Source organism: Pleurodeles waltl, chromosome 5 (genome assembly GCF_031143425.1).
Source record: "Pleurodeles waltl isolate 20211129_DDA chromosome 5, aPleWal1.hap1.20221129, whole genome shotgun sequence".
Lineage (NCBI taxonomy): Eukaryota > Metazoa > Chordata > Amphibia > Caudata > Salamandridae > Pleurodeles > Pleurodeles waltl.
This window is the reverse complement of record NC_090444.1, coordinates 1873971867-1874078509: the sequence shown is the minus strand read 5'-3', so window position 1 is coordinate 1874078509 and position 106643 is coordinate 1873971867. Positions and strand designations below refer to the sequence as shown.

The window sequence follows — 106643 nt, the reverse complement described above, 5'->3', positions numbered from 1 at the left end:
CTCAGGAGTGTCACGCCCAGAAGAGAGATGCCCAGGAGTGAAACCAAGGAGTGACACATTCAGGAGTGAAACGCCCAGGACTGACACCAAGGAGTGACACACTCAGAAGTGACACCAAGGAGTAACACACAGGAGTGGCACACTCAGGAGTGACACGCCCAGAAGAGAGATGCGCAGGAGTGACACCAAGGAATGACACACTCAGGAGTGACACACCCAAGAGTGACACACTAAGGATTCCTTGTTTTGTCACTTGGGTGTGAGTCCTGAGTGTGTCACTCCACTCACAGTGCCTAGAGACCCTACAGGTGATTAGTCACACTTTAGAAATCACTGACTGATTGATTGATTGATTGATCCTAGGTGTGTCACTCCTGGGTGTAACTCATCTAGATGTGTCACTCCTGAGTGTGACTCCTGGGTGTGAGTCCTAAGTGTGTCACTCCTGGGTGTGAGTCCTTCTCAAGCACATGCCTAGCTTGCATTTCATACTCATGCTGTCGTATGACCTGCTCAGTACATGCCTACCTTGTATGCAGCACTCAAGCTGTCATATGCCTGCTCGGCACACGACTACTTTGGCATGCCACACTCATGCTGTTGTATGACCTGCTTAGCATATGCCTACCTTGAATGCCACACTCATGCTGTTGTATGACCTGCTCAGCACACGCTTACCTTGCATTGCACACTCATGTTGTCATATGACATGTTCAGCACATGCCTACCTTGCATACCACACTCATGTGTATGACATGTCTATCATGCTTGACATACTGAAGCTGTCATATGACCTGCTCAGCACATGCCTAGTTGGCATGTTCCAGACATGTGGCCACACAAGTGGCCAGGTCCTCCTACTCCAGGCACACCTCCCTGTGCCCACCTGCAGTTTCCATGTAATGTTTGTGAGCCCATTGAAGGGATGCCAGGCTCTGGGCTATTCCATGGCAGTGTTTACTCTCCTGCCCCCACACATAGACAACAGCGTCCCTCCCGCGGCTGCTGCCATGTGTGCCCTGTGGCTCAGCTTCCTGCAGCCCTGGGATTGGCTGCAGTGCCCGGGGCCAGGGTGACAACAGCGACAGAAGTGCTGAGTGGACGCCCTGGCTAATGTGGCGCACAGAGTTCACGGGCTCTGCTTATTCTGCACCAGAGGCTTCGGACCCGGCTGAGGCTTCGCATCAGGGACAGCGAGCGGTCAGTGGCATATATGTATCAGGACAGAGCAACGGGAGAAGTCACCTAACCAATGTGCGGGGCCAACTGGTAAGAGCCATTATCTTCATTCATCAGTGCACCCTACATTTGTGATCAGTGAGGAGGGTTGTTCGGGAATGTGGACGGCCACCTCTCATCCCACTATGGTGTGGCCACCTCCCGTCCCACTGTGCTGTGGCCACCTCCTGTCCCACTGTGCTGTGGCCACCTCCTGTCCCACTGCGGTGTGGCCACCTCCTGTCCCACTGCGGTGTGGTCACCTCCTATCCCACTGCGGTGTGGCCACCTCCCATCCAACTGTGGGGTAGCCTCCTCCCATCCCACTGTGGTGTGGTCACCTCCTATCCCACTGTGGTGTGGCCTCCTACCATCCCACTGTGGTGTGGTCACCTCCTATCCCACTGTGGTGTGGCCTCTTACCATCCCACTGCGGTGTGGTCACCTCCTATCCCACTGTGGTGTGGCCTCCTACCATCCCACTGCGGTGTGGCCACCTCCCATCCAACTGTGGGGTAGCCTCCTCCTATCCCACTGTGGTGTGGTCACCTCCTATCCCACTGTGGCGTGGTCACCTCCTATCCCACTGTGGCGTGGTCACCTCCCGCCCCACTGTGGTGTGGCCCCTTCCTATCCCACTGTGGTGTGGCCACCTCCTATCCCACTGTGGTGGGGCCTCCTACTGTCCCACTGTGGTGGGGCCACCTCCCGCCCCACTGTGGTGTGGCCCCTTCCTATCTCACTGTGGTGGGGCCATCTACTTTTCCACCGTGGTGGGGCCACCTCCTGTTCTACCGTGGTGTAGCCACCTCCCCTCCCATTGTGGTGTGGCATGGCTGATCAGTGTGGCAGAGGTATGTGGGCCAAACCATTACTGAGCCGCTAACATATGGTATCCTACATCACAGCCGCTGGTACATGGTATGACATGGTATGACTCAACTCTGTAAGACATGGTAGGATCCTTCTCTGTCATTAACGTATGATCCAACTCTGTCTACATGATATGGTAGGATCAATGTCTGTCAATAACGTGGTATATCCCATCTCTGTAAGACCTGGTAGGCTCCATCTGTCAATAACATGGTATGGCCCAACACCATCTGTCAATAACATGGTATGAACTAACTCTGTCTATAAGATATAGTAGAGTCCTTCTCTGTCAACAACATGGCATGGCCCAACTCTCTCTGCATGATATGTTAGAATCCTTGTTTGTAAATAACATGATATGATCCAACACTATGAGATATGGTAGAATCCTTCCTTGTCAATAACATGGTATGACCCAACTCTGTAGGATATGGTAGGTTCCATCTGTCAATAACATGGTATGACCCACCTTTCTTTGTAAGACATGGTAGGAGCCATCTCTGTTAATAACGTGATATGATCCAGCTGTGTATGTAACATGTTGTATGTTCATCTCATCCACTGACGTCTGATATGAACAGGCCCTGGCAGTAGCCGCCTGTGTGCACAACATATGGAGTGACGCATTGTCTTCAAAACCTTATGGTATGTTCCATCTGAACCACTGGTTATGATATCAGTCAGCTCTGTCAGGACGATATGGTACATTCCACAGCTGCCAATGGTGCATGATATGACCTGGTATGGCCCAATTCAATATATAAAACATTGGGCCATTCATCTCTCGTTATGATATGGTATCGACTGTCTCCTTAACATAGGGTACACTTGCCACACGCCTTATGCCTGTGGCCAGTGAGGAGTTTCAATAACATGGCATGAACCGACTCTGTCAGTAAGATGTGGTACGTTCCATCGCTGTTATTACCGTATGGTATGACATGGTATGACCCAGCTCCCTTGAAGGATATGGTAAGTTCCATCGCTGTCAATGGCATATTGTATGAGCCAATTCCGGATTCAAGGTCTGGTATGGTATGTATAGCATGGTGTTGCAAACGGCCCTTTCTGCAGGGTCAGCCCCAAACGTTTGCCTTTCTCCTCCTGTTTTTCTGACTCTCTTTTCGTTGGCCGTAGGACTCTGGGCACTTTACCACCGCTAATCAATGCTGAAGTGCATGTGCTCTCTCCCCTAAAACTTGGTATAATTGGCTTACACCTGTTTGTTATTTAATTTACCTGTAAGTTCCTTGTAAAGGTGTATACCATATACCCAGGGTCTGTAAATTAGTTGCTACTAGTGGGCCTGCAGTGCTGATTGTGCCACCCACAGAAGTAGCGTTTCAAACTTGTCTCAGGTCTGCCACTGCAGGGCCTGTGTGCGCAGTTTACTGTCACGTCGACTTGGCAAGTCAAACTACCTGCCAAGGCCTAAACTCCCTTTTTACTACACCTGTCACCCCTAATGTAGGTCCTAGATAGCCCTGTGGGTAGGGTGCTGTGTATTTAAAAGGTAGGACATATAATTTTCTGTGCTACATGTCCTAGTAGTGACAGACTATTTTGGTTTCTCGCTGTTGTGAATGCTGCCCCTTTCATAGGTTTCCATTGGGAATTCCCTTATATATGTCAAAGTGGTAATTTCTCATCTGTGAGGAGTAGCGTAGGCATGTTTCGTATGTTTGGAATTATAGTGAGAAATCCTGCTTACTGGTGTGGGTGGATTTTACATTACTATTTTAGAAAGTGGGCATTTCTCTGTGCTTCTACCTCTAGTGCTTTGCAGCCTGACTCCAATCCACGTCTGGAATAGAGTGACAGCCGAGCTTTGTGCATACTCCCCGGAGAGCCACAACGCAGGAGGGGCTGGGAGTGAGAAAAGAGGCATCTGCATCCATCTGCGTACTGATAGTCTTCCTCGGCTGGGACAGAGGGAGCTGGGGTACACTTACATTTGCTTATGCTTTCTCCCTGCCTCACACAATGGGCTGGTGTACCCCCTACTGATGTCTGGAGCCAGGGCTGAATTTAAAGGGGTTGTGTTACACTAGTAAGTGTTCCTTTGAAGTCACACCTTGAACAAAGACATGTTGGAGTATAAGTACAGGGGCTCATGCCACATGATTTTATGGCACTTTTGGAACTGAGACCGAACCTCCATCAGAAGCACTGCTGCGCCGCACAAAGGACTCATCTGGACTGCCGTTCTGCTGTTGCCTTGATGCCTACTGATTGTTGGGTGGCATAAAAGACCCACTGAATTGCTTTTCTGCTTGTTGCTCTGCTGTTAGCTGCTCCCGACATTGGATTACTCGGGCACTACAAGTACTACCAGGAGGTACCACTAACTACTTAGCTGTGCCTGCCTGCCTCTTTGTGACCCTCGAGTGCCTCCCAAAGAGCCCAGCACCCTGACAGCACTCATTTCCCGCATCTTGGCTCTCTTCACCTAGCGCGAGGGGAGTGCTATGTATATTTATTTTGTTTGTGCCCCCCTAAGTGTTTCAGGGCTTGGTGGCCTGCCCTGAGTCCTTCCAATCAGTGCGTGGGGAGTGCTGTGGATTACTCTGTGCCCCGCAGGTCAAGCACATGCTAAGTGCTCCATCTTTGGACCTCACAAAGACAGGCTGCACCAAAGTTTGGACTGTGCCTGCTGATTTTAGGTGTCCTGCTCGAGGAGGACTCACCCCCCAATCCAAGACAGAAGAAGAGACTCCTAGGGCCACCTCCCAGGGGAGGCTGAAAAATCCTGCCTTGGCAAGTTGGTATCCAATTTCAATGGAGCATCACTCACTGTCAAAGTGGAGCCTGGGAGACTGAGTCCCACCGCTCAAAAATTGCACCTGAGGAGCTGAGCCCAGAAGAGTCGTTAGAGTGCAGTTTGCTTGCCCAGAAGGAAAGTTATTGCCAGATGAAGGGAACTGCTGGTGTGGTCCACAGGAGAACGGTAGACCAGTGGCAACTGGTATTTATCTGGACTCGATTCGGACATCTAGGGATGTTGACTTCTGTAGCGCAAGATGTTTCACCATGATTGTGGACGGAGGGGTGGTCCCAGGAAGACCATGGTTACTGGGACGACAATCACAGCATCCTTGAGCATCTTCATCTTCCTGCATCCCTTGCATCAGGACCACTCCATTGAAGTCAATAGCAAGTTGCCATTAACAGTGGAACTGGAATGGAGACTGCTCTTTCTAGAAGGTAACAGTTCCTTGGGACTTGGTTAGCCCCACTGACCTGCTCCCTGCCAGAGATGGTCGCCTAAAGTAACTGAAGTGATCACACACACTTTACAAAGGTTTTACAAGGTTTCCAAAATGTTTCATTGTCCATTTGTTGTGGTACTTACCAACGCTTGTTTGCGATTGAGTAGAAGCTGTGATTTATTGTTTCTCCAAGTATTTATAGCTCCGTAACCCTCTGGTGGATCTTCTTAGTTTTGGTGTCTATAAATTCATAGAAATACTGTCTATTTTTATAAGTTGGTGTTGGATATCTTGAGAGTCGTGTTTCTTTCTTAATCAATTGTTTTATAACTTCTTAATGCTTTACACGTGTTCCTTGGTTAAAGTCTGACTGCTCTAAGGCACTGCTATCCAGGGTTGAGCTGAGGTTTTACAAATGTGCCTGAGTGGACCAAAAACAGGTTTGTGAGTTTACTACATGATGAGGTCCCACAACCACACCATCCACGTTACTCTTCTCAAATGGTTATCTCACGAGTAGTGTTGATTTCAGTAACCCTTAGCTTTGTCTCTTACCGTAAGTGCTTGTACGCACAGAGTTTCCTCTGTCTTGCATTTAATAATTTTTGTGAGTGGCATTATCATGGCAGCTACCATTGTTGGGCCCGATTCGGAAAGGTAAACTTAGGCCAAAAGTTTGTTTACACCAAAAGTGTAAGTAACTTTACTCATAGTAAACTTAGAGGTATATTTATACTCACCTTGCGACGAATTAGCATCATTTTTATTGGCACTAATTCAGTGCAAACCAAACTACATATTTATACTTTTGCGCTAGATACATCTAGCGCCAAAGTTATGGAGCTTACATCGTTTTCTGGAGGAGAATACCTACCTTGCGTCAATGAGATGAAGGGTATGCGTTCCCGTCCAGAAAAAGAGGATATGGCGTTTGCGCCATATTTATCCCCCTGTGCTAAAATCCAGCACGCGGGGCCTTAAATAATGGCGCTAAGCTTGCTTAGCACCATTATTTAATTCCTGGGTATGGTCAGGCGTAAGGGGACCTGTAGGCAGATTTCTATGGTCAGAGACCATGGAAATTGCCCACAGGTGCTCTTCCCTGTCCCCAGGGACACCCCCACCCACACCAGAGGGACACCACAGGATGGGGGACCCATCCGAATGTAAGTCCGGGTGAGTATATATATTTTTTTGTCCAGCACCGCTCAGGGGCCCTGACTTGGGACCCCCTGCACGGCACTGGCCTCAATGGCCATGCTCAGGGGGCATTTGTCCCCTGGGCATGGCCATTGGGGTGGTGGGCATGGCTCCTGTCTTTAGTAAGACAGGAGCCATGTCCATGGGGCTTGTGCACCAGAAAATGGCACTACAGTGCTTAGAGGCAATTGTTTTGCCTCTAAACAGTGTAGCGCCATAATTTGGCACACAAGCCCCAGTTCCCCCTACGCCTCCCCGGCCCTGTTAGCGTGCTTTCCAAGGAAGCTAACCGGGCCTTAGCACCGGCTAGCACCATTGCATAAATATGGTGCCCGGCCAACATCATAGAATGGCGCTAGCCGGCGCTATACTTTTCGCCGCAAACCTGCTCTAATGCAGGTTTGTGGCAAAAAATATAAATCTGCCCCTTAGACTTTTGGTCTAAGATTACATTGGTGAATCGGGCCCAATATCTATAACATGTCACCATATAAATAACCTGTTGTCTGAATGAAACGTTTTTATTTTACCTAACTGTTGGAAATGTCAGGTCGGATTCAGAACCATTGGATAAACCCCTTTTTGTGTTAAAAAAGAACAGTAATTTGAGAAATATCCTAGTTGAGTCAGTAGTGAATATCTGTAAAGAACCTGTACATAAGTCCATCACAGGCCTGAAACCGATCAGGGGTAACACAAATGTGGAAACTGCCTAGCTTGCTTGGGAGCTATAGTTTCAGATAAAATCATGTGTAACAACAAGTCCATTGATTTGACAACAATGTCAAACTGTAGATGGAAGAATGTCATACATCTGATCCTTTGTCTATGTGACTTAGGGTACGTTGGTAAAACATCGAGGGAGTTTAGAACAAGGTACTATGAACATAGATCGTCTTTGAAGACCCAAAAACAAAATGCTCCATTAGTTTCGCATTTGTCTGAACACATTAAGTTTTTTGGATTTTTTACCTAGACACATATTATAAAGGATTAAATGATGAAATACCGTGGCATAATGCCCTATAGAAGCTTTTACCTGGGTATTTCCATGTGAGAGGATAGTTTAATTTGTGCTATTATGTATGTGTTTCCCCCTATGTAGTGTTACAGTTTTTGTTTTCTAGGCCGTTTACGTTCAATGATGCCTCTATTACAATCTTGTGATAATTATTCGGCATTCTTCTCAGATATATCGTAGATAGTATTACATGAACTTTAAATCTTCCAAGATGGCTGCCATTGTTGAGACCCTGAGGCCCATATTTATACTTTTTGACGCACAACTGCGCCAACGCAGTTGTGCGCCAAAACTTTTACCGCCGGCTAACGCCATTCCAACGCACCAAGCGGGTGCCTTATTTATGGAATGACGTTAGCCGGCGCTGCGGACTGGTGTGCGTTAAAAAAAATTACTCACACCAGGCAGCGCCGGCGTATGGGAAAATGGGGGTTGTGCGTCAAAAAATGGTGCAAGTCAGGTCTGAGGCAAAATTCATGCCTCAAACCGGATTTGCGCCAGGAGGACACCCAAGGATGGAGGGACCCATCCCAGGGTAGTAAAGGTAAGTTCGGGTAAGTATTTTTTCCCAATTTTTTTTGTGGCATAGGGGGGCCTGATTTGGGCCCCCCTACATGCCACTATGCCCAATGACCATGCCCAGGGGACATAAGTCCCCTGGGCATGGCCATTGGGCAAGGGGGCATGACTCCTGTCTTTGCTAAGACAGGAGTCATGTCAATGGAGGTTGGGCGTAAAAAAAAATGGCGCAAATCCGGTTTGAGACCTGAATTTTGCCTCAGACCTGAGTTGCACCATTTTTTGACGCACAACCCCCATTTTCCAATACGCAGGCGCTGCCTGGTGTGAGTCATTTTTTTTTAACGCACACCAGTCCGCAGCGCCGGCTAACCTCATTCCATTAATAAGGAGCCCGCATGGTGCGTTGGAACGGCGTTAGCCGGCGGTAAAACGTTTGACGCACAACTGCGTTGGCGCAGTTGTGCGTCAAAAAGTATAAATATGGGCCTTAAAATCTTTTTGAAAGGTAAAGTCCTACTAGGTATGGAAGCCGTCTTGTTGACATTGTGGGTTTTTTCTGGAAAAAGAAGATTTTATTAACTGTTTTGTTATTTTGTGGTGCTTACTCACAATTTTGGTGTTGGTATTAGGATTACTTTTGTTCTGTATTTGTTTGTAAGGTGAATTAGCTGAGTGTCTAATCTTTTCACCTGTTCACTTTTTGGGTCTTTAAATTATCTGGGTTTTTCAGTATTCACGTCCACATATATTTCATTTGGGTTACTTTCGTATGGCACTAAATGACCATGAGTAATACACAACGTAGGTGTGATATAGATATTCATGTAATCAAATAATACTTCCTTTTTACCTTTTTGACCTAGACGCATTTTGGGGGTCATTCTGACCCCGGCCGGCGGCGGAAGCGGAACCGCCAGAATACCGCTGCGCGGTCAAAAGATGGATGGCGGTATGGGGGTCGGAATCCCCATGGCGGCGCAGCAAGCTGCGCCGCCATGGAGGATTCCCCAGGGCAGTGGGAAACCCGTGGTACACCGCCGGTTTTCCATTTCTGACCGCGGCTGTACCGCCGCGGTCAGAATGCCCATGGGAGCATCGCCAGCCTGTTGGCGGTGCTCCCGCGGTCGTTGGCCCTGGCGGATTTTACCGCCAGGGTCAGAATGACCCCCTTTGTGTCCTTTGGTGCTTTTTAATGCATGTGCCCTGGAGAAGGGTCTGAAAGATTACAAATATATTAGAAAGTTGAAACCACCGAAACTTGCGTCGCGATGGAGTACCAAATTTCGATTGCTTTATAAGAAGACTGATTGAGGCGATGGAGTACCAAACTTCGTTTGCTTTATAAGAAGACTGATCGAGGCAATGGAGTACCAAATTTCGATTGCTTCATGAGAAGACTGATCGAGGCGATGGAGTACCAAACTTCGATTGCTTTATAAGAAGACTGATTGAGGCGATGGAGTACCAAACTTCGATTGCTTTATAAGAAGACTGATCGAGGCGATGGAGTACCAAACTTCGTTTGCTTTATAAGAAGACTGATCGAGGCGATGGAGTACCAAACTTCGATTGCTCTATAAGAAGATGAATTGAGCTGACATAGGAGTCAAGAAATGCTGGCCTTTCAAAGATTTTAGAAAAATATAAAACTAAAGTAGGATATGAAATATATCAAGACTTTGACACATACCTTGAAGCATTATAGGAATCAGCAGAGTATAAAGGCATAAGACTTAGGTGGACAACATATATTACTGCCACGAAAGTGAAAGGATATCTATTGTCCTCCATTGAGAATTATATTAGTAATTTATGTACTGATATGTTAAGATATTGAAATAATATCTGTGTTATGATGCATACATAGGTTGTTCTATATCTTTTTAAGGGTTTGTTATTTGTTCGGCTTGTGTCTGTTTTGAGATGATTTGTTACATGTCGTGTTGATCGTTGTTCGTCTGAGTCTTTGTTGGTTTTGTCGGCCGAAAGTATAATGTTTTGATTATATGTAGTTTGTTATTTAATTTTTTTTTGCATTATTTGAAATTAAATAAAATGTGATTTTTGTGTCTAAAATGTACATTAGAATGATTGTTGTGCTTTTTTGTATATAAGACAGGAGAGTTGCTTTGGTTGTTAATTGTAATGGCCCTTTCTGCAGGGTTATCCCCAAACTATTTTGCCTTTCTTCTATTTCTCTGACCCTCTTTTTGTTGGCTTTAGGACTCTGGAAGCTTTACCGCTGCTAATCAGCGCTAAAGTGCATGTTTTCTCTCCCCTAAAACTTGGTATAGTTGACTTACACCTGTTTGGCTTATTTAATTGATATTTATATCCCTTGTAAAGTGGTATACCATATACTCGGGCCTGAAAATGAAATGCTACTAGTGGGCCTGCAGTGATAATCGCGCCACCCACAGAAGTAGCCTTCCAAACTTGTCTCAGGCCTGCCACTGCAGTGCCTGCACCTGCAGTTTACTGCCACACTGACTTGGCAAGTCAAGCTACTTGCCAAGGCCTGAACTCCTTTATTACTACACCTAAATCACCCCTAAGGTAGGCCCTTGATAGCCCTAGAGCAAGGTGCTGTATATGTAAAAGGTAGGACATCCTATTTCTTTGTTTACTACTTTGAGTGCCGCTCCTCTCATAGGTTAGCATTGGGAATTCCTTTATATATTTTTGAGTGGTAGTTTCAGAACTCAGAGGAGTAGTGTGGGCATGTTTGGTAGGTTTGTAATGGTAGTAAGAAATCCTGCTTACTGGTGTAGTTGTATTTTACATTACTATTTTAGAAATGCTACTTTTAGAAAGTGGGCATTTCTCTGTGCTTATAACTCTCTGGGTCTCATTTACGAGGCCCTAGTGGCACATTGTGCAGTTGTGCATCACTTTTTTGAAGCTCTAGTGGCACAGTGTGCCAGCCCATAATTACAAGGACACATTGTAAGGAAATGCCTCCTTGGCATGGTTACCCCCTGACTTTTTGCCTTTGCTGATGCCAAGTTATGATTTGAAAGTGTGTTGAGGCCTGCTAACCAGGCCCCAGCACCAGTGTTCTTTCCCTAACCTGTACCTTTGTTTCCACAATTGGCACACCCTGGCATCCAGGTAAGTCCCTTGTAACTGGTACCTCTGGTACCAAGGGCCCTGATGCCAGGGAAGTTCTCTAAGGGCTGCAGCATGTCTTATGCCACCCTGGGGACCCTTCACTCAGCACAGACACACTGCTTGCCAGCTTGTGTGTGCTAGTGGGGATAAAACGACTAAGTCGACATGGCACTCCCCTCAGGGTGCCATGCCAACCTCACACTGCCTATAGGTATAGATAAGTCACCCCTCTTGCCGGCCTTACGGCCCTAAGGCAGGGTGCACTATACCATAGGTGAGGGCACAAGTGCATGAGCACTATGCCCCTACAGTGTCTAAGCAAAACCTTAGACATTGTAAGTGCAGGGTAGCCATAAGAGTATATGGTCTGGGAGTCTGTCATGCACGAACTCCACAGCACCATAATAGCTACACTGAAACCTGTGAAGTTTGGTATCAAACTTCTCAGCACAATAAATGCACACTGATGCCAGTGTACATTTTATTGTAACATACACCCCAGAGGGCACCTTAGAGGTGCCCCCTGAAACCTTAACCGACTATCCGAGTAGGCTGACTAGTTTTAGCAGCCAGCCACACACCAGACATGTTGCTGGCCACATGGGGAGAGTGCCTTTGTCACTCTGTGGCTAGTAACAAAGCCTGTGCTGGGTGGAGGTGCTTCTCACCTCCCCCTGCAGGAACTGTAACACCTGGTGGTGAGCCTCAAAGGCTCACCCCCTTTGTTACAGCACCCCAGGGCACTCCAGCTAGTGGAGTTGCCCGCCCCCTCCGTCCACGGCCCCACTTTTGGCGGCAAGGCCGGAGGAGATAATTAGAAAAACAAGGAGGAGTCACTGGCCAGTCAGGACAGCCCCTAAGGTGTCCTGAGCTGAGGTGACTCTAACTTTTAGAAATCCTCCATCTTGCAGATGGAGGATTCCCCCAATAGGGATAGGGATGTGCCCCCCTCCCCTCAGGGAAGAGGCACAAAGAGGGTGTAGCCACCCTCAGGGCTAGTAGCTATTGGCTACTAACCCCCCAGACCGAAACACCCCCCTAAATTGAGTATTTAGGGGCTCCCATAACGCAGCAAGATAGATTCCTGCAACCTAAGAAGAAGAGGACTGCTGAACTGAAAAACCTGCAGAGAAGACGGAGACACCAACTGCTTTGGCCCCAGCTCTACCGGCCTGTCTCCCCACTTCTAAAGACACTGCTCCAGCGACTCGTTCCACAGGGTCCAGCGACCTCTGAAGCCTCAGAGGACTACCCTGCATCTAGAAGGACCAAGAACTCCTGAGGACAGCGGCTCTGTTCCCCAAAGACTGCAACTTAACTCTCTGGGTCTCATTTACGAGGCCCTAGTGGCACATTGTGCACTTGAGCCTCACTTTTTTGACGCTCTAGTGGCACAGTGTGCCAGCCCATAATTACAAGGCCACATAAAGCCACCTTGCATGGCATTTTATGGCCTTGTAAATATAGATGCCTTTCAAGCATAAGACTACATGAAAGGGGCGCTCCATGGGTATTGCTGTGGGTGTTCCCATGCAACACCCATGGAATCTGAAGAAATCTGACGCATTCCCAGATTTACAAGTCTGGGAATAGGTCAGATTTCTATGCTACCCTAGAGGTGGATTAAGGGTGACACAACAGGGAGAAATATATTTATTTCTCCCCTTTTGTTCCTCTTTCTATATGTGCTGCAGCTTGCAGCACACATAGAAAGAGAAAAACACCTCTTGTGAATGTTTTTGTGCAGGAAGGTGTCCCTTCCTGCACAAAAACAATCATCCCACAACACAGGCACCTTTGCATCCTGGTGCAAGGGTGCCTGCATTGACAGATGGCAGCAATGTGTGTGCCGGTGAGGGGGAGAGGACAGGTATGTGCTCTATCCAGTAGCTACAGCACATTTCTGCTCTTTCCCGGTGGCGCAGCGCGGCACAGCAAGGCATATAAATGAGGCCCTTTGTACTTAGCAGCCTGACTCCAAACCACGTCTGCGGCAGAGTGACGGCTACACTTGGTGCATACGTTCCAGACAGCCATCACACAGGAGGGGCTGGTTGTGACAGAAGAGACATCTGCATCCATCTGCATACTAATAGACTTCCTGGGCTGGGAGAGAGGGAGCGGAACACACTTACATTTGTGTAGCGTGTATCCCTGCCTCCTGTACTGATGTCTGGAGCCATGGCTGGGTTGAAAGGGCTTGTGTTACACTTGAAAGGGTCTCTTTGAGGTCGTCCTCTGAAAAAATACATTTTGGAGTATAAGTACAGGGGCTCTGACCCCTTGATTTTCAAACCATTTTAGAATTGGGACTGAACCTCTGCCATAAGGACTGCTGAGCTGCACAAAGGACTCATCTGGACTACTCTTCTGTTGTTACCCTGATGCCTGCTGACTGTTGGGTTGCATAAAAGACTAACTGGTTTGCTTTTTTGTTTGGTGCCTTGCTGTGAGAGGAGGCCTCTTTTTGCATGGTTTGCCCCCACGTTTTGCCCGATGTTGATGTCTTAGCAGTTTAGTGCACAGGGCCTGTGCTAACCAGGTTCTCTGGGCCACAGCTATTTCCTTAAATCTGTTGTGATGCTTGGCACAATTGGATACAACTTTAATATCACTGTAAGTCCCTAGTAAATGGGTACCCAGGACCCCGGGCATGGGATATTATAAGGGCAGCAGCACTGATTGTGCCACCCTCTAGGGCCCTGCACCCAGATGCACCCAGCACTGCCACTGCAGGCTGAGTGTACTGGGGCAAACCTAAAAAGTCAAATTTGACACAGCAAACTCCCTGCGTGCCCTGTCTACCCTCCACTAAATATGTTATGGGGAAGTCATCCTCAAGCAGGCCTTCCAGCCCTAAGGCAGGGTACACCAAACCTTACGTGAGGGCATAGTTGCATGGGAATATGCCCCCACATTGTCCTTGCCAAACATGGGACATAGTGAGTGAAGAGAGCAGCCATTTTAAGTACATATACTGGATACTGGTCAAACATGAGTTCCCCAGTTATATGACAGCCACTCTGCACCATGGATTGTTTGGTATCAAACAACTCAGGATAATAAATCCAAACTGGTACCAGTACTGGATGTATCCCTAAATGTACCCAGCGGCCACCTTAGAGGTGCCCCCCCCAGCAAAAGCTAACCTAACTGGCATGGTTGCTGACTGGTTCCTTCCAGCATGCCACCTCCAGTCAGCCAATATGCAAACCTTGGGGAAGAGCCCTGTCTCTCTGGTTTGTAAGACAATGCCCTTCCTGGGTGGAGGAGTTAACACCCCCTCCCTCAGGAATGTGCACTCCCCTGGAGGTGAGCTTAAAAGGGCTTCAGCCCTTGAAACTCGAGCCCCCAGGATGGCTTCCCCCTTTGTTAACCCCCACTTTTGGCGGGAGCAAAGGCAGGAAACCACACAAAGGGTAGGAGGCGGGGTCCCACTGAGCATGCACCACCACTGAGCATGCACCACCCCTCAGGGCTTGCAGGCAAAGTGGACCCCCCATTTCATTTTCCTCCATGTTGGATGGCAGGAAAATAGCCAATGAGGTTTAGGGTAGTGACCCTTTCCACAGTGGTCACTGTAGTGCGTGTAGCCGTGTAAGTTTCCCATTGGTTCCCTCTAAAATGCCCACTAAATTCAGTATTTAGTGGGCTTCTCTAGACCAAGAAACCAGATTCATCAGGAAGAAAAGAAGACAGCACCAAAGAACCCGACAGGATGAGAACAGAGGACCTGCTGCACCAGAAGAGGCTCCAAGACCCCTGCTTGCTGCACCAGAGTCCTGACAATCGCCGCTGTGGAGGAGATGACCACTGGACCGACCTCAAAAGATCTAGGGGACCTCCAGGCTTTGCAAATAGACTGAGATCCCCCTCCTGATTGGAGGCACCACTCAAGAAACCAAGGAAACCTGCAAAAGACCAACAAACCGGTGAGGTTCACTTCACCGACCGAACGCCCATTTCAGGGCCGCCAATGGCACTTAAAAAAAAAAGATATACTTACCTGTACTTACCTATACTTACATGGGATGGGGTCCCCCATCCTCCGCTGTCCCTCTGGTGTGGGTGGGGGTGTCCCTATGGCCTGGGGAGGGCACCTGCAGGCTTATTCCACTGTGTTCCACCATGGAAATAGGTCCACAGGTCCCCTAACACCTGCCCTGACCCAGGCATTGAAATATGGTGCAAAGCAAGCTTTGCACCATTTTTTGACCCCTCTTCTGCGTGATTTTAGCATGTGGAGATAAATATGGCGCTAAGGCCATAGAGTCATTTTTTGCACGGGAACACCTACTTTGCATCTCAGATATAAATATGGAGTTAGCTTTGCACAGAATTTGGTTAAAAAAAAAATACGCAAACTCAGTGCAAAACAAGTATAAATATGAGCCTTAATTTACAGGCCCTGGGTATATGGTATACCACATTACAAGGGACTTACAGGTAAATTAAATATGCCAAACAGGTGTAAGACAATTGTACCTTCTGTTAGAGGAGAGAGCACATGCACTTTAGCACTGATCAGCAGTGGAAAAGTGCCCAGAGTATTAAAGCCAACCAAACGTAGGTCAGAAAAATTGGAGGAGGAAGGCAATAAATTTGGGGATAACCCTGCAGAAAGGGCCATTTCCAAGACATTATCACTACAAAGGATCTCAGCATTATAAGGAGTACAGCCAGTGAGACGAGCTGACAGATGTCACTGTCAGGTCCCTTCAAAGTTAGAAAGGGTTTCACGTTGTGGGTAGGGACCTCCGATAGACCTGCAACTGATGGTCACTGGCCTTCTGGCGCTGCCACTAACACAAAAACATGTAACGAGTGGCTCAGGCACTCACCGACTTCATGCGGCGGCTGAGCCCGGCAACAACTTACAAGCCAGAGACAAAACCATGAGTGACCGTGCTTCACAGCACTGAGAGGGTGTGCTCTGTGGCATGATTCTTCAAGCTTGGCTCCTTGGCCCAGATGATCCCCCCTCCCACAGTCATCCGGCCACCTGAACCAGCAAAGACAGGAAGGCAAGCCAACGAGCCTGTGGCAGTGAATATTGCACTGAGTGTGTGAGTGTGTGAGTGAACAACATCACTGGCCTGTTGTCTACGTCTGATCCATCATCCCGGGGAAGGAGCCATTTTACATCACTTTTCAATTATGAAGCGTATCAGTACCTGCTGCCTGGGCTGCTAACTGCTAATATCAACACTTACAGCAACCTGGGCACCAAGGATCAGACAACAGGGAATGCACTAACCCTTCCCACAAAAACATAAACCACGGTGGACACATGTCCGAACTTTCCATTCACAAAATAATTGCACACCGACTTCTTACGACTGGGCTAGAGTGTTTTGAAGCAGCCAATGGGCGAATAGGTCAGTTCATCAAAAATTCATTCACAATCAAACTTAAATCTTTACTATTCATGAGGTAGGTTGCAAATTGTGACTCGGTCCCACTGGTGGCCGTCACAGGTATGGTGGCCTGCTAGTGTCAGCAAGCCACAATGTCTGCTTTCTGAAAAGAAACACTGTTTGCTTGCCAGCAAATGTTCTGTTAACATTCACAAACGGGACACGTTCTCCAAATTGATTGTCAATCCAACTTGGAAATCAGCAACTATTGAATGTTTTGCAAGCGGGTTACCATCACAAAACATGTACACACCGCAGTGTGAACTTCAATATGGAAAGGCTGCCCTACACCAGTGGTTCTCAACCTGTGGTCCGGGGACCCCAGGGCGCCCGTGACTGCTTAGAAGATTATATATTAACAGATTAATAAAGTGTATATAAATAAAGTGGCTAAATGTACAACTGAAAATTTAAAAACACACTGTAAATATCAAGGAATTTGGAATTGGAGGCTAAATCTTGAATTAGTATCGTCAGGTTGATTCATGAGGGAAGTGCTGGTGCATCAAACAGAATCCAGTATGATAGTGTGGCTTCACTGAATTTAGAAAAGCTTGACACTTCCTATTAAAATTATGTTATTTATTTATATTTGTTTGCAAATTAAATAAAATGTATTATCATTTGTGTGTGTGTGGTTGATTTGTATTGTTTTGTGTTTGAAATCATTGACAATGTTTAGGAAGGGGGTCCCCGGCTTCCAGTAATGAGTCGGGGAGAGGGTCCCTGGCTTCCAGTAATGAGTCGGGGAGAGGGTCCCCAGCTTCCAGTAATGAGTCGAGGAGAGGGTCCCCAACTTCCAGTAATGAGTCGAGGAGAGGGTCCCCGGCTTCCAGTAATGAGTCAGGGAGAGGGTCCCCGGCTTCCAGTAATGATTTGGGAGAGGGTCCCCGGCTTCCAGGAATGAGTCAGGGAGAGGGTCCCCGGCTTCCAGTAATGAGTCGGGGAGAGGGTCCCCAGCTTCCAGTAATTAGTCAGTGAGAGGGTCCCTGACTTCCAGTAGTTACTTAGTGGGGGATCCCCTGATTCAGTAATGATGCAGTGGGGGTCCCCGTGTTCCAGTAATGATAAAGCGGGGGTCCACAGAAGTATAAAAGGTTGGGAACCACTGTCCTAAACACACCCCTTCCAATACTGGTTTGTTTTGCATTTCTAAACCCATTTCTTGATGCCATAAACATTTACTGACTTGCAAAATGAGTTTAGTTCATACTAAAAAGGCACTTTGCCATTGCAAACCCAGTGAATGTGCAAATCGCAGGCTCTGCAACTGCAAAATGACTTTGTACATCTGGCCCCTTGCACCCCCCAGTGAAACTCCATCAAGCATGGCATCGTTTGCCAGAAGTGCATTCTTACATTTGCTTGCGCGGAGACAATAATCCAACACTGTTTGCACACCCCTGAGAAACCCACACCCCAACAGCTTGGCCTTACAGTGTGTAATAATACTGAATGGCACACAGTTACGGCAAGCTCAGGGTTTCTAAACCTGGAACACATCAAAGAAAAACTTATAGTAAGTATAGTATACTATAGACCGGCTATCCACGATCCTCAAAAAGATCTCCGGCAAAGAGCCCCCTTGCGGGGCCCGTCAGGCATTGCAGCGCCGGCCTGACGAGGAGCTGGGCCCTATGATGAAGCATGCCACCGGATGGTGAGTGAGGGCTCTTGCTTCGAAAAACTTCGGTTTCCATCTACTGATTGAACCATCCACTTGAAAGAAACCCTCAGTATTGTTTGGAACCGTGTGTAATGTTTTTTGATTTATTGTCCATTGGGAACCTTACGCACGGGACCAGGAGTTGCACTCCGAATATCCCTTTTTTCTGCCCCTCCTCTTGTTGTTTCTTCGCTCTTCCTTGCCCCCAGGGACACCCCCTGCCACCCTCGCCCACCCCTGGAGGACACCCATGGATGGGGTACCCATTCCAGGTAAGTACAGGCAAGTAAATATATATTTTTTTAAAGTGGTGTAGGGGGGCCTAATTTGGGCCCCCCTACATACCACTGTGCCCAATGACCATGCGCAGGGGACAGAAGTCCCCTGGGCATGGCCATTGTACAGGGGGGCATGAGTCATTTCAATGGGGTTGTGCGTCAAAATATGGCGCAAGTCCGGTTAGAGTCATGATTTTTTACTCTAACCTGAATTGCACCATTTTTGGTACACAACCCCCATTCTTTCCTATGCCTGCGTTGCCCGGTTAGAGTTTGTTTTACTCTAACCAGGCCGCAGCGCTGGCTAACCTCAATCCATAAATAAGGCGCCCGTCTGGCACGTTGGAATGGCGATAGCCGGCGGTAAATTTTTTGACGCAAACCAGCACCGGCGCTGGTTTGCATCAAAAAGTATAAATATGGGCCTTACAGTAAGGCTGCAAGGCTGTTGGCAGCAGGGCGTACAGGACTGAAGGGTCTGTGGTCCAGGGCCTGGGGTCCAGCAGCACAGGAGCACAGGCACACACTACTGGCAGCAGCCCCAGTTACTTTTCAGGGCTGTTTGTCTTCCCAGAGTCTGGCGAAGGATGCTCTTGCCTGGTGGAACTGTGTGGTTACTTCTTGTCAGCGCTGTCCGTCCCCCCCAGAGCTGAAAGTGAAGGATGCTCCTGCCTGGAGGAGTTTTCCAGTTACTTCTTCTCAGCACTCTGGTGGAGTTGTCTGGTAACTTCTTTTCAGTGCTATCTGTCGTCCCAGAACCTGCAGATGAAGGATATATGACCTTACTGGCCTACATCACCAGATCCCACAGTCTCGACATAATTTCCGACACCCAACTCATCTCCCTCACCAACGTCCCCTCCACCACCAGAACCAACTTCCACAGATGCATCACAAGCGTCGCTAACTGGATGAAGAACAACTGTCTGCAGCTGAACACTGACAAGACGGATGTTCTGATCTTTGGCAACATCAGCAACCCCTGGAACGACTCCTGGAGGCCACCAGACCTAGGGCCCACACCCACTCCCTCCGACCACACCAGAACCCTCAGAATCATCATTGACAACAAGCTCACTGTAGGAAGCCGGCTCTGTATATACTCGATCAAAATGAGATATAGTGTGAACAGACTCCAGGGCTTTCCCAGAGGCTTAACAGAGGCTAAAGTAGATAATACTAAGGCTCTCTTTTGTGGTAGTGTGGTCGAGTACTTAGGCTTATCAGAGGGTAGTGCAAAGCATTTGTTGTACACACACAGGCAATAGACGAAGCACATACTCAATGACTAACTCCAGGCCAAAATATTTATATTGGAAAAAAAGATTTTGTTACTTTATTTCTAGAACCAAAAGGTAAGTTCATTTGTAAGTAAGTATTGAACATATGTATCAATAGCACTTTGTTTAGTTTTGGTTAAAAAACGGTTTATGGGCCAGTAACACTTTTCACTTTTAAAAGTTGGGAGGAAAAGTGTTAGTGCAGTTTTGAGGTAAGTACTCGACTCACAGTTCTAGTCTCCGGGGGTTAGGATTTCCACAGGTTGGGGTTCAGGATGACCCCAAAATTATACCACCAGCAACACATGCTCCAGCCCTTAGGGACCTTCCCTGGTCACAGGGCCCTTGGTACCACTGGTACCTTTTTCAAGGGACTCATCTGTGTGCCAGGGGTGTGCCAACTGTGGAAACAATGGTACAATTTTAGGGAAATAACACTGGTGCTGGGGCCTGGTTAGTAGGGTCCCAGCACACTTCTCAGTCAAGTCAGCATCAGTATCCGGTAAAAGGTGGGGGGTAACTGCAACAAAGGCCAGTTTCCTACACTCACCATGAAATCAAAGTTCAACACCGTCTCTTCTGCCTGCTTCCTCACTTTGCACATGCTACGTAAGATCTTCATGTGGCTACCCCTACACATGAAACGCACTGTGACACAGGCTCTCATCACCAGCCGACTGGACGATGGCAAAACGCTTTACGTAGGAACCACTGCGCACCTCCTTCTTCAGACCATAAAAAACGTCTGGATACCCTATCGAGTGATTAGCCACACTTTATAAATCCTGATTGATTGATTGATTGATTGAAGGATGCTCCTGCCTGTGGAGTTGCCAGTTACTTCTTCTCAGCACTGTCTGACCTCCCAGAGCCTGCAGGTGAAGGATGCTCCTAGCTGGAGTAGTCTTGGGCCTGGGAGGCCTAGAAGGGTGTGAAGCGAGGCAGCACTTAAGAAAACCCTTAGCTAATGGGGCAAACTGAAACAGTTTGTAAATGTGAAGTGTTACTTGTTGTCAGCTATAGCAGCCTGGAAATCTCAAATCTGCTTTTATTTCTAGATGAAAATGTCCTGATTCCTCTACTCCTAAGCTCAGGGGTTGCAAGGACTGTGCCAGCGGCTGCAGGGGGCAAGTCATCGGTCGTAATTGCGACCCCTGGTGGCCCCTAAATGACGTCCATGTACGGTGAGGAGATATTTTTAAAAAAGGGACATTTCACTGAAATAGCAGAAGGAATACAATGTTTCATCAGTCAAGGGGGACAGAATGACTGACGCATCAACCTATAAAAGCTGACGAGACACTGAGGAAATAAAGTACCATTTTCAAACACACTATCACTCCTGTTAACTAAATTACTTTTTGAGAACAGCTGCAATTAATCCTGCTTTAGAACATATAAAGACGAGCGTCTCGCGGTTTTCAGTCGACCCTTTCTGAAAACCAACACATGAGCAAAATATACTGAAGTCTGCCGGACAAGCTGCTAAACTGCCCCCGGGACGTTTCGTCACCCTACATCCATGGCTACTAGCCTTTCAACAGTAAAGATGACAATGTGGGATTTTTACGGTCAGAACTGCATGTCCAGCCTCTAGAGCTCAGTGCGCCTGCTTTAGGAGTGACTTACAAACATTAACAAGCATTTACAATGCAACGGGTCTCGCGTTTGCTCATGTTAGAGCTGATCGCGTTGTAAGCTCTTAACCCAACTTTTCACCTATCGGGCAAAAGTACATTTACGTACATAACCCGAAAGAGTGAAATGAAGTATGTAAAGCGCTCGACTTCTGCCAAGCGAGATCGCGCTCTAAATTAGAGAAAAAAAAGTCCACGAGCCCGATGGAAAACAGCGAGCCTCGCATGTTTTCTGTACTTGGTCGCTGCACTCGAGGAGGGCTAGCCACCGGAAAAGGCATGACTTATACGTGCCTTCGACTAATGAAAGCAAGCGGATTTTATTAGTCAAGCCCACGCACCAATAAAAAACACTGACGTGAAGTTGACAGGGCTCCGAGCCCTTTTTTAAATGCAAAAGAGTCTCCCTGCAATACGCATGCGCGAGCGCATGCAAAGCAGGCTCGACCCTAAAAAGGAAGGCTCAGGCTTTGCCATAGGTTGAAATAGCAAAGTCGAGTTAGCAGTTCAAAATTGCTCTGCGAGCCAGCATTGTCAGGGAGGGAGGCATGCTTTTGCCTTGTCACACTTGTGGTGGCACAATTACTGCTGCTGGAGCCCTCGTACCATGTACTACCATATATGAGGGACTTACACGTGAGTTAAGCTATGTCAACTGGGAATAAGCCAATCAACCATCTAACTTTTCAAGGGTCAGAGCAGCTGCAGTGAGACCTGGTCAGCAGGGCTCAGGGCACTTCAGAGTCACTACACCTGAGTCTAGCAGCGAAAATGGGGGAAACAAAGCTGGGGTGTGTAGGAGGCTGGACTGGCTTGTAGTGAGTACCTAGGGGTACTTGCACCTTGCACCAGGCCCATTTATCCCTTATTAGTGTATAGGGTGTCTAGCAGTTTAGGCTGATAGATAATGGTAGCTTAGCAGAGCAGCTTAGGCTGAACTAGGAGACGATTGAAGCTCCTACAGTACCACTTAGTGTCATATGCACAATATCATAAGAAAACTCAATACACAGATATACTAAAAATAAAGGTACTTTATTTTTATGACAATATGCCAAAAGTATCTCAGTGAGTACCCTCAGTATGAGGATAGCAAATATACACAAGATATATGTACACAATACAAAAAATATGCAGTATAGTATTAGAAAACAGTGCAAACAATGTATAGTTACAATAGGATGCAATGGGGACACATAGGGATAGGGGCAACACAAACCATATACTCCAAAAGTGGAATGCGAACCACAAATGGACCCCAAACCTATGTGACCTTGTAGAGGGTCGCTGGGACTGTAAGAAAACAGTGAGGGTTAGAAAAATAGCCCACCCCAAAGCCCTGAAAAGTGAGTGCAAAGTGCACTAAAGTTCCCCAAAGAGCACAGAAGTCGTGATAGGGGAATTCTGCAGGAAAGACCAAAACCAGCAATGCAACAACGATGGATTTCCAGACGAGGGTACCTGTGGAACAAGGGGACCAAGTCCAAAAGTCATGACCAAGTCGAGAGTGGGCAGATGCCCAGGAAATGCCAGCTGTGGGTGCAAAGAAGCTGCTACTAGGCAGTAGAAGCTGAGGATTCTGCAGGAACAACAAGGGCTAGAAACTTCTCCTTTGGAGGATAGATGTCCCACGCCATGGAGAGTCGTGCAGAAGTGTTTCCTGAAGAAAGACCGCAAACAAGCCTTGCTAGCTGCAAGTCGTGCAGTTAGAGTTTTTGGATGCTACTGTAGCCCAGGAGGGACCAGGATGTTGCCAATTGCGTCAGGGGACAGAGGGGGCGCCCAGCAAGACAAGGAGCCCTCTCAGAAGAAGGCAGAACCCGCAGAAGTGCCAGAACAGGCACTACAAAGAGGAGTGAAACGGTGCTCACCCGAAGTTGCACAAAGGAGTCCCACGCCGCCGGAGGACAACTCAGGAGGTCGTGCAATGCAGGTTAGAGTGCCGTGGACCCAGGCTTGGCTGTGCACAAAGGATTTCTGCCGGAAGTGCACAGAGGCCGGAGTAGCTGCAAAAGACGCGGTTCCAAGCAATGTAGTCTGGCGTGGGGAGGCAAGGACTTACCTCCACCAAACTTGGACTGAAGAGTCACTGGACTGTGGGAGTCACTTGGACAGAGTTGCTGGATTCAAGGAACCTCGCTCGTCGTGCTGAGAGGAGACCCAGGGGACCGGTGATGCAGTTCTTTGGTGCCTGCGGTTGCAGGGGGACGATTCCGTCGACCCACAGGAGATTTCTTCGGAGCTTCTAGTGCAGAGAGGAGGCAGACTACCCCCACAGCATGCACCACCAGGAAAGCAGTCGAGAAGGCGGCAGGATCAGCGTTACAGAGTTGCAGTAGTCGTCTTCGCTACTTTGTTGCAGTTTTGCAGGCTTCCAGCGCGGTCAGCAGTCGATTCCTTGGCAGAAGGTGAAGAGAGAGATGCAGAGGAACTCTGATGAGCTCTTGCATTCGTTATCTAAGGAAATCCCCAAAGCAGAGACCCTAAATAGCCAGAAAAGAGGGTTTGGCTACTTAGGAGAGAAGATAGGCTAGTGAAATGGGGTGTAATAACAGGGGACTACTGGCGCTCAGGACACTAATTGGCCAATTATAACATTAGGGGTTGCCTACACAAGGGAAAACACCCATCCCTTCGAGGTTCAAAATGAACCCAACAATACTTAACACAATGTGAGGCCCCCCTCGCCCAAAGTTTTCTATTCACAAATCCAGTAAGTCAAAACTCAAGTGAGTAAAGTTCAAAAGAACGCAGTCTGAAATATCACGCCGATCTTTATAAAGTCCAATCCAATCCAGAAGTTTATTGGATCACATCTTCAAATTTACAGCATCCTTCAAGGAAAAACAATCCGAGCCAACACGTGTTTCGGCATGGGGAAGTCCTTTAGTCCCCAGCGACTTCTTCAGGGCTCTACATTGTAAGTAAATAATTTATATTAGAAACCAAAATGCTCAAACAGCATGATGCTAAATTATAATTTATAAAGGTGCCCTTTATGTGAAAGGAAGCAGATCCCCAAGTAGTATGAGAGGAAAGGAGATTCTTTTAGTTGTGAAAAACCCCATTGGTTAATTCAAAAACAAAGGCACACCCACATTAGTGATCCACCAAGTCACCATGTAAAAGATGGTCAAAGTGCTACCAATCACCAGATAAGCTGCCAACTCAAACAATTAAAATCACATATGTCACCATAACCCACTCCTTCATTCACCAAAAAGAATACTCTATGCTAATATCAAAAGCACCCAAAGAACACTCACCAAATCAAAAAGGTCAATCAAGTGAAATATTACTGGACATTTACCAAATTTGTGCTAAAATGTATTATTAGCCTAGTCATACCTTATATATTCCCAATTCCAAAAACTTTAAAGTTACTTCAAAGGTAGGTAATGTTCTTATTATTACTGCTCAGTACACCAACATATCTGTTTAAACAAAGAAAAGCGCCACATACAATTCAATATATGACCAATAATCCCAAATCCAAAAGCACATCAATAAGTTGAGAATATAAATCTTACATCAAGTACCTTAGTTCTTTTAAGCTCAGTATTTGCGAGCTTGTGTAGTTCAAAGCTAAAAAACAAATAGAAATGCCGAGTTGTAGTCCACATTAATTGTTCCTCTCAATTTCAAAAGCCCAGACAGTCCACAACAGAGTCCCCAATTCTTCGGAGCTTCTAGTGCAGGGAGGAGGCAGACTACCCCCACAGCATGCACCACCAGGAAAACAGTCGAGAAGGCGGCAGGATCAGTGTTACAGAGTTGCAGTAGTCGTCTTTGCTACTATGTTGCAGGGTTGCAGGCTTCCAGCACGGTCAGCAGTCGATTCCTTGGCAGAAGGTGAAGAGAGAGATGCAGAGGAACTCGGATGAGCTCTTGCATTCGTTATCTAAAGTTTCCCCAGAGACAGAGACCCTAAATAGCCAGAAAAGAGGGTTTGGCTACCTAGGAGAGAGGATAGGCTACTAACACCTGAAGGAGCCTATCAGAAGGAGTCTCTGACGTCACCTGGTGGCACTGGCCACTCAGAGCAGTCCAGTGTGCCAGCAGCACCTCTGTTTCCAAGATGGCAGAGGTCTGGAGCACACTGGAGGAGCTCTGGACACCTCCCAGGGGAGGTGCAGGTCAGGGGAGTGGTCACTCCCCTTTCCTTTGTCCAGTTTCGCGCCAGAGCAGGGCTAAGGGGTCCCCTGAACCGGTGTAGACTGGCTTATACAGAATTGGGCACATCTGTGCCCAAGAAAGCATTTCCAGAGGCTGGGGGAGGCTACTCCTCCCCTGCCTTCACACCATTTTCCAAAGGGAGAGGGTGTAACACCCTCTCTCAGAGGAAGTCCTTTGTTCTGCCATCCTGGGCCAGGCCTGGCTGGACCCCAGGAGGGCAGCTGCCTGTCTGAGGGGTTGGCAGCAGCAGCAGCTGCAGTGAAACCCCAGGAAGGGCAGTTTGGCAGTACCAGGGTCTGTGCTACAGACCACTGGGATCATGGGATTGTGCCAACTATGCCAGGATGGTATAGAGGGGGCAATTCCATGATCATAGACATGTTACATGGCCATATTCGGAGTTACCATTGTGAAGCTACATATAGGTAGTGACCTATATGTAGTGCACGCGTGTAATGGTGTCCCCGCACTCACAAAAGCCGGGGAATTGGCCCTGAACAATGTGGGGGCACCTTGGCTAGTGCCAAGGTGCCCTCACACTAAGTAACTTTGCACCTAACCTTTACCAGGTAAAGGTTAGACATATAGGTGACTTATAAGTTACTTAAGTGCAGTGTAAAATGGCTGTGAAATAACATGGACGTTATTTCACTCAGGCTGCAGTGGCAGGCCTGTGTAAGAATTGTCAGAGCTCCCTATGGGTGGCAAAAGAAATGCTGCAGCCCATAGGGATCTCCTGGAACCCCAATACCTCAGTACCATATACTAGGGAATTATAAGGGTGTTCCAGTAAGCCAATGTAAATTGGTAAAATTGGTCACTAGCCTGTTAGTGACAATTTGGAAAGAAATGAGAGATCATAACCACTGAGGTTCTGATTAGCAGAGCCTCAGAGAGACAGTTAGTCACTACACAGGTAACACATTCAGGCACACTTATGAGCACTGGGGCCCTGGGTTACCAGGGTCCCAGTGACACATACAACTAAAACAACATATATACAGTGAAAAATGTGGGTAACATGCCAGGCAAGATGGTACTTTCCTACACAACCCCCCCCCAAAACGAAGGACAATAAGACTAGCCATGACCTGATGAGTCTTCATTGTCTAAGTGGAAATATCTGGAGAGTCCATCTGCATTGGAGTGGCTACTCCCAGGTCTATGTTCCACTGTATAGTCCATTCCCTGTAGGGATATGGACCACCTCAATAATTTAGGATTTTCACCTTTCATTTGTTTTAGCCAAAGTAGAGGTTTGTGGTCTGTCTGAACAATGAAGTGAGTGCCAAACAGGTATGGCCTCAACTTCTTCAGAGCCCAGACCACAGCAAAGGCCTCCCTCTCTATGGCAGACCAACGCTTTTCTCTAGGGGTCAACCTCCTACTAATAAAAGCAACAGGTTGATCCTGGCCCTCAGAATTAAGTTGTGATAGGACTGCCCCTACTCCTAATTCAGATGCATCAGTTTGGACATAGAATTTTTTAGAGTAACAAGGGCTTTTCAGGACAGGTGCAGAGCACATGGCCTGCTTCAGCTCCTCAAAAGCTTTCTGACAGTTTGCTGTCCATAATACCTTTTTAGGCATTTTCTTGGATGTGAGGTCATTAAGAGGGGCTGCAATGGAGCCATAGTTCTTAATGAACCTCCTGTAATACCCAGTGAGGCCTAGGAAGGCTCTCACCCGAGTCTGAGTGGTAGGGGGAACCCAATCAATAATTGTTTGGATTTTCCCCTGAAGTGGTGCAATCTGTTCCCCACCAACAAGGTGTCCCAGATAAACCACCTTACCCTGCCCTATCTGGCACTTTGAAGCCTTGATAGTGAGGCCTGCCTTTTGCAGGGCCTCCAAAACTTTCCATAGGTGGACCAGGTGATCATCCCAGCTGGAGCTAAAGACAGCTATATCGTCCAAATATGCTGCACTGAAAGCTTCCAGCCCTTGCAGGATTGTGTTCACCAACCTCTGAAAAGTGGCAGGTGCATTTTTCAATCCAAAAGGCATTACAGTAAACTGGTAATGGCCTCCAATGGTTGAAAATGCAGTTTTAGGTTTAGCATCTTCTGACAATTTGATCTGCCAATACCCTGCAGTCAAATCAAAAGTGCTTAGATACTTGGCAGGTGCCAGTGTATCTATGAGCTCATCTGCCCTGGGTATAGGGTGAGCATCAGTTTTGGTTACCAGGTTGAGACCTCTATAGTCTACACAAAACCGCATTTCCTTCTTTCCATCTTTGGAAAGGGGTTTTGGTACAAGTACCACAGGAGAAGCCCATGGACTTTCAGAGTGCTCAACCACTCCTAGTTCTAACATTTTCTGCACCTCTTGCTTTATGCAGTCCCTGACATGGTCAGGCTGCCTATAGATCTTACTTTTGACAGGTAAACTGTCTCCAGTATCTATAGTGTGCTCACACCAAGAAGTGGTACCTGGCACAGTAGAGAAGAGTTCAGAGAATTGATCTAGGAGATTTATGCAATGGTCTTTCTGCTCAGCAGTAAGACAATCAGCCAAAACTACACCTTCCACAAGAGCATCTTGTTCTGTGGAAGAGAAGAGATCAGGTAGAGGATCACTGTCTTCTTCCTGTCTCTCATCAGTTGCCATGAGCAGGGTGAGATCAGCCCTGTCATAGTAGGGTTTCAGGCGGTTGACATGGAGCACCCTAAGGGGACTCCTGGCAGTGCCTAAGTCAACTAAATAGGTGACTTCTCCCTTCTTTTCAACAATTGTGTGGGGTCCACTCCATTTATCTTGGAGTGCTCTTGGGGCCACAGGCTCCAAGACCCACACTTTCTGCCCTGGTTTGTACTGAACCAAAACAGCCTTCTGATCATGCCATTGCTTCTGGAGCTCTTGGCTGGCCTGAAGGTTTTTACTGGCCTTTTTCATATACTCAGCCATCCTTGATCTGAGGCCAAGTACATAATCCACAATATCTTGCTTTGGAGCTTTTAAAGGTTGTTCCCAACCCTCCTTGACAAGTGTTAGTGGACCCCTAACAGGGTGATCAAAGAGGAGTTCAAAGGGGCTGAAGCCCACTCCTTTCTGGGGTACCTCCCTGTAGGCAAAAAGGAGGCATGGTAACAGGATATCCCATCTCCTGCGGAGTTTTTCAGGGAGACCCATAATCATGCCTTTGAGAGTTTTATTAAATCTCTCCACCAGTCCATTTGTTTGTGGATGATAGGGTGTAGTGAACTTGTAAGTCACACCACACTCCTTCCACATGGCCTTTAAGTATGCAGACATGAAATTGCTCCCCCTGTCTGATACTACTTCCTTTGGGAAGCCCATCCTAGAAAATATTCCCAGGAGGGCCTTTGCCACTGCAGGTGCTGTAGTGGTCCTTAAAGGAATTGCTTCAGGGTATCTTGTGGCATGGTCCACTACCACCAAGATAAACCTATTGCCTGAAGCAGTAGGAGGGTCAAGGGGGCCAACTATGTCAACCCCTACCCTTTCAAAGGGAACCCCAACCACAGGCAGTGGAATAAGGGGTGCCTTTGGTGTGGCACCTGTTTTGCCACTGGCTTGACAGGTTTCACAGGACTTACAAAAATCTTTTGTGTCCTCAGACATCCTAGGCCAATGAAACAAGGGAACAAGTCTGTCCCAAGTTTTCATTTGTCCCAGATGTCCAGCTAGGGGAATGTCGTGGGCAAGAGTTAGGAGGAACTTTCTGTACTCCTGAGGAATCACTAATCTCCTGGCAGCTCCAGGTTTAGGATCCCTATGCTCAGTGTACAAGAGGTTGTCCTCCCAGTAAACTCTGTGAGAGTCACTGACATCCCCGTTAGCCTGTTTGACAGCTTGCTGTCTTAGACCCTCTAATGTGGGACAGGTTTGCTGTGCCACACTCAGCTCCTCCCTGGCAGGCCCCCCTTCACCCAAAGCTCAGCAGTGTCTGCTTCAAGCTCCTCTGGTGTAGGTTCTGCACAGGGAGGGAATTCTTCTTCCTCAGAAGTAGAATCCACTGTAGAGGGAGGGATAGTAGGAAGTGGTTTGCTTCTACTAGCCCTAGCTTTAGGGAGCACTTGGTCCATTGTTCCAGGATCCAAGCTTCCCTGTCCTTTTTGCTTTTTGGCCTGAGCCCTTGTCAAAGCAAAAATATGCCCTGGGATGCCCAGCATTGCTGCATGGGCCTCCAACTCCACATCTGACCAAGCTGATGTCTCCAAATCATTCCCGAATAGACAGTCTACAGGTAAATCTGAAGCTACCACAACTTTCTTTGGACCAGTAACCCCCCCCCAGTTGAGATTTACAACAGCCATGGGGTGGCTAAGTGTGTTGTTGTGAGCATCGGTTACTTGGTACTGGTGACCAAGTAGGTGTTGTTCAGGGTGGACCAGTTTCTCTATGACCATAGTCACACTGGCTCCAGTGTCCCTGTAGGCCTGAACCTCAACACCATTTATTAGGGGTAGCTGCTTGTACTTATCCATATTAAGGGGACAAGCAACTAAGGTGGCTAAATCAATAATCCCCTCAGAGACTAATATAGCCTCTGTGGTCTCCCTAACAAGACCAACCCCAACTAAGTTACCAATAGTGAGCCCAGCTACTCCCTTGGATTGGCTATTAGTAGGTTTGCTCCCACCACCACTGCTATTAGTAGGGACACTAGGTGTAGCAGTAGGGGTTGTAGTTGTAGGAGGCTTGGTGCTTTTCTTTGGACAACTGGGATCTGTTGTCCAATGGCCTTTTATTTTACATAAATAGCACCATGGTTTCTTTTCCTTGTTTTGATTAGAAGAGGATTTGGGCCCACCACCCCCACCAGAGTGTTTTTGTGGGCCTGATGAAGACTCATTTTTAGATTTGTCCCCACCCTTGTCAGAAGACTTACCATCCTTCTTCTTGTTGCCATCTTTGTCACCCCCTGTATGAACTTTTCTGTTCACCCTTGTTCTGACCCATTTGTCTGCCTTCTTTCCCAATTCTTGGGGTGAGGTCAGATCAGAGTCCACCAAGTACTGGTGCAACAAATCAGACACACAATTATTAAGAATATGCTCTCTCAGGATCAAGTTATACAGGCTGTCATAATCAGTAACTTTACTGCCATGTAACCACCCCTCCAAGGCCTTCACTGAATGGTCAATGAAATCAACCCAGTCTTGTGAAGACTCCTTTTTGGTCTCTCTGAACTTTATCCTGTATTGTTCAGTGGTTAAGCCATAACCATCCAGGAGTGCATTCTTAAGAACTTTGTAATCATTAGCTTCATTTTCTTTTACAGTAAGGAGCCTATCCCTACCTTTTCCACTAAATGATAGCCATAGGATAGCAGCCCACTGCCTTTGAGGGACATCCTGTACAGCACAGGCCCTCTCAAGTGCAGCAAACCACTTGTTAATGTCATCCCCCTCCTTATAAGGGGGAACTATCTTGTGCAGATTCCTGGAATCATGCTCTTTTGCAGGATGACTATGGGAAATACTGCTGCTGCCACCATGGGTTTCTAAACCCAGTTTCTGTCTCTCCTTCTCTACTTCTAAAGTCTGTCTATTCAAATCCAGCTGTTGCTTCTTGAGCTTCAGTCTGGTTTGTTCCACTCTCAATCTATTGAGTTCCCTTTCTAACAATCTGTCATCAGGGTGGGTGGGAGGGACATGCCTTGAAACAGAAGTATGGTGAGAATGGACAGAAGGAGACCTGTCCCTTACAGAGGGCACCCTAACAGCTTGGCTAACAGAAACATCAGTACCACTGTGGTGAGAATAAATGCTTTTGCTATGATGTGAGACAACACTATTTGTATGGTGTGGCTCTTCATCATTACCAACTATGCTAGACTGTCTAGTAATGGGCAGGCTAGGAAGTTTCTTTCCTGAATCTTTTCCTGGGGGAGTCCCTGGATCAGATTGGGAACCATTAGCTACTTTTTCAACAGATGGGGCACTTCTAGCCTTATCCTGTTCTCTAAGCATGTTAAGTAACAATTCCAAAGAAGGATTCTTCCCTACACTCAAACCTCTCTCTATGCAGAGACTCCTTGCTCCTTTCCAGCTAAGGTGATCATATGCAAGTTTGGACAGATCAACATTTTGGCCTGTGCCAGACATTTTTAGAGAGAGTTAAAGTGATAGAAAAAGAGAAAAAAGTTTGTCAGAGCTTTTAGAAAGACAGAGAAAAAAAACTTTTAAAACTTTTTAGAACTTTTTAGAAAGTTAGAAGTACTTTTCAGCACTTAGAAAAGAGTGAAAAGAGGAAATGCAAAACTTTTTGGCTCTGTGTATATACACTGAACTTGTTTTGTATATTTTTCTCTTATGAAAAGTACAATGACAAGAGTGGTAAGTAGTCTCAAAGCACCTATCCCACCGCTGCACAACCAATGTAGGAGGCTGGACTGGCTTGTAGTGAGTACCAAGGGGTACTTGCACCTTGCACCAGGCCCAGTTATCCCTTATTAGTGTATAGGGTGTCTAGCAGCTTAGGCTGATAGATAATGGTAGCTTAGCAGAGCAGCTTAGGCTGAACTAGGAGACGTGTGAAGCTACTACAGTACCACTTAGTGTCATATGCACAATATCATAAGAAAACACAATACACAGTTATACTAAAAATAAAGGTACTTTATTTTTATGACAATATGCCAAAGTATCTTAGAGTGTACCCTCAGTGAGAGGATAGGAAATATACACAAGATATATATACACAATAGCAAAAATATGCAGTATAGTCTTAGAAAACAGTGCAAACAATGTATAGTTACAATAGGATGCAATGGGGACACATAGGGATAGGGGCAACACAAACCATATACTCCAAAAGTGGAATGCGAACCACGAATGGACCCCAAACCTATGTGACCTTGTAGAGGGTCGCTGGGACTATTAGAAAATAGTGAGAGTTAGAAAAATAACCCTCCCCAAGACCCTGAAAAGTGAGTGCAAAGTGCACTAAAGTTCCCCTAAGGATAAAGAAGTCGTGTTAGAGGAATAATGCAGGAAAGACACAAACCCACAATGCAACAACGCTGGATTTCCAATCTGGGGTACCTGTGGAACAAGGGGACCAAGTCCAAAAGTCACAAGCAAGTCGGAGATGGGCAGATGCCCAGGAAATGCCAGCTGCGGGTGCAAAGAAGCTTCTACTGGACAGAAGAAGCTGCGGTTTCTGCAGGAACGCAAAGGGCTAGAGACTTCCCCTTTGGAGGACGGATCCCACTCGCCTTGTAGAGTTGTGCAGAAGGGGTTTCCCGCCGAAAAAATGCCAACAAGCCTTGCTAGCTGCAAATCGTGCAGTTAGCGTTTTTGGACGCTGCTGTGGCCCAGGAAGGACCAGGAGGTCGCAAATTGGACCAGGAGGTAGAGGGGATGTCGAGCAAGACAAGGAGCCCTCTTAGCAGCAGATAGCACCCAGAGAAGTGCCAGAAACAGGCACTACAAGGATGCGTGAAACAGTGCTCACCCGAAGTTACACAAAGGAGTCCCACGTCGCCGGAGAACAACTTAGGAGGTCGTGCAATGCAGGTTAGAGTGCCGTGGACCCAGGCTGGACTGTGCACAAAGGATTTCCACCGGAAGTGCACGGAGGCCGGAGTAGCTGCAAAAGTCACGGTTCCCAGCAATGCAGTCTAGCGAGGTGAGGCAAGGACTTACCTCCACCAAACTTGGACTGAAGAGTCACTGGACTGTGGGGGCCACTTGGACAGAGTTGCTGGATTCGAGGGACCTCGCTCGTCGTGCTGAGAGGAGACCCAAGGGACCGGTAATGCAGCTTTTTGGTGCCTGCGGTTGCAGGGGGAAGATTCCGTCGACCCACGGGAGATTTCTTCGGAGCTTCTAGTGCAGAGAGGAGGCAGACTACCCCCACAGCATGCACCACCAGGAAAACAGTCGAGAAGGCGGCAGGATCAGCGTTACAGAGTTGCAGTAGTCATCTTTGCTACTATGTTGCAGGGTTGCAGGCTTCCAGCGCGGTCAGCAGTCGATTCCTTGGCAGAAGGTGAAGAGAGAGATGCAGAGGAACTCGGATGAGCTCTTGCATTCGTTATCTAAAGTTTCCCCAGAGACAGAGACCCTAAATAGCCAGAAAAGAGGGTTTGGCTACCTAGGAGAGAGGATAGCCTACTAACACCTGAAGGAGCCTATCAGAAGGAGTCTCTGATGTCACCTGGTGGCACTGGCCACTCAGAGCAGTCCAGTGTGCCAGCAGCACCTCTGTTTCCAAGATGGCAGAGGTCTGGAGCACACTGGAGGAGCTCTGGACACCTCCCGGGGGAGGTGCAGGTCAGGGGAGTGGTCACTCCCCTTTCCTTTGTCCAGTTTCGCGCCAGAGCAGGGCTAAGGGGTCCCCTGAACCGGTGTAGACTGACTTATGCAGAATTGGGCACATCTGTGCCCAAGAAAGCATTTCCAGAGGCTGGGGGAGGCTACTCCTCCCCTGCCTTCACACCATTTTCCAAAGGGAGAGGGTGTAACACCCTCTCTCAGAGGAAGTCCTTTGTTCTGCCATCCTGGGCCAGGCCTGGCTGGACCCCAGGAGGGCAGCTGCCTGTCTGAGGGGTTGGCAGCAGCAGCAGCTGCAGTGAAACCCCAGGAAGGGCAGTTTGGCAGTACCAGGGTCTGTGCTACAGACCACTGGGATCATGGGATTGTGCCAACTATGCCAGGATGGTATAGAGGGGGCAATTCCATGATCATAGACATGTTACATGGCCATATTCGGAGTTACCATTGTGAAGCTACATATAGGTAGTGACCTATATGTAGTGCACTCATGTAATGGTGTCCCCGCACTCACAAAGTCCGGGGAATTGGCCCTGAACAATGTGGGGGCACCTTGGCTAGTGCCAGGGTGCCCTCACACTAAGTAACTTTGCATCTAACCTTTACCAGGTAAAGGTTAGACATATAGGTGACTTATAAGTTACTTAAGTGCAGTGTAAAATGGCTGTGAAATAACGTGGACGTTATTTCACTCAGGCTGCAGTGGCAGGCCTGTGTAAGAATTGTCAGAGCTCCCTATGGGTGGCAAAAGAAATGCTGCAGCCCATAGGGATCTCCTGGAACCCCAATACCCTGGGTACCTCAGTACCATATACTAGGGAATTATAAGGGTGTTCCAGTAAGCCAATGTAAATTGGTAAAATTGGTCACTAGCCTGTTAGTGACAATTTGGAAAGAAATGAGAGAGCATAACCACTGAGGTTCTGATTAGCAGAGCCTCAGTGAGACAGTTAGTCACTACACAGGTAACACATTCAGGCACACTTATGAGCACTGGGGCCCTGGCTGGCAGGGTCCCAGTGACACATACAACTAAAACAACATATATACAGTGAAAAATGGGGGTAACATGCCAGGCAAGATGGTACTTTCCTACAAGCACCAAAAATGTTGGTGCTAAACCTGCAAAGTACAAAGTGGCCCATTGAAAACAATGGTGTGCGCCTGCTCTGTGCAGGCGTTAAAAACAGCTGGCAGAACTGGCGCAGTGGAATCTCAGATTCCGCTGCTCCATTTTTGCAGTCCCCATAACGGCGGAACGCCCCCCTTGCATACATTCGGCCTGGCGCAAGCATAACGTGGCACAAGGGGTTACAAAGTGGTGCAATGTATGCGTTCCTCCACTTTGTAAATCTACTGCGGCAAACTTGGCCTCGGGCCACATTAGCGTAAAAAAAATAATGCTAATGTGGTGCAAGGAGGCGCTAGGCCCTCTGAAATCTGGGCCTCAAGGTTTTACAAACGACCCTGACTGAATCCAAAATAGTATTGTGCGCGTATTACATGGTGAGGTCTCACAACCACACCATAAAATACACCAAGGGCCTGATTACAACTTTGGAGGAGGGTGTTAATCCGTCCCAAATGTGACGGATATCCTGCCAGCCGAATTACGAGTTCCATAGGATATAATGGACTCGTAATACAGCGGGTGGTATATCCGTCACAGTTGGGACGGATTAACACCCTCCTCCAAAGTTGTAATCAGGCCCCAAATTTCCTCAGTCCTGAGACCGCAATCTATTCAGACAGGAGTAAATTTCAGGGCAAAATGTACGCGACACCTCTTGTCTTGTGTTTTCCTAATACAGATAAACATTGGTTGTAAATGCACATGCTGCATACCCATTTAAACATTTTACTCATGAGTTTAACACAGTAGATCCCAATACAGGAAATTTTCCTGTATATGTAAAGCTGCTGCAAAACCTGCTATTTACAACCCCAGTTACGACTTAGAAGTCCTGTTAGGATTTCAAGAATATCAGGCATAGTTTGGTGGCCAGATGCCCCACGTAGTTGAGAATGTTAGAGTAGGTCTCTTGAGCATCAAAGAAGCACATTCCCTGTGTATACACCATATCCTGACACAGTAAATTTGCTAGTTCCAGTGGTAAGACACTTACTAAATCATACACTAGCATTCTATAGGTGACTTCACCAGTTTGTTTTACAATCGACGGTTATGGGTGCATTTGTTCGCTGTCCCACAGTGCAGGCTATTAGTCCACAGACTATTACTGCGATTATGGGCAAAGTGCCTACTAAGCGAGGTGGTTCCGTGGTGGATCGCTTGTAACACTAACCTGCTAGAGACACGCTATCCTCATACAACACCCCAGGCAGAGTTAGGATGCTAACTCTGTACGTTTCACGTGGTATGGCACCACCTGTAGATGAGCGGACCACAGTTGAACAATGTTTGCGAGTGTCTACACTTCTGCGCACGGATCGCCCTCATCCGCAGTGTTACCAGAGGTGTTAAAACAAATACAGAATGAGCACGGATCTGCACCGGGTCTTCATTTAGGAATTAGATTAATGGTGAATTTTGAAACTGTTTCCTCAATAGTTCTGAGTAACATCGACGAGCGGCGGCAGTCCCAGCAGTAAGCCAGCAGTTAGCAGCAGCTCCTGCTCAAGATCATGAACAGGAGCTTCCAAGATTATTTGGGAAGTTAACATCTCTGTGGACCATGAAACTTTAGGTTCTGAGGCCACAAAACTGCAATTCAAAGTAAACAAAAGAGACTGAGAGCTCGGTAAAGATAATTCTGCACTGGAGTTTAAGAAAAAGCAGAAAGCAAAACAGAAAACCCGGACTAGACCTCCCCATCACGGGATGGGTGGATATCATTTGAGAAACTGTAAAATAATTTATGAAAGCCGGACCAATAATCAGTATTCTGATACCCACTAGCCTGATTCTTTGAAGTACTGTGGGGACAGTAAAAAGACAGAAAGGTGTGGCCAGAGTGACTATCGCAGAAAAGATGACTACGGCAAGCGGAAGAGTGAGCCGCGCAGAAAGCTGAAGTTAGCGTAACGACAGAGCGGTTCAGAATCAGACTAAGGATCTGATTTAGAGCTCAGAAGACGGGTTACTCCATCAAACTGGTGAAGGATATCCCGTCCCCAAAAACCTAAATCTCACGTCCCATGGAATTTAGACTTCGGCAGACGGGACATCCGTCTCCGTTGTGACACAGTAACCTGCCCGCCAAATTCTAAATCAGGCCCTAAATTTAAGAACACAAAAGTAGCCAGTTTAGCAAAAAAGAAGGTCTTGGAGATGACAGATGTTTTTGTGGAATGAGACTTGTGTAGTCGCGCGACTGGACAGAGAAACAGAAGCAACATAGTTTGCCAGACTCTTGAGGAGTGATGGTGACTCAAACTGAAGAACATATACAGGTCCCATAAACCCTCCACACAGGGTTTATGATGTACAAATACTGATTAAGGGTGATATTATATACTGTGCAAAATCAAAGCTGTATTACTGATTCTCTTATCAGGTGCTCATGGCATCATCCTTGCAGAGGATGGGTGGTGGCATGTGAACACCTATGCACCACCAGTAGAAAGCCCCCTTGATGCAAACTATTGTAACTCTGCATTACTTTGGGATACTACCCAATGCAAATCCTAATTTGTGCCAGGCTGATCTCATAAAAGTGATGCAAACCTGGCACAAAGCTTCAGTAAATCTGGCCCGAGTGTCTGTAAATGACAGTGATAATGTGTGATATTAAGCGCTGTTTCACAAGCCCCTAGTGCCACCGGAGAGTCACTTTCAGCGGCGTTCAGGTGGCACTGTGTCCTTTTCCATATTTACGAGGTGGCGCTAAGCCACTTTTTGAGGCTTAACGCCGCCTTGTAGGTACGGCCTCTTTACGCCATCACTTTCTGTGACAGGGTCGTGCAGTGGCTGTTGCTGTTTCCACTGTAACACCCATTGCATTCTGACACTGCCCCAGATTTAGAAGAAATCGTAAACGTGAGGCAGCGCCAAAATGTAACGGCATCCCTGGGGTGACATTAAAGTGGCGCAAACGTGGAAAAATACTTTTATTCCTCTTCGTTTTTGCTTTTTCCGTGTGTGCTGCATTCTGCAACATACATACAGAGAGCAAAATGCCATAAATGATTTCTTATGTGCAGGACGGTGTCCCTTGCTGCACATACCCAATCATTAAATAATGATTTTCTACTCCTATGTGTCCTGCATTTTGCAGCACACATAGAAGTAACAAATTGCCCTTAATGAATATGGAAGGAACATCCTGCACATAAACAATCATTCCCTGCAACGCGGGCACCCTTGCACTTGAGTGAATGAGAATAAACAAAAATAAGTGCAAGGGATATAAGAATGTGAGTGAGAATGAATGAATGAGTGAGTGTGTGAGAGTGAGTAAATGTGTGATGCTTGTGAGTTTGCCTTATGCCTTGGTATACTAGAGGTAATTATTATCCTATAGAGATACTTGTGGCGAAATACCTGCCCTGGTATACTTGAGCAATTCTTGGCCCGACAGACATCTGTGACAAAATACTCACACTGGCACACACGGCATAGAGCGCACCAAATGTAAAATACTGATACTAGCATTCTAGAGGTAGTTCATGGCATATCAGGCACCGGCAGAGAGATATTTGCATATACCAGGAAATTCTTGGCATGAGGACACCACTGGTAGAACCCTGGTACTAGCACAGTGGAGGCAGCTCTCAGCATAACGGTGGACAATCTGGCAAATGGGAGGGTGGGAACCGTGACAGAATAGTGATCCTGGCGTACTCAGAGAAGTTTTTGACATAAGGATCACCTACGTTATAAGTACAGCACAAACTGCATAATTCAGGCACTGGCATATTTTATTAATACCTAAAGAGGGGGCACTTCCTATTATGATCAGTTAGTGGAAGAAAACAAAACAAATGGGGAAGCAAAAGGAAGAAGTGGTCGGTAACAGGGAGAGCTCCATGAGCGAACGGGATCCCGTTGCTCAGGAGGGAGAGTCCTCACACGCCCAGTTGGGTGTCACGCTTCATCCTCGGGCTAGCTCCTCATTGGGCCGGTGCTGCAATGCCCAACAGGCTCCTCAGAAGGGTGCACAGTTCCAGAGATATTTTAAATTGCAGAGAATTAACCTGGTGGAAGAGGTGCTCCAGATGTAGATTGGCAGCTTAAGTGAATAAAAATAACTAAGAGATGCCCTAGGACTACATTTTAACCCCTTCGCTGCCAGGCCTTTTCCCCCTCCTGTGCCAGGCCTATTTTGGGCTATTTGGGGCAGTCCGCGCTTAGGCCCTCATAACATTTTGTCCACATAAGCTAACCAAGCCAAATTTGCGTCCTTTTTTTCCAACATCCTAGGAATTCTAGAGGTACCCAGACTTTGTGGGTTCCCCAGAAGGACGCCAAGAAATTAGCCAAAATACAGTGAAAATTTCGTTTTTTTCAAAAAAATTGGAAAAAGTGGCTGCAGAAGAAGGCTTGTGTTTTTTTTCCCTGAAAATGGCATCAACAAAGGGTTTGCGGTGCTAAAATCACCATCTTCCCAGCTTTCAGGAACAGGCAGACTTGAATCAGAAAACCCAATTTTTCAACACAAATTTGGCATTTTACTGGGACATACCCCATTTTTAAAAAATTTTGTGCTTTCAGCCTCCTTCCAGTCAGTGACAGAAATGGGCATGAAACCAATGCTGGATCCCAGAAACCTAAACATTTCTGAAAAGTAGACAACATTATGAATTCATCAAGGGGTAATTTGTGTAGATCCTACAAGGGTTTCCCACAAAAAATAACAACTGAAAAAGAAAAATATTGAAATTGTGGTGAACAAAAACAGCAATTTTTCTCTACGTTTTACTCTGTAACTTTTTCCAGCAATGTCAGATTTTCGAAAGCAATATACCGTTACGTCTGCTGGACTCCTCTGGTTGCGGGGATATAAAGGGCTTGTAGGTTTATCAAGAACCCTAGGTACCCAGAGCCAATAAATGAGCTGCACCCTGCTGTGCGTTTTCATTCTATACCGGGTATACAGCAATTCATTTTCTGAAATATAAAGAGTGAAAAATAGCTATCAAGAAAACCTTTGTATTTCCAAAATGGGCACAAGATAAGGTGTTGAGGAGCAGTGGTTATTTGCACATCCCTGAATTCCGGGGTGACCATACTAGTATGTGAATTACAGGGCATTTCTCAAACATATGTCTTTTTTACACACTCCCTTATATTTGGAAGGAAAAAATGTAGAGAAAGACAAGAGGCAATAACACTTGTTTTGCTAATCTATGTTCCCTACCTGTTGATTTTGTCCTCTAGCGCAGCCGGCACCTGGGGAAACCTAGCAAACCAGTGCATTTTTTAAAACTAGAGACCTAGGGAAATCCAAGATGGGGTGACTTGTGGGGCTCTGACCAGGTTCTGTTACCCAGAATCCTTTGCAAACCTCACAATTTGGCTAAAAAAACACATTTTCCTCACATTTTGGTGACAGAAAGTTCTGGAATCTGAGAGGAGCCACAAATTTCCTTCCACCCAGCGTTCCCCCAAGTCTCCTGATAAAAATGGTACCTCACTTCTGTGGGTGGGCCAGGTGCCTGCAACAGAATAAGGCCAAAAACTTGTAGAGATAGAGGGGATAGCACAGCAAGTTGATAAGGACATAGGCCCTCATTCTGACCTTGGCGGGCGGCGGAGGCCGCCCGCCAAAGTCCCGCCGTCAGATTACCGTTCCGCGGTCGAAAGACCGCGGTGGTAATTCTGACTTTCCCGCTGGGCTGGCGGGCGGTCGCCTTCAGACCGCCCGCCAGCCCAGCGGGAAAGAGGCTTCCACGATGAAGCCGGCTCGGAATCGAGCCGGCGGAGTGGAAGCTGTGCGACGGGTGCAGTTGCACCCGTTGCGTATTTCACTGTCTGCGCAGCAGACAGTGAAATACATGTAGGGGCCCTCTTACGGGGGCCCCTGCAATGCCCATGCCAGTGGCATGGGCACTGCAGGGGCCCCCAGGGGCCCCGCGACCCCCCCTACCGCCATCCGGATCCCGGCGGTCGGACCGCCGGGATCTGGATGGCGGTAGGGGGGGTCGGAATCCCCGCGGCGGTGCAGCAAGCTGCGCCGCCGTGGAGGATTCAATGGGGCGGCGGTACACTGGCGGGAGCCCGCCAGTGGTGCCGGTCCGACCGCGGCTTTACCGCCGCGGTCGGAATCCCCATTGGAGCACCGCCGGCCTGTCGGCGGTGCTCCCGCGGTCCTCCGCCCTGGCGGTCTTTGACCGCCAGGGTCAGAATGAGGGCCATATTCTTCTTTTATACATCTTTAGGCTGACTCTGCTTTGGGGACCCACACAAATGAGGTGTCATTTTACTTGGGAGACTGAAGGGAACGCTGGGGAGTAGGAATTTTGTGCTGGAGCGGTGATCGTACAAACAAAAGTCAGGAAAATATGCTTTTTTAAGCAAATTTTGCGGTTTGCAGAGGCGTCTGGGTAGGAAAATGTTGGGGGATCCACGGAAGCCACACCTCCCTGGACTCCTTGGGGTGTCTAGTTTTAAAAAATGTCTGGGTTTGGTAGGTTTCCCTACATGAAGGCCGCACCCAGGACCAAAAACATAGGTGGCCCCTCCCCCCCAAACACAGGTAGTTTTGTAATATATCATTTTGATGTGTCCACATACGTCTGTGATGTGCCAAACACCCAGCGTGTCTCAAGTGTGTTGCGACGCCTGATTACAGCGGAGCAGGTTTTGTCATTTTTACCACACATACTGGTTGGATTTGGCACGAGGGTGAGTGATGGTTCAGTAGATCACATTTTATTAAAAAGAGATTTCACAAAAATGAAATGCACTGTTAATAACTGAAAGACAAAAAACTGAACCAATGACTCACAGCTCGTGAGCTGTAAAGCGGCGACAAGGCACCAACCGCTTTACAGTCCATTCACACACCTTTCATACATGACACGCACAAGACCATTCACACCGCCAGCCACGGGCCCAGCACACTACAACACTCACATCGACAGACAGCGCCACTCAAGGGCCCATCACTTACATACGCCCACATGCCTGATACAACAATCACACCAGCTGATGGGAGTGTAGACTGGCGTTTGGCTGGCACTGCCAGCCAAGCACCACCCCACCCACACCGCCAGCCAAGCCCCACCCCACGCACACCGCCAGCCAAGCCCCACCCCACGCTCACCGCCAGCCAAGCGCCACCCCACCCACACCGCCAGCCAAGCCCCACCCCACGCACACCGCCAGCCAAGCCCCACCCCACGCACACCGTCAGCCAAGCGCCACACCACGCACACCGCCATCACTTTTTTTTTGTTTCTAAACAACAAAGAAACCACTAACTAATTATAAAATAAGCACAAAACTACAAACACAAAAGCTCTAACTAAATACATGACAGAGATGCCAACCGTGAAACATATGAAAATATAAAACAGACAGCTTACGCTCACTGTATTTCCCAGAAGTTTTTCCTTGTGTGGTAACTTCTAAAACAGCTGGGCACACACAGCCCAGGCATTGAAGGGCATTCGGGGCAGTACATCCGGCTCTCCCTCCGGATTAATCTCCGGGCACATACTCTACATTTCTTTGTGGGCAAGTCTTTTTTGGGAGTGGGAAGAATGTGATCTGGAAAGTGGTGATCTTTCAATCTAGCCACTTCCTCCACCACTTCTACTCTAGGAACTCTTGCCCGATCCACCACAATAAGGCTCTCTATCACTGTCTCTCAAAATTTAACAAATGTCATCGTTGACTCAGGTGAACAATCCTTGAATACAATAAAGGCATTAAAAGTTGCCAAATGAAATAAATGTAGGGCCAACTTTTTATACCACACGTAAGACTTACGAAGAGCAGTGTAAGGTTCCAACCTCTGATCTACTCTATCAACACCACCCATGTGCCTATTGTAGTCCAAAATGCACGCAGGTTTGCCCACCCCAAGCACACCGCCAGCCAAGCGCCACCCCACGCACACCGCCAGCCAAGCCCAACCCCACGCACACTGCCAGCCAAGCCCCACCCCAAGCACACCGCCAGCCAAGCGCCACCCCACGCACACCGTCAGCCAAGCGCCACCACACGCACACCAACAGCCAAGCGCCACCCCAAGCACACCGCCAGCCAAGCGCCACACCACGCACACCGCCATCACTTTTTCTTTGTTTATAAACAACAAAGAAACCACTAACTAATTATAAAATAAGCACAAAACTACAAACACAAAAGCTCTAACTAAATACATGACAGAGATGCCAACTGTGAAACATATGAAAATAAAACAGACAGCTTACGCTCACGGTATTTTTCCTTGTGTGGTAACTTCTAAAACAGCCGGGCACACACAGCCCAGGCTTTGAAGGGCATTCGGGGCAGTACATCCGGCTCTCCCTCCGGATTAAAATCCGGGCACATACTCTACATTTCTTTTTGGGCAAGTCTTTTTTGGGAGTGGGAGGAATGTGATCTGGAAAGTGGTGATCTTTCAATCTAACCACTTCCTCCACCACTTCTACTCTAGGAACTCCTGCCCGATCCACCACAATAAGGCTCTCTATCACTGTCTCTTGAAATTTAACAAATGTCATCGTTGACTCAGGTGAACAATCCTTGAATACAATAAAGGCATTAAAAGTTGCCAAATGAAATAAATGTAGGGCCAACTTTTTATACCACACGTAAGACTTACGAAGAGCAGTGTAAGGTTCCAACCTCTGATCTACTCTATCAACACCACCCATGTGCCTATTGTAGTCCAAAATGCACGCAGGTTTGCGCACTTCCGCAACCTGACCCCAACAGTCACAGAGGAAGCACTCTCATCATGGATGGTGATAGCATGTACACATCCCTCCTGTCTGAACATTTCAAAGCTAGCAGCTCATTATTCCGCAAGGCACTGCACTGTCCCCTCTCAAGTTTTTTACAGACAAGCTCCTCTAGATAGCCTTTCCGGTTACAACGGATTGTGCCACAAGCAACAGTGTCCACTCTAAACAACTCCTTGAACAACTGCACTCCAGTGTAGAAATTATCTACGTACAAATGGTGACCTTTGTTAAACAGCCTTCTACCAAGTTCCCACACAATTTTTTCGCTAACTCCAAAAGTGGCCGGACAACCAGGAGGGTCAATAATGGAATCCCAACCAGTGTAGACCCGGAAATTATACACATATCCTGTACTGCTTTCTGACAGCATATACAATTTAATCCCATACCGTGCCCTCTTACTAGGAATGTACTGCTTAAAAACTAAACGCCCCTTGAAAAGGACCAAAGGCTCGTCCACACTTATCTCTTTGCCTGGAACATAGACCTCTGAAAACCGATCTACAAAATGATCAAGGACAGGCCTAATCTTAAAAAGACGGTCACAATCAGGGTGATCTTGTGGCAAGGCTAAAGCATTGTCTACAAAATGCAGCATACGAAGAAGAAGCAAATACCGATTACGTGTCATAGTTGCAGGAAATATAGCAGTTGCCATCAAGGGACTAGTAGACCAATAAGAAGCCAGTGACGGCTTCCTGATCAACCCCATCAAAAAAGTCAAACCTAAAAACTTTTTCATCTCTTCCAGATATGTGGGAACCCACTGAGTAGCTCTAGACTGAGGCTTAAGTCTGGCAGCGTTGTCCCGCAAATATTGCTCTGCATACAAATTAGTCTGCTCCACAATCTCTTCCAAAAATACATCGTCCATAAACAAGTGATGTATTAACTCTACACCCTGGAAGACCAGTAAATGCAGGTAACTGTGGCTGCTCCATGTTTGGGGCAATCCAGGTGTCAGGTCTTCTAATGGGAAACCCTTCAGCCCCAGGCTGCTGCACTCTTGGCACATCAATGTCCTCCTCTACAACAGGCCCTTCATCTGCACTGAGAGTAGCTTCCTCATCAGAAGAATACTCTCGGACAGAAAACTCACTTCCAGAATCTCCCACTTCCTCCTCTGCCTCAGATGCAGAGTCAGTCTTGTAATCATGGTCTGAAGACGACTCAAAGAGCATGCCGACAACCTGCTGAGCGGTCACTCTGCGGCTAGCCATGATCCACACTAACAACAAATGGATTGCCAACAACAACTAGCACTAAAATAAGTAATAAACAAAGTGTAGCTTTATCACAAAGAGTTATGTACTAAAAAACTATACCACTCACTTGCCTGAAAAAGCTACTCACCAGCAACTACTCTGCACAGACACAGCAATCACCAATGATATCCCACTAAAAAGAAAAAAGAAAAAAGCAAATTAGACATTTGACAACACAACACAAACATCATTGTGCTCAAATCTAAGGGCAATTGCACACACAATACTGCATTTACTACACCACCTACAAACATGTCATTCATGCATGTCAACAATACTCCTTTGGAGTAAATTGCTTTCGCTTACCTAAAACATGCAACTATGCAAACCGCAGGACAACTACTGCCAAAACCGCAAGGATCCACAGCAAAGGAAGCAAACGTGTTGAACTAGAAGAAAAAGAAGAAATAAATTGTTATGATCACAAATACAAATACTTTGCCAGTTGACAAACACCCCACCACCAAGAACTTAGAAATTGTCCCTGGTACCTAAGTGGATTCTGCCCTCCTCGGGGGCAGATGGGTGTAAAAAAAATTGGCCAATCTGCCCCCAAGGGGGGCAGAAATGGGCAACAGCTCTGTGCCCCCTTTAGGGGGCGACCCTTCCCAAAGGGGGCACCCCAGCACAAAACAAAAAAAAGGGAACAAAAAAAAAAATCCCTGGCGTATTGGTGGTTTCTGCCCTCCTTGGGGGCAGATGGGCCTACAAAAACAGGCCTATCTGCACCCAAAGGGGGCAGAGATGGCCAATACGAACTTTCCCCACTTTGGGGGGACGACCGTTGCCCAAGGGGTGCCCCCAAACACACACCACACACACACACCACACAATCCCTGGCGCCTAGTGTGCTTCGACCCCCCCCGGGGGCCAGATCGTCCAAAAACATGGCTGGTCTGCCCTCGGGGGGGGCCGAAACAGAAAAAAAAAATAACCCCCCTGGGGAGCGACCCTTGCCCAAGGGGTCGCCCCCAAAATAAACATATAAAAGTAAATCCCTGGTGTCTAGTGGATTTCGCCCCCACCCCCCCCCCCCCCCCGGGGGCAGATCGGCCGAAAAATCGTCAATCTGCCCCGGGGGGGGGGGGTGAAATACTAAATAAAATAGACCTCCGGGGGCGACCCAGGGGTCGCCTCCAAAATAAACAATAAAAACAAAATCCCTGGTGTCTAGTGGATTTCACCCCCCCTGGGGGCAGACCTGCAGAAAAATCGGCAATCTGCCCCCAGGGGTGGGCGAAATACTAAAAAAAAATAGCCCCCCAAAGAAATCCCTGGTGTCTAGTGGATTTCGCCCTCACCTCCCCCCCCCCCCCCCCCCCCCCGGGGGCAGATCGGCCGAAAAATCGGACCCCCGGGGGGGTGACCCTTGCCCAAGGGGTCACCCCCAAAACAAACATACCCCAAAAAATCCCTGGTGTCTATTGGAGATTCCTGCTCCACGATCGCGGGCCCTGCCCGCGATCGTGGAGCAGGAATCTAGTGAAAACAGGCACAGGGGGAAAGGAAAGACCCTTTCCTTCCCCCGTGTCTGTTTTCCCCCCCCAAAACCCCCAAAAAGGGAAGGACTCACCTTTGGAAGTCCTCTCCCCTCGACGCGCTGGAAGCAAATGGCTTCCAGCGCGTCCCGGCAACACTTGATGTGCGCGCACTGATGTCATCAGATTGCCGGAGGGGGGGTCGGGGGTGGAAGGGGAAGGGCTTCCCCTTCCATCCCTGCCTTGGGGGGGTGGGTGGGGTGCACAGGGGTGGAGCGCTAGCGCTCCCCCCAGTTCCTGTGCCTTGGACGAGGTGACATCGTTCAAGGCACACAGGAATTGTAGCCTTGGACAAGGTCACCTCGTCCAAGGCACAGAACCGGTTAATGAGGGGGTGCCCTTGCATGATTAAAAACAGCATAATGAGACTGCTGATTGATGCAATCAATCAATCAATCATTCAGAAATTTGTAAAGCGCACTATTCACCCATGTGGGTCTCAAGGTGCTGAGGTGGGGGGGAGGTGCTGCTACTGCTTGAACAGCCAGGTCTTGAGAAGTTTCCTGAAGGTAAGGAGGTCTTTGGTCTGACGCATGTGGGTGGGACGATGTCTTGGTGTCTACGTCTACGTCTTGGCGATGAGGTGCGAGAATTATCTGTCGCCGGTTGTAGTTCTACAGGCGCGTGTGACGGTTGCGAGGTCAGCGGAGTGGAGATGCCAGGTGGGGGTGTAGAAGGAGAGCTGTCTGTTGAGGTATTCTGGTCCGGTGTTGTGCAGTGCTTTGTGAGCATGGGTTATGAGTTTGAAGGTGATTCTCTTATTGACTGGAAGCCAGTGCAGGTCTCTCAGATGGCCTGTGATGTGCCCGTGGTGGGGGATGTCCAGAATGAGTTGTGCGGAGGCGTTCTGGATGCGTTGCAGCCTCTTCTGGAGTTTGGCCGTGGTTCCTACGTGCAGGGCATTGCCGTAGTCCAGTTTACTGCTTACGAGGGCTTGGGTGACTGTTCTGGTTTCGGTGGGGATCCATTTGTAGATCTTTCGGGGCATGCAGCGGGTGTTGAAGCAGGAGGAGGCGATCACGTTGACCTGCTGGGTAATGGATAATGAGGAATCCAAGATGAATCCTAGGATGCGTGTGTAGTCGGTGGGAGTCGGTGTGGCTCCGAGAGAGGCAGGCCACCAGGAGTCATCCCATGTGGAGTGAGTGGAGCCAAAGATGAGGACTTCCGTCTTGTCGGAATTGAGTTTGAGGCAGCTGTTTTTCATCCATTCGGCCATGGCCTTCATTCCTTCGTGGAGGTTGGTGTTGGCAGAGTCCTTGGTGAGGGAGAGGATCAGCTGGGTGTCGTCAGCGTATGAGATGATGTTGAGGTTGTGAGATCGGGCAGTGTTAGCGAGCGCACCATGTAAACGTTGAAGAGGATCGGGCTGAGGGACAAACCCTGGGGTACGCCGCAGATGATTTCGGTGGCCTCAGAGCGCAATGGGGGAGCCGGACTCTCTAGGTTCTGCCGGTGAGAATGGAGGTGACCCAGTCCAGGGCTCTGTCCAAGATTCCTGCATTGCTAAGGCGTGAGCATAGGGTATGGTGTCAGACGGTGTCGAACCCGGCCAAGAGGTCCAGGAGAATGAGGGCTGTGGTTTCGCCGTTGTCCAGTATGGTTCTGATGTCGTCGGTGGCGGCGATGAGGACAGTTTCGGTACTGTGCAATGATCAGAAGCGGCTCCCAGACTGTGAAAAAATAGTATTACTATCCCCTTTACTCCTGGAGCTCTCCCTATTACCTATGCTGCTCCTTTTTGATTCCCCCCCTTTTTTTTCCTTTCTCTAACAGATTGTAATAGGAACTGCATACTCTTTGGGTATAGATAAACGCATAAGGAGCATGTATGCTGGACCTTTAAGTGCTCCTAGGCTCTCTTTTGTGAGAGACTGTCATTTTCCATGTAATCGGGCACTCGGGGAATATTGGGGCACATTGGAGGTAATTGTTGACATATAGGGGCCCCATACCACATTTTGAAAAATATGCAGTCAACTCCTGGGGAACATAAGATTTCATTGGCTTGACACACTGTGAAAAGATTTCAATATTTAATGAGTGCCTTTCAGTGTGCACCTATGGTATTTCAGTAAATTTAAGTGCAAATGTGTATTTAAAATTCTTTTCACACTTTTCTTGGTGGGGGGAATCACCTAGTAGACGTCTGGCTTCCTAGTTTTGCTGCTCACTACAGTTCAAGTATTATGCTCCAGAACTTTCAAAGATCAACTCAGCACCATATATAGGTGGCATCTAAAATAGATATTTGTCTTTGTTTGTTAGGGTCATGTGACATGCCTTCCTAGAAAGATCAGGGTCAAGGGGCATTTGATATCAGTTCATGTAATATCACTAAGGCGAAAAAGTATTTTTTGTCGTTTCTGCTACCCCAGGCATTTTGGTGACTTGACATCTGTACTCACAGTACTGGACTAATTATGAATCTAATCAGAAGAAAATCGAAAATTAAATTAGATATATCTAATGGATGTTTTAGTCAAAATATGGCACCTGAATCACAGTATTTAACCAACTTTTCATTCAGTGGTTTTCCATACACTTTCACAAGATTGCCACAGGGGTTTATGGACAGCCCTGCAACCCTTTGCAGTAAGAATTATAGATATCGTGCACCCGAGGCGCTATCATATTTTGACAACATTTACATTGTAAATGATGACCTGACTGAAAATCTAAATATGGTGGACAGAATAGAGACCCTTTTAGTATGACACAGGTAGAAAATTAATTTAAAAAAAAGTAAAAGTGTATATCTTAATGTGTTTTCTTTGCATACGAATTATCCAGAGGGTAAAAGGATTGACGCATAATATCCTGCAGGAGTGTACTACTTACAACCTCCAAGCAAATTAAGGAAATTACAAATCCTCATGGGGATTCGTAACTTGAAAGAGATTATTTGCCACATTGTGCTGAGCGGGTTTAGCCCTTGTATGACTTAGTTACTCCCACCTTTTCTGAAAAGAATTGAATGAAGATGTTCACAGCTATCTTACGTGGACTGTAAGCAGTCATGTTAGAGGCTAAGGGGCAGATTTATGGCCCCAGCATCTCCGTGCGCCACATTAGCGTCATTTTTTTAATGCTAATGTGGCCCAATGGCCCAAAATCGCAGAGCCAAATTTACAAAGTGGCGCAATGCATGCATTCCACCCCTTTGTAACCTCTTGCACCATATTATGCCTGCACAAGGCATAATGTATGCGAAGGGGGTGTTCCCCTGGTAGGGGGCTGAAAATATGGCACAAAGAAATCCAAGAGATTTCTTTGCATCATTTGTTTCAGCACTTTCAACGCCAGCTCAGAGCAGGTGTTAAAAAGAGGCACACCATCGTTTACAATGGGCCTCAATGGACTTTGCAGTATTAGCATCAACATTTTTTATGCTAATCCTGCAAAGCTCCGAACTAGCGTCAAAAATTCTGATGCTAGTTCCCTAACTACCGCCATGGTGTGCCATATCTTAGATACAGCACACACATGGTGGCGTGAGGGGGCGCTAAGGGGCGCAAGAAAAGTGGTGCCTCACTGGGTGTAGTACCACTTTTCCTAAATCTGGCTCTAAATATATACAAAAGACAACAAGATAAACCATTCAGGTTGTTCCCAGCAATTTGGGCTACACAGACATAGTTTATGATGAGGGGCAGACAGTTCCTATAACATACAGATCACATTTGTATTCCTTTGCTGAGGAACAATTTACTGCTCCTCAGAAAGTTCTCAAGCCTGTACATATAAATATACTGGAGAAGCGTCCTCTTGCACATGAAAACAAATCATTATAGATTCCCCGATACAATACTGAAAGCAGCAACAAAGGCTAGTACCCCATGCCCATTGCGCATACACTACACCTTCATTGGGTGCAGTGAGCCCCTTCTTTAATTGCAACTCATGTAAAAGTTGAATAGGACCCAAAACTTCAGACTCAGGAATTTTTGCAATATTCTGTAAATATTCTGTAAAGTTCAAATATACGACCCATACATGAGTATAAGAGTGTGCTTTACAAACTAAAACACACCTGGATCCCTGAAGGCCTAACCGACAGTGAAATCCCAGAATATGCCCTACTGGAGGGGAGGGAAGGGAATTACAGGAGGAACTCACCAAGGGGGCTATATCTCTCACCTACCGAATAATGAATCTGAAGAGCCTCGGGGCTGCTGGATGAGGGACATCGGTGAGCTAGAACACGTGGGGGCAGAGTTAAGGAGAGTGGCGCTGCACCCAGTGCAGCACCACTTTCCTTGCGCTTATCCCCCCTACCGCCACCATGTGTGCGCCTTATCTGAGATACAGTGCACCATGGCGCAGGGTAAGGGGCAATAGCGTGAAAACTAACCCTGAACAGTACATAGGGGCCCATTGTAAACAAAGGTGTGCCCCTTTTTAACTCCTGCTCTGAGCAGGTGTTAAAAGAGCCACAAAAAATGACACAAAGAAATCTCTTAGATTTATTTGCGCCAATTGTTTTAATCCCTCATAACGGGGGACACCCCCTTAACATACATTATGCCTAGTGCAGGCATAACGTAGAGCAAAAGGTTACAAAGTGGCACAATGCATGTATTGCGCCACTTTATAAATATGGCACAGGGAAATGGCCACCTTAGCACCTCCTTAACATCAAAAAATTTCACTAAGGTGACTCTAAAGTGGTGCTAGGCCCTCCTAAGTCTGGGCGATAGATTGGGAGGCAGCTCTCACCCATCCCAAAGAGGTGGCCATCAAAATCTAGTTACATCTAGTCCAATACAAAATCCTCCACAGAGTGTACTATGACATGGCTTTACTAAACACAATGGGCACGGTGGCTTCACTGGTATGTCTGCAGTGTAAGGTTAACATAGGGGAGTTTTTTTACATACTTTCTGGCATTGCCCTCCTACACAGGAGTACTGGACGACAGTCCTGAGTGAACTGGGCAGAGTGATAGAGGTAACATGTTCACCAGCCTGCCAGACCCCAATGCTAAGAGTTACTCTCACTCGCACACACACCTCATTCATAAAAGGAGAACAGGAGATCACTAGTTCATCTACTTCGCACCCAAAACATGAAACAACCTCCCACAACATACCAGAGCCTCCTCCTCACTTCTTGAATCTGCAAGAAGCTGACGACCTGGCTCAAACTAAGATCAATGCAGACATTTTAGTGGCAATACAGGCAACATTATAAGGAGAAAAGCCTCCTGACTGTTTCCCCTTCAACTATTCTTATACTCTTGCTAACAAAAATGTTCCATTAGTTTTTATACCTGGTATTTGGTATTGGCATATTCCTTATGAGTGACCTAAATTGAATTTAGTCAGGGCAAATAACGAAGTTTCTGTTGATGTTGGCATCAGCCCTACTGTATCAATGCTACAGCAACTGTACTGGTGGCCATAACTACCAAACTTACAAAAAATATGTAAAAAAAATGTAACATTTGACATTAAATAAAGCATTCAACTGTTTAAAGATAAGCTCTTACTCCCCTGACTATCTCTGACAAATCGATAACTTTCCTCAACAATATTGGTTGACTACAGAGAGTCAATCAATATAAGAACATCATTGTTGTGGTTGATTCCTGCTTTAGATTCTTTTGGGCTTGGCCAAAAAAGAAGTCCACTGCTTGAATGGTCATAAAAGACTTGTGGATATAAGTAGCAATGGGAGCAGTTCATATCTTTCACTCAGGCAATTGTCTTGCATTCACCTCTAAGATGTTTATGGATGCTATGTCTGCTCAGGCAGTATGACTGCTGTGTTTGCACCCAATTCACCTGCAATTGAAGCTGTTGTACAGCAAGCCAAAGGTACACTTAAACAAGCCTTGACCAATAAAATATTGGATACAGGATTGCCATGGCTTCATAGTCTGTGTGGGGTTCAGTGAGCACTAAATAACTTGCCTAGAGAAGTATTAGACTGTCACACCCCATACTGATTTCTCTCTGGTGTACCAATGTATGTGTCTGACCTTGATATCCATGGATTGATATCAGTCAAAAATGAAATCACTTGACCCTCTTTCATGATTGAATCTGTTGCAGACTGTTCACAAATTATGACTAAAGTGACCAACTTGAAGAACTCTGACTCTGCCACCAATGAAGATAAACTTACTAAAGCTGTTGACGGGTGGCTCCCCAAAGTGGGAGAGCAGGATCAAGAAAAGTGACAGGTCAACCAAATTGTTCAACCATGGTACAGACCACCTGTCCTGTGGTAGGAGGCACTCTGACAGTAATCTTGCTGCCTTTTCCAGGTTGAAGAAAAATGGGAAGGTGTTGATTAATCACATCAAAAATCATTATGTGGTCAATTTCTGTTCAGCAGACCTCTACTGACACCAAGGCACCTCCGAAGTAGATCAACACATCTTCTGCATTCTCTGGAGGAATTACCCCAAGAAGGATAGAGTCACATTAAAATCTTTAATCCTATTCAGAGTATTGATGAGACTGCTGTGTCTCAAGCTTTACACCAAGTCCCTACTGCATCAAATGATGAATCAAACTGTGCACCTCACGTGCCAGTTTCAATGAGTGAATCTGATGCTGCAATATCAACAATTGCAATCCCTGCAACTAAGGTTTATTACAAACCAGCAATAAACCCCCACTATAGGGAATGCAGGGTAAGTAGAAATAACCTGACGTCAGCTGGCTGGGGCTGAAGCCTGGGGTCCAGATTCCTAACACAGACAACACTGCAAAGCCAGAAGCCCAACTGTTGCACGCCAGGTCACTAGAGTATAAAGTTATTCTGGCAGATGGTGCGAGGAAGGCAGGGTTTTGCTGCACCAGTGCACAATTTTAAATCTGAACTAGCAACCCAGCATTCGTGGGTCCTGCCTCCTGATCTCACTCTGGGGCCAGCAAGCAATCACCCTCCTTCCAAAGCCCTAGCTTTGGACCCGATCATCATGGGCCCGACAGAAGCTATGTTGACCCGACTATGACATATTATTACGGGATGTTCCACCCCATACACCCCCCATTGGCATACGTGCCTGCCTATCAGGGCACCATGGGCATAACATAGTAGCACAGGGGGCCGCTGTTGCTCAGGGGGCCTCATTCAGCCCATTGTTATTGAATTTCTCTGAAATATGACAGAGTCAGTGCCTCTCACCACAATCTACGGGATTGGAGGTCTGTGTTGACCCCCTGCAGGGCACAAAGTGTAAATGATGCAACTTCACTCTCCCACTGTAGCTCTTGGCTGCAATAGTGCGGCACACAATTCCTCTGTGTATTTGCTAGATGCAGACTATTTTCCTGTTCCAAGGTATACTGTGTTCTTTGGTTTGTGTATTAAAGGCTACTTTATTTTCTTTCAGGTTGCCTAAAGGAACTCTACTGAGGAGTTGGCTAACAAAGTCAAGGCCCAGACTGCTCCTGTTCATCGCTGGACTGAAGCGGCCACAGGTCACCCTCATGAGAAGGAAGAGGATGAAGCGAACCAAAGTAGCAAAGGCCACGTAAGCGGTAAATCTTATGGGTGATGGTGGCAAATGCCACAACTACTTATTCTGTGGCTATAACTGACTGAGTTCCTCAAAAGCCTCGCAATGTGCATTAAGGCCAACAGAGAGAGAGCACAGAAAGAAAGATAAAGGGATACCCAAGGTGAAAGAAGCCACTACTCTAGGGTGGATCAGAAACTGAAGAGTTGCTATGTGCAGCCTGAGATGATGTGGAATTATTTCTATAGTTGTTTACATTGTCACATGCACTTTCGGGGGTTCTTTGTGGGACACAAATCACTTCTAGTCAATAAAGTTTACCTCCAAAGTTACCTTTGGTGGAAGTTTGTTCGACATCAATCCACTGTGAGGAGTCTCCTTTCAGCGGCATTAATGCAGCTGCTACATTATACTTTGCAGTAGTCAGCTCCCCAGGAGGCACCTTTGCAGCCAACAGGGCTTATTTGCTTCTTATCTCTGTTGTTGGAGGGTACGGTCTTCATGCAAGAGCCTGGAGCCCCCTCTTTTGCAGTTTTTGTAGGAGACTGGCCTGGCTTGTAGTGGGTACCAAAGGTACGTACACCTTGTGCCAGGTCCAGTTATCCCTTATTAGTAGAATAGAGGTGTTTCTAGCAGCTTAGGCTGATAGAAGGTAGCTATAGCAGAGCAGCTTAGGCTGAACTAGGAGACATGCAAAGCTCCTACTATACCACTGGTGTCATATGCACAATATCATAAGAAACACAATACACAGAATTACTAAAAATATAGGTACTTTATTTTTATGACAATATGCCAAAAGTATCTCAGTGAGTACCCTCAGTAAGAAGGTAAGTACTATACACAAGTTATATGTACACAAACCAAACTCAGGTAAGTAAGAGCAAGAAAAGTAATGCACACAGTGTAGAATTACAATAGGTTGCAATAGGCAAGCATAGGTATAGGGGCAACACAAACCATATACTCCAACAGTGGAATGCGAATCACAAATGGACCCCAGACCTATGGGAGCTTGTAGAGGGTCGCTGGGACTGTAAGAAAACAGTCAGGGTGTCCAAGATACCCCACCCCAAGACCCTGAAAAGTAGGAGTAAAGTACACCTACTACCCCAAAAGAGCACAATAGTCATGATAGGGGGATTCTGCAAGAACAACAAACACCAGCAGTGCACTGACAACGGATTTCCAGACCTGAGGACATGCAAGGCAAGGGGACCAAGTCCAAGAGTCGCGACAGTGTCTAGGCCGGGCAGGAGCCCAGGAAACCCCGGAAGAAGGTGCAATGAAGCTGCCTCCGGATGGAAGAAGCTTGGAGTTCTGCAAGAAAGAAGAGGACTAGGAACTTCTCCTTTGGAAGACAGATGTCCCACGTCGCGATGAAGCTTGCAGAGGTGCTCCCACGCATAAATACCACAAATAAGCCTTGCTAGCTGCAAGGGTCGTGTTAGAGGTTTTTGGGTGCTGCTGAGGACCAGGAAGGACCAGGATGTCGCCTTTTGGAGGAGGAGACAGAGGGGGCGCTCAGCAACTCAGAGAGCCCTCACAGAAGCAGGCAGCACCCGCAGAAGTACCCCAACAGGCACTTAGAAGGAGAGTGAACCTGAGTCCACGCGAAGTTACAAAAGAGGGTCCCACACGTCGGAGGCCAACACAGAAGGTTGTGCACTGCAGGACGGAGAGCTGGGACCAAGGCTAGGCTGTGCATTAAGAAAATCCTGGAAGAGTGCACAGGAGCCGGAGCAGCTGCAAATCACGCAGTACACAGCTTTGCAGTCTAGCGTGGGGAGGCAAGGACTTACCTCCACCAAACTTGGACTGAAGAGTCACTGGACTGTGGGAGTCACTTGGACAGAGTTGCTGTGTTCCAGGGACCACGCTCGTCAGGATGAGAGGGGACCAAAGGACCGGTGATGCAGTCTTTTGGTGCCTGCATTAGCAGGGGGAAGATTCCGTCGACCAACTGATATTTCTTCGGAGCTTCTGGTGCAGGGTGAAGGCAGGCTACCCTCAGAGCATGCACCACCTGGAAACAGTTGAGTAAGCCGGCAGGATTAGGCGCTACAATGTTGCTGGTAGTCATCTTGCTACTTTGTTGCGGTTTTTCAGGTGTCCTGGAGCAGTCAGCGGTTGATCCTTGGTAGAAGTCAAAGAGGGAGATGCAGAGGAACTCTGGTGAGCTCTTGCATTCGTTATCTGAAGAATTCCCCAAAGCAGAGACCCTAAATAGCCAGAAAAGGAGGTTTGGCTACCAAGGAAGGAGGATTGGCTACCAAGAGAGGTAAGAGCCTATCAGAGGGAGTCTCTGACGTCACCTGCTGGCACTGGCCACTCAGAGCAGTCCAGTGTGCCCCCAACATCTCTGTTTCCAAGATGGCAGAGGTCTGGGACACACTGGAGAAGCTCTGGGCACCTCCCCTGGGAGGTACTGGTCAGGGGAGTGGTCACTCCCTTTTCCTTTGTCCAGTTTCATGCCAGAGCAGGGCTGGGGGATCCCTGAACCGGTGTAGACTGGCTTATGCAGAGATGGGCACCATCTGTGCCCATCAAAGCATTTCCAGAGGCTGGGGGAGGCTACTCCTCCCCAGCCCTTCACACCTATTTCGAAAGGGAGAGGGTGCAACACCCTCTCTCAGAGGAAATCCTTTGTTCTGCCTTCCTGGGCCAGGGCTGCCTGGACCCCAGGAGGGCAGAATCCTGTCTGAGGGGTTGGCAGCAGCAGCAGCTGCAGTGGAGACCCCAGAAAGGCAGTTTGGCAGTACCCGGGTTCTGTTCTAGAGACCCGGGGGATCATGGAATTGTCCCCCCAATACCAGAATGGTATTGGGGGGACAATTTCATGATCTTAGACATGTTACATGGCCATGTTCGGAGTTACCATTGTGACGCTATACATAGGTAGTGACCTATCTATAGTGCACGCGTGTAATGGTGTCCCCGCACTCACAAAGTCTGGGGAATTTGCCCTGAACGATGTGGAGGTACCTTGGCTAATGCCAGGGTGCCCACACACTAAGTAACTTGGCACCCAACCTTGTTGAGGGTTAGACATATAGGTGACTTATAAGTTACTGATGTGCAGTGGTAAATGGCTGTGAAATAACGTGGACGTTATTTCACTCAGGCTGCAGTGGCAGGCCTGTGTAAGAATTGTCAGAGCTCCCTATGGGTGGCAAAAGAAATGCTGCAACCCATAGGGATCTCCTGGAACCCCAATACCCTGGGTACCTCAGTACCATATATAAGGGAATTATATGGGTGTACCAGTATGCCAATGTGAATTGGTCAATTTAGTCACTAGCCTGTTGGTGACAAATTTGGAAAGCAGAGAGAGCATAACCACTGAGGTTCTGGTTAGCAGAGCCTCAGTGAGACAGTTAGGCACCACACAGGGAACACATACAGGGCACATACTATGAGCACTGGGGCCCTGGCTGGCAGGGTCCCAGTGACACATACACTAAAACAACATATATACAGTGAAATATGGGGGTAACATGCCAGGCAAGATGGTACTTTCCTACAGTTTTACATAGCACAAACTCAATCCAAGTGTATTGGAGCACTTTACATGAAGTCAGGTTCATGTTTTTTTAAGGCACAGGGAGATTAAGTGATTTGCCCAGAAGGTTGTTGAAGGCTCGTGACTCAGAGTAAGAACTTCGAAAAAAAATAAACTTTCTTTGATAGGGACTCACAGACGTTCTCCATCTTCCACCAGCAATGCATACATGCCCACATGGGCCATACAATCCACCACACTCTCTCTCACACATACACAATCTAACACACTCTCTCTCTCACAAACACACAGAATCCATCACACTCTTTCTCTCTCACACACACAATCTATCACACTGTCACACATGCACACACATACACAATCTATCACACTCTCTCTCTCTCTCTCTCTCTCTCTCACACACACATATACAATCTAACACACTCTCTCTCACACACACACACACACACACACACAATCCATCACACTCTGTCACACACACACAATCCATCACACTCTGTCACACACACACACATACACAATCCATCACACTCTGGTGGTCATTGTGACCCTGGCGGTCCACTGCCAACAGGCTGGCGGTGCAGACCTGCCACATTATGAGTGTAGCAGGTTGGCCACTGCCAACTCGCCACATCTCCACTCATACTGCCAAGGCAGTGAGAACCGCCGGGCCAGAGATAATCATCTCCGACCCGGCTGTCCACAGAAGACCGCTGGCGGTGTTAGGAGCTGCCTTTCCACCATGGTTTCTGCGGCAGTAGCACTGCCATGAAACTCATGGTGAAAAGGCTACCGGTGACAGGGAATTTCTTCCCTGTCACAGGTAGACGACTCCCCCAACCCCCCTCCAGCTACAACGCCCCCCTCCAGACACAACGCACCCACCCCCCTCCAGACACAGTACCCAACTCCACCTACCCCAGATACAGCATCCCCACCTCCCTCCTGCATACATGTACACGCACACAGACACCCACGCGCACCCCACATACACTCATTAACTCATACGCATATACGCATTCACTTCAACATTGAAACACGCATTCAAGCATGCATACCCAAACCCATCCAAACACGCATTCTCACACCCATCGAAACACACATACTCACAAGCAGACAAACATGTATTCACCACAACACACACATCCACACACGCATACACACTTACATGCAGACACGCACTCACTTCAACATTCAGACACGCTGACAACCACACATACACACATTCATGCACACACGCAGATACCACACAGTAACGCACACACGCGCAGACAACACCCCCCTTCTCCTGTCAGACGATCACCTTACCTGGTCCGGAGAGAAGGTCATCCTTCAGGGAACAGGAAGGGGCGCTTCCACCATCGGCAGCGCCCCACCAGCAGGACACCGCCAGGCTGCATTATTTCCCATAATATGTCTCTTGGAGTCCTACTGGCGGGGCAGGGCCGGTGGTGGAACCACCCAAGCACCTCCGCCCACCAGCACGACTACTGCTGGATTTCCACCCAAAGTGTGGAGGGAATCCAGCAGTACCCGTGATATGGTGGGCGGAAGACCACCAGCACTGGCAGTCTTCTGGCACGTGCGGCTTTGGCGGTCCTCAAAGTTGTAATGAGGGCCTTTGTCACACATGCACACACATACACAATCTATCACACTCTCTCTCACACACAATCCATCACACTCTGTCCGACACACACACACATACACAATCTATCACACTGTCTCTCTCACACACAATCTATCTCACTCGCTCACACACACAATCCATCACACTCGCTCACACACACAATCCATCACACGCTGTCAAACACACACAATCCATCACACTCTGTAACACACACACAATCCATCACACTCTGTCACACACACATACACAATATATCACACTCTCTGTCTCACACACACACAACCCATCACTCTCTCTCTCTCTCTCACACACACATACACACACACACACAATCCATCACTCACTCTCTCACGCACAATCATCACACTCACTCACACACACACAATCCTTCACACTCTCTCACACACAGATGTGCAGCACAGCACTCCAGCACAAGAATCTACACAATCAATACATGATTTCACAACACACAGTTGGAAACCAAACACTATTACCCCAGTCTGTCCCCCAGACTCCTCTTGCAACTCAAAACGTATTTCTTATTCTACGTTTACTGTGAAAAGCCATAAAACTGCTGAGATGGACAAGAACATTAACCAACAACAGATCATTTGAAGGCACTGGCTGCCCCTTCTGCACAAATATCCCGATTCTCATGTGCCCACTGAGTAAACATTATTAACCTTTATTGTTTCTAACACCTATCTTCAATGACAAAGTTACTATCAATTAACTGACTGCACCATTTACCTTAGAGACACAAGGTTAACATTAGCCCACTGTAGGGAAGTGCCTCTTTGGACATGGCCCCCCCCCCACCCCACCTTTTCCCTGGTTTCTGGTGCAATTTCAACTGAAAGTGCACTGGGTCCCTGGTAAACAGATCTCCAGTGCCAGATCACCTTTCCTAAAACTGCACAGTCATTTTTCCCAATTGGCAAACCTTTAGTTGCCAATCTAAGTCCCTAGTAAATGGTACCTAGGTACCTAGAACATAGGGTACTAAAGGAGGCCCCCGAGGGCTGCAGCACAGACTGTGCCACCTTCAGGGACCCTCTCACCTAAGTGCACACAGTGCTGCCTTCGCAGGCTGCGAGTCTTGGAGCAGAACTAAAATGAAAACACAACATGGCATACAGCCTGTGTGTCATGTCCCCTGCACAACACATGCATTGTATGTAAGTCACCCCTCTGGCTGGCCTTCCAGCCCTAAAGGCAGGGTGCATTATATTGCATGAGAGGGCACACCTGCATGAGCACATATGCCCCTGCTATGTCTTTTTAGATTCTAAGACATAGTAAGAGTGATAAAGTAGCCTCTTTCTAGCATGGTTAACCACATTTTTGGCCTGTTTGTCAGTGTGTTTGACTGTGTCACTGGGATCCTGCTCACCAGGACCCTAGTGCTTATGTTCTCTCTTTTCCCAAATGTGTCACTACATACTGGTAACCCAGTATTTCATCCCAAATTTGCATACTTGTGCCCCCTTACAGGTCCCTAGCATATGGTACCTAGGTACCCAGGGTATTGGGGTTCCAGGGGATCCTTATGAGCTGCAGCATTACTTTTGCCACCCACAGGGAGCCCATGCAAAGGCTTCTACAGGACTGCCATTCCAGTGTGTGTGTGAAATGGTGCATGCACCATTTCACAGCCATTTACACTGCACCAGGTCACTTATAAGTCACCCATGTGTCAGGCCTTCCCGTCCTGAAAGATGGGTGCAAAGTACCTGTGAGTGAGGGCACTCCTACACTAGCTGGGGTGCCCCCACGTCGTCTAGGACAATTTCCCCAGATTTCGTGAGTGCGGGGACGCCATTTTACGTCTGCACTAGACATAGGTCAATACCTATGTCCAACTTCACAATGGTAACTCCAAATATGGCCATGTAAGGTGTCTAACATCTGGGAATTGTACCCCAATACTGATTCTAGTATTGGTTTTACAGTCCCATGCACTCTGGGGGCTCTACTGTGGACCCCCAGTACTGCCACACCAGCCTTCTGAGGTTTTCCATGAAGCCCCAGCTGCTGCCACCTCACAGACAGGTTTCTGTCCCTTTGTTGCTTAAGCAGCTCAAGCCCAGGAAGGCAGAACATAGCATTTCCTTTGGGAGAGGGGTGTTACACCCTCTTCCTTTGGAAATAGGTGTTACAGGCATGGAGGGGTAGCCTCCCAGAGCCTCTGGAAGTGCTTTGAAGGGCACAGACAGTGCCCTCCTTGCATAACCCAGTCCACACCGGTTCAGGGACTCACAGTCCCTGCTCTGGCGTGAAACTGACAAAGGAAAAGGGAGTGACCACTCCCCTGTCCATCACCACCCCAGGGGTAGTGCTCAGAGCTCCTCCAGAGTGTCCCTGGGTTTTGCCATCTTGGATTCCAAGGTAGTGGGACACTCCGGGAGCATCCGATTGGCCAGTGCGAGCAGGTGACGTCAGAGCCCTCCCCTGATAGGTGCTTACCAGTGTAGCTGACCAATCCCCCTTTCAGAGCTATTTAGGGTCTCTCTCCTGGGTGTTTCCTCACATTCAGATTGCAGGACTCCAGCAGGAATCCTCTGAATCCTTTGCTTCACCTTCTACAGATGATGAAGCTGCATCTGGACCCTCCAGGAACTCTACAAACTGCAACAAAGAAGCAACGATGACTTTTGCAACATTGTATCTTCAGCTCCTGACAGCCACAGCAGCTGTTTCCAGCTTGTGCATCCTCCGAGGACAGCCTGTCTTCAGCCTGCACCAGAAGAATGAAGGAATCTCCATTGAAATAGTTCTTTTTTTAATCCTTGACGACATTCACTTGGTGCGTCGCGGTAACAAGAAGAGAGCTGGCTTGCAGCGGGACACTGACTGGGGTGGATAAGCAGAAGCAAGATGAGCAGAACAGCAGAAACTCCACCCATATTAAAATAAATGGCGTCTCAGATGAAAATGTGGCATAACTACTTCACAGTGTTATTTGAATTTCAAAGAGACTCTGTAAATTTGTTTCAAGTGAAATATCATTAATTCGTCGATTACTACTCTATGCATCATTAAAATCATCAAATTTCAAAAATAATTTTCAACCAAAATGTCACATCTATACATTTTTTTAAAGCTACTGCAAACTGCCCCCTCTGAATATTTTTTAAATAATCACTAAACCCCATTAGTAACTTTATGGAATAGTCATTAGTCTGTTGAAGTCTTCACCCTCTGGGTTAATCTCCTCCACCGGGTTAATCTGTTGGGTTACTCAGTTCCAGCATCTTGCTCAAAGTCCATTGACCTTTTCCTTTTACTTGAAGAATTATCCTCATTACTTCTACTCTTATTAACGCTATTGCACCTCCTAATCATACTTTCTATTAGTTTTAATAAAGGAAATAGGGAAATCGCAAGTCAATATTATTATTCTTGGCGTTTAGACAGCTTGCCAAACTCAAACCACTAAAACTACTTAGCCTCTCACCAACCTTTCCAAATCCACTCCCTATTTTCCTCATCGAAAGTCGTACAGCTTCCCATAAACCTGGCTCTTCTAACGACCAAATCTCATGAGTCGTTAGTTATGTTAGTAATGTAAGAGTCAATCACTCCACTATAATCTGGTGTATATGTATAGACTTCTTTACCTGATTTACTTTACTGACGTTGCCCTCTTTCGCCAAGAGCGTATCTAAGGGGAGACGGGTCTGCATCACCATTGCTCTAACTGCTAACATTTCTACATTCACTAATTTAAAGGACCGTACACTCGCCACAGCACTACTCTTCATTCATACCTATTCCCTTTGGAGGAATGTTAGCCCCTAGAATATCCGTAACTACCTGACCAAACTTCTTTTCATTCTCCCCAACCCATGTTCTTCTTCCAACTTTTCCATATGACAGATACTAAGGAAAGCTAAAACTAGATAACATGAACCACCCAGTTCTTCAGCAGATTAAAATAAGCTGTCTTTCCGTAAACATAATTTAAAAAACCCTAAAAATAGGTTCTTCTCAAGTGAGCTCCACTAACTTCCTACGTTTTATCACACGCAACCACACACTCACCAACAAACTGTACTCTCTCGCCTTCTATAGCACTTCATCTTACCAGACAAATCTCATCTTTCCTTTCTCGCTCCATCTTCAGCCTTTGATGTAGAAATGAAAACCTAAATTCTTCCTATCCTTTTTTTGTCTAAAGCAATATTTTGCTCTTCCAAATTATTCGCCACCTCTTTAGCTCTTGTTATATTTGTTAATAAAATCACGCTATGTTAGAAATGGGGTTTCTGGTTGGCTAGGGTATGCACCTAAGCCAGGCAGAACCAACCCACTCTAGTCAGGGAAAGGGAGTTACATGCCCAAGATAACCCCTTCTCATCCCCTTGGTAGCTTGGCACGAGCAGTCAGGCCTATCCCAGAGGCAATGTGTAAAGCGTTTGCACAACACATACACTGATGACACAATAAATACACCACAAACAGACTCTACACGGGTACAAATAAATATATATATATGTTGTACTTATAGACCAAGACAATATAATTATGAAATATTATGCATATCGTGCAAAAAATTTGTTAGTTCTTCGTATTCTGATAAATGCAGAAGGAAATCCCCACATGACACATGATAGAATCAAATCAGGCACTAGTGAAGCGCAAGGATCAGAACCGCTTTGCACATTATATAACTACTGCAGGGATACTTGCTCTCCAGTGCTTCAAACGATTCAAAACAATATATAATAGCAATAGTCCTGGCATAACATGCATCAAGTTGGTTATGAAAAACATTGTCCTCAAGGTATCACCCCAAATGCATAAATCACCAATTATTCCCCATAAGTGTGCCCGTAATGATAAACCCATGCAAGCACGGGGAGTACTGCCCTCCTAATAGCAGGGTTATGGTGGAACTCCCAGCTTTTGGTAGGGTAAATGTCCTTGGAGGCAGGAGCCCCAAACGGTAATTAGTCAATGGTGGTGAATGGGGCCTCTGTGGAATACCCGACTCCAAACAACAGGCTACACGGCAAGTACTCGAGGTATCGTCATAGAACACGGTGGGGGCACGCACTCGGTGACTCTCCCCTGGACGAGCTTTTAAAAGATGCCATTACCCGCGAGCACGTGCCCAGTGGCTTGCGCCAGCGCAGTTTCCCTCCTTCCATCGGCAGGCCGCCAAGGGAATGCAGGGTGGCCACCAACCTCCCCAGGAGCTCGGCTCACTCACTGTACTCCTTACAGCAGCAATCAGGCAGCCACTGCCACATTTGTGTGGCTCCTGGGGGCCGGGATCTGTTCACTGAGGCTCCAGAATACCCCTGGGGTGGAACCAGGACAGGTGGATGTCTGCAGCGCTCTCCTGTTGCCGGGCTACCCTATGGTTTCCGCAAAGCAGAGGCTTCCCTGGTGCTGTGTGGTTCTCTGAGAATGTGGCATTGGGTGGGAGCCTGCTGCGGAAGTGCTGGTGGGCCTTGGAAGCGAGGCACACGTCAATGCAGTTTCGAGTGCCCTCAGGTCAAAGGCACAAAGGGAGCCACACACACCCTCCTGCAATAAGCACTCCACCCAGCTCCTATCACAGTGCTTCACTAGACAAGCCTGGAGAGTAAAGCGCTCGAATGAGCTAATTGTGGGGGTCAGAAAGGGAAAATGAGGCACTCTCACTGCACCGGGTATCAAACAATGGGAAAATGAAGCACTCCCCAGGCGCTATACTTGTAGAGACCAGGAGCACAACCAGAACCCACCACACACTGGGCTGCTAGGAGAACACTGGGGGAGGCACATGGCATACAACAGCAGGCAGGTAGACCAGCACACCCAGTTCCGCAGTCCTGATGGCGATCTGTCAAGCCAGCGCCACAGTGTCCTGGCAGAAAAGTCAGGGAACAGCTGGCACAGTACAACAATCAGAAAAGCAAGACAGTGAGTCCTTTATGCCACCCATGAGGCAGCAGGGCAACAGCAGAAGAGCAGTCCGGGTGAGTCCTTTTGCAGTACAGCTTTCTTTTCGGCAAAGGTTCAGTCCCAGCTCTAAAATCATGGGGTCAGAGCTCCTGTACTTATACTCAAAATTGTATTTGTTCAGGGAGTGATGTCAAAGGAACCCTTTCAAGTGAAACACAACCCCTTTCAACCCAGCCCTAGATCCAGACATCAGTAGGAGATAAATCAGGCCATTGTGTGAGGCAGGGACACAGCCTATAGAAAAGTAAGTGCACCCCGCCTCCCTCTCTCCCAGCCCAGGAAGACTATCAGTGTGTAGATGCACCCAGCCCCTCTACTGTGACGGCTGTCTAGAAAGCATGCACCAAGTGTAGCTATCACTCAGCTCTAGATGTGGATTGGAGTCCGGCTGCAAAGCACATAGTGTTAGAAGCACAGAGAAATGCCCACTTTCTAAAAGTGGCATTTCTAAAATATTAATGTAAAACCCATCTACACCAGTAAGCAGGATTCCTCACTACCATTCCAACCATGCCCATGTTGCTCTTTCCAAATCAGAAATTACCACTAAGACATAAATAAGGGAATTCCCAATGCTAGCCTATGGGAGGAGCATCCCTCACAGTAGTGAAAAACGAAATGGGCTGCTTGTAACTTCTAAGACATGTAAAACATAAAAGTACATGTCCTATCTTTTACATACACAGCATCCTGCCCATAGGGCTACTTAGGGCCTACATTAGGGGTGACTTAGGCGTACTAAAATGGAGGTTAAGGCCCTGGCAAGTAGTTTGAAATGCCAACTTAATGTGGCAGTAAACTGCACAAGCAGGCCCTGCAGTGGCAGGCCTGAGACAAGTTTGAAAGGCTACTTCTGTGGGTGGCTGTAGGAAAGTACCATCTTGCCTGGCATGTTACCCCCATTTTTCACTGTATATATGTTGTTTTAGTTGTATGTGTCACTGGGACCCTGGTAACCCAGGGCCCCAGTGCTCATAAGTGTGCCTGAATGTGTTACCTGTGTAGTGACTAACTGTCTCACTGAGGCTCTGCTAATCAGAACCTCAGTGGTTATGCTCTCTCATTTCTTTCCAAATTGTCACTAACAGGCTAGTGACCATTTTTACCAATTTACATTGGCTTACTGGAACACCCTTATAATTCCCTAGTACATGGTACTGAGGTACCCAGGGTATTGGGGTTCCAGGAGATCCCTATGGGCTGCAGCATTTCTTTTGCCACCCATAGGGAGCTCTGACAATTCTTACACAGGCCTGCCACTGCAGCCTGAGTGAAATAACGTCCACGTTATTTCACAGCCATTTTACACTGCACTTAAGTAACTTATAAGTCACCTATATGTCTAACCTTTACCTGGTAAAGGTTAGGTGCAAAGTTACTTAGTGTGAGGGCACCCTGGCACTAGCCAAGGTGCCCCCACATTGTTCAGAGCCAATTCCCTGAACTTTGTGAGTGCGGGGACACCATTACACGCGTGCACTACATATAGGTCACTACCTATATGTAGCTTCACAATGGTAACTCCGAATATGGCCATGTAACATGTCTATGATCATGGAATTGACCCCTCTATGCCATCCTGGCATAGTTGGCACAATCCCATGATCCCAGTGGTCTGTAGCACAGACCCTGGTACTGCCAAACTGCCCTTCCTGGGGTTTCACTGCAGCTGCTGCTGCTGCCAACCCCTCAGACAGGCATCTGCCCTCCTGGGGTCCAGCCAGGCCTGGCCCAGGATGGCAGAACAAAGAACTTCCTCTGAGAGAGGGTGTGACACCCTCTCCCTTTGGAAAATGGTGTGAAGGCAGGGGAGGAGTAGCCTCCCCCAGCCTCTGGAAATGCTTTCTTGGGCACAGATGTGCCCAATTCTGCATAAGCCAGTCTACACCGGTTCAGGGACCCCTTAGCCCCTGCTCTGGCGCGAAACTGGACAAAGGAAAGGGGAGTGACCACTCCCCTGACCTGCACCTCCCCTGGGAGGTGTCCAGAGCTCCTCCAGTGTGCTCCAGACCTCTGCCATCTTGGAAACAGAGGTGCTGCTGGCACACTGGACTGCTCTGAGTGGCCAGTGCCACCAGGTGACGTCAGAGACTCCTGCTGATAGGCTCCTTCAGGTGTTAGTAGCCTATCCTCTCTCCTAAGTAGCCAAACCCTCTTTTCTGGCTATTTAGGGTCTCTGTCTCTGGGGAAACTTGAGATAACGAATGCAAGAGCTCATCCGAGTTCCTCTGCATCTCTCTCTTCACCTTCTGATAAGGAATCGACTGCTGACCGCGCTGCAAGCCTGCAAACCTGCAACATAGTAGCAAAGACGACTACTGCAACTCTGTAACGCTGATCCTGCCGCCTTCTCGACTGTTTTCCTGCTTGTGCATGCTGTGGGGGTAGACTGCCTCCTCTCTGCACCAGAAGCTCCGAAGAAATCTCCCGTGGGTCGACGGAATCTACCCCCTGCAACCGCAGGCACCAAAAAGCTGCATTACCGGTCCCTTGGGTCTCCTCTCAGCACGACGAGCGAGGTCCCTCGAATCCAGCGACTCTGTCCAAGTGACCCCCACAGTCCAGTGACTCTTCAGCCCAAGTTTGGTGGAGGTAAGTCCTTGCCTCACCTCGCTGGGCTGCATTGCTGGGAACCGCGACTTTGCAGCTACTCCGGCCCCTGTGCACTTCCGGCGGAAATCCTTTGTGCACAGCCAAGCCTGGGTCCACGGCACTCTAACCTGCATTGCACGACTTTCTAAGTTGGTCTCCGGCGACGTGGGACCCCTTTGTGCAACTTCAGCGAGCACCGTTTCATGCATCCTCGTAGTGCCTGTTTCTGGCACTTCTCCGGGTGCTACCTGCTTCAGTGAGGGCTCTTTGTCTTGCTCGACGTCCCCTCTCTCTTCAGGTCCAATTTGCGACCTCCTGGTCCCTCCTGGGCCCCAGCAGCGTCCAAAAACGCTAACCGCACGATTTGCAGCTAGCAAGGCTTGTTAGCGTCCTTTCGGCAGGAAAACACTTCTGCACGACTCTCCACGGCGAGAGGGATCCGTCCACCAAAGGGGAAGTCTCTAGCCCTTTTCGTTCCTGCAGAAACCTCAGCTTCGTCTGTCCAGTCGAAGCTTCTTTGCACCCGCAGCTGGCATTTCCTGGGCATCTGCCCATCTCCGACTTGCTTGTGACTTTTGGACTTGGTCCCCTTGTTCCACAGGTACCCTAGATTGGAAATCCACAGTTGTTGCATTGCTGGTTTGTGTCTTTCCTGCATTATTCCTCTAACACGACTTCTTTGTCCTTAGGGGAACTTTAGTGCACTTTGCACTCACTTTTCAGGGTCTTGGGGAGGGTTATTTTTCTAACTCTCACTATTTTCTAATAGTCCCAGCGACCCTCTACAAGGTCACATAGGTTTGGGGTCCATTCGTGGTTCGCATTCCACTTTTGGAGTATATGGTTTGTGTTGCCCCTATCCCTATGTTTCCCCATTGCATCCTATTGTAACTATACATTGTTTGCACTGTTTTCTAAGACTATACTGCATATTTTTGCTATTGTGTATATATATCTTGTGTATATTTCCTATCCTCTCACTGAGGGTACACTCTAAGATACTTTGGCATATTGTCATAAAAATAAAGTACCTTTATTTTTAGTATAACTGTGTATTGTGTTTTCTTATGATATTGTGCATATGACACTAAGTGGTACTGTAGTAGCTTCACACGTCTCCTAGTTCAGCCTAAGCTGCTCTGCTAAGCTACCATTATCTATCAGCCTAAGCTGCTAGACACCCTATACACTAATAAGGGATAACTGGGCCTGGTGCAAGGTGCAAGTACCCCTTGGTACTCACTACAAGCCAGTCCAGCCTCCTACATTGGTTGTGCAGTGGTGGGATAAGTGCTTGAGACTACTTACCACTCTTGTCATTGTACTTTTCATAAGAGAAAAATATACAAAATAAGGTCAGTGTATATACACATAGCCAAAAAGTTTTGCATTTCCTCTTTTCACTCTTTTCTAAGTGCTGAAAAGTACCTCTAAACTTTCAAAAAGTTCTTAAAAGTTTAAAAAGTTTTTTTTCTGTCTTTCCAAAAAGTTCTGAAAACTTTTTTCTCTTTTTCTATCACTTTAACTCTCTCTAAAAATGTCTGGCACAGGCCAAAATGGTGATCTGTCCAAACTTGCATATGACAACCTTAGCTGGAAAAGAGCAAGGAGTCTCTGTATAGAGAGAGGTTTGAGTGAAGGGAAGAATCCTTCCTTGGAACTGTTACTTAACATGCTTAGAGAACAGGATAAGGCCATAGGTGCCCCATCTGTTGAAAAAGTACCTAATAGTTCTCAATCTGATTCAGGGATTCCCCCAGGAAAAGATTCAGGAAAGAAACTTCCTAGCCTGCCCATTACTAGACAATCTAGCATAGATGGTAATGATGATGAGCCACACCATATAAATAGTGTTGTCTCACATCATAGCAAAAGCATTTATTCTCACCATACTGGTAGTAATGTTTCTGTTAAACAAGCTGTTAGGGTGGCTTCTGTAAGGGACAGGTCTCCTTCTGTTCATTCCCATCATAGCTCTGTTTCTAGGAATGTCCCTCCCACCAACCCTGATGACAGAATGTTAGAGAGGGAACTCAATAAGTTGAGGGTGGAACAAACCAGACTGAAGCTTAAAAAGCAACAGCTGGATTTGGATAGACAGTCTTTTGAATTAGAGAAGGAAAGACAGAAGTTAGGTTTAGATACCCATGGTGGCAGCAGCAGTATTCCCCATAGTCATCCTGCAAAAGAGCATGATTCCAGGAATCTGCACAAGATAGTTCCCCCTTATAAGGAGGGGGATGACATTAACAAGTGGTTTGCTGCACTTGAGAGGGCCTGTGTTGTACAGGATGTCCCTCAAAGGCAGTGGGCTGCTATCCTATGGCTATCATTTAGTGGAAAAGGTAGGGATAGGCTCCTTACTGTGAAAGAAAATGATGCTAATAATTTCCAAGTTCTTAAGAATGCACTCCTGGATGGTTATGGCTTAACCACTGAACAGTACAGGATAAAGTTCAGAGAGACCAAAAAGGAGTCTTCACAAGACTGGGTTGATTTCATTGACCATTCAGTGAAGGCCTTGGAGGGGTAGTTACATGGCAGTAAAGTTACTGATTATGACAGCCTGTATAACTTAATCCTGAGAGAGCATATTCTTAATAATTGTGTGTCTGATTTGTTGCACCAGTACTTGGTGGACTCTGATCTGACCTCTCCCCAAGAATTGGGAAAGAAGGCAGACAAATGGGTCAGAACAAGAGTGAACAGAAAAGTTCATACAGGGGGTGACAAAGATGGCAACAAAAAGAAGGATGGAAAGTCTTCAGACAAGGGTGGGGACAAATCTAAAAATGAGTCTTCATCAGGCCCACAAGAACACTCTGGTGGGGGTGGTGGGTCCAAATCCTCCTTTAATCAGAACAAGGAAAAGAAACCATGGTGCTATTTATGTAAAATAAAAGGCCATTGGACAACAGATCACAGTTGTCCAAAGAAAGGCACCACAGCTCCTACCACTACAACCCCTACTGCTACACCTAGTGTCCCTACTAATAGCAGTGGTGGTGGGAGCAAACCTACTAATAGCCAATCCAAGGGAGTAGCTGGGCTCACTTTTGGTAATTTAGTTGGGGTTGGTCTGATTAGGGAGACCACAGAGGCTACTTTAGTCTCTGAAGGGGCTATTGATTTAGCCACTTTGGTTGCTTGCCCCCATAACTTGGAGAAGTACAAGCAACTAACCCTAATAAATGGTGTTGAGGTCCAGGCCTACAGGGACACAGGTGCCAGTGTCACAATGGTGATTGAGAAACTGGTGCACCCTGAACAACACATACTTGGACACCAGTACCAAGTAACCGATGCTCACAACATAACACAAAGCCACCCCATGGCTGTTGTAAATCTCAACTGGGGGGGGGTAACTGGTCCAAAGAAAGTTGTGGTAGCTTCAGATTTACCTGTAGACTGTCTATTAGGGAATGATTTGGAGACATCAGCTTGGTCAGATGTGGAGTTGGAGGCCCATGCAGCAATGCTGGGCATCCCAGGGCATATTTTTGCTTTGACAAGGGCTCAGGCCAAAAAGCAAAAAGGACAGGGAAGCTTGGATCCTGGAACAATGGACCAAGTGCTCCCTAAAGCTAGGGCTAGTAGAAGCAAACCACTTCCTACTATCCCTCCCTCTACAGTGGATTCTACTTCTGAGAAAGAAGAATTCCCTCCCTGTGCAGAACCTACACCAGAGGAGCTGAAAGCAGACACTGCTGAGCTTTTGGGTGAAGGGGGGCCTGCCAGAGAGGAGCTGAGTGTGGCACAGCAAACCTGTCCCACATTAGAGGGTCTCAGACAGCAAGCTGTCAAACAGGCTAATGGGGATGTCAGTGACTCTCACAGAGTTTACTGGGAGGACAACCTCTTGTACACTGAGCATAGGGATCCTAAACCTGGAGCTGCCAGGAGATTAGTGATTCCTCAGGAGTACAGAAAGTTCCTCCTAACACTGGCACATGACATTCCCTTAGCTGGGCATCTAGGACAAATGAAAACTTGGGACAGGCTTGTTCCCCTGTTTCATTGGCCTAGGATGTCTGAGGACACAAAAGAATTTTGCAAGTCCTGTGAAACCTGTCAAGCCAGTGGCAAAACAGGTGGCACCCCAAAGGCACCCCTTATCCCACTGCCTGTGGTTGGGGTTCCCTTTGAAAGGGTAGGGGTTGACATCGTTGGCCCCCTTGACCCTCCTACTGCTTCAGGCAATAGGTTTATCTTAGTGGTAGTGGACCATGCCACAAGATATCCTGAAGCTATTCCTTTAAGGACCACTACAGCACCTGCAGTGGCAAAGGCCCTCCTGGGAATATTTTCCAGGGTGGGCTTCCCAAAGGAAGTAGTATCAGACAGAGGAAGCAATTTCATGTCTGCATACTTAAAGGCCATGTGGAAGGAGTGTGGTGTAACGTACAAGTTCACAACACCCTATCATCCACAAACAAATGGACTGGTGGAGAGATTTAATAAAACTCTCAAAGGCATGATTATGGGTCTCCCTGAAAAACTCCGCAGGAGATGGGATATCCTTCTACCATGCCTCCTTTTTGCCTACAGGGAGGTACCCCAGAAAGGAGTGGGCTTCAGCCCCTTTGAACTTCTTTTTGGACACCCTGTTAGGGGTCCACTCACACTTGTAAAGGAGGGTTGGGAACAACCTTTAAAAGCTCCTAAGCAGGATATTGTGGATTATGTACTTGGCCTCAGATCAAGGATGGCTGAGTACATGAAAAAGGCCAGTAAAAACCTTCAGGCCAGCCAAGAGCTCCAGAAGCAATGGCATGATCAGAAGGCTGTTTTGGTTCAGTACCAACCAGGGCAGAAAGTGTGGGTCTTGGAGCCTGTGGCCCCAAGAGCACTCCAAGATAAATGGAGTGGTCCCCACACAATTGTTGAAGAGAAGGGAGAAGTCACCTATTTAGTTGACTTAGGCACTGCCAGGAGTCCCCTTAGGGTGCTCCATGTCAACCGCCTGAAACCCTACTATGACAGGGCTGATCTCACCCTGCTCATGGCAACTGATGAGGGACAGGAAGAAGACAGTGATCCTCTACCTGATCTCTTCTCTTCCACAGAACAAGATGCTCTTGTGGAAGGTGTAGTTTTGGCTGATTGTCTTACTGCTGAGCAGAAAGATAATTGCATAAATCTCCTAGGACAATTTTCAGAACTCTTCTCTACTGTGCCAGGCACCACTTCTTGGTGTGAGCACACTATAGATACTGGAGACAGTTTACCTGTCAAAAGTAAGATCTATAGGCAGCCTGACCATGTCAGGGACTGCATAAAGCAAGAAGTTCAGAAAATGTTGGAACTAGGAGTGGTTGAGCACTCTGACAGTCCATGGGCTTCTCCTGTGGTACTGGTACCAAAACCCAATTCTAAAGATGGAAAGAAGGAAATGCGGTTTTGTGTAGACTATAGAGGTCTCAACTTAGTAACCAAAACTGATGCTCACCCTATACCCAGGGCAGATGAGCTCATAGATACACTGGCATCTGCCAAGTATCTAAGCACTTTTGATTTGACTGCAGGGTATTGGCAGATCAAATTGTCAGAAGATGCTAAACCTAAGACTGCATTTTCTACCATTGGAGGACATTACCAGTTTACTGTAATGCCTTTTGGTTTGAAAAATGCACCTGCCACTTTTCAGAGGTTGGTGAACACAGTCCTGCAAGGGCTGGAAGCTTTCAGTGCAGCATATTTGGACGATATAGCTGTCTTTAGCTCCAGCTGGGATGATCACCTGGTCCACCTATGGAAAGTTTTGGAGGCTCTGCAAAAGGCAGGCCTCACTATCAAGGCTTCAAAGTGCCAGATAGGGCAGGGTAAGGTGGTTTATCTGGGACACCTTGTTGGTGGGGAACAGATTGCACCACTTCAGGGGAAAATCCAAACAATCATTGATTGGGTTCCCCCTACCACTCAGACCCAGGTGAGAGCCTTCCTAGGCCTCACTGGGTATTGCAGGAGGTTCATTAAGAACTATGGCTCCATTGCAGCCCCTCTTAATGACCTCACATCCAAGAAAATGCCTAAAAAGGTATTATGGACAGCAAACTGTCAGAAAGCTTTTGAGGAGCTGAAGCAGGCCATGTGCTCTGCACCTGTCCTGAAAAGCCCTTGTTACTCTAAAAAATTCTATGTCCAAACTGATGCATCTGAATTAGGAGTAGGGGCAGTCCTATCACAACTTAATTCTGAGGGCCAGGATCAACCTGTTGCTTTTATTAGTAGGAGGTTGACCCCTAGAGAAAAGCGTTGGTCTGCCATTGAGAGGGAGGCCTTTGCTGTGGTCTGGGCTCTGAAGAAGTTGAGGCCATACCTGTTTGGCACTCACTTCATTGTTCAGACAGACCACAAACCTCTACTTTGGCTAAAACAAATGAAAGGTGAAAATCCTAAATTGTTGAGGTGGTCCATATCCCTACAGGGAATGGACTATACAGTGGAACATAGACCTGGGAGTAGCCACTCCAATGCAGATGGACTCTCCAGATATTTCCACTTAGACAATGAAGACTCATCAGGTCATGGCTAGTCTTATTGTCCTTCGTTTGGGGGGGGGTTGTGTAGGAAAGTACCATCTTGCCTGGCATGTTACCCCCATTTTTCACTGTATATATGTTGTTTTAGTTGTATGTGTCACTGGGACCCTCGTAACCCAGGGCCCCAGTGCTCATAAGTGTGCCTGAATGTGTTACCTGTGTAGTGACTAACTGTCTCACTGAGGCTCTGCTAATCAGAACCTCAGTGGTTATGCTCTCTCATTTCTTTCCAAATTGTCACTAACAGGCTAGTGACCATTTTTACCAATTTACATTGGCTTACTGGAACACCCTTATAATTCCCTAGTATATGGTACTGAGGTACCCAGGGTATTGGGGTTCCAGGAGATCCCTATGGGCTGCAGCATTTCTTTTGCCACCCATAGGGAGCTCTGACAATTCTTACACAGGCCTGCCACTGCACCCTGAGTGAAATAACGTCCACGTTATTTCACAGCCATTTTACACTGCACTTAAGTAACTTATAAGTCACCTATATGTCTAACCTTTACCTGGTAAAGGTTAGGTGCAAAGTTACTTAGTGTGAGGGCACCCTGGCACTAGCCAAGGTGCCCCCACATTGTTCAGAGCCAATTCCCGGAACTTTGTGAGTGCGGGGACACCATTACACGCGTGCACTACATATAGGTCACTACCTATATGTAGCTTCACAATGGTAACTCCGAATATGGCCATGTAACATGTCCATGATCATGGAATTGCCCCCTCTATGCCATCCTGGCATAGTTGGCACAATCCCATGATCCCAGTGGTCTGTAGCACAGACCCTGGTACTGCCAAACTGCCCTTCCTGGGGTTTCACTGCAGCTGCTGCTGCTGCCAACCCCTCAGACAGGCATCTGCCCTCCTGGGGTCCAGCCAGGCCTGGCCCAGGATGGCAGAACAAAGAACTTCCTCTGAGAGAGGGTGTGACACCCTCTCCCTTTGGAAAATGGTGTGAAGGCAGGGGAGGAGTAGCCTCCCAAAGCCTCTGGAAATGCTTTCTTGGGCACAGATGTGCCCAATTCTGCATAAGCCAGTCTACACCGGTTCAGGGACCCCTTAGCCCCTGCTCTGGCGCGAAACTGGACAAAGGAAAGGGGAGTGACCACTCCCCTGACCTGCATCTCCCCTGGGAGGTGTCCAGAGCTCCTCCAGTGTGCTCCAGACCTCTGCCATCTTGGAAACAGAGGTGCTGCTGGCACACTGGACTGCTCTCAGTGGCCAGTGCCACCAGGTGACGTCAGAGACTCCTGCTGATAGGCTCCTTCAGGTGTTAGTAGCCTATCCTCTCTCCTAAGTAGCCAAACCCTCTTTTCTGGCTATTTAGGGTCTCTGTCTCTGGGGAAACTTGAGATAACGAATGCAAGAGCTCATCCGAGTTCCTCTGCATCTCTCTCTTCACCTTCTGATAAGGAATCGACTGCTGACCGCGCTGGAAGCCTGCAAACCTGCAACATAGTAGCAAAGACGACTACTGCAACTCTGTAACGCTGATCCTGCCGCCTTCTCGACTGTTTTCCTGCTTGTGCATGCTGTGGGGGTAGTCTGCCTCCTCTCTGCACCAGAAGCTCCGAAGAAATCTCCCGTGGGTCGACGGAATCTTCCCCCTGCAACCGCAGGCACCAAAAAGCTGCATTACCGGTCCCTTGGGTCTCCTCTCAGCACGACGAGCGAGGTCCCTCGAATCCAGCGACTCTGTCCAAGTGACCCCCACAGTCCAGTGACTCTTCAGCCCAAGTTTGGTGGAGGTAAGTCCTTGCCTCACCTCGCTGGGCTGCATTGCTGGGAACCGCGACTTTGCAGCTACTCTGGCCCCTGTGCACTTCCGGCAGAAATCCTTTGTGCACAGCCAAGCCTGGGTCCACGGCACTCTAACCTGCATTGCACGACTTTCTAAGTTGGTCTCCGGCGACGTGGGACTCCTTTGTGCAACTTCAGCGAGCACCGTTTCACGCATCCTTGTAGTGCCTGTTTCTGACACTTCTCCGGGTGCTACCTGCTTCAGTGAGGGCTCTTCGTCTTGCTCGACGTCCACTCTCTCTTCAGGTCCAATTTGCGACCTCCTGGTCCCTCCTGGGCCCCAGCAGCGTCCAAAAACGCTAACCGCACGATTTGCAGCTAGCAAGGCTTGTTAGCGTCCTTTCGGCGGGAAAACACTTCTGCACGACTCTCCACGGCGAGAGGGATCCGTCCACCAAAGGGGAAGTCTCTAGCCCTTTTCGTTCCTGCAGAAACCTCAGCTTCGTCTGTCCAGTCGAAGCTTGTTTGCACCCGCAGCTGGCATTTCCTGGGCATCTGCCCATCTCCAACTTGCTTGTGACTTTTGGACTTGGTCCCCTTGTTCCACAGGTACCCTAGATTGGAAATCCACAGTTGGTGCATTGCTGGTTTGTGTCTTTCCTGCATTATTCCTCTAACACGACTTCTTTGTCCTTAGGGGAACTTTAGTGCACTTTGCACTCACTTTTCAGGGTCTTGGGGAGGGTTATTTTTCTAACTCTCACTATTTTCTAATAGTCCCAGCGACCCTCTACAAGGTCACATAGGTTTGGGGTCCATTCGTGGTTCGCATTCCACTTTTGGAGTATATGGTTTGTGTTGCCCCTATCCCTATGTTTCCCCATTGCATCCTATTGTAACTATACATTGTTTGCACTGTTTTCTAAGACTATACTGCATATTTTTGCTATTGTGTATATATATCTTGTGTATATTTCCTATCCTCTCACTGAGGGTACACTCTAAGATACTTTGGCATATTGTCATAAAAATAAAGTACCTTTATTTTTAGTATAACTGTGTATTGTGTTTTCTTATGATATTGTGCATATGACACTAAGTGGTACTGTAGTAGCTTCACACGTCTCCTAGTTCAGCCTAAGCTGCTCTGCTAAGCTACCATTATCTATCAGCCTAAGCTGCTAGACACCCTATACACTAATAAGGGATAACTGGGCCTGGTGCAAGGTGCAAGTACCCCTAGGTACTCACTACAAGCCAGTCCAGCCTCCTACAGTGGCACAATCAGTGCTGCAGACCCAGTAGTAGCATTTAATTTACTGGCCCTGGGTATATGGTATACCATTTCAGAAGGGACTTACAGGTAAATTAAATAAGCTGAACAGATGTAAACCAATCATAACAAGTTTTAGGGGAGAGAGCGCATGCACTTTAGCACTGATTAACAGTGGTAAAGAGCCCAGCGCCCTAAAGTCAAGAAAAAGAGGGTAAGTAAAATAGAGGGAGAAAGACAAAAAGTTTGGGAATAGCCCTGCAGAACGGGCAATGTCCAACACCCTCTTCACTACTTAATTAACATGAATAAACTTCATCCATGTTAGTATCAGCTCTGATTTGTGCAATCTCTCTCAAATATGTACCATACTTAATTTCCTTCAGCAATTAGATATGGGGACAGGAACCCCTCAAAATTTAAGATAGCTAGAAAGATATTGCAAGAAACTGAGTAAGAAAGTTTTACTTGGACAGATGGGGCTCTTTCGCCAACTGATGTCGGAAGAAAAGTACAGACATAGCAACCGCTAGGCTTCATAAATTCAATATACGCTTTGATCATTTTAGTATACACATTATCCCTAAACCCACCAACTAAGGGGCATATTTATACTCTGTTTGCTCCGAATGTGGGTCAAAAAAAAGTTTGACGCACATTCGGTGCAAACCTTGCCCCATATTTAAACTATGACCTAATTTGGGCCCCCCTACATGCCACTGTGCCCAATAGCCATGCCCAGGGGACAGAAGTCCCCTGGGAATGGCCATTGGGCAAGGGGGCATGACTCCTGTCTTTGCTAAGACAGGAGTCATGTCAATGGGGGTTGTGCGTCAAAAAATTGCACAAATCCGGTTTGAGCCATGATTTTTTACTCTAACCTGACTTGCACCATTTTTTGACGCACAACCCCCATTTTCCCCTACGCCGGCGCTGCCTGGTTTGAGTCATATGTTTTTACTCTGACCAGCCCGCAACGCCGGCTAATGTCAATCCTTAAATAAGGCGCCTGCATGGCGCGTAGGAATGGCGTTAGCCAGCGCTGGTTTGCGTCAAAAAGTATAAATATGGGCCTTAATGTTTTTCATGTAGAGTTATTCTTTGCTTATTTTCTTTATGATCCGACCTGATTGGAATCTCACCAGTTATATGATCTGAAAACATTTCCTAGACAAATTAGTAATCACAGCAACAGGCCAACTAATACTCTAAATGTCAATGTTAACAGCACCGTTAACAGCACCAATGCCAACAGCACCATTAGTAGCACCAATGCCAACAGCACCATTAGTAGCACCAATGCCAACAGCACCAATGCCAACAGCACCATTAGTAGCACCAATGCCAACAGCACCATTAACAGCACCAATGTCAACAGCACCATCTCTACAATTTTACAGCATCTGCTGTTTCCCATTTTCATGTTTGACTTTATAAACAAAAACAAATTGTGGCGAAAATTAATTTCTTCTTTCTGACTGTAATAAACATGATTTACTTCTCAGTTCTTGTAAAAGGAATATAAACATTATTAGCTTTATCAAAATGTATCAGACTCTGCGTCTCGTTGTTTTTTTCTAGGTTATTTCAGTCTTCTTTCCTCTTCTCTCATTCCGGTATTTCAGTCTCTGTATAAAATTCCCCCAAGTGACCAGTGTGTTTTTCATCAAAGCTCAGTATGTCGCGTTCTCCTTCCGCCCTCAGGGTGGCTCCTCTTCAGGTCAGTCTCTGATCCTTTATATTTATTTTCTTCTGGCAGTTTTTCGTGCTCTGCGCCCGCGTCTGTCTCTGCCCAGCGCTGGGTGCGCCCGCTCTGCTGAAGCTCCTTTCCGACAAGGAACTCTCTAACTGGTGCCAACTCCTTGCCATCAGTTCCCGGGTCAAAGATCTCTTTAAATGTTCCTCGGGTTCACGGTGTTTTCCTTTGCAAGTTCCTTCTCAGGGTAACTTGTAAGTAACAGTCGTTGGGTTATTTCTTTCTTGAGACTGATTCAAACTCGAGGTTACACTTGACGGGTTCTTTCCCACTGCAAATGTTTTTCTTCCAGAAGGAGTCTTTTGGGCTCTGATTTTCAGTTGCAACCTGTTACTGGTTTGAAGAGACTCCCTCTCCTTGCTGCCACAATTGGTGCTTTGCCCTGCAGCCGCCCTTCACTTGCACCACTTTGTAGCTGAACTTTAGAATTGTCAGGCTCGTCATCCGAGCTTATGCTCACCTGAGATCATTCTCTCCGTAATTCTGCTTGCCCTTCACGCCCCACCCCAGACACCCGCTGCACATCTGGGTATGGCTGAGTCCTTGTTCATCGACTGTTCACTTGGATCATCCGCCCTTGCCTCATCCACTGCTTCATCTAATGCTCACTCATGAATGAGCTGCGTGGGTCCATTGAGGCAGTCCCGTGCATTGGACGGCACAGTTGGTAGCCAGGATCACTGAGAAAGGGCCACTCCAGTGCTCATTCAGGCAGTCTCTGTGGACATGCTTGTAAATAAACACCCAGTTGTTCGCATTCAAACCATGGCGGAGTGTGCCTTTGATGTCTTCCGTAGCTGCAGCCACCTGGTAAGAGACAGATTTTCACCACATCAGCTATGATCACTTCATGAGGCGACTCTCCTGTCTTTCTGTTCAGAGTACTTCTCATATTCATTACCACGAGGGGAACTCCATCTGTCAACTTTAACCCTGTCGAAACACAATCTTTTGCCAGCTTATTCTTGAGAGTACCATTAGTTCGCTCCACTACACTTGAGGACTGAGGTCGATAGATACGCTGAAAGCTTTGCTTGATTTTAAAAGCTGCATAGATTATCTGTAACATTCCATTTCTGATGCAAGTGCCACGATCAGTCTCAATAGAAGTTGGGAGACCAAACTACCAAACTATGGGATACTCTCTCAACAACAGTTTGGCAACTGTAAGGCTATCTGCCCTGATGGGAAATTCTTCGACTTTTATTGAGAACAGGCAAACTATTACCAAGATATCATTTAAGCCATTGCAATGGTGCATCTTGATAAAGTCTGCCTGTACCATCATAATTAGACCTTCTGATATGCCACTGTGGTTCATGGTGGTAACAGTCTTCTTACTCTGATTGTTAAACGGCAAATTAAACCATACACATCTTCAGCAACATGTTGAAATCCTGTATTTTTTCAGTGTGTCTTAAACACCTAACCAAACTATTGCTTCCTGCATGAGTTTGATTATACATACATTTACACAGGCGTTGTAACATGCAGTGCACACCCAGATGCCGATGAGTAAACTGTTGACAGGATCAATGGACAAATTTCCATCAGAACTAACTTCCTTTGTGGGATAATCATTACTACTGAAATCACTTTGTCTTTTCTCAAGTAAAACTTCTTTGGTAAGCCGTGATCTTTACAACTGCTCCTTTGTTCAACCATCCTCGATCTTTCAACAATACAGCAGGGTGAGATACTCGAACATTCTGCACGGTGCTGGAAATTGGATCCTTCTTTGCATACTCGATGTGGTCTTTTGATTAAAACCGGATCACCAATATCACAATTGTAGGAAAGTCCTCCTTTTCACCCTGGTCACCCCCACACTTTTTGGACAGGTACTGGTGGTTACTGACTCTTGGCTGTGCCATGGGTCCTGCTTACCAGTCCCAGGGCCTGTGCTCAGCGTAAAGTGGATATGCAAATTAGACTAATTATAATTGGCTATGTCAACCTACCTATAAGTCCCTGATATATGGTAGGGCATGTAGGTTTACAGACCTTCCATAGGTGCACTGCTGTGGTGACCAGGGTCATTTTAAAGGCAGGCCTGCCTTGCTGGCTGCTTTTAAATTAAAGTTACATACAAATTCGACTTTGGAATTAAAAGTAGTTCCAAAGTCTTAAACTACTTTATTTTTACATGTCACCCGTAAGGTGTGCCCTAGGTGCCCTTAGGGTTGGGTGCTATGTAACTATAAGCAGGGACCTTATGAAAATGTTTTATAAACAGTGGTGAGGGAAAAATAGCCAATTTGTTTTTCCCTCACTATAGTGAATGGGCTCCATAGGCTAAAATGGGGAGACTTTATTTTTCATTAAGAAAGACCCAAAAGGAGCTACCTATTTCAAGTTTGGTATCAAACTGATTGTTATAATAAATCCAACAACTTGCCATTGTTGAAATTAATATAACTAGTTCAGGGAAAGAGTTTTAGAACTCCACCTGAAAGTTGCCAACTTCAGCTCTGTAGTGCCCTTCTCTGATTGGCCAGCCTCTCGCAGCCTGGCCAGGCAGCCTTGATGGGGTGTGAAGTGTCCTGGGATGAAAACAGAGAAAGTACCTAGGGGAGGAGATCTGCCTGAGCAGATGGTGAAACGGAAAGGGGGAGAGCAACCAAACTGGACTTCAAAGGAGGGAAGGACATTTGGAGCAGCTCAGGGCCTCCCCCATTTCCTCCAAACCCAGGCAACCAGGTGCCCTCTTGATTAGATTAGGAGAGGACAGGAAAGGGGTGTGTTAAGGAATTTAAGCCACACCAGTGGACGGACTCAGCTAGACCTAACTCCTAAATAGAATTCTGCCATTTTGGATTTTGAAAGAATGTTGCTCCCTTGGATTGATTTTTGCCACACTTCCCAGGAAGTGGTCATCCGAGAGCGTGGTGGCCTGCCTGTGATTGGACAGTTGCCCCCCCTGCCTTCCACCCCAGGAGCAAAGAATAATATGGCAGAGCTGCACCCACACCTCAGATCCCTACAAGGAACAACGTCAGAAGAAGAAGGACGGCCTTGCTGGACCCCTGACCTGCACCTGGACACAGCATTCTGAAGGACTGCACCAGCTGCACACCTGGGCTTCACCACAAGAAAAGTTGGCTTCAACTGTTTCAAGAAAAGACTCCCTGTTTGCTACAGGTAGAAAATAACTAACCAGAGTCCCCTGCATCAAACCCTAAAGAAACTGATCAGCTGACCACTGTCCAGTGGTCAGTTTGGATTTGAGCCAGGTGCATTCTGGCAGTTGGAGTCCTAACCCTCCAGAAGCAACTCGGAGCTCCTGGAACCTTGGCGGTGAGCTGTGGACTCCTAGAAGACATTCAAAGACCTTCTGGAAGAAGATCCAGAAGTTTAGAGAATATTGGAGAACTTTTGGAAAAAAAGCTCCGTAAAGGGACCGCCCCTTCGTCATGAGTCAAGCCGGCTTACGTCGACCGCAACCCGGCCTAACTTGCAAGTTCGCACCACTGGAAAGCTCTGGAGCCCCAAACTTCCAGGATTTTACCAGGGGCTCATAGAGAGGTAATCCAACAACGTCGACTCAAAATCGGCTTGCTGTGGAAGGTCATCCGAGAGAAAAAGTTCCAAAAAATGTGACAAAGTACGAACCTCAAAAGTTGACTGGGACTTCCCACGCATCATATCCAGGGACGTTGGATCCAATTTCAACTTCGGCACAGATGAAGATTTCTGTACCAAAAAATCGTCTAAGTCTGAAGGTAGAATTCTTCACCGAGGCCTCCTCCGACACATATCGGATTGGGAATTTGTCCCGGTGAGAAAAATCTTCAAGAAAAAGACCAAGTCCGAAGGTAAACTTTTGACCGAGGCCTCCCGCTTGCTGTAGCTGAGCGTTGCTCCATCCCGGTCGGCCTCAAATTTTGACTTTGCCCCGTTCGAGGTGCAACCAGATATCCTGAGTGGCGGTTTTAGTTTCTTAGAGTTAAAAAACATTTATTCTTTAAAAATTCATATCTCTGAACCCCTTATTCGATTTTATTCCCTTTAGTGTCAAATTAAATTACAAATATTTTCTATTTGTATAAATTGGTGTTGGATTTTTAAACTGTTCCCTGTGTTTTATTTAATTACTGTTTTGTGATATTTGAATGCTTTACACACTTTGGGCCTGATTACAACGTTGGTAGAGGCGTTTACTCTGTCCCAAATGTGACGGATATCCCGCCTGCCATATTACAAGTTCCATTATATGCTATGGAATGTGTAACATGGCGGACAGGCTATCCGTCCCATTTGGGACAGAGTAATGCCCTCCACCAAGGTTGTAATCAGGCCCTTCGTCTCCTAAGTTAAGCCTTGTCGCTCGTTGCCAGACTAACAAGGGTTGGGCTGGGGTTACTTTATTGAGACCTAGCTGGACCTAGTTGGGGGGAGTAACCTACTGCTAAGTGTAGGTACTTACCTGCCCTTACCAATAATCCACTTTCCAACAATAATCCTTTGGTTTACCTTTAGGTAAAACATCCTTCAACTTTATCTGTCACTGACATTTTCTCTCACACCGCCATCCACATCGGAAAGATTTCTCATTATCTCCTTCAATTGATGAGTATTTGAAATGTTGTCCCGCCACTCCGGTCTAATGCTTGTTTTTACCTTCTCTACCCTTGAGCAAAAAGGAAGGGGGGGACACTGTGACAGAATGTGGAGTGTTCAAACACCTCTCATTTTTTCCCTTAAATAATTGCCAGCATATGTCAGAACTCACAGCAGTCTGAAGCCTTCCTTTGAAAGATCTTTTTGACTTTTACACTAGAGCAGTGGTTCCCAACCTTTTGACTTCTGTGGACCCCCACTTTATCATTACTGGAGCAAGGGACCCCCACTGGCTCTTTATTGGAATCCGGGGACCCCCCACTGAGCCATTACTGAAAGTGGGGGACCAAATCTATTAATATTATTTTTTTTTTAAAGCAGCCACGGACCCCCTAGGGAGGCTTTGCGGACTCCCAGGGTTCCCCGGACCACAGGTTGGGAACCACTGCACTAGACTGTGGTAAATAATTTAAAATACCTCTGAATTTGCCTTGTAAGTTAAATAAATAATAAAAAAGGAAAGAGACGGGGTCCGAGACGTAGAGAATAATCGGGATTTATTCAATAACTCGAGTTAAGGGAGAGCTCCTTCACCAAGCGGGTTAGGGAGTAGTCTGTCTTACTTCGCGCAGCATAGGGCTTTTATACATTTTTCTACTACATGCAAACAAATGGCAGAGGTTCAATCATTTTCCACTAGTTAGGTATAAAAACATTTGTATGCCTCAGGGGAGAGGAGTGGGAGATTGCTTACAAACAAAAATGTGCAAACAGCTGAGGCGTATAATAGTGTGTAGTAAATGGCAGGTATGACCTTGTTCCAATTGCAGGTTATTCCGTGGAAATTAGTTTTTCTCAAAATTGGCTTAACCGCAGGTATGTGGCCGGTCTGGTATTCGGCCTTAGGCATATTACACGATGTAGCTGCTTTCAAGCTGCATCTTTTTCTGCCTATTTCCTCTGCGATGGGGTGTTTAAAGCACTCACAAAATGGATGCCATATTCAATATGGTTGTCCTGATGTCAAAGGAACAGTGGTTGCACGAAGGGTGAGAAACTATTTTTCCACAAGACCATTGGCAGCCAGAAAATACAGACGTGTCCTTTCAAGCTTGATATTATAGCCGGGGCTGCTCCTCTGCTATGGCGGAGGAGTGTCACCCCCAACCCCTGCCAGCAGCAGGAGCTGCTAAACTTTTATAGTAAAAACATAATGAACTCTGTTTATTATGCTTTTACTATAAACATGGGCAGGGCCACGGGCGCAATGGGCACGGAGGGGAGTGCACAGCACTGAGCACTGACCCTCAGTGCGCATGTATGTTTGGACAGCCGTCTCGGGCCGGTCACACACACATGCGCACAAGCGCTCTCTAGCCCGGCACTGTGTTGCCGGGTTGGAGAGAGCAGGCAGAGGCTCGCAGTCTGCCTGGGAGTGCCCTGACTGGGCGTTCCGTCCAATCGTTCCAAAGCTTTCATGCTGCCAGCAGCATGAAACCTGCGATGCGACTGGGCGCAGGGTGGGCTGGGAGCCTGTGCCTGCAATGACGGACAGAACTGATGGAGCGGCCTGAAACAAAGCTACGTTTTATTTATTTTTGGAGGGTTCCCCCCAACTCTTCTCTCCACGTGACGCCTTGTCCCTTTTCTGTCCTGCGTGCCGCGCCTGTATTACACCGTCCCAAAAAATCTAACCTTTTTTTTTTTAAATAGAAATAGTTCCGTTATCTCAAAGAAGAATTTGGGGGTCCGTAAGGTTAAAGGTCTGTGGGGATCCACTCCCGAATGAGTGCCTGCGGGCGTGGTGCTATAGCGCTTTATACCGAGCACCGGCAGGCGCTGCTTGCTTTGTGTATCCAGGGAAGATGGTGGTGCTGAGGGCACAGCAGAGCACCGTTCCGGTGTTTTTCTGATTGTGGGAGTCTCCTTGTTTCTGCTCTGTGTCTCCGCTCCATCTCCCTGCGGTGTCACTTCTCACCCAGGCTTTCTGCTGCTTCCTCATCACGGTTTCATCGGCTCAAGTGAAGAAACAAGAGTGTTGGGTGTAGGTTTCTTCAAAGCCATGAACAGCGCCAGCAGTTGGTGGAGGAACACATCCTAGCACGCGTCCTTGGAGCAGGAATCAGGCAATCTCACTTCTTTTGGCAGCAGAGTAACGGAGCCGCCAAATCACAGCTCGTTGTGCCCCAGGCTGTGATGAAATGAAGGAAAAGAACATTTTGTCCCAGTGACCCTCCACCGTGCATCAGAGAAGGACCACTCTGGACCTTCGTCCCAGTGACCCTCCGCCGTGCATCAGATAAGGACCACCCTGGACCTTCATCCCAGTGACCCTCCGCCGTGCATCAGAGAAGGACCACTCTGGACCTTCGTCCCAGTGACCCTCCGCCGTGCATCAGATAAGGACCACCCTGGACCTTCGTCCCAGTGACCCTCCGCCGTGCATCAGAGAAGGACCACCCTGGACCTTCGTCCCAGTGACCCTCCACCGTGCATCAGATGAGGACCACTCTGGACCTTCGTCCCAGTGACCCTCCACCGTGCATCAGATGAGGACCACTCTGGACCTTCGTCCCAGTGACCCTCCACCGTGCATCAGAGGAGGACCACTCTGGACCTTCGTCCCAGTGACCCTCCACCGTGCATCAGAGGAGGACCACTCTGGACCTTCGTCCCAGTGACCCTCCACCGTGCATCAGATGAGGACCACTCTGGACCTTCGTCCCAGTGACCCTCCACCGTGGATCAGAGAAGGACCACTCTAGACCTTCGTCACAGTGACCCTCCACCGTGTATCAGAGGAGGACCACTCTGGACCTTCGTCCCAGTGACCCTCCACCGTGGATCAGAGAAGGACCACTCTAGACCTTCGTCACAGTGACCCTCCGCCGTGTATCAGAGGAGGACCACTCAGGACCTTCGTCCCAGTGACCCTACACCGTGCATCAGATAAGGACCACTCTGGACCTTCTTCCCAGTGACCCTCCACCGTGGATCAGAGAAGGACCACTCTAGACCTTCGTCCCAGTGACCCTCCGCCGTGCATCAGAGAAGGACCACTCAGGACCTTCGTCCCCGTGACCCTCCGCCGTGCATCAGAGAAGGACCACTCTGGACCTTCTTCCCAGTGACCCTCCACCGTGGATCAGAGAAGGACCACTCTGGACCTTCGTCCCAGTGACCCTCCGCCGTGCATCAGAGAAGGACCACCCTGGACCTTCGTCCCAGTGACCCTCCACCATGCATCAGAGAAGGACCACTCAGGACCTTCGTCCCAGTGACCCTCCGCCGTGCATCAGATATGGACCACCCTGGACCTTCGTCCCAGTGACCCTCCGCCGTGCATCAGAGAAGAACCACTCTGGACCTTCGTCCCAGTGACCCTGCACCGTGCATCAGAGAAGGACCACTCTGGACCGGCGCCACCCCCGGCCGCTGATGCTCCTAAGCAAGTGTCACTGGTTGTGCACCAGACACCCCGGAGTGCCCCCTGTGTGCACAAACACCCGGCACAGGAGACCCCCGTCCGGTCACAACCCACTCCCACCCGCAGGTCTGCAGGAGGGGCTGAGATGGAGCCGGCTCTCTGGTGAACCCCGGGCGAGCGGGACCTTCAGGGCCTTGCTTTATGAGCTCACACACCAGGGATCCTGTGAGGCAATCCAGTCCAGGTCCTCCCACTGATCCACTGATCCAGTTCAGGTCTTCCCACTGATCCACTGATCAACTCCAGGTCTTCCCACTGATCCAGCCCAGGTCTTCCCACTGATCCAGCCCAGCTCTTCCCACTAATCCACTGATCCAGTCCAGCTCTTCCCACTGATCCACTGATCCAGTCCAGGTCTTCCCACTGATCCAGTCCAGGTCTTCCCACTGATCTAGCCTAGGTCTTCCCACTGATCCAGCCCAGCTCTTCCCACTGATCCACTGATCCAGTCCAGCTCTTCCCACTGATCCAGTCCAGCTCTTCCCACTGATCCAGTCCAGGTCTTCCCACTGATCTCGCCCAGCTCTTCCCACTGATCCAGCCCAGCTCTTCCCACTGATCCAATGCAGCTCTTCGCACTGATCCAGTCCAGCTCTTCCCACTGATCCAGTCCAGTTCTTCCCACTGATCCATTCCAGCTCTTCCCACTGATCCACTGATCCAGTCCAGCTCTTCCCACTGATCCACTGATCCATCCAGCTCTTCCCACTGATCCAGCCCAGGTCTTCCCACTGATCCAGCCCAGGTCTTTCCACTGATCCACTCCAGCTCTTCCCACTGATCCAGTCCAGGTCTTCCCACTGATCCACTCTAGCTCTTCCCACTGATCCAGCCCAGGTCTTCCCACTGATCCACTCCAGCTCTTCCCACTGATCCAGTCCAGCTCTTCCCACTGATCCAGCCCAGCTCTTCCCACTGATCCAGTCCAGCTCTTCCCACTGATCCAGTCTAGGTCTTCCCACTGATCCACTGATCCAGTCCAGGTCTTCCCACTGATCCAGTCCAGGTCTTCCCACTGATCCAGTCCAGGACTTCCCACTGATCCAGCCCAGCTCTTCCCACTGATCCACTGATCCAGTCCAGGTCTTCCCACTGATCCAGTCCAGGTCTTCCCACTGATCCAGCCCAGGTCTTCCCACTGATCCACTGATCCAGCCCAGGTCTTCCCACTGATCCAGCCCAGGTCTTCCCACTGATCCAGTCCAGGACTTCCCACTGATCCAGCCCAGGTCTTCCCACTGATCCAGCCCAGGTACCACTGATCCAGCCCAGGTCTTCCCATTGATCCAGCCCAGCTCTTCCCACTGATCCACTGATCCAGCCCAAGTCTTCCCACTGATCCACTCCAGGTCTTCCCACTAATCCACTGATCCAGTCCAGGTCTGTCTCCTCCTCCAAGGGGCGACCTCCTGGTCCTTCCTGGGCCCGGGCAGCACCCATTTTCTTCAACCATGACCTTTGCAGCTAGGATGGCTTGTTTGTGGTCTTTCTACGTGGAAACAACTCTGCATCCTCCAGCACGCCGTGGGACATCTTCTGACCAAAGGAGACGTTCCTGGCACCTTCCGTTGTTGCAGAGTCTTTGGCTTCTTCCACCCGGAGGCAGCCATTTTGCACCTTTTTCCGGGGTTTAGTGGGCTCCTGCCCCCCCCTGGACACTTTTGTGACTCTTGGACTTGGTCCCCTTCCTTTGCAGGTCCTCAGGGCCAGGAATCCGTCTTTAGTGCTTTGCAGTCAGTTGTTGTCTTTGCAGAATCTCCTACCTCGACTTTACTGTCTTTCTGGGGTAGTAGGGTAACTTTACTCCTACTTTTCAGGGTCTTGGGGTGGGGTATCTTGGACACCCTTAGTGTTTCCTTACACTCTCAGCGACCCTCTACACACTACACTAGGCCTGGGGTCCCTAAGTGGTTCTCATTCCACTTTTGGAGTATATGGTTTGTGTTGCCCCTAGGCCTATTTCTCCCTATTGCATTCTATTATATTCTACAGTGTTTGCACTACTTTTCTAACTGTTTACTTACCTGATTTTGGTTTGTGTGTATAATTTGTGTATTTTACTTACCTCCGAAGGGAGTATATCCTCTGAGATATTTTGGCATATTGTCACTAAAATAAAGTACCTTTATTTTTAGTAACTCAGAGTATTGAGTTTCTTGTGGTATAGTACTATATGATATAAGTGGTATAGTAGGAGCTTTGCATGTCTCCTAGTTCAGCCTAAGCTGCTCTGCTATAGCTACCTCTATCAGCCTGAGCTGCTAGAACACCTCTATTCTACTAATCAGGGATAACTGGACCTGGCACAGGGTGTAAGTACCACAAGGTACCCACTATAAGCCAGGCCAGCCTCCTATAGCCAGACCTTCGCCATTCCAGGTCATGAGATGCACATGACTCAGGAAGGCCCAGCAAAAGGTGCAGTGAAATTTACAAAACGTCAGGCATTAGCGGTGATGCTGTTGTCTGTGGGTCCCCGTAACATTGCTGGATCAGCATCAAGATTGTGGCGCCAGTCCGGCAGCGTTAAAGTGTAGCGCCACAACAGCGTCACAACTTCTGAGGCTGCTGTGCACACTTTGTGCCATGCAGCACTGTACTGTAATACAGCGCTCCCATGGCGCCATTAGGGGTGCGCAGGACGAGGCAAGAAAACTGGCGCGTCAACCATGATGCACCAGTTTCTTGTAAATGAGCCCTTCAGTTCTCTTGTCTCCAGGGTAAGAAGCTCTCTTCTCTTCTCTAAGGGTAAGATGAGTTAGTCTTGGCATTGAGTTCTCTTCACTCTAGGGTACGATGAGTTTGTCTTGGTGTTAAGTTCTCTTCTCTCCAGAGTGGGCCGAGCTTGTCTTGGCATGAAGTTCTCCTCTCTCCAGGGTAAGAACAGTTATTCTGGGCATTAAGTTTTCTACTCTCCAGGGTAAAATGGGTTTGTGTGCCATTAAATTCTTATCTTTCCAGGGTAAGATGAGTTTGTCTTCCATTAAGTTCTTCTCTCTCCATGGTAAGATGGATTTGTGTGATATTATGCTTGCTTCTTTCCAGGGTAAGATCAGCTTGTCTTGGCATTGAGTTCTCTTCTCTCTAGGATAAGATGAGTTAGTCTTGGCATTGAGTTCTCTTATCTCAAGGGTAAGATGAGTTTGTCTTGGAATTGAGTTCTCTTTTCTCAAGGGTAAGATGAGTTTGTCTTGGCATAACGTTCTCTTCTCTCCAGAGCGGGGCGAGCTTGTCTTGCCAATATGGTCCAGATTTAAAAGGACCTATCACTACAGGAGCATCACTTTTAGTGACGCTTTGGTGGCACTATGCCGTATTTACAAGGTGGCGTTGAGCCACTTTTTGTGGTTTAATGCCACTTTGTAAATATGGCCCCTTCACATGCAGCATTGTGCGTGTAAGGGGAGTGCAATGGGTGTTGCTGTGGGTGTGCCACAGCAACACCCATTGCATTTGGCGCTGCCCTAGATTTACGAGTTTTCATAAACCTGAGGCAGTGCCAAAATCTAACGTCACCCAAGGGGTGGCATTAGAGTGGCGCAACGAGGAGAAACGCTTTAATTTCTCCTTGTTGTTTTGCTCTTTCTATGTGTATTGCATTCTGCAGCACACACAGGAGGAAATCACCATTGAAGATTGTTTTTTGTGCAGGAACGTGTCCCTTCTTGCACAAAAACAATCTCCCCCACACTGCAGGCATCCTTGCACCATGGCGGCTACATTGATCCTGGGCAGAAAATTTTGCACCGGTTCAGGGGGCAACACAGTGGTACGCCATATTCGATTAAACACGGCGCATCTCTGCATTGTGAAAATGACAGAGAGCGACGTCGCCAAATGTGGTGCAGTGTCGCGCTCTGTCGTTTCCTTTTAAATATGGGAGTAAGCTCTCTTCTTTCCAGGATAAGGTGAGTTTGTCTTGGCATTAAGTTCTCCACTCTCCAGAGTGAGACAAGCTTGTGTTGGCATTAAGTTTGGCATGAGTTTGTCTTGGCATTGAGTTCTCTTTTCTCCAGGGTAAGATGAGTTTGTCTTGTCATATTAAGTTCTCTTATTTCCAGAGTGGGAGGAGCATATCTTGCCATTAAGTTCTCTTCTCTCCAGGGTTGATGAGTTTGTCATGGCATTAAGTTCTCTTCTCTCCTGAGTGGGAAAAGGTTGTCTTGACATGACGTTCTCCTCACTCCAGGGTAAGATGAGTTTGTCTGGCATTAAGTTCTCATCTCTCCAGGGCAAGATGAGTTTGTCTTGACATTACTGTCTCTTATCTCCAGGGCAAGCTGAGTTTGTCTTGGCATTAATTTCTCTTCAATCCAGAGTGGGACAAGCTTGTCTTAGCATTAAGTTCTCTTCTTTCCAGGGTAAGAGGAGCTTGTCTTGGCATTGCATTCTCTTCTCTCTAGGGTAAGATGGGTTTGTCTTGGTGTTAAGTTCTCTTCTCTCCAGGGTACGATGAGTTTGTCTTGGCATCAAGTTCTCCTCTCTCCAGGGTAAGAGGAGTTTGTCTTGGCATTAAGGTCTCCTCTCTCCAGGGTAAGATGAGTGTGCTTTGGCATTAAGTTCTCTTCTTTCCAGGGTAAGATAAGTTTGTCTTGGCATTAAGTTAGCTTCTCTCCTGGGTAATATGAGTGTGTCTTGTCATTAAGTTGTCCTCTCTCCAGAGTGGGACAAGCTTGTGTTGGCATTACGTTTGGCATGAGTTTGTCTTGACAAAGCTCTTCTCTCTGCGGCGTAAGATGCATTTGTCTGGGATGGGTCATGATATGGTCTGCGGCGGTCTACTGGCGTGGCGCTGCTGCTGGAAGCAGCGCCACCTTACCGCCGTCCGCCGCCATGACTGTAGCCGGAATTCTGCCAGCCTTCTGGTGGAATGCCGGCTATGGTCATAATATGACGGACAGTAGATAGCCCCGGCGACGGTGTTGTGGCAGCAGTTGCAGCGGCAGTAGGTGGTCATTACCGCTAAGGACATAATGAGGACCTAAGTTCTCTTCTCTCCAGGCAAAGATGAGTTTGTCTTGGTATGAAGTTCTCCTCTGTCCAGGCTAAGATGAGTTTGTCTTGGCATTAAGTTTTCTTCTCTCCTGGGTAAGTTGAGTTTGTCTTGGCATTAAGTTTTCTTCTCTCCTGGCTAAGATGAGTTTGTTTTGGTATTTAGTTCTCTTCTCTCCTGGGTAAGATGAGTTTGTTTTGGGATTTAGTTTTCTTCTCTCCTGGGTAAGATGAGTTTGTCTTGGCATTAAGTTTTCTTCTCTCCTGGGTAAGTTGAGTTTGTCTTGGCATTAAGTTTTCTTCTCTCCTGGCTAAGATGAGTTTGTTTTGGGATTTAGTTTTCTTCTCTCCTGGGTAAGATGAGTTTGTTTTGGCGTTAAGTTCTCTTCTCTCCTGGGTAAGATGAGTTTGTTTTGGCATTTAGTTCTCCTCTCTCCAGGGTAAGATGCATTTGCCTTGGCTTTAAGTTCTGTTCTTTCCAGGGTAAGATGAGTTTGTCTTGGCTTAAAGTGCTCCTCTCTCCAGGGTAAGATGCATTTGTCTTGGCATTAAGTTCTGTTCTTTCCAGGGTAAGATAAGTTTGTCTTGGCGTTAAGTTCTCTTCTCTCCAGAGTGTACGAGCCTGTCTTGATACTTAAGTCTCTTTCTCTCTTCTTCTAGGGTGACCGTTGGAGCTCCTCATTTTCCGGCAGACACCAGAGCCTGACCTTTCGGCGATGCCTGTCCCTGTCAGATGTTTCAACGGGAGGTGGAGTCGGAGGACTATGCAGGAGCCCCTGCCAATGCTGCACAAGAGTCTCTGTATATTTTCTTGATGCCCCTGTCATGTGTCTATCAGCATTAATACACGTCTAGATTCCATGTACTCCCAGCTTGTCATTTGCATTTTATTTGTTCAATTTGCCAAGGGTTGGAAAGCTAGAGAGGGAAAGAACACAGTAACAATGGCATGGACTGGGCAGAGCTTGCTGGGAGGCGAGAGGAGAGATTATTCAATGGCAAAGCTTTCAGGAGGGTGGGTGGAGGCACAGATGCTGAAACAAAGCCCGCTTGAGGGTCCTAGGAGTGTGTCCCGGGACACGGTATGTTAGCGAACCATGGACGATTATAAATTGGGACAGACCATGTCAGAGGATCATGCAACAATATGTAGTCGGAGACGGCATGCTGAAGGTCCTGAAGGAAATATACACAAAACAGTTATATAAAGTGCCCATAAGGGAAAGATCCAGAACAAAAAAAATTCTTACGTGCTCTTACAGTTCTGATGGTTGAATCATTTCCCGTCATCAAGGTGGGAGTCCCATGGTAACCACGGAAGCAGTATGAGAGCATCATAGGAGTATAATGCCACAAAATACTGTCACTTTAGTAGCCTTATCACCTCATTTGTAAAGACCCAAAGTCTAGCCAATGAGGTGAGAGTGCCTTGGTGGTCATGCGTCAGAGGGCCCCTCACCCCTGGGTTCCAGCACGACTCAGAAAAACTTTTCACATTACAGATGGGTTAATAAGCAATGGCTCCAATTTATCTGAAAAGATGAAGTGCCGGTGGTCTCACCACCTCAGCCAAACAATCGTGTTCAATCAATCAATCATGGTCTTGTGCAGCGCACTACTCACCCACAGGGTCTCAAGCCTCTGAGGAGTGACCCCACAGATCAGTGGAAGAGCCATGCCTTGAGCTCCTTCCTGAACTGAGGTAGCGATGACGACTGTCTGAGGTGCGGCGTTGAGTGCAGGGAGCTCCTCCTCGGATGTCGGCACTCTCACATGAAGAGCACTCATACCAACTCTCTCCCCATACAGTGTGCCATGACGGTCTTTTCCAGCAGACATGACACTCTCGTTTAACAGAAGGTCATCGCTGCTGCCACTCATCTCAAGGTACCTCATTTTGATAATGGGTATTGTCAGGAACCCCTTTCAAAGGGCCAAGGGGCACACAGGGGCTACGGGGCCCGACCATGGTGGTTGAGAACTTTCACTCTTGGGCCCACATTTATCACAGATTTGCGCCGCCCGTGCATCACACAACGGGAACAAGTGCAACACACAAACTTGAATGATATTTACCAAGCCGCACCTTGTGTGGCTCTGTGACACTTTATAAATGTGGAGTAACACGAGGCAGCACATGTTGCTGCCTTGCATTACTCTTCCGCAGGGAGGCTTTACATTAGTGGCTCAGGGGTGTTCCCACGCACCCACCCATGGATTTTGGCGCAATCCCAGATGTAACAATAATGGTAGACCTGAGAATGCTACGCATCCACAGATGAGCCGTAACAAAGAGAAGTATCTGCTTGTCCTCATTATTTCTTCTTTCTACACATTCTGCTTTCTGTAGCACACATAGAAAGGGAATTGTTTTGTGCAGGAAGGTTTCCCTCCTGCACAAAAACAATCCTTCCTGCAACGCAGGCACCCTTGCACCATGGCACACTAGGCAGCACATTATGCACCACTGCAGGCAGAGAGTGGCACTGAGCCGTATAATGTTAAATAGGGACATTCCTGCCCAGTGCAGCAAGGTGGCTTACTGCCTTGCATGAACATTTGATAAATGTGCCCCTCGATGTCCCGGGGACCAGCCTACTATGGATCCCAAGTAAGTGGGCCAAATATCCCTTGTCCACTTGACCCTCAGTGGTAGTTATGGAGCAGCAGTCAAGCTTTCCCTCGGCGGGGGAGGGGAGGAGGAAATAAAAACAGTTTATTGAGCACAACCCATGACTCAAAGTGCACTGATCAATGTCAATTTAATCAGTCTCCAGCCAAATACTTGCTTTAATGAGAAAACAATTATTTTATTTCTAACTCTGCACATTCGAAGGTATAACGACATTCATTACAATGACACATTCGCCTTGAAGTTGGAACCTTAGCTTTAGTTGGGCAAATCCCTGTTCCACCAGCTTCCATGAAAAATGGGCAGGGTTATTCCCCATTCACAAGTAGCCACATCCAGGGAAAGCCTACTACTAGGTCGTACCCAAGAGCTTGCTCCCCTTTGTCTCTTTAGGAATTTAATCAGAAGTGTCTACGGTTTCGCAGCACTGTCAGCAGTGAGTCCCATGGGGCCCAATTGGCCCAATTCAAGTCTTACCCACTCTTGAAGCACTGACGCATTCAGCGTTGCATCAAGTGCCCTGACCGAGGGTACCCAAGAGTTCTCACCCTGTTCGGAGAAGTCACCCAGCTGGCGGCACCCGGGGCAGTGCTCAGGAGGCAGGGGTTCTCTTTTTAGATGATGCTGCCAGCTTCCCAGTAATCGGAGATGCTCCCAGCCTGCGAAGATGTGGTAAGTGAAACCTCCCTACACAAGGGAGGGAAATCTAGTCCTTCAGCTCCTGACTGGAGCCCAGCAAAGGTACAAAGTCATCTGCGGCATGCTCTACAGTCCTCAGGGGTCAGTCAGGGTTAGTTCCCACTGTGCTGGCTCAACCCCCGGAACAAAGGCTCATTCTTTCTTTGGTCAACAGCAAAAACCTTCCTGGCAGAATCAGTACCAGCAGCCCCTCCCAGCCCATGGGGTTGCCGAGGTACTTTACACATCAAGCACTGACTCCTTCTGTGTAATCACCTCCTCTGCTGCGGTTACGAGTCTTGGCTCTTTAGTTGCAGTAACTTCAGAGATGGCCACCACTTGCATACAGGGTCACCGCTGGAGAGGCTGGCTCAGTGTATGGTGTACACCTGTGGTGTGGCACCCTAAACTGAGTCCAGGCAACCCTTAGTGATAGTGTTTGGGCATCCAGATACCAAAAGGTCTCTAGGGGAAGCTGTGGTGAGCAATTAAAGCTTATCTAGGAGTGTAAAGCACTTGCAATACCACAATAGTCAGTCAGTAACTATCACACAAGGAAGACCCGCACAGGTGTTGCACAAACAAAGCGTTCTTCGTTACATTACTATTATACTAACATTGGTATATCTCCACTTGGAGATATCTACACACAGAATATACACGTAGAAACAAACAGGAGTAGCATAGAAATATATGGGACCCTATTGGGGGGAGGGAACCACATACTAAGAAAGTGATAGATGTGCGGAGGTTCCAAAACAAGTGAAGTGTGCTACAATCCCAGGGACTGGATGAGACAGAAATGACCAGAAGTAAAGGCACCTGGGTGCAGAGTGGTTATTGAGCCGGGTGTCCCGTGGGCTCTCACAGGACTGTCACTGTTGGAATTTTATGGATTCAGGACCCTTCCCAGTAGACCTACAGGAAACCAGTTGCACAAAGAAGGTTGGATAGTACCCTCACCCATGGGTACCCAGAAGATTGGAGTACCTAGACCAGGTAATCGAGGTGCAGAGGGGTGAAGTAACGTCAGAAACCCATGGGCCAGGTCGGTGCAACCCAAAGGTGGATTCCGGACATGAAGAACCTGAAGAAGAAGGGGACAATGTACAGACCACTCGGGGATGTCCAGGTGGTGCAGGTAGGCAATGCCCATTCTCTTGGAGGTGAAGTTCCTGCAGGTCGGTGAAGGAGGAAGTCCAGCTACTGAGTCCAGTGGAGGCAGGAGATACTTGGAGTCACCCACAAGCTGTCCCATGTCGTTCTCCAAATTGTAGGAGGGTCAGTGGCCAGCAAGGCCACCAACAAGCCTTGACAAATGCAAATAGTTGCTGCAAGGAAGAATGTAGGTTTTTGAGACCAGCAAGGTCCTAGTGTCTCGACCCTTGGAAGAGAGTCAAGGCAGGGCTTCAGCAGGGGTGAAAGCCAGACAGAGTCAGTGGAGCCCACACAAGAGACCCACTTGTAGCAGGCATAAGGAGTCGCAGGAAGGCCTCAGCAGCACAACAAAAACGAAGTCCCACGTCGCAGGAGCTGCAGAATGGAAACTGATATTTAAGTTGCAGAGTGCTGGGGGCTGGATCTTCTTGGAGCCTGGAAATCTCCTGGAGGAAAAGCCAACAAGCCTTGGCAGGAACAACAGTCATGGTGCACAGGGGTACGGTTTCAGTGGCTGCAGCAAGGGCCCACCATCTCCCTAGTTGGTCAGAAGACAAGGGAGACCCAGAGAGGAACACAGAACCATCACCTGTGTTGTGGAGCCTTCTGATGTCCGTGGGACAGCAGGATCCACCAGCCAGTCGTTGTCATCTTGAGGTGCCTGCAAATGCAAGGGAGTGACTCCTTCACTCCAAGGGAGTTTCCTTCTTGGATGCAAACAGAGTCCTTGTGACCCTGGAGGATGCACAGCCACGGATGTCGCAGAAATTTTGCAGGAGCTGGAGAAACAATGTTGCAGTAGGAGCCCTCCCAACTGGATACAGTCTTGTTTCAGTTCCAAACAGACCAGCAGTGGTTTCGGAAGGCAGAAGCAGGAGATGTCTTGCAGAGAATTCCTTGTACAGCCCTGATCGACGAATCCAAGGACCCACACTCGGGGAAGCCCTTAAGTAACTCTAAAAGTAGTTTGGTCACTCTGTGGTGACCCCACTATTAGAGGGGGGGTCAGGGACGTCAAGGACCTGGCCTGACCAGTCAGATGCTCCCAGTGGCCTCTGCCTCCCTTGTTTCCAAGATGGCAGAATAAACCGGTCACTAGGCAGAGCTTTATGCTCCTCCCTAGGGGAGGAGCTGGACAGGGGTGTGGTCATTCCCCTGTCCTTTGCATTGCTTTGGGCCAGAGCTGGAACCGGGGGTTCCTGCACTGGTGCAAACCGGTTTATGTAAGGAGGGCATCAAATATGTCCTTCAAAGCAGTCTGGTGGTGCTGGGAGGCCACCTCACTCCAGCCCAGAGACACCTAGTTCTAAAGGAGAGGTGATCACACCTCCCTCGTGCAGGAAACCCTTTGTTCTGCCTTCCCATGCTCGAGTTAGGCTCAGCAGCAGGAGGGCAGAACCGTGTCTGGGGTCTGCAGAAGCATGGGATGCAGGCAGACCCTGCAAGGCTGTACAGACAGAACTGGGGATCCTCCAAGGAAGGGCCTACCAGAAAGGTGACTTACAGTGTCCAAGTGCAGTGACGGCGATATAAGGCAAGCCTTACATCTTAAGTGAAATGTGCATGCACCATTTCACGCAGGCTGCAATGGCAGGCCTGCATGTACAATTTGCACGGGCTCACATGGGTGGCATCATACATGCTGCAGCCCATGGGAGACCCCAGGTGTACCAATGCCCTGGGTACCTAGGTACCATATACTAAGGACTTACATGCGTGCATCAGTATGACAATTGTGGAGTGTAAACGTTTACCAGCAACCAAATTTAAAGGAGAGAGCACAGAGACTGGGGTCCTGATTAGCAGGATCCCAGTGTACTACAGTTTAAACATACTGACACCAGACAAAAACCAGGGGTAACTATGCCAGAAAGCAGCTACTTTCCTACATAACCAACCCCAAAAAATAAGAGAATGAGACTAACTTTGTGCAGTTAAGTCTTCATTTTCTACGTGGAACTGTCTGAAAGTCCCTCTGCTTTGGAGTGGTTACTCCCAGATCTATATTCCACTGAATAGTACAACCCCTGTAAGGAAATGGAAAACCTCAAAACTTTTGGGTTTTCACCTGTCATCTGTTTAAGCCATAAGAGGGGCTTGTGGTAAGTCTGAACAATGAAGTGAGTGTCAAACAGGTATGGCTTCAACTTCTTCAGTGCCCAGACCACAGCAAAGGCCTCCCTCTCAATGGCAGACCAACGCTTCTTCCCGGGGGTCAACCTTCTGCTGATAAAAGCAACTGGTTGATCCTGGCCCTCAGAATTCAGTTGTGATAAGACTGCCCCTACCCCTAATTCAGATGCATCAGTTTGAACAATGAATTTCTTGGAGTAACATGTTTTATTTAGGACAGGTGCAGAGCACATGGACTGTTTGAGCTCCTCAAAAGCTTTCTGACAGCTAGCTGTCCACAATACCTTTTTAGGCATCTTTTTACTGGTGAGATCATTAGGTGGGGCTGCTATGGAGCCATAGTTTTTATTGAATCTCCTGTAATACCCAGTGAGGCCTAGGAAGGCTCTCACCTGGGTCTGTGTTGTAGGGGGAACCCAATCCATGATTGTCTGGATTTTCCCCTGAAGTGGTGCAATCTGTTCTCCACCTACCAGGTGTCCCAGATAAACCACCTTTCCCTGCTCTATCTGGCACTTTGAGGCCTTGATAGTGAGGCCTGCCTTTTGCAGGGCCTCCAAAACTTTCCAAAGGGGGACCAGGTGCTCATCCCAGGTACAGCTAAAGACAGCTATATCATCTAGATATGCTGCACTAAAAGCCTCCAACCCTTGCAGGACTGTGTTCACCAACCTCTGAAAAGTGGCAGGTGCATTTTTCAAACCAAAGGGCATAACTGCAAATTGGTAGTGCCCTCGTATAGTTGAAAATGCAGTTTTAGGTTTAGCATCCTCAGCCAATTTGATCTGCCAATACCCTGCAGTCAAATCAAAGGTGCTTAGATACTTGGCAGATGCCAGTGTATCTATGAGCTCATCTGCCGTGGGTATAGGGTGAGCATCAGTTTTTGTTACCTGGTTGAGACCTCTGTAATCAACACAAAACCTCATCTCCCTTTTTCCATCTTTTGAGTGAGGCTTTGGTACAAGCACCACAGGACTCGCCCATGGGCTTTCAGAAGGTTCAACCACTCCTAGATCAAGCATTTTCTGAACCTCTTGTTTTATGCAGTCCCTGACATGGTCAGGCTGCCTATAGATTTGACTTTTGACAGGCATGCTGTCTCCAATATCAATTGTGTGTCCACACCAAGATGTGGTGCCAGGCACAGTTGAAAAGAGTTCAGAAAACTGTCCAAGGAGATTTATGCAGTTGTCTTTCTGTTCTGCAGTAAGACAGTCTGCCAAAACTACTCCCTCCACTAGAGCATCCTCTTCAGTAGAGGAGAAGAGATCAGGCAGAGGGTCACTCTCTTCTTCCTGTCCTTCATCTGTTGCCATGAGCAGGGTGAGATCAGCCCTGTCATAGTAGGGTTTTAGGCGGTTGACATGAATCACCCTAAGGGGACTCCTGGCAGTGCCCAGGTCAACCAAGTAGGTGACCTTGCCCTTTTTCACAACGAGATGGGGTCCACTCCATTTGTCTTGGAGTGCTCTTGGGACCACAGGCTCCAATACCCACACATTCTGTCCTGGGTGGTACTGAATCAGAACAGCCTTCTGGTCATGCCATTGCTTCTGGAGCTCTTGGCTGGCCTGAAGGTTTTTACTGGCCTTCATGTACTCAGCCATTCTGGATCTTAGGCCATGTACATAGTCCACTATGTCCTGTTTGGGAGTTTTTAAAGGTTGTTCCCAACCCTCCTTCACAAGTGTTAGTGGACCTCTTACAGGGTGTGTAAAGAGGAGTTCAAAGGGGCTGAAGCCCACTCCTTTCTGGGGTACCTCCCTGTAAGCAAAAAGGAGGCAAGGTAACAGGACATCCCATCTCCTCCTGAGTTTTTCAGGGAGTCCCATTATCATTCCTTTGAGAGCTTTATTAAACCTCTCTACCAGTCCATTAGTCTGTGGATGATTAGGCGTGGTGAATTTGTAGGTTACACCACATTCCTTCCACATAGCCTTCAAGTATGCAGACATAAAGTTGCTACCCCTGTCTGATACCACCTCTTTTGGGAAACCCACCCTGGAAAAGATTCCCAGGAGGTCTTTTGCCACTGCAGGTGCTGTAGTGGTCCTTAGAGGGATTGCTTCAGGATATCTTGTGGGATGGTCCACAACCACCAAGATAAACCTATTGCCTGAAGCAGTAGGAGGGTCAAGGGGGCCAACTATGTCAACCCTTACCCTTTCAAAGGGGACCCCAACCACAGGTAGTGGAATAAGGGGAGCCTTTGGTGTGCCACCAGTCTTGCCACTGGCTTGGCAGGTCACACAAGACTTACACAAATCTTTAGTGTCCTCTGACATCCTAGGCCAGTGAAACAGGGGGACAAGCCTTTCCCATGTTTTGATCTGGCCCAAATGCCCTGCCAAAGGAATGTCATGTGCCAGAGTTAGGGGGAACTCTCTGTACTGCAGGGGAATGACCAATCTCCTGGCTGCTCCAGGTTTTGGGTCCCTTGCCTCTGTGTACAAGAGGTTGTCCTCCCAGTAAGCTCTATGTGAGTCACTGACATCCCCATGTTGCTGCTTGACAGCTTGCTGCCTGAGACCCTCTAATGTGAGACAGGATTGCTGTGCCACACTCAGCTCTTCCCTGGCAGGCCCCCCTCCACCCAAAACCTCAGCAGTGTCTGCTGCCAGCTCATCTGGTGAAGGTTCTGCACAGGGAGGAAATTCTTCTTCCTCAGAAGGAGAATCATCTGTAGAGGGAGGGATAGTGGGTAGGGATTTACCCTTGCTACCCCTAGCTTTAGGGAGCACTTGGTCCATTGTTCCAGGATCCAAGTTACCCTGTCCTTTTTGCTTTTTGGCCTGAGCCCTTGTCAAAGCAAAAATATGCCCAGGAATGCCCAGCATTGCTGCATGAGCCTCCAACTCCACTTCTGCCCAAGCTGATGTCTCTAAATAATTTCCTAGTAGACAGTCTACAGGTAAATCTGAAGCAACCACAACTTTCTTTGGACCAGTAACACCCCCCCCCCAGTTGAGATTTACAACAGCCATGGGGTGGCTAAGAGTGTTGTTATTAGCGTCTGTCACTTGGTACTGCTGACCAAGTAGGTGTTGTTCAGGGTACACCAGTTTCTCTATTACCATGGTAGGACTGGCACCTGTGTCCCTGTAGGGCTGAACCTCGACACCATTTATTAGGGGAAGTTGCTTGTACTTATCCATATTAAGGGGACAAGCAACCAAGGTGGCCAAATCAATGGCACCTTCAGAGACTAACACAGCCTCTGTGGTCTCCCTAACAAGACCAACCCCAACTAAATTACCAAAAGTGAGCCCAGCTACTCCCTTGGATTGGCTATTAGTAGGTTTGCTCCCACCACCACTGATATTACTAGGGCCACTAGAGTTTGCAGTAGGGGTTGTGGTAGTGGGAGGTTTGGTGTTTTTCTTTGGACAACTGGCATCAGTTGTCCAATGGCCTTTGACTTTACACAAATAACACCAAGGCTTTTTAACTTGATTTGAAGACGATTTGGACCCACCACCCCCACCAGAGGATTTTTGTGGGCCTGATGAAGACTCAGTTTTACTTTTGTCCCCACCCTTATCAGAAGACTTACCATTCTTCTTCTTGCCATCCTTGTCACCCCCTCTAGGAGGCTGGCCTGGCTTGTAGTGGGTACCAGAGGTACTTACACCTTGTGCCAGCTCCAGTTATCCCTTATTAGTGTAGAAGACGTGTTTCTAGCAGCTTAAGCTGATAGAAGGTAGCTATGGCAAAGCAGCTTAGGCTGAACTAGCAGACATGTAAAGCTCCTACTATACCACTGGTGTCATATGCACAATATCATAAGAAAACACAATACACAGATATACTAAAAATAAAGGTACTTTATTTTTATGACAATATGCCAAAAGTATCTCAGTGAGTGCCCTCAGTATGAGGATGAGAAATATACACAAGATATATGTACACAATACCAAAATTATGCAGTAATAGCAAAAGGAAGTAAGGCAAGCAGTGTAAAGTTACAATAGATTGCAATAGGCGTACATAGGTATAGGGGCAACACAAACCATATACTCCAAAAGAGGAATGCGAACCACGAATGGACCCCAAACCTATCTGAGCTTGTAGAGGGTCGCTGGGACTGTAAGAAAACAGTGAGGGTTAGAAAAATAGCCCACCCCAAGACCCTGTAAGGTAGGTGTAAAGTGCACCTACTACCCCCAGAGAGCACAGAAGTCGTGATAGGGGGATTCTGCAGGAAGAAAAAACACTAGCAATGCAACAACAGTGGAATTCCGGACCTGAGTACCTGTAAGACAAGGGGACAAAGTCCAAGAGTCGCGAAAGTGTCGAGAGTGGGCAGGAGCCCAGGAAATGCCAGCTGAGGGTGCAAGGAAGCTGCCACCAGATGGAAGAAGCTTGGTGTTTTGCAAGAACGAGGAGGACTAGGAACTTCCCCTTTGGAGGATGGATGTCCCACGTCGTGAAGAAGCTTGCAGAGGTGTTCCCACGCAGCAAGACCGCAAACAAGCCTTGCTAGCTGCAAGGGTCGCGGTTAGGGTTTTTGGATGCTGCTGTGGCCCAGGAGGGACCAGGATGTCGCCACTTGGATGAGGAGACAGAGGGGGTGCCCAGCAAGTCAGGGAGCCCTCACAGAAACAGGCAGCACCCGCAGAAGTACCTGAACAGGCACTTAGAATAAATGTGAACCAGAGTCCACCCGAAGTCACAAAAGGGAGTCCCATGACGCCGGAGGACAACTCAGAAGGTTGTGCACTGCAGGTTAGAGTGTCGGGGACCCAGGCTTAGCTGTGCACGAAGGAAATCCTGGAAGAGTGCACAGGAGCCGGAGCAGTTGCAAATCACGCGGCACGCAGCAATGCAGTCTAGCGTGGGGAGGCAAGGACTTACCTCCACCAAACTTGGACTGAAGGGACACTGGACTGCGGGAGTCACTAAGACAGAGTTGCTGAGTTCCAGGGACCACGCTCGTCGTGCTGAGAGGGGACCCAGAGGACCGGTGATGCAGTCTTTTGTTGCCTGTGGTTGCAGGGGGAAGATTCCGTCGACCCACAGGAGATTTCTTCAGAGCTCCTGGTGCAGAGAGGAGGCAGGCTACCCCCAGAGCATGCACCACCTGGAAACAGTCGAGAAAGCCGGCAGGATGAAGCGATACAAGGTTGCTAGTAGTCATCTTGCTACTTTGTTGCAGTTTTGCAGGCATCCTGAGCAGTCAGCGGTCGATCCTTTGGCAGAAGGTGAAGAGGGAGATGCAGAGGAACTCTGGTGAGCTCTTGCATTCATTATCTGGTGAGATCCCCAAAGCAGAGACCCTAAATAGCCAGAAAAGGAGGTTTGGCTACCTAGGAAGGTGGATTGGCTACCAAGAGAGGTAAGAGCCTATCAGAAGGTCACTGGCCACTCAGAGCAGTCCAGTTTGCCACAAACACCTCTGTTTCCAAGATGGCAGAGGTCTGGAGCACACTGGAGGAGCTCTGGGCACCTCCCAGGGGAGGTGCAGGTCAGGGGAGTGGTCACTCCCCTTTCCTTTGTCCAGTTTCGCGCCAGAGCAGGGCTGAGGGATCCCTGAACCGGTGCAGACTGGCTTATGCAGAGATGGGCACCATCTGTGCCCATCAAAGCATTTCCAGAGGCTGGGGGAGGCTACTCCTCCCCAGCCTTCACACCTATTTCCAAAGGGAGAGGGTGTTACACCCTCTCTCAGAGGAAGTCCTTTGTTCTGCCTTCCTGGGCCAGGGCTGCCTAGACCCCAGGAGGGCAGAAACCTGTCTGAGGGGTTGGCAGCAGCTGCAGTTGAGACCCCGGAAAGGCAGTTTGGCAGTACCCGGGTTCTGTGCTAGAGACCCGGGGGATCATGGAATTGTCTTGCCAATGCCAGAATGGCATTGGGGTGACAATTCCATGATCGTAGACATGTTACATGGCCATGTTCGGAGTTACCATTGTGAAGCTGTACATAGGTAGTGACCTATGTACAGTGCACACGTATAATGGTGTCCCCGCACTCACAAAGTCCGGGGAATTTGCCCTGAACGATGTGGGAGTACCTTGGCTAGTGCCAGGGTGCCCTCACACTACGTAACTTTGCACCCAACCTTCACCAGGAGAAGGTTAGACATATAGGTGACTTATAAGTTACTTAAGTGCAGTGGTAAATGGCTGTGAAATAACGTGGACGTTATTTCACTCAGGCTGCACTGGCAGGCCTGTGTAAGAATTGTCAGAGCTCCCTATGGGTGGCAAAAGAAATGCTGCAGCCCATAGGGATTTCCTGGAACCCCAATACCCTGGGTACCTCAGTACCATATACTAGGGAATTATATGGGTGTACCAGTATGCCAATGTGAATTGGTGAAATTGGTCACTAGCCTGTTAGTGACAAATTTGGAAAGCAGAGAGAGCATAACCACTGAGGTTCTGGTTAGCAGAGCCTCGGTGAGACAGTTAGGCATCACACAGGGAACACATACAGGGCACATACTTATGAGCACTGGGGTCCTGCCTGGCAGGGTCCCAGTGACACATAGACTAAAACAACATATATACAGTGAAATATGGGGGTAACATGCCAGGCAAGATGGTACTTTCCTACACCCACCAGTCAGGACAGCCCCTAAGGTGTCCTGAGCTGAGGTGAATCCTGCCTTTAGAAAGCCTCCGTCTTGATTTTGGAGGATTCCCCCAATAGGAATAGGGATGTGCCCCCCTCCCCTCAGGGAGGAGGCACAAAGAGAGTGTAGCCACCCTCAAGGACAGTAGCCACTGGCTACTGCCCTCCCAGACCTAAACACACCCCTAAATTCAGTATTTAGGGGCTCCCCAGAACCTAGGAAACGAGATTCCTGTAACCTGAAGACGAAGAAGGACTGCTGACCTGAAGCCCTGCAGAGAAGACGGAGGCACCAACTGCTTTGGCCCCAGCCCTACCGGCCTGTCTCCCCACTTCAAGAGAAACTGCAACAGCGACGCGTCCCCCAGGGTCCAGCGACCTCTGAAGCCTCAGAGGACTACCCTGCATCTAAAAGGACCAAGAAACTCCCGAGGACAGCGGCCCTGTTCCAAAGAAACTGCAACTTTGCAACAAAGAAGCGTGAGACTTTCCACTCTGCACCCGACGCCCGCGGCTCGACCTGCGGAAAACTAACTCTACAGGGAGGGCTACCCAGCGACTGCGAGCCTGTGAGTAGCCAGAGTTGACCCCCCTGAGCCCCCATAGCGACGCCTGCAGAGGGAATCCAGAGGCTCCCCCTGACTGCGACTGCCTGCTTCAAAGAACCCGACGCCTGGTAAACACACTGCACCCGCAGCCCCCAGGACCTGAAGGATCTGACTTCCAGTGCAGGAGTGACCACCAGGAGGCCCTCTCCCTAGCCCAGGTGGTGGCTACCCTGAGGAGCCCCCACCCTTGCCTGCCTGCCTGCATCGCTGAAGAGACCCCTAGGTCTCCCATTGAAACCTATTGCAAACCTGACGCCTGTTTGCACACTGCACCCGGCCGCCCCTGTGCCCTGAGGGTGTACTTTCTGTGCTAACTTGTGTCCCCCCCCGGTGCCCTACAAAACCTCCCTGGTCTGCCCTCCGAAGTCGCGGGTACTTACCTGCTGGCAGACTGAAACCTGGGCACCCCTATTTCCATTGAAGCCTATGTGTTTTGGGCACCACTTTGACCTCTGCACCTGACCGGCCCTGAGCTGCTGGTGTGGTAACTTTGGGGTTGCCCTGAACCCCCAACGGTGGGCTACCTTGGACCCAACTTTGAACCCTGTAAGTGCTTTACTTACCTGTGAAACTAACAAATACTTACCTCCCCCAGGAACTGTTGAATTTTGCACTGTGTCCAATTTTAAAATAGCTTATTGCCATTTTTGCCAAAACTGTACATTCTATTGTGATGATTCAAAGTTCCTAAGATACCTGAGTGAAATACCTTAAATTTAAAGTATTGTTTGTAAATCTTGAACCCGTGGTTCTTAAAATAAACTAAGAAAGGATATTTTTCTATATAAAAA

At 47.9% G+C, this 106643-nt stretch overlaps 1 long non-coding RNA gene across 1 annotated transcript; it reads left to right on the top strand.

Moving 5' to 3' along the window:
- The first annotated feature begins 1132 nt into the window (after positions 1 to 1132).
- On the top strand, positions 1133 to 92922 carry LOC138297451 (uncharacterized). The gene is made up of 3 exons (XR_011204112.1): positions 1133 to 1269; positions 53888 to 54035; positions 92727 to 92922. It is a non-coding gene; the product is annotated as an uncharacterized lncRNA (long non-coding RNA).
- The last annotated feature ends 13721 nt before the right edge of the window (positions 92923 to 106643 follow it).